Source organism: Ochotona princeps, chromosome 16, assembly GCF_030435755.1.
Source record: "Ochotona princeps isolate mOchPri1 chromosome 16, mOchPri1.hap1, whole genome shotgun sequence".
In the NCBI taxonomy this organism is placed as follows: Eukaryota; Metazoa; Chordata; class Mammalia; order Lagomorpha; family Ochotonidae; genus Ochotona; species Ochotona princeps.
In genome coordinates, this window is record NC_080847.1 from 50,188,905 (window position 1) to 50,324,618 (window position 135,714).

Here is a 135,714-nt window from a genome sequence, read left to right on the forward strand (position 1 = left end):
TGGCCTAGTGGCTAAAGTCCTCACCTTGAATGTGCCGGGATCCCACATGGGTGCCGGTTCTAATCCTGGCAGCTCCACTTCCCATCCAGCTCCCTGCTTGTGGCCTGGGAAAGCAGGATGGCCCAAAGCCTTGGGACCCTGCACCCGTGTGGGAGACCTGGAGGAAGTATCTGGCTCCTGGTTCCAGATCGGCACAGCACTGGCTGTTGCGTTCACTTGGGGAGTGAATCATTGGATGGAAGATCTTCCTCTCTGTCTCTCCTCTTCCTCTTTGTATATCCGACTTCGTAATAAAAAATAAATTAAAAAAAAAACTGCAGGCAGCAACTGAGCCCCTACCCTGTGAGGAGGCAGCCGGAAGCACAGCACTGTACACAGGGTGGCCAGCGCACGCCCCGGCATCTCAGGATTGCCACACATCCTGCTGTGATGCCAAAATAACAGCCATGTGTGGCGAGAGTGCCAGCAGTAGCACCCGGCCGCCTGACTGCTCTCATGGCAGCCGTCCTCACCCACTTAGAACCAGGGCCCACGTGTAGAAAGCCTTAGCATCTTCTGGCAAAATCCAGAATTATAGCCCTTTGCGGTGGGTATGATGGGGCATCAGGGCTCAGTCCACACATCCACTAGGCTGTCAACCACATGTTCAAGGGCTCCTGGCTGGCTGTGACCCCAAGCACCAGTAAGATACCAGCAATTCTGCATTGGGAAGTGGAGGGGCACCTGCTGGGACTCAATAGGCTGTCAAAGCAGCCAGCCCTTCCTCACGTGGCTCGAGGACCAGGACACCACATACGCATCCTCCTCCTTATGCCCCCCCGTCCCTGCCCCCACCCCTTTCAGCCTGAGCAGTCCCTGGAGACTTAGAATGGTCTCTGCCCACCCCAGGCCTGAAAGCCGAAATGGCTGAGGTCACTCTGTGGCTATGGGCCCCCATCTCCCTCCCCAGCCTGAGCTGTGGCAAATGCCCACCCAACTGGCAGAGCCCACTGTCACCTGCTTCCCCACCTCCCGCCAGCCCTGGGAGCAGGGGCGGCACTCGGTCCCCAGGGCAAGGCTGTGGTAGCCGGCGCAGTGCAGGCTGGGGCTGTCAGAAATGAATGTCTTTATTGCTTGTACCGTACAAATAAAAGGGTGGGGGAGGCCAGTGGGCCAGGGTGGAATTGTCCGATTAACACACAAACACGCAAGAGGGAAGACCCTCCCCGCGAGCTCCCCCCCACACCCTCACCCTTCTGTGAACTGCCTGGTATAGGAGCCAGGTGGGGGTCCACAGCTCAGTTCCAAACACCCAGAGATGCGGGAGGGTGGGGGGAATCCCCACTGGGTAGGCACCCCCACTCCTGAGGGATGAAGGCCTGAGCCCAGCTGTCCGCCCAGGCACACACACGCACACACACGCACACCCGCAGGTCCGGGATACGGCCATCACCCAGCCTGGGCACACACAGGGCACAGCACGCCTGGGATTCACACTCACCATGGCCTTAAGGCTCTGGGGGAGGGCGGGATGCAGGAGCCTCCCTCCTTGGGGGCCCCTACCCCAATCCGTACCAGACCCACCCACCTCCACCCCTCCCCGAGTGCCCAGGGCAATACTGTCTCGGTGTGAGATGTGTAACAGCGCGGACTGCCTGCCCCCGGGCAGAGGCAGAGATGCCCGCCCCACCCTCTGCTAGGGTCAGCCGGGGCCAGCGCGAGGTAAGGCCATGGGAAGCCCTGGTAAGGCACGCGGCGGTGGGGCGACAGGCAGACCAGCCCCCAGTGTTCCTGTTGCCTCAGCCACAGGCTCCGGGGAGCAGCTTGTGGGGAGCAGGGCGGGAAGGCTGGGACCTGGCTCCATGCCTAAGGGAGCCCTCGTCCCAACCCCACAGCCTCCAGGGGCCCTGCTTGTCCCTGGACATTATTGCTTTTCTGCCCCTGTGGGGGAGGGGGCGGAAGGCAGCACCAGGATGCTGAGAGGGGCGCAGCCCAAGGGCAGCCTCCGTGCCCAAGCAGCTGCCAGGCCGTGCGCACTGCAGCCTGACTGGACACCTGGACAGGCCCCCCCGTCACTCTGGTGGGGGCTTGCACTGATGAAACCCTGAAGCCCTCCCCGTGGCCCCAGCAGCCTCTCCCCAATGCCCACGCGAGCAGAGGTGAGGCCGAGGCTGCTGGCACCAGTCAAGAGGAAAAAGGAACTGGAAATGGGTGGGGAGACAAGGGCTGGGGGCACAAACCAAAAAGGCAAAATAAAAAGTTTCTTTAAAAAAAGCCACCCCGGGCAGGGTGGGGGACGCGGGGGGTAATATCGGGAAGAGGAGCGGGTGGCCACTGAGTGTATCCTACGTTGGTGGCGGCAGGCGGCTCACTCGCGGATGCTGGCCGAGTAGGAGAACTGGGGGAAGTGCGTCCGCTGGTCCAGCTCCAGCGAGCCCGGGCTGTCAGCTGCAGGGAGGGGAGGCCGGTTGCGGAGCCCACCAGGCGGCAGGCGCTCAGCAGCACCTTCTGCTGGTCCCCGGCAGGCTTGGCTCGGAGCGCCAGGGCAGCCTAGGTCCTGCTGGCTCCCGCAGGGTCCATACCTCGCCGCACTCAGGAGCTGCTAACGCCCTGAGCAGCCCAGTTCCTCCCTGTAAGACCAGTCCGTGGCTCCCTACGCTCCCGAGATCCCCCCTGCCTGCCTGCTGCCCACTCCTCGCTCACACGTGCCACCATCTCGAGCGGGACTCCCTGGGGAAAGGCCTGGTCTCTACTGAATGCCCGGCCGTGTCCTGGCCAGCACTGCGCTCAGCCAATGGCTTCTGGGCACCCTCACCAGGGCCCTGGGGACCAACAGCAGAGATCACCCAGATGCGGAGGGCAGCCTTCAAGGGGCCTCTCAGGCAGGTGCACAGATCATAAACCCCACCACCCAACCGCAGCCAGACCCAGGGGGCGGGAGGGTCCCCGGCAGCCACTCACAGCGATCCGGAGGTGTGAGTGTGATGGACTGGGCAGTGAACTCGTCGTCGAAGTACCTGGTGTCGACCTCGGATGTCACCTGAGGCTTGAAGGGCGGCGGGAGCTGCGGAGAGGGGCCGAGTCGGGGACCTGGGTGGGCGACCTGGGTGCCCCCGGGAGCAGGTGGCAGCTGACGCTCACCTTCTTGTGCACCACGTCCTGCCAGTTGATGCTGAGGAAGAACCTGTGCTCCATAACCTCCTTGGCATCGCTGGGTCCCCCACCGAGCCTGGGCAGAGACGAGACGGCCGTCAGCCCTCAGGCACAGGCACAGCTGCCTGCTCCAAACCTCTCCTTCTCAGAGGGAGGTGAGGAAGGCTTGCGGGGGGGCCCCCACCTCTGCTTGGGGTCCTTCTTGAGCAGCCCTGCGAGCAGGGACTTGGCCTCGGGGCTGAGTGTGCGTGGGAAGCGGATCTCCTCCAAGAGGATGAGTTCGAAGAGGCGCTCGTGGTCTTGGTTGTAGAAGGGCAGGCGGCCGCACATCATCTCATACATGACCACGCCCAGCCCCCACCAGTCCACCGCTCGGCCGTAGTCATTGTCTTCCAGCACCTGGGGTGGGGGAAAGGCAGTGAGGGGGTGCTGCTGGAGGCCCCACCAGGCAGCACACACAGCTCCCCGAGGCTGCTCGTGCCCCCACCCACCTCGGGCGCCAGGTACTCAGGCGTCCCGCAGAAGGTCTTCATGGTGGCCCCGTCACTGATGCCCTCCTTGCACAGGCCAAAGTCCGTGATCTTGATGTGGCCGTCCTTGTCCAGCATGAGGTTTTCCAGCTATGGGAGGTCGGGGTGTTGGGCGCGCCTGCCTCCTGGCCAGAGGGAGGCTCCCATGGGTGCACCCCACCCAGGGCTAAGCCTTCTGCCACCAAGGCCTGGGGAGGCCAGACCCTGCCATTCCCTGGCCCCAGTCCTGGCAGCTGCCCCCACTGTGGGGTACAATTCTTTCAAGTCACCATGGAAGACACTGTCTGTGCTCCACTGTCTTCCTACACTTCTTACGTTGTAACTCACACATCAGTGAAGAGTTTGGAGAAAACATAAAAGCAACACAGGATCTCTAGGCATCACTTCCGCCCGGGTCAGGACAGACAAGAGCAGCGTCTCAGAGCGCTGTTGTGCCTCGCCTGCCCTGTTGGGCAGCTGGGACAGCTTGATAGATAAGTGACGTCTCCCCTCACCAGTGGCCTGAGCCACATCCGCACTGCCATATAACTTGGAGCCCCACCACGGATGCCTGTCCGCCCCATTCAGGCCCCACCTAACATTGTGGCCGTGGGCTGCACAAACACCTGCCAGGTGGCCCACGCCTCTCTGCAGTGTACATGCTGAGTTGGATGGTTCGGGGTCAGTTTTGAGGGATGCTACCGAACAGTGCAGGGCATGGGCCAACAGACACTCCCACCAGCAGCTCAGGGGTGTGTGTAGCAGGCTGGGGGTCCCTGCCACCCCAGGCTCTGGCTCCTGTGCCCACCAGGGGCTCAGACCAGCAGCTCACCTTGATGTCACGGTACACCACATCCCGCGAATGCAAGTACTCGAGAGCCGAGACGATCTCTGCACCGTAAAACCGCGCCCGCTCTTCCGTGAACACGCGCTCCCGCGACAGGTGGAAGAACAGCTGTCAGCAGAAGCGGCAGGGAGAAGCGTCACCTTCAGCCCAGCCACAGGACACACTGCTGCGTGCTCCATGAGCTGGCATGTGGCAGTCAGGAGGGCTACCGGAGGGACGGCGCATGAGGACAAAGCACGAATGAAGGGCCAGAAGGTGGACAACAGCAGGGAGGCAGAGAGGAACACGGGTCAGGAGGCTGGCACCAGGTGAGATGACAGGAACCAGCAGCTCAGGAAAGGTGGCAGCCAGGTTCACGGGGGAGCGGCGGGTCTGTGGACTCTGACCCCTGTGTGTTCCCCACACTCCCCCAAGACCCCAACCTGGAGCAGTCAGCAGCCACCACCACACCATAGTCCTCTCCCATGCCTCCCGCCTGTGTCCAGAAGCGAGGACACTGCCCCGTCACGCACACCTGGTCTGGAAGGAGCCCCAGGACCCGGGCTCACCTCACCACCGTTGGCGTACTCCATCACGAAGCAGAGGCGGTCATGCGTTTGGAAGGCGTATTTCAGTGCCTATGGGAGACCAGGGCGGCTGGGGTGGGGGTGGGGTGCGGCCAATCCACATATCCTCCCCTCCTGCCCTGGGGCTGAGATCCCACCTCACATCGGGGGGTATGGGGGTGCACTCATGCTGTGCTAGCACAGCCGGGGGGATGCAGGTTCTGAGCGCCCCAGGGTGTGAGGCTTCCCCCACAGTCCTAACAGAGCTGGATAGCCGCATGGAGCTGCATGCAGGGCCAAGATGGACGCGCTGCCAGGCGCCAGCCACCAGCTCTCGGAAGCTCACCAGTGCCCGTAGGTCCCAGCGTGGCCTGCTCACCACCACCAGTCTGTTCCCTGAACCAAGCTGCCTGAACACCCCCTCTTCCCCCACACCGTGACCCAACAAGACCCCCAGAGTACAGCTGCGCCTTGTGGCGATGCGGCCTCAGGCACTCACTGTGAGGAACGGGTGCCTGGTGTTCTGCAGAACCCGGCTCTCGGTGACTGTGTGGGCGACTTCATCCTGCACACAAAGGGTGAGTGAGGGGCTGCCCGGCCCAGCTGGGGAGGGCAGGGCATCCATCCTTAGCCACGACTGCCATCTGTGAGCCCTGATGCAGTAACTGAGCCGGATAAGGATAAGCAGGGACCACATGGTGGGAAAGTCCACAGGAGCTTTAGACAGAGGGTTCGGGTGCCGCCACTGGAGGTGGGCCCAGCAAGGGGTGCACCTGACCTACAGCGGGGGGCAGGGCCACAGTGGAGTTCCCAAACCTCTGAGCCATCAGTGGCCCCAGAGACACTGGCTCCATTGAGGGGAGGGGTGACTTGCTCTAAGGCCACATGGGCCACATGTCCCCTGCATGCCAGGACAGCGCCAGCAGTGTTCTGCCGGAGCTGACACCCATCACACCAGGAGTGACTGCTAACTGGGGTGCTTAGTGTCTGCCACTCCTCGGCCACACTCCTTTACGACTTTGCCTGCTAAGTTGGCCAGGCTAGTGAACGACAGGATGCATTTACCTGCCTTTGCAAGGTTTCATGTGCTGGGAGACGAGGAAGGGGTGTTCTCCATGGCAGATAAGAGCTGCTCGGCACACCAGTTCCCACCCCTGCCATGGCAAACCCTGGCAGATGGCCGAGTCCCCGCAGCACATGTGGGAAAGCAGCAGGGAGCTCCAGGCTCCTGGCTTTAGCCTGGCCCAGCACTGACTGCTGCAGGCTGTGATCTAGGAGTGACCTAGTGATGGGAGAGCTCTGGCAGTCTTTTAGATAGAATAAAAAATAAATAGTAAAAAAAAAAAAATCACGTATGTCTGGAATCTTCCAATAGGAGAACTTGAAATAAAGGGAAAAAAATAGAATTCCATTCCTGGCTCAGCCTCCCGCAGGGCATAACTTAGGGCTCAGACAGGGTTGGTCAGACATGACCAAGTCCCTCTCTCCATGGCCACCCTCTCACTTGCAGGCAGGCCCCCTCTCCCACCTGGACTTCCAGGACTGAGTCCAAAGGGAATGTGACTTGCAGGGGGAAATGACAACAGCTGCAGAAGGCGTGGATGACGGTCCCACCCCTCAGAGCCTCAGTTGCAGCCCACCAAGCTGAGCTGCTGCATGAGGCCAAATGTCACGGTTTCCAGCATCATGGGACCACATGGGCACATCAGTGAAGCAGGCCAGTCCCCAGAGAGCCCAGTCCACCTGAGCTGCCAAACAAAGTCCCTTCTGCTTTTGCCCTCACAAAAAAGGGGCAGCCAAATATGCCTGGGAAGGCAGTGGAAGATGGCCCACGAGCTGGGGGCCCCTGCAGCCACATGACTCTAGCCATTATGGCCCACCTTGGCAATGATGACCTCCTTCCGCAGGATCTTCATGGCATAGTAGCGGCCCGTGGCTTTCTCCCGCACCAGGATGACTTTGCCGAACGTGCCCTTGCCCAGGAGTTTGAGATAGTCAAAGTCATTCATGGTCTGTGGGGATGGAGAGCGATGGTCGGGGCCTGGCACCCAGCTGGGAGGCAGCCCAAGGAGGAAGAAGGAGGGGAACTCCAGACATGGCAGCCACAGGGCCAGCCTGGGGCTGCAGCTGGAGCCAGGGGGAGGCTCTGGGCAGCAGCCCTTGTGTCCCCAAGACTGTCCTGCCTTGGGGCCTGACCTGGCACAAGCCCCTGGACCTGAGCTCTGCAGGGAGCAGCACTGGCACCTGGGGCTGCCCCGGCCCCACGGCTGGATCCCTGCCCGCACGGGGGGGAAGCCCCTGGCCACAGCACTTACCACCTTGGCGCGAGCCTTGCTGACTGCCACTTCCATCTCCTCGGCGGCAGAGGAGTCACTGGGGGACCCACACTTGTAGTCCATGGGGTCCTCCCCGGGGCCACGCTGCTTCAGGCTGTTGGCGACCATCTGGATGGCCCGCATCCACTCCTCCCTGCGTGGGGACCACACGAGAGGCTCGAGTCAGGCAGCACAGGGGCCAGCATATGAGGCAGCGCCTTTGGACACTTCAGGATGACCTGGGGCTGTGCCGACAGGAGCAGAGGGCTACTTCATACTTCTCAGGTCTCAAGGCGCAATGGGTGGGAGAGGCCCGAGTGGACCAAGCAGAGCACCCCTGACCTCCTGGGGTGGGGTGGGGGAGGGGACTCCTGAAGCCAGATGGGGACCCAAGATGCAAACGGGTGCACTTCCCAGCCAGCCCCTCAGCACAGATGGCTCCAGTTTACACGTTACCAACGTGCTGCTGGGAAAACCAGGAGCAAAAGAAAAAATTCAGGCTGATGCAGGCAACAGCTGGCCGGCCTGCTGGGAGCAGGGGCGGTGTGGCGTGCTAGGGTGGGAAAGCAGAAGGGTAAAAAAGAAGCAGGCTCCAGCCAAACGGAGCCTGGTTTAAGATCAACAGACACTGTTAGCATCCCAAAGGGGCACCAGTGTGAGTCCTGACGGCTCCGCTTCCAATCCAGCTCCCTGCTAATTCACTGCAGAAGGCCCAGTGCGTGAGCCAGACCCAGACGGGGCTCCTGGTTCCCAGCTTTGTGGGCCATCTGGGGAGTGAACCAACACATGGAAGACACTGTTATTTCCTTCTCTGTCTTTCTGCCCCTTGATGAGTTAAGTCAATCATTCTAAAAACTTAGGCTGAACAATACTAAATTGTTTATATATATTACCATTTTGGACAAACACACAGAGCAACTTTAAACACTTCAATCTACACATTTTGTAGTTTGTCCATTTTCTGTGTATCTAGAGAACAATTATAGGACCAGTCAGGAAAGTAAAGCAACCAGGATGAGAAAATTCGGAGAGTGAGCGAGCAGCCTCCCAGAAGCCAGAGATTTACTTAGCCACATCAAGCGCAGCAGCTCCAATGGAGCCAAGAACCAAGAAGGCCGGCCCTGCCCTGCCCACCTTCCAGTGGCTCCCCAGCTCCCCGCAGAAAGTGCCACGCCCGCCCATGGCTGAGATAGGGTCGATCCTCCACCACCCAGGCAGCCAGGGGGCAACAGAACCCGAGCTCGATCCACCGGTGGGCCAGCCTCCTCCTAAACCTCCAATCCTCACATAACTGGGCTCCGCTTTCTCCTCTTGTTACACAAAACACGGGTGCAGCAGGGAGGGTGCAGCTTGGGGAACCGCGTCCCATTTCAGAACACCTGGCCGGCAGCAATGGAAGGAAATCTCCTTCGTCAGGAAAAAATAATATTATTTATTTGAAAGGCAAAATAACAATCCCCAGTGGCCACAACAGGCAGGACAGGGCCAGAAGCCTTGAACTCCATCCTGGTCTCCCACATGGATGACAAGGGCCCAAGACTTTAGACCATTCTCTACTACTTTCCCAGGCTGCAAGCAGGGAGCTGGGTGGGAAGTGGAGCAACCAGGACATGAACCAGTACCCACATGGCATGCCGGCACTTGCAGGCAGGAGATTAGCAAATTGAGCCATCGTGCTGGTCCCATAAATATTTTTACAAAGTAAAAATTGGGGCCAGTCAGAGTCCCGGCTACTCCAATTCGGATCCAACTCCCTGCTAAGGGCCTGGGAAAGCAGTGAAGATGGTCAAAGGCCTTGGGACCCTACACCCATGTGGGAGACCCAGAAGAGGCTGCTGGCTCTTAGCTGCAGACTGGCCCAGCTTGATCTACAATCAGTTGGGGAATGAACCAGTGACTAGATCTCTCGTGCACCTTTTTTTCTGGGTAACTCTGCCATTCAAATAAATAAATATCTTTAAACATAAATAAAATAAAAATTCCATTGTGTTTCCAGCTGACACCTGGCAGGCAGGCCTCACCCATAGGGCTGCTGGGCAGCACAGACAGTGTGGGACTCATTGATGCAATCAGACAGAGCAGCCAGGACAGGGCAGGGCAGGGGCAGCAGTAGGCCAAAGTGAGGCAGGGACAGAAAAGTGCAGGAACAGGGCAGGGCGGGGCAGGGGGCTGGAGTAGGGCAGGGGCAGAACCAGGGCAGAAGCAGGACAGGGCAGGGCAGGGGCATGGACAGAGCTCCGCAGAAGCAGAGCAGGACATGGGCGGGGCAGGACAGGGGCGGGGCAGGACAGGGTGGAGGCAGGACAGAGCAGGACAGGGAAAGACAGGGTGGGGCAGGGCAGGAGCAGGGCAGAGGCAGGGCAAGACAGGGTGGCGGCAGGGCAGGGTGGGGGCAGGGCAGGGCAGAGCAGGAGCAGGGAGGGGTGGAGCAGGGCAGGGCAGGGGCAGGTTGGATGCTGGCTGCAAGGATCCCCGACACCACTGGTGTGAAAGCGAGGATACACACACAGGTACAGTTCTGTGTGGCTGCAGCTAGCCGGTCAAGACTCCATACTCAGGGTCAGGCAAGCATGGCCATCCCCAAGCACACACCCACATCTACTCCCATTCCCATTCACACATGGATTCAAGTAAGTGTGGCCGTCCCTGGTCACACACTCACACCCACACAGGTTCAAGCATACATGGCCATTCCAGATCACACATTCAAGTGAGAGCAAGCATCCTGTCCCATGCACAAGTGCAAGCATGACCATCTAGCTGCACTAGCAGTCCTGGTTGGAGGAGGGCAGCCCCCCACCAAGGGACCCAGCATCAGGGGAGACAAGAAGCCCTCTAGTCACCAGTCCTCAGGGGCACCCCAGGCCCAGCACACCTCCTCCCACACAGCAGAGCAGGAAACTGAGGTGCCAGCTCAAGATCCAATTTCAGAAGAGCAGGTGCACCAAGCTTGCTGAGTAACAGGGATGCTCCGAGGCCCCAGCTGACACACAGGAGGCTCCATCCTCCCTAACCAGCTTCAGCCCCATGACATCTCGCCCTGAGATGGCTAAGTATCACACCTGCTCTGTAAGGCAGATGCGCTGCAGCAGGGGTCCACACTGAGTGTGTCCGCAAGGCCAGGGGCTTCTACCCATAGGCACCGGGTAATGAAAGGGGCACCTATTCTCAGCAGGGCAGCATCTCTCTCCCCAGCCCCATGCCTCCAGCCAGCATTTCTCAACTCGTTTTACCCTATGCCCCCTTTGGAATGAATTACAGCCTAAGTCCCAATCTCAGCATTAATTTTTTTTTTTTTTTTCAAAAAACACAGGGGCAGGGACCTGTCTCATGATGCCTGATCAGACCAGAGCAGTCCTCTTGGAAATTTCAAAATGTTGACCCTGAGGCTAAGACTGTGGGTTAAAAAAAGACACAACAGCCACCCACAGATCTCCTAAGTGACAACACGGTGTCTATGTTAAAAATACATGTGGCAGTAGGGACATGGCGAGAGCGACACGTGCGGAGCAGACTGTAGACACACGTGCAGGTGGCAGCAGCTGGCTTACAGAGCGGGGGTTGGGGGAGAGGCACAGGGCTGGCTGAGTCAGGAGCTGAAGTGACCTCATCCCAAGAGACCCTGTGAGAATAGAGGCATGAGCCCACAAGGCAGGGGTGCCTCCTGAGCCAGCACAACCCTTGCAGGCCTAGCCCGCCTCCAGGCCCCGTGGAGCAGGGCACAGAAGCAGGAGGCTGGCCAGGGGTCACTGGGTCCTTCTGCCCCGACCCTGCTCCAACTGGACCAAGGCTGTGAGGTTGCAGCCCTCAGGATTCCAGAGGAAAAGCGAGGGCCTCCATCCAGGCCATTCCTCAAGGGTTTGCGACACGGTGTCCGGGACAGAGGGAAGCTCCTGCTCAAAGCTGCAACCCACATTGTCTCCACCCCCAAAAGGAGAGCCCTGCACAACCAACACCCCCTCTACTAGGAGACAAAACCAGAGGGGTAGCAATAGCACCCACCCCACCAACCCCTGATGTTCCAAGGCATGGGGTAGGGAACTGTGGCTGATGGGGAAACTGAGGCACATAGGGGCGTGGTTCAGGAGGTCACACAGCTGGGGCAGACAGGGCCAGTGCCCAGGTGCAGGCAGAGTCGACTCCTGCTTGGGACCAGGAGGCCTCTTCTGGTACTGTAGGACCCAGCTGTGTGCCTCAGAAGTGACCAGGCAGCCAGGAACCACGGACAAAGTGAAGGAATGGCCGCAGTCCGAGCCTCTCTGTGGAGCGCTGAGGAGGCTCCCCTGACTGAGCAGCACTGACAAGAATGTCGTCACCCTTGTCATCTGACAACCCTTGTGACGGTCCCACCCAACAGGTGCAACCACCTGCTTTGCGCTCTGCACCAACAGGCTCACTCTGGTCTACCCTGTGGCTAGCAGAGGCCTGGGAGCCTAACAAACCAGGTGCTCCAACCATGGCTCCTTTCCAGAACGTTCTCAGCCCTCATTTGTGGTCACAGTGAGGACAGGCAGGCACAGAGAGATGAGGCAGGACCCAGAGCATGAGCAACAGCCGGGGCTGGGCCTCAGCTCTGCAGTGGACTGGTCACACGGCCTTCCCGCAAACAACAATGGGCACAGAGATGCCCTGGGCATGCAGGCTGGAGCTGACGTGTGTGGGGTGGGCTGGCAGTGCCTGAGGGGCAATCAGGAGAACCCAGCCAGCAGTGAATCCTGTGCATCATCCATGTGCCAGCCCACCCCGGGCACCAAGGACAGAGCTGGGAACAAGACACCTTGCAGCTACTAGCCCTACAGGGAAGACACACGAGACGGACCTGCAGGGAAACCCCCCATCAGGATGGGGTCCAAGCCAGGACCGAGGACATCGCCAGCACTTGGGACCACCCCAGCCCCTGGAGTGGGCGCCTGGCCTGCGGCTGTGAGAGCCAGAAGACACATGCTTTTGCAGGGTGGAGCAAGCAGCTGGGAACAGACCCTGGGGCGGGAGGATGCTGGGGGCCTGCTGAGGACGAGCAGGTGAGCATGGCAGAGTCAAGGGAGATGAGTAGGGGAGAAGAGCGCAGGACAGAGGACAGGCTGGACTGCCCCAGTTCCCTGGGCCACCATGAGAGGGACCTGGAATAGCAGCTGGGTTTTACACAGGGGCATTGGGCACCCATCCGTTTACTTCAGTGGCCAGTGAGAGGCCAGAGGCACTGGTGGCAGGGACCGCAGCAGCCCCAAGTGCACAAGGATTCCAGGGCAGGCTGTGCCCCGGCTGCTTCTACATCCACTTCCTCCTGTGCTCCTCCCCACAGCCAGGGAACCGAGCCCCAACCAGAAAGGCACACAGCAGCCACCCTGGCAGGACACAGCGCTCCCTGAGGGCAGCTCGGGGAGGTGATGTGATGGGGTTGTCCTGCGACTACAGGCGCACGGCTCCCAGGACTCCCGACTGACAGGTGAGCCCTCTCTGCCAGAGTTCCATCCTCCTGAAAGGGAGGGGCCAGTCTAAAGGGGGAGCGCTGGTTCGAGTCCTGGTTATTCTGACTCCCTGCAAATGATGATAGCTCATGTAATTGAGCTCCTACCACCCACGCGCAGAAGGCCCTGAGGGAGCTCTGGGCTCTTGGCTTCAGCCTGGCCTGGTCCAACTGTTGCAAGCATTTGGGGAGTGAACCAGCAGATGGAAGATTTTTCTGTCATTGCCATTCTTCCAAGCAGGTGAAAATAAACACACATTTTTTTCCCTTAAGTTAAAATTCCTAGAATCATGCCTTGCTCAACAACAAAAATCCATTTTAATTATTCTTTTACTAACTAAACATTTACTGAATATGCATCTGTGTGATAAATGCATAAATAAATAAACAGATCAAGTCTCTTTACTATAGTGTCTGTCAGGTAAAGGAAACAGCCCCGAGCATGGGGCAGGAGGCTCTGGGGGGGGGGGGGTGAGCTGAGAACCACGGTGACATCCAGTGGGCAGAGGGTCTCCAGCAAAGGGGACAGCAAGCACAAAGGTCCTGAGGCAGGAAGTCAGCCAGCGTGGGGATCAGCAGCGGATCAGTGTGGCTGAGGGAGGGTGCCAGCTGCACTACAAGGTGGCTCGGTTCTGGTGTTCCAAAATGGGATGTGGGTGTTCTGATCCAATCCTGTGTGTCCGTGGACATCCCTAAGTCAAAAATCTGAAATCTAACATGCTTGGGCAGTGGGCTCGTGGTTGAAGACACCTACACCCCACAAGTGAGCAGGTTCCACCCGCAGCTCTGGTTCCCCACTCTAGCGTCCCGCGGATGCGGACTGGGAAAACAGTGGGGCTAGCTCAGGACACAGGACCCTGCCTCGGGGGCACCTGGGCTGATCCCCTGGGCATCTGGGCAGGGAACCAGGAGCTGCAAGCTCTGTCAAATGAAAGGAAAGAAAAATGCCAAAATGCTCAGAAATACAATGCTTTCACTGGAGTGTGGACTTGACTTTCAGAAAGTTTCAAAATTCGGAGCACCCTGAGATGCTTCTTCCAGATTGGGGTACTCAGCCTTATATAATCACCTCAGCCACCACAAGCCACCACGATTCTACAAAGTTCTTCTTCTTTTTTTTTTTTAAATGTATTTTATGTGTGTGTGTATATATGTGCAAGAAACTTTGTCATTTCAAAGACAGAGGGAGAGGCAGAGAGCCATGGATCATCGCTGGTTCATTCCCCTACTGGCCCCAACAGCCAGGGCTGAGCCAGGCAGAAGCTGGGAGCCAGCAGATTCATCTGGGCCTCCTCCGTGGCTACAGGGGCCCCAGCACTTGGCTTGTCTTCTGCTGCTTTTCCAGGTGCGTGAGCGGGCAGCTAAATTGGAAGTGGAGCAGCCAGGACACAAACTGGCATCCATTTGGGATGCAGGCAGTAGCTTAACCAGCTTCCTTGTAGCATAGCCCCAAAAGTCCCCACTTTTAGGAGATGTCTACTAAAACATTAAGGAGTAAAGACTCTACAGGGACAAACACAAGTTCAAGAACCAGTGTAAGACAGGGTCAGGTGACGCTGAAGTGGCGTTTGCTGAGCTGCTGTGTCTGCGTGTAGACCACCTACACGCTCTGTGCCACCCCAACTCACATGAGCCCATGGCGCAGCCTTGTCTCCAGAGGGAGCAGCAGCAGAGGAATGGGGCGGCACTTGCCCTGTGACATGGGCACTAGATCACCTCTCACCCCGGAAGACCCTCGGCCATTCCTCAGCTTCCTCCCTGGCCTTACACCAGCACCAGCTGGGGCTCTAACAGGTGCTGGCCCAGGAGCCAAAGCCATGGCCAAGCTCTCCTGCTTCTGCTTCTCTTCCCTTCGTGCCTCCTGGCACGGCAGCCACACTGAAGCCTCGGTGGCCCTGGTCACAGAGCCAACCCACCCCACCAGGCCCGACGCCCAGCACCCACACTCCTGCTGCCCTGCATCTGCTTGCACCACCATGCCACACTCTGGCCCCTCGTTGTCAGTTGAGTAACCCCTCAGCTGGCCGGGGCAGCAGTGTCGTTCCCTGTGGTGGGGTGGGTACATTTTTAACCCTCGGGAGATATGCTATGGTAAGTCCTGCGCCAACCGTGGTGATACCCTGTGAAAACAGTACAGCCGCTGGAACTGCCGTGTCCATGAGGCAGCTGCTGGCCACTGTGGCCAGTTACCATGGAAACAAGTGAACCATCACAGTCTTCGCTGCTGCCTTTCCAACCACACACAGAGACAAGGACCCCGCACACTCAAGAGGCTGGCCTCGCCACACAGTGTATTCCTGCTGGGTGGTGCTGGTCCCAGGCTCACATTGCTGCAAAGTGCATGCCTGTTAGATAGTACTGGTCCCAGGTTCTGCAGGGCCAGCTCAAGTCTGGAGGAAGTTCTTGAAGCGACAGCCCAAAAGATGAAGTAAGGAAAGGGACACTTGCCAGCCAGTATAAAGAGCTAATATAGGGCCCGGCGGCGTAGCCTAGTGGCTAAAGTCCTCACCTTGAAAGCCCCGGGATCCCATATGGGTGCTGGTTCTAATCCTGGCAGCTCCACTTCCCAACCAGCTCCCTGCTTGTGGCATGGGAAAGCAGTCAAGGACGGTCCAAAGCTTTGGGACACTGCACCCGCGTGGGAGACCCGGAAGAGGTTCCTGGTCCCGGCATCGGATTGGCGCGTACCGGCCCATTGCGGCTCACTTGGGGAGTGAAACATTGGATGGAAGATCTTCCTCTCTGTCTCTCCTCCTCTCTGTATATCCGGCTTTCCAATAATAATAAAATCTTAAAAAAAAAAAAAAAAGCTAATATATAAAGAGCTTTCAGATGTAAACAAGAATTGTGCAACAGGCAACTGTCTCAACTGGCCCTAGAGGGGCCACAGGCCATACGGAACCCCTAGATTCATCCTGGCAGGAGCCCCTCACACTGACATGTGCCTGTTCCCATAGTAGAGGAGACTGCCATAGCCAAGAGGCCCCTCGGAGAGTTGCCCTGACATACATCCCAGAGGCAGGCCCTGACGACTTGGCTGCATCGAGGAGCTGAAACACCGGACATGACCCGCTACCCTCAGCAATGCTAGGGAAGCATGGGGACCCGGGCATCCAGCTGCTGAAGGAAGCCAAGCAGACAGAAGTTCTGTGGTTCACCAAGGCTGGTCACACCAAGAGATGGAGCTGTGCTGAGCCAAGACGGTAAGTTCAGAACAGCGCATGGATGAGGCCTCTGTGGCCTCCAGCAGGCAGGACAGTAGCTGGGACAAAAGGGAGGGCCCGGCCAGCTGAAGTGCAGGTGGAGTGAGCCATCTCCAGCCCCAGCTCCACCCCGCTGAACCTGAATCCCTGCTTCTGGTTCTGAGCTGGACCCCTACCCCTCTGAGAGCTGCAGGTCCTCGGAGGCCCTGACCCAGGCCACTGGGCTGTGGCTCTTCCAGGCCCAAACACCCGTAGACTAGAACGCATTGTAGGGTCCCGGGGGTGAGAGGGGGGTGTCTATCCTCCTGCAGCTCCCTCCTCACACCCACCTGGACCACTGTGGGCAGCAGCCCCCTGTGAGGGCCCAGGCTCACCTCTCATCCGGAGAGTCCACGTGGAAGGTCCTCTCAATGACCGTGGTCCACTGTAGGCAGCGGATGACGAAGGTGTTTGGCCGCGGCCGCTCAGTCTTCATCAGCTGGCATTCTGCAGGCAGGCAGGGGAGGGGAGGGGAGGACCATGAGCCGGCTGTGTGCCCTGCCCCGTACCCTGCCCTCAGAGTGCTCGGTCCAGCACGTGTATGGATGGGAATGGGAGCAGACGAAAGACAACGGTAAGTCAGGCTGGGACAATGCGTGCACAAGGCTCTAATCCAGGAAGCTGCTGGGGAGAGGCTGGGCATTCTGGTGAGACAGGGGCGGGCAGTGGAACTGGAGTCACCAGAGATGGCAGGGTAGCCAGGAAAAGCTTTCTGGGAGCAGAGTGGGGGTTGGGGCTGGAATATGAGTGGAAGTGGCCTGGTGGAAGAAGCTATGGAAGCAGGTGGAGCAGAATGCTGGAGAGGAGGAGCTGCTCAGAGTGAGGCGGCACTGCCTGTTTGAAAGGTTCTCCGCAGGCCAACAAGGACGAGGTGCCCGACAGGTCAGCAGCCGAGGAAGGAGCAGAGGGTCCAGGGCAGGACTGGGTGTTGCAAGGCCGAGGACCGGGCCCTGGGCATGGTAGCTGCTGCTGGTTAGGGCTCAGCAGATGTGCCCTCCAGGTGCAGACAAGAGGCCAGCCCTGCAAGGCCTAGGTGGATACTCCACCCCTCCAGGCCATCGGAGAGGAGAGGCCTTGCTACCAGAATGCAGGGCGGAAGGTCCCTGACCCCAGTCAAGAAGCCCAGAGCCTGGCCACTCCAGCTAGGGCACAGAGGTGTTGCAGGGGCAGGGGTGTAGGGCTCCACCTACACAGAAGGGCAAGAAATGGTTCTGAAAAGATCGAATCCATGTGCCCCCAAGACCTCACAGTCGTTCTCTTAGCTTGCGAACTCTGGTTCTGAGACGCACCTGCCACAGAGAAGTTATTCAAGGGGGGCAGGGTCTGGTCGGGGGCCTCAGGCCGCTCCTTATAGCCAATGAAGGAGCCATCACTCTTCAGCAGGAAGTAGCGGGGCCGCCAAGTCTTGATGTATTCACCTGAAACAAGGCATGAGGGGAGAGGGTGGGGCAAGGTTGAAGAGAGGTCCAGGTGGGCAGCTGGCATGACCATGACTCACCAGGGGTGGCCAGAGAGCCCCTCTTCCCAGGAGAGCCCTGGAGGCTGCCCCTGCTGATGCAGGCAGAGGCGCTGGGCCCAGTGACCCAGAGGTCATGCCTGGCAGGAAGGCGCCTGCAGCAGTGCCCTGGGGCACCAGCTGCCCCGGCCTGTGGCCAGCAGTGAGGCGTCCTTGCCAGCGCGTGGCTCTGTCCTGGGGGAGACCCAGGCTTCTGAAAGCACACGCCCTGTAGCCCTGTAAGGCCAAGCCCTGGGGCTGGGCAGCAGATGGGATGCCAGAGCCCTCGGTGCCAGGCGGGGGAGTGGCTGCCTCGCCCTCTCACAGCCCTGGCCCCGCACACGTGTCCTGACGGGGGGACTCCAGCACTTTGCTCACACTGTACACACACATACACACCACACACAAAGAGACAGAAAAACACGCACGTCCACAGAGCCTGTGCACAGCAGCCACAGCCCACTGACCCCTGGATTCCATGGAGGGACTATAGGGCCACAGACCCTGTGACTCTGTTTCTAGGACTTGTCCAGAATAGGCAAGTCCACAGACAGATGGGGGGTGGGAACCATCCAGGGTGTGAGGGAGAAGACCCACGGGTGAAGAAGTGCGGGTGTCCTCTAGCCACTGTGGTGACAGCGGCACAGGCTCGCCACACCAGCAGTCACCGTACTGCACACTTCTCATGGCCAAGTTGCGTGCTGTGTGGACTGTGTCTCAGCAATGCTTTGAAAACCGAAGGCCGTGCCCACATGGCGGAATAGCATGCTAAGCCCCTGCCTGTGACACTGGCAGTCCATAGGGTACCCATTGCATCCTGCCTACCCCACTTTCTGTCCAGCTCCCTGCGACTGCACCTGGACCACAGCAGAGGATGCCCCGATGCCACAGCCCTGCCACCCTCATGGGAGGCCTGGACAGAGTGCTAGGCTCCTGGTTTCAGCCAATGGAAGATCTGAGTGTGTGTGAGAGACAGAGAGAAGCTCTGCTTTTCAAATAAATCTTTTAAAAAAAAAATTTTTTTTTTTGGGGGCTCGGCAGCGTGGCCTAGTGGCTAAGGTCCTTGCCTTGATCCCATATGGCCGCTGGTTTTAATCCCGGCAGGTCCACTTCCTCTCTATCTCTCCTCCTCTAAGTATATCTGACTTTGGAATAAAAATAAAATAAATCTTTAAAAAAAATTTTTTTTTAATCAAGATGGATATGGCAAGAATGAAATACTAGCCTACAGTGGAGCACAGCATAGATGCTCAATAAAAACCCCTGGTCGCCAGCAGGCTCTGGGCACACAGGGAATCCAGAAGGTGGGAGGGCAAGGCGGGCTCAGGGCCGCATTCGCTGCACCGCCCGGGAAGTCACTTTGCTCATCAGGGTCCCTGTGTCTTCCAGAGGTGCCAGTGAACATTGCTGAGGATGGGGCCCCTGAGGGAATCACCTGGGCCTGTGCTCAGATCTGCCCTTGGGTCGTACAGCATTGAACTTGCTAAGCTCTTTCTAGCGGAGGCACTGAATAATGCCACTCAGGTATAGGTCAGATTCCACAGCACAGGAAAGGGTTACACGTCATGACCGAGTGAAGCTTCTTCCAGGAATGCAAGGATGGCTCAGGACACACGTCAGTCAGTGTAAACCCACACACTGTGCTCACAGGAGGCTTTGCAGAAGTGAAAAGCCATTCCTCTGAATCATTCAGAATTACAAGGCACCCCTCAAGAGTGCAAACAGGATGAAAAAAGAGCAAAGTTTAAATATTTGCACTTGGCAATTCCAAAACTTACTTCAAAGTGATAGTAATAAAAAGGGTGTGATTATCACAATAAATGTGCAGACCAATGAAAGAGAGCTCAGAATCAAAACCTAAACCCAAACATCCACGGTCAGTGGGTGCTCCAGGGGGCCGGCACTGTAAGACGGCAGGTTAAGCTGCCAATTGCCACGTCAGGAGGATGTGAGGTTGAGTCCCCACTGTTCCACTTACAATCCAGTTCCCTGAAAATGTACCCAGGAAGTCAGTGGAGAATGGCAGGGTCTGCACCCTTGGACCTCTGCAGGAGGCCCAGACGGAGTTCCAGGCTCCTGGCCCAGGCCTGCCTGTTGCAGCCATTTGGGGAGCAAATCAACAAAGGGCAGATGTGTGTGTATAAAATTCCCCTTCGCATAATATGTCTTTCAAAATTTTTTTAACTGTTTAGAACAACTCAACAACAAAGGACAAATAGCCTAATTAAAAATGGACCAGGGAGGCCAACACACATTTCTCCAACAGCAATAAGCATGTGATGAGACTGCTATGTTACAAGTCATCACACCAGTGTCAACACATCAACACCAAGAGGAGGCGCCCTTCCTCTGCCCTGGGGCTGCCAGGAGAGCAACAAAAAACAAAAGTTGACCACAAGTGCTCCCAAGGGGGCGAAGGGACCCTGCAGCAGTTCTGGAAAGAGCCCAATGTGGTGCCGCCACGATGCCAAGCTTGGCCCGGCCACAGTTAACGCAACATACATACAGAGGGCAAATACAGGAGTGGGGAATACAGGTGATGATCACACACAGTGTCAAATCGTAAACAGAGATAACAGCAGTTCCACTCCTCAACACAGCAGGAAGAGCAGCCAGCCCGCAGCAGCACGGCCCAAACTAGCCAAAGGGCCTGGGACTCCCAGGTGAGCGATGATCACCATGTGACAGATAGCCAGGGGACCAGCTGGCTGTAACAGGAAATGAGGTGTAGACACCTGCTACCTCCCGGAAGCGCTGGAGCACATCTGTGCAAGGAGCCCGCACATGAGGGCACCTTGCACAGGGCCAGTGACAGGGACTTGAAGCAGGAAGCAGACGGGCAGCTGCCAGAGGCTGGGAGGCCCCACAGTTTGGACTGCTGAACGGGTACAAAGTTTTCTCTGGGGTGATGGAAAGGTCTTGGAACCGGACAGTGGGGGCGGTTGCATAACTCAGCAAACATATGAAAGGCCACTGAATTGTACAATTTAAAATGGCCAGCTTCAGGCTCAGCAAGGTCGGTTCCAGTTTTCTTAAAAAGAGAACAACTAGGACATCTCATCTTTGCTACTGGAAGCCTGGGGGTGGGCAGTCTGCTGGAGTGGGAGAGCATAGCTAGGCAAGGAGGGGTTCATCTGTTACTTTGTAACAGGAAAGAAGGTGAACAAAGGAAGAAAAAACATCCTCACAGCTTCCTCCCGCTTACAGACAAAACTGAGGCACAGGCAGGTAGGTGCCAAGGCTTGGCAAGGCTCCCAGCTGTCACCGGAGAGGCACAGCCCGGAGCCCGTGCTTGGCCACTACTTTGCCCATCTCCACGCTGGCCACAAAGGCCTTGACGGGGCTGGTGGGTGTGGGAGTGGTGAATGGGGTGAGCCAACGCTCAGTCACCCATGTGTGGCAGGAAGGAGGATGATGGTCACCCTGGCCAGGCCTTGAGAGCACTGGTTCAGGAGTCTGTTCTGCCACTTCCTGCAACCGCCTCTGCTTTCCAGTCCACACGATGGTATCTGCCCCACAGGGCAGGACTGGAGCCTTGGGCCTGCCCACAGCAAAGCCCAGGGCTGTTTCGGAAACTGGGATTGCTGTTCTTTTAACCAGCAGAGGGGGAAGAGAGGGTGCAGGTGGCAAAGGCAGGGGCAGTTGGTAGGGCCTACAGCCGCTAGCTACGACTCAAACAACAAGCACATGGGGGTGTCACTGGTGGACCTCCAGAGGCAGCTGTGTCCACACTGGGCCATCCCAGCAGCCAGGGAGAACCTGTGTGGAACACACATGGAGACAGCAAGGCCCCAAGGGAGAACAAGACCCATGCAAAGCCATCAGCCGAATCCAGAAACAAATCCCCCACCCCCACTGTTCTCCAGCCACTTTTGCCGCTCCTCCCACCCAGACCCAGATCCCAGCACATGCCATGCGTGCAGCCACACTCCCAATCTCTCAGGCAACAGGTGCTCCTGAACCCCAAGGGCGGAGCCATGCACTTGCAGAGGCAAGGGGTCGACGCAGGGACTGAGCACCCTGTCCCTAGGCTGCTGACCAGCGTGACCACTGTGAAACCAAGGCCTTAAGAGAGCAGACAGCCCTAGCTCACACACACCAAGACGGAGTGGCAGAGCAGGGGCTAAACCCTGCCAGGGCTTGGCAAACTCTAACTGTAGCCTCCAGCTCAGGGTTCAAGCTCAGGCTGGGGCCAGGGCACAGTGGGGAAGGAGTGCCCCTGCTTAGCCTAGTAGCCCAGGCAGCGGCCTCTGTCCCCTGGGGCTGCTCAGGAGGGATGGTGGGCTTATCTCCCCGCCCCCAGAGCCCCATGAGCACCTCCGCCTCCTGCAAGGCCTGCTCACTGGCTCAGGGCTCCCTGCTGCCCCTGCTGTGAACCAAGGTGCTCACTCCCAATGCCCTCGTGCTATTTGGGAGCTTCCTGCTCACGGATGCACTCCCATTACTCTCCCATTCCTCTGCCACCACCACGGGACTGTCTGCCCAGGAGCTGTCTGCACCTTGAGACCAGAGTGGGGAGACAGGGTGCTGGCCCGCTGGGCTCTCTGCTGCCTTCCCCTACCCCCTCATGCTCACCTCGACCAGGCCCGCAGATGCTAGAGAGACTGCAACACGCACAGCAGCTGCCGGCCGACCCTGGCCCTCCCTGGCGTGCCTCACCTCCTCCAGGGCTGTCGCCAAGACATTCTCAGAGTGGCCGCCCAGCCCAGCCCCTGGACTCCCACAGCTCCTCCTTGTCACAGCAGTAGCAGCACCACAGGGGTCACCTGCCTGCTTCTTGGCCATCAGTCCCTGATGCCCAGGGCAATGTGGGCCCCATGGAGGACTATGCCCTGTGGGTGGAAGTGGGTCCTTACCGCGCTTGTGCAGCCAACCCTCCTTGATGACAGACACCTCGTTCATGGCGGCAGCGTGGCCCGCTGTCACCTCGCTTGGCGCAGCTCAGGGCAGCAGGACATACAGGAGGCACTGTGAACAGAGCCCAATCTGCAAGATAAGAGAGGGGCCAGTCACGAGGGAGAACCTGAGGTCAGGCCTGGATCCTGGCTTTGAGGCCTTGCCTTGCCTGTGAGGCCCCAGGTGGGCCAAGGAAGATGCTGGAGACCAGGCCTCAGGGCCCTGTCGGACGGGGAATGTCACCCCTGTGCCCAGGGACTCCAGTGTGGGGCAGCAGAGCTTCCTGGCCTCTGGACGGTGAAGTGGGCCCCTCCACCACATCCTCATCCCACTGCCTGAGTGCCACAAGGTGGCTGTGGTGCCACCCTTGCGTCATGTCATGCCCCACAGCTGAGGTGACCCAGGATGAATTGGACAGGTCCAGGCACCTTAGCAGCAGGCAAGATCACCAGCATGTGATGACCCATACCCCATACATGCCCCTCACACTCCACACATAACCTCATACCCCCTCACACACAGCCCTCATTGAGCACACACAGCCCCCTCCCGTGCTCCACACCTCATATCCCACACACAACCTTTCTCACATCCTATACACTTCCACACCTCACAGGTGCTCTCACTCTCTTTTCCAAACCACATAGCCACCCATCTGTCACCCTCAGCAAGCCAAGTACCCCTTTACTTCCCCTCCCCTGGTCAGCCCCCAAGACCCTTTCAGGCTTCCCCCACCCCCTGCCCCCAGATGATGGAAGAAAAACAGGTCTGGGACACTCCAGGACCCTGAATGCGCAAGTAACCTACTGCGTATGTCCAGGGGACTCGGCCAGGCCCTGGTCCCTTCCCTGGGACCTCCGCTCTGTCCTCAGGGATGAGCAGCCGACAGACTGACAGACGCCAAGGCCGCTACTTGATCTCAAGTTCCCAGAACAGAAGAGAGAAGGGCGCGAGGCGGCTGCCAGCTGGGCCCCTACCTGGAGCAGGGGCCCTGGAAGGGGGCCCTGGCACCCTGCTCCACTGCCCGCCCTGCTAGGCGCCTCGTGCCTTCCCGGGCCCTGGGGTTATTTACGGACAGCAGGTCAGGAGCTCGGGCGGTCCCCCGGAGAAGCGGCAACTGGTTCTAGCGACACCGTGGGCACTGGCTTTCACTGGTGCCCCAGGAGAGCTGGTGGGCCGGACACACTACTGCCTGGCATGTGACTGGTGGCAGGCTGCCCAGACAGGCAGAAGGAAGGGAGGTGAAGTGGGAAGATGGGGGAGGCAGGATGGACAGGACAGGGAGGGCCGCGTGGGTGGAATGGGGGCAGGGTCACGTGTGGACTCTGAAGTCCCCAGGCAATATGCGGAGCCAGGTGTGGCAGCTGACCCAACACCCACACCCCCAGATAGCTGACCCCCTGGTGCCTGCCCACCTCTCCTGACCCGGGGCCAGTGGGCTCCCGTCCCCTCCCCCACCCATGTTCTCTATTCAGCAGGTGCAACCCTCTTCCGTCCCTGTGCAAAGCCCCTCGGGGTTCAAGGCCCTGCAGGAGCTGCCTGGCAGCCCTTCCCCACTACAGCAGCCCGGGCCTCCCACAGTCCCGCCCCCACAGTCAGCACCCACCTCCATCAGAAGGGGACCCTCTCCCTCTCTGCTCAGACCCACAGCGCACAGCAGGCATCATTCCTCTTCCATCTGCCCTCCCCGCTCCCACCTTCCTCTCCAACCCCTGGGCCCTCCATGGTCCCCCTTCCCGCTCAAGATCTCAGCTATGCCTCCTCCCAGAAGCTTTTCTGGTTGCAAGCTACACACCTGCAGCACCGGTGACGGGAGGAGCTGCCGAACACGCTGCAAACGAATGTGGGAAGACACTTGCCAATTCTGCTCCTGAGCGTATCCTCAGCCAGACACTGTCTTGAGGGCAGAAGACATGGCACGCCCAGGGCCCCAACTTCCTGGGGCTCACATTCCAGCAGCGAAGCAAAACACCATGCAGAATACACACAGGACGACAATGCGTGGTGAGAAGAGCAACAAGCAGAGTACACTGGGAGTGACCTGCTACAGGCTGTGAGGGCAGACACGTGGCACGACCCAGGGCACACTCGCAGGGAAAAGCATTTCGAGCAGGGAACAGCAATGGCAAAGACTCTGAGTCCAGAAGGGGCTGGGCAAGTGTGGGTGCCACTTGGAGCTGAGGCTGGGAGACTGGGGAGCCCTGGCCCAATCCTGAACTAAGAGTTGAGCTCAGGGCAGGCTAGCCTTGCCAAAGGTGGAGGGGGAAACCTAGGGCTCCAAAGGAAGGGCAGACAGCTGTGGAGGCAACCGTGCCCAGCTTAGCTCCCCTCCCTCACTGGCCCCGCGACATCACCTCTCGAGGCCCTGGGGACTCAGTGGTACCAGGCTACGGGCCACTGTGAGCACAGGGCTTGTCTTACACTCTGGGGCCTAGGAAACACCCTGCAGCAGCTGCCAAGCAGGAGAGTGGTGAGAGCAGCCAGGTATGGCCGAAGGGGGTGTTCAGAACGCTGGAACCCTAGGGCCATGGCCAGCTGGGTGGCCTTTTCATAGTGCTCCCAACCACCCTGGCAAAGGAAAGGCCACAGGCTGGGGGCAGGAGGGGCAGCGGGGCATTTACCTTGGGTCCCCGGGCATGAAGCGGCGGTGGCCCTGGCCACTGCTCCACACCCAGAGCCCCTCTGCACAGTCTCCTTTCAGAGACTAGGAAGCGAGAGTGGGGGAGAAACTGGAAGATCCCCACACCCCGCCCCCACCCCGTCCCCACCCCATCCTCCCACTGAGGGCGGTGCCTCGGCCGAGGTGTCCATGACGCAGGCCAGCAGTGATGAAACAGGCACCATAGCCAAAGGCCGGCCAGCTCACTAGGGAGCAGCACGCAGGGCCTGCCAGCCCCCTCCCCGCTCTCCACTCCCCAGGGAAGCCAGGCTGGGGCTCTGCTGAGAGCCCGGGCAAGAGCTGCAGCTGTTGGCTAGATTCAAGCCAGCAGCGTGGCAAAGTGCACACAGCCAGAGTGTCTCTCACACACAATCCCATTAGCTGTGAGCAAGTGTAAATTAAAACCAACCGTCTCCCAGGAAGGCCTGCGACCAAGAAAGCTATCGCCAAGCATCTGCAAGGGGGTCGCCAACTCTCATTCACGGTGGAAAATGACTTGGCAGGAGACATGAAAGCTCCGCCTGTGCCTGCCCTACCTCCCAGCAGTTCCCTGGCTCCCGGATGGCCAGCAGCCCCATGCTCACCACAGACACACACCCGTGGGGACACAGCAGCCGCGGCCACTGCAAGCCCCCAGGGCAGAAGGACCAGAAGGACCAGTCAACAAACTGCAGAAGCTGCACAGTGGAGCTACTCCAGGCAAAGCAAGCGCTCACTTGCCAGCCCCAAGCACAGCCCAGGCTACAGCAGCCTGGGGGGGGTGGGTAGGCCCAGCAGGCTTCAGATGGCCCCCATCAGGGGGTTGCCTTTCTCACCCCACAGAGTTGGGAGCCAGGCATGAGGAGGGCAGCAGAGGAGGGGAAGGGCTTCCAGGCGCTGCCCCTACCTGGTAGGAATTCCTCAGCTACTTGCTGCTATACTCTGCAAGGGAATGTGTATTAAACGCTACTTTCCCGTATATTGTAGTGCCCAAAAGTTATTTGGGGACCCAGATGACTCCGGGCTGCTCCCTCCCTAGGATTCCTCTCAAGAAGGCAGGGTCAGTCCCCCTTGAAGATGCAACCTGCACCCCAGGAAGGGATGGGGCCCGCAGCTGCCAGCCCTGTAGGCACAGAAGGTCAGCAGGGAGTGTGGGGACACGTGTGAGGGAAGGGTTCTGGGGTGCTGACGGCACTGGGGAGGTTTTACTGCCTCTGCCCAGTGCTCACTTGACGTCTCTCTACTAGAACAGGTGTTCCATCTGCCCGGGAGCAGCGCCGAGAGTGAGGCGCCCAAAGAGACCACCCCCACTCCCGACTCCAGTTGCTCTGGCGCTGAGCCAGGTGCTGGAGAAGCCATTTGTGTAAAGGCCAAGGTGAGGTGTGGCCTGAACTGGTGGCACAGGGGCATGGGGGTGGGGGTGATTCAGGGACCCAGGCCTTTCAGGCTTTGGTCTGCTCACCTATAGCAGGAAAGTGGGGAAGCTAAGCTCTGGCCTGGCCTGGCCCAGTGGCCACTTTGAGTGACAGCATACCCTTGTCCACCTTGAGAAGTAGCCCCTATGGGAGCACCCGGCTGGAGGCCTGTGCCCCCCACCTCCTCCTCTAGGTGTGCTTGGCTCAGGCAGAGCCCTAGGAGTCCCCATGTGGAAACCTGGGGTCCCAGCCCTGTTCTTCTCAAATCCCGTTCACGTGTCACTTTCCTAGCCTTCCTCTGTAGGCCCTCCCCCACCACTGCTGCCTGTGTGTGCCTACTCACCAGCTTGCTGCCCACGAATCCCGCCAGTGATGCCAGGAGTCAGGGCAGGGACCCTGTACAGAGCTCCACAGCCCAGCTCAATGGCTCAATGGCTAAATTATCACTTGCTAGCACCAGGATCCCATATGGGTGCTGGTTTGTGTCCTGGTGGCCCCACTTCCCATCTAGCTCCCTGCTTGTGGTCTGGGGAAGCAGTGGAGGACGGCCCAAAGCCTTTGGACCCTGCACCCACCTGGGAGATTCAAAACAAGCTCCTGGCTCCTAAATTCAGATCGCCTCAGCTTTGACCACTGTGGCCATTTGGGGTGTGTACCAGTGGTTGGAAGATCTTTCTGTCTTTCCTTCTCCTTGTGAATCTGCCTTTCCAATAAGAATAAATAAATTACAAAAAAACCTCTGCACATGTGTGAACACTGCGGGACGGTGGGTTAAACCTCCTAGCGGGCACTAGGACCCTGGCACCCAGGTGGGAGACCTAGATGCACTCCCGGCTTTGGCTTGGCCCGGCCCCAGCTGTTGTAGGCATTTGGGGAGTGAACAAGCAGACTGAAGATGATTCTCTCTTTCAACACTAAAAACATAAAAACTGCAGAACAAACAAGTGCAGAGAGAAGCCTCGTGCCCGGAACAAGCTCAACATGAGCTCAGAGCCTTTGCTTGCCGGGTGCTTTTTCACTCCCTCCCTGAGCTGGGTGTGAAAGCCAGACAGCACAGATGGGACACAGGAGGCAGGTGGTGAGGGAGGCAGAGCGCCATGCCTCCTTGGGCTGGGGGGCCCCAGGGAGCTCTGATCACACCTCACCAGACCTTACCACCCCAGGAGGACTTGCTCGGGAAAGCCATTCAAGGACGACTCCCCTGACAGGCAGCGTCAGTGCTCAGCACTGCGGGAATGGGATCCTGTGGGGAGATGGGGATGGGGTATTGGGCCTAATGGGTAGCATGCCTGAGCACTGCACTCGCCTGCCAGGGTTCAAGACCCCAGCTGCCTGGCTAACGGCGAACCTGGGCAGTGTGGACAGCTGAACTCCCTGGGTTCCTGCCACCCACAAGGGAGGCCTGGACTGGACTTCTAGCTTCAGCCCCAGTCTGGGGTTGCTGGCAGCAAGTGGGAGGCCAGCCAGCCAGCCAAGGAAACTTTTTCTGTGTGTATCTATTAAGAAACAAAGAGTGGGCAACAACTCCCTTCTGGCCGCCCTTTCATCAACGTGTTGCCCTGTCCACAGCATCTCTCCCAGCCTCCGGCCTTCCTCCCCGGGCTGTGACGATCACAACATGCCAGCGGCACAACCTCCCCTGCAGGAGCCTTGCCTGACTATGCACACCTGGCCCTGCCTCTGCACTGCCTGCAGCCTGCCACTAAGAGGGAAAATCCCATGACTAGTACAAAGCCATGTGCCTGGCACCCATGACGGGCCTATGAACCCCCGCCAGCTCCACCTGACTATGGAGACCGAAGCGCAGCATGAGCCACCTGGCCAGCCGGAAGTGCAGACGGGGACATGGCCTAAGCAGCCTGGCCTCACCACCCCGCAGGCCTCAGTTCCCTTCCCATGTGTAGGCAAGGGTTCAGCACACCCCACCCCACAGACGGGATCCAACCACTTAAGAAAACACCACGCAACCTCCAAAGCATGGAATACCACCTTCATCACGCGGCAGCTTCTGTGACACAAACCTGCACACAGCGCCACCTATGTCCACAGCCTAAGACAGAAAGCACCTGCCAATTCATCAAGAGCCACAGCAGCATGGAATCCAGGGTGTCCCTCCAGGGCAAGCGGGGCAGGTGCGCAGCTGTCACAGGCATAGGAAAACAGGGGACGGGGGGTGGGGGCGTGGGGGGTGCCGAGCACTAACAGGGGACTGGGGGGTGGGGATGCCCAGCACTAACAGGGGACTGGGGGTGGGGGTGCCGAACACTAACAGGGGACTGGGGGTGAGGGCGTGGGGGGTGCAGAGTACTAACAGGGGACTGGGGTGGGGGTGCGCAGCACTAACAGAGGACTGGGGGTGAGGGCGTGGGGGGTGCCCAGCACTAACAGGGGACTGGGGGTGGGGGCGTGGGAGGCACAGAGCACTAACAGGCATGGGAAGCTAGGCAGCCTCAGCACCTGGACACCCGAGTTTCCTTGTCACCTGTGTCCCAGGCAAGTCGCTGTCCTGTTTCCTGCTCCACAGGTTAGGGACAGTGAGAGGATGCCCCCCACCCCACCAAGGCTTCAGAGGCCCAAATGAGGGGGCACATCCACAAAGGCCCCCAGAAAGAGCCTGCCCGGGCCAGCTGTGCAGTGCTGCAGGTGCACCATGTCCCACACAGGGTATTTCTGAACGCATCCAATTGTACCGACTCCGCCCTGGCGGGAAGGGAAGACAGAGGCACTCACTCTCACTCGCCACACGCCCCCCCCTCATCTGTCTCCTAGCAGTGGGAGGGACTGGTGGCAGCGTGGAGATGAGGGTGGTTGCCCAAGAAACAGGGACAAGAATGAGGGATTCCTTCTCCTCACTGTCACCCTGCACAGGCTGAGCCCCTTGGGTAGCACCCACAGAAAGCACACCAGCCATCCCAGGTGGCTGGCCAGGGGCTGCACACACAGCTCTCTCCCCTGCATGCCCAGGGATTGGGCCCCACCTACCTCAGCCCTGTCCACCTCACACCCTCTGCAGTCAGCTCACCTTCTCCCAGGCCCCCAGCATGCCTGCTCTCTCACCCCAGGGCTGCTACAGGGGCTGGTCCCACTGGCCAGCTCATTGCTGGCTGTCTTCACTTGCAAATCCTCACCTCCACTGCCCAACTCCCTGGGCACTGCAGCCTCCACGCCAGCCTGGCAGCTCTACTCAGCAGGGACCAAGCCCGCATCCACAGTTCCCTGCCTGCCCCCCGCAGCCCAGGGCTGCACGCTGAGTATGAACCAGCCCCAGCCTTGGTGCTCAGAGTTCTGCTGGGCAAGGGGGAACCAAGCAGCCCACGCCTACTATACTACAAAGACAGCAATGACTTGTCCACAGGGCTCAGGCGCAAAGGGTGGGCAGCAGTGACCAGAAGTAAACGCTGTGCTGCTGGGTGGCAGGAGCACAAGTAGTAAAATAAACAAATAAGCCAAGGACAGAGCCACAGATGAGGGGAGGATTGTCAGAGAGAAGGAAACTCAAGCCAACACCTGAAAAAGAGCCCTGTGGGAGCTCTCCCAGGGGCTGTGGGGACCCAGGGAGACAGAAGGTCTCCAACTTGGGTAGCCACCATCAGGGCAGTTACTCTTAGCTGGGGTGAAGCAGGGAGGCCGGCGGCAGGGCGGTGTGGGGCTGGGGTCCTTTGGGAGGCAGTGTCAGCAACAGCTCTCAGCTCCTAGTCCAACACTGACACAAGCTGACCCGGTGCGGTTTACGCATCCCCAAAGAGAATTTCTTGCACATACCAGGGTTGTCATGGGGACTCAGGGAGATGCGCCCACACTTGCCAGGGCAGCAATCACAGAAACATTAACTCCTAAATCGAAGCCACCCTGGGGTAGCATGAGCCACCAGGCCTGGGGAAAAATCAGCTGGAAGGCTGGCGCAGTATGACCTCTCTGAACACATCCACTGTTGGACAATCACCAACAAGTGGCCGCCTCAGTGCTCCCCACAGCTGAGAGGCTAGGCCCAGGGGCCATCTCAGAGCGCAGCAAGATCCACTCCCACCCCTCGCTCTCCTGGGCCAGCTGTCGCACACAGGGCCTTCCTTGGGGGCACCAAGCCTGGACTCCTTGCCGTAGCCACCCTCCTTTGCCCTCCACCCCCCAGCCTTAGCCAGGGCCAGCTCTGGGGCACCTACCCCCAGGGCTTTCTGACTCAGGGCTGTACCCTGCACTGCACCCTCTCCCCTCTGCCCGGCACTGCCCTCCATGAGCCTCCAGCCAAGGCCAGTTCCATGGCTGTGCCCAGCACCAAGCAGGCAGATGCCTGGTGCCCAGGGACTACCCATGGAACATGGCAAAGACTCACTGGCACTATCTGGGGGTGGAACGGAACACAGGAACAGCCCAAGACAGCCAAGGGCTGGCTCCAGGAATCTGACTAAGGCAGGGCAGTGGAGGGCGGGGAAAGAGTGCCTCCCCCCTCACTGCTCCCCACCTCTGGGAAAAGGAAGACCCAAGGCCAGAGTTCCAGGGACACTAGGGGTGGACAGACACAGCCAACCCCAGCCCTGAACAGGCATGGGAAGGGGTCCCCTCTGTTTGGGAGCAGAGAACACACCACGGTAATACAGCCCCCATCACACCCCACCCTGTCTGAAAGAGGCAGACTCAAGCCCAAACAGAGCTGAGGTTGTTTCTGATGGGTCACTCCCAAACCCCTCGACTCCAGGCAAAGGCAGTAACATCTTGTGCCTCAATTTCCTCACCTGTGAAACGGGACGCTCCAGGACGCCAGGAAAGGGGCCGTCAGACTCCGAGCCGGCTCGGCCACAGCACCATGTCCAGGAAGTGCGTGGTGCCCCAGCCTTGCAGGCTGGGGCGTGTGGGGGGCACGGCCCGACCCCTCCTCCCATCCTGCCCCTCCTGGCACAGCCCTTAGCCTCCCCTTCCCTGAGCCCCAGCCTCACACTCCCTCCCTCTTCTCACAGGCCCATCTCCCTGAGCACAGGCACACCAGAGAGAGAGGCAGTGAGGCCCTCCCCCTCACGGCTGTCCCCCACCCAGGTCACGGAGCAATCTAGGTGGGGTGAGGCCGAAGGCAGCGGCCATGCCAGTATGGCCAGGAGCAGGCAGACGAGGTAGAAAGCTGAGCAAGGCTTGGGTTTGCGGCCTCACCCTTAGAAGCAACATCTGCAGACGGGTTCCCGGGCGGCGGGGCTCCAGGGGCTGCCTGTGGGGGCTCAGCTGCACAGCCTCCCTTGGCTGTCCCACACACTGGGCTCTGCTGAGGGTGCCGAGCTGGCAGTGGGTCCTGCCCCACGGGGCCAGGCCAGATGCTGGCCCATGCCCCTCCCTCCTGGGTCTGCTCCCGGCCAGCTCTCCCCCCCATCAGCTGGGCCTCTCTTGGCTTGGCTGCCTGTCCAGAAGAGCCTGCCACGGAACCACCCCGGCCGCCCAGAGGCCTGTCAGCACAAAGAGCTCCAGGGCTGAAGAGAGGCCCAGCCAGGGCAATTTGGGGTGTTTGTGGAGACCCCAGAGGGCCACTCAATGACCACAGGCACCTGGAAGCATGAATACCAGGCCCCTGTGTGAGATCAGGGTCACCCTCCCTCAAGGCTGCCAAGCAGCTCTGAGCATGCGGGGAGCCTGGAGCTGCACAGCCTGAATTCAGGACTGTCCCCACAGCTCCTTCACCACACTCCAGGCCCTGCCCATGTGCCACCTCCAAAGGGAGGCCCTCCTGGATCACCCAGCTTCCCCACAACTCCTTCCCTGCCCCCATCCCCTGCCATCTGCCAGCACCTGTCTTTACTAGAAAGCCAGCCCAGGAGACCTAGTCTTCCCAGCCCCAGCACAGCGCCGGCCATATCACAGCAGGCCACACACCGGGCGGAAGCAGCCCAGGCACTGGATGGGCTGCGTTCCCAGGCGTGCTTCCTACTGTCACCTGACGTCACCCAGCGAGCCTGCCTGGGGAGTCTCTCACCTGCCCCCTGTGGAGGAAACAGCCTTCGGTCCTAGGGAACCTGGAGTGGGCGGGCACTGCCCTCCAGCTCGGGGAAGCAGGAGATGAGGGAACAGCCTGCCAGGCCTGCTGGCAACCAGCACCCCCCCACACACACACACCCAAACACACACACCAGGCCTGCTTGCAGCCAGCACCCCCCCACACACACACCCCACCAGGATCCGCTGGTAGCCAGCACCCACCCCCAAACACACACACACCATACACACCCCCCTAGGCCTGCTGGCAGCTAGCACTCCCCCCCCAATACACACACACCCTACCACCACCACCACAAACTCAGCACCAACCCTGCCCAGCTGCACTCCCGACCCCTCAATTCCCCTGCCCTGCTGGCCCCTCACTCCCACCACGCAGGCCTCCACTGAGCCTGGCCCTCTCTTGGCATGGCACCTGGGCACCCTGGGCCCTGCCTCTCCGGCTGGGACGGACTTGCTGGGCCCCTCAGGGACCAGCTCCACTCCAGATGTGGAAGCCCTTGGTGAGGTCTCCCAAGTGACCTGAACCCATGGCCCAGCGGCTTGTCCCCAATGCCCTGACCAGCCCCTCCACCCCAACACCCAGCAGGCCACAGCGGTGGCTGAAGGGACCCAGACCCTCCCTTGGCTCCAGGCCTCCCACCTGCACCTCCCAGGGGCCCAAGTGCCAACGAGTGGGGAGACAGGAAGCCTCAATTCAGGATGGGGCTAGGATTTCTTTTTCTTTTTTAAAAAACTTTTTTTTATTAGAAAGGTAGGTCAGATTTAGAGAAGGAAGAGACAGAAAAATCTTTCATCCACTGGTTCACTCCCCAAACAACCGCAATGGCCAGAGCTGAGCTGATCTGAAGCCAGGAGCCAGGAGCTTCTTCCAGGTCTCCCATGTGGGTGCAGGGTCCCAAAGACTTGAGCCATTCTCTACTGCTTTCCCAGGTCAGAAAACAGAGAGATGGATGGGAAGTGAAGCAGCCAGGACCTGAACCAGTGCCAATATGGGATCCTGGTGTTCCCAAGATAGGATTTAGCCACTGAGCCATCATGTCGGGCTTGGGTCTAGGATTTCTTTCTTTTTTTTTTTTTAAAGATTTATTTATTATTATTGGAAAGCCGGATATACCAACAGGAGGAGAGACAGAGAGAAAGATCTTCCATCTGATGATTCACTCCCCAAGTGACCGCAACAGCCGGTGCTGTGCTGATCCGATGCCGGGAACCAGGAACCTCTTCCAGGTCTCCCACGCAGGTGCAGGGTCCCAAGGCTTTGGGCCGTCCTTGACTGCTTTCCCAGGCCACAAGCAGGGAGCTGGCTGGGAAGTGGAGCTGCCGGGATTAGAACCGGCACCCATATGGGATCCCAGCGCGTTCAAGGCAAGGACTTCAGCCGCTAGGCCATGTCACTGGGCCCAAGGGGTCTAGGATTTCTAAATCTCAAGGGGTCAGGGGAAGGAGTGCTGGGTGGTACCCGGTAGGGTGCCCCCACCTCTTTCTGCACATGCTAATGCCACCCTGGCCTCCTGCGTAAGGCAGACAGAACCTTCGGGCTCCTCTTGGAAACAGCTGCAGAGGTGCCCCAGGGGCTCCCCGCTTACCACGGGTGGAGGACTCAGGTTTGGCCAGCAGGCACGCCCGCACAGGGGGGGTTATCATCACTCCCAGACTCCAACCAGGAGCCTGCACAGGGTGGCCATCAGCTCAGAGTCGCTTTCCTGAAACAGCAAACTCCTGCGGGTCGGTCGGGCTGGGCTGGGACACCCCGAGGCGACGGAGGGAAGGGCTTGGAGGAGCTGGGTGCCTGGATCCCGGCACAGGGACATCCCCACTGCAGAGGCCACACCTGTGTGCGTGGGCTACCTCACTGAGCCCACCATCAGCATCACTGGTGAGGGGGCACACAGCTGGGACGTCTCCATGGCTGGACATGCCCACCTCCCAGCAGCTGTGAGGCCCCCACAGCGCAGGCACCCTGGCTCCACCCCAAGGAAACCCTGGGAAGGCCTCCCCATGCCCCACGCTTAGGTGCTCAAAAGTTGGGCCTCAGAGAGCGGCATCAGGGGCTTGCTGACCTGGGTTCAAGCCCCTGAAGCTCCATTCAGATTCTGTACCATACGAGGCCCCCAGGGTCCCAGCGCTGGGTGCTCAGTGAACCCTCGGGACAAGCCCTGCTCCCATCCCCTGTGGCTGAGGCCACGGGTACAGTTCAAGACTCAGCTAGGGTCCAATGTGCCAAAGGCCCCACATGGAACCAAAGCCCAACCACCCTTGGCGATCCACTAGCTCTGGTGACCAGCCACCTGCCAGGACGTGTCTGGAAGGGAGTGGACACACACAGCACCCACCATCTGTGAAGGATGCTGCATGGCACACAGGACGCATGCACATAGCCAGCTGCCACAGCCAGCGCTCCACAAGCTGGCGGGGGACCGTGAGAGGAACAGCCATCATGGAGAGAAGCTCAAGCACCCCCGCGTCCTCACACAGGCTCAGGGGGCTCCCTCTCTCCAGGGGCCATGGCCGCCTGGATGCCCCTCTGACCACCTCGCCAACTCGATTTGGCTTGATCACTCAGGGAAGCCAGCCAGCCCCTCATCCCCAGGGACCTCCAGACCTAGGACAAAGGTTACAGGGCAGGCTGATATCCCGCACTGGCACAGGCAGCCTGGTGACTTGCTTCCAGGGCTGGCTGCTCCCAGCATGTCTCCAGGGGCATACCAAACTGAATCTCCAACGCAGCCTTCATCCCTGGGGCCGGTGGCACCAGAGGCCCCGTGTTTGCACTCCAACACAAATACACACACATACACACACACACCAAGTGCCCTTGAACCCCACAGGACCCCGCTGTGAGGCCCACTGTGAGCGCCGCTCAAGTGGCAAGACAGCAAACACTAGGGATGGCTGGGATGTTGGGACAGGGAGATATGCAGCGCCTCTCCTTCAGGGGATCACAGACGCAGGTCGGCCCCAGACCTGGCCCCTTCACACCCTTGCCAATCAGAGAAAAGTCAGGCCAAGACCAGGTTCTGCCTGCTTCCCAGAGGTGGGGAGCAGGGGTGCAAGGATGCACAGCAGCCCCTCCCCCGTGGGGGGCACGTGCCAATGATTCCCCAGCACAGGCTCGGGCTGAGCCCCCTCCGTGAGGCGTCTCCAAAGCTAGGAACAAGCTGAGAATCTCAGAGCCCCCGGCCATCTGTCCCCTGGGGCATAGCTCCTCAGAAACCAAGCCCAATACCCTCTCCCACAGCACATCCCCACTGCGCACCCCTAACACTACCCCCCTCAACCGCATCACCCACTTCTCCCCACAACCAATCAAAAGCGTCAAACCCCACACCTCAGGTACAGGAGTCCCTCCTCTCCACCGTCCTCCCCGTCCCGGCCCTGGAAGCGTAAACATTACAGCCCTCCGCCTCCTGGACTCCGGGGACCCCGGCGCGCCCACACTCGGGCCAGCCCCCGTTCCCCACGCCTCGGGACGCGTGAAGCAGCAGCCCGTCCCTCTGCCCTCGGGACTTTTACACATCTCCCCGTCAGCCTCCCCTCACGCCAGGCCGTCCCCAAGCTTGGGCCTCGCACGCTCAGGCCGGCTACCCCCGCCCCGAGGTGGTACGGGCCGCCGCCGCCGCCCCCGCCCGTCCCCTCGGGGCTCGCGCCCGCCGCCCGCGCCAGCCGCCCCGCTCGGGGCCGGGAGAGGGGGCTCCGGCACCGTGGCCCCCCTCCCGCCGGGCGTGGGTGGTACGGCCCAGCGCGGCCCCGCGGGGGGCCCGGACGCGACCATCGCCGCGGGAGGGGGGGGACGCTCGGCACACGCGCCGGCGCGCCGCTCACCTGTCACCGGCGGCCGCCCAGCCTCTCCGGCGGGGCGCTGCTCCCGCCCATCGCCACGCTGCGCCGGCTTCTCCGCTCCCTAGTTCGCGAGCCGCGGCGGTGGCAGGAGCGGCGGGTGGCGGCGACGCCTTCTCCCAGCCAGGCCCAACGGCTCGGGCGGCGCAGCCCCCCCGCCCCCTCCCCCCGGCCCCCGCTCCCCGCCCCCTGCCACCCTCCGGCCGGAAATGCCGCCACCAACAGGAACTGACGTACGAAGAGCGGAACAAGATGGGGCTCGGAGATCTCGAACGCGCAAGCGCCGAGGCCGGGAAGGAGGCGGGGTCACGGCTTGGCGCCTGCGTACAAGGAGCGGTTGAGGTCCATGTGGCTCCACAAAGGAGTCGGGATCTGGCAACCGGGCGGAAGAAGGGACGGAGGGACTGGAGTGCGCAGACGCCCCCGCCAGCTCCCCACCCCCCGCCCCGAGGCCGTCCACAGGGAGGGCTTCCCGGCAGCCCCTGCTCCTGATTTACATACACTTTGATCTGCTTTTCCTCCGCTTCGTCGCTCCTCCCGGGGACCCGCGCTCTTAAAGGGCCAGGCCGCGGGAACGACCCCCCGTCCCGGTGCTGGACGCCGCGCGTGGGCACGGGGGGCGCGGCCAGGCTGTTGGGGTGTGGACCCTGAACGGGTTTTTTTTTTTAGCAGTAAATGGATGCTGCTGGACGGAATTTAGCAGTAATTGGATGCTGCTGGGTGTGGAACTCGTGAAATTCCTCTCGTGGCTTGAGCGGGGCCGTTATCCCTGGCCCCCAGGGTCGCCCTGGTGCAGGCCTCGGGCAGGCTGCGTGGGGACGAGGTGGCCCCTTTTGGACTGGGTTCCCTGGCAAGCAGTTGGAGACCGATGCTGTGGCACAGTTGGTTAACTCACTGCCTGGGATACCCAGACCTCAAGGGGGACACAGGTTCTAGTCCCAGGTGGTCCACTTCTGCTCCAACTCCCTGCCTGCAGCTAGGAAAGCAGGGTTGTGATGGGCCAAGTAGACCTGGACGAAGTTCTTGGCTTCACAGCTGACCCAGGCTTGTCTGTTGGGGCCATTTAGGGGAGTGAAACAGGGGATGGAAGCTCTCCTTCTCCCTCACTCTTTCAAGCAAATCAGTATTAAAAACAACATGGGCCCAGCACGGTGGCCTAGCGGCTAAAGTCTTCGCCTTGAACGGAAGATCTTCCTCTGTCTCTCCTCCTTTCTGTATATCTGACTTTGCAATAAAAGTAAATAAATATTTTAAAAACAACAACAATAAAAACAGGCAGCCTGTGTCCTTAACCCCATCTGTGCTGGAAAACGGAAATCAGGATGCTACTCATGTGTCTGGGCAAGCCCCTTCACTATCCCCCAGTCCCAGGTCTCTTGTGGGGGAGAACACCCCATGATGCCCCCCCTTCCCCTGAGCTGCAGTGGCCACGCACACCCACATAACTTCCTGGGGAGGGGGCCAGGAGCAACCCCTCAGATTCCACGATTCCAGGCCCCTCTGCTGAGCGCCGGGAGGCTTGGACCCCCACAGAGACCCCCTATGCAGCCCAGCGTGGGGCTGCATGGCTGGAAGGCTGCTGGCTGCCTCCAGTAGGGGGGTGGTGGGGACAGTACCCTACTCCTCAGCCTAGTGCCTCATCTTCAGGGAAGGGGAGGGGAGGGGAAGGGGAAAGGCCATGCTGGCTGTGGGTCCTGGAACCCCTGAACCTTGGGACGCCCACTTGCCCTAGCAGAGGGCTGGCTCTGAGTCTGGGCCCCTTGGCTTCCCATGCTGCTACCTGCTGATGCGTGCCCAGGGAAGGCACTTGCATCCCTGCCACCCACATGGGATATACATGGGTTTAGGCTCCTGGCTTTGGCCTGGCCCAGCCCAAGGGGATGTTAGAGATATGTGGGAAGCAAGTCAAGGAATTGAAGACTTTGTCTCTCTTGCTCTGCCTTTCAAATTAAGTGAAACTAAAGAAATACAGCTTTTAGAATTTTATTTATAATGTCTAAAAGCATTGGCCATGTCCTAGATGGACGTTGCAATCATGCATGACCTTTCATTTTTCGGCCTCAAGTCCCGGAGCTGCCCCCAGCTGCTGCTGTGGCGTGCGGAGGCTTCAGGGGCCCCATGGTGCCTTTGGCTGAGCACAGAGAGGTCCCAGGGTCTCTAACAAATGCAGCCATCTTTGCAATGCACCTGGGTCCTGCAGTGGTGGCTCCTCTGGCAGCCACTGGCCCTGAGAAGGCTTCCCGACCTCCACAAGAGCCAAGGCCACCTTACATGTTCCACCTCCCCAAGGGCACAAGTTTGTGGTCACCCCAGGGTTTTTGCACTGGGGCTGTCTTTGAGGACCCCTCACCTGCCTGGTCCCCTCTTGTCAGTTCTGATCTCTTCTCCTTGGGAAATCCTTCCCTGGCCACTCCCAGTTCCTGAGATCTGTGTGCCCCCTCCCAGCAATGGTCCCTAGCACTTGGGTTGGGTGGATTATGCCCGGCTCGATCCCCGCCCGCCTCCGGGCAGCTGGCCCTGGGAGGCAGGGGGGGATGGCTCCAGGGATGGAGTCCCTGTGGCACCCACACAGCACAGAGGATGGAGTTCCCAGCTCTGGCCCTGGCCCCGTCTCAGCCTTTCCAGGGAGTGAACCAGCAGCTCTCTCACGTCCTCTCTGCTTCTCCAATCCTTTTCCGAACACGCGCGTGTGTGCGCACACACACACACACACACTTTAAAATATTTCAATGTGCTTTTTGTTAGGAAGTTTAAAATTCTTCTTAAGGGGCCCGGCACGGTGGCCCAGCAGCTAAGGTCCTCGTCTTACACATGCCAGGATCCCATATGGGCACTGGTTCCAATCCTAGCAGTCCTGCTTCCCATCCAGCGTCCTGCTTGTGGCCTGGGAAAGCAGTCAAGGACGGCCCAAAGCCTTGGGACCTGCACCCGTGTGGGAGACCTGGAAGAAGTTCCTGGCTCCTGGCTTCGGATCAGCACAGCACCAGCTGTTGCGGTCACTTGGGGAGTGAATCATCAGATGGAAGATCTTTCTCTCTGTCTCTCCTCCTGGTTGGTATATCTGACTTTGCAATAAAGATAAGTCTTAAAAATTTTCTTTTTAAGTTGTTATTTGAAAGGCAGACTGACAAGGAGAGAGAGCTAGAGAATGATCTTGTATTTACTGTTTCTCTCCACAGACGACTACAATGGCCTGAGCTGAATCAGGAGCCAGGAGCTTCCCAAGGCTTTGTGCCATCCTCGACTGTTTTTCCAGGCCACAAGCAGTGAGCTAGACTGGAAGTGGAGCAGCCAGGACTTGAACTAGTGCCCAAATGAGATGCTGGCATTGCAGACAAAAGCTTAGCATGTTATGCCACGGCACGGGCCCTTATAGTTCTTTTGATTTCGGGTCTGAACTTGTCTGAGCATATGAAAGGATCTCTTAAGCTTCAACCAAAAACTCCCACGCATCAAGGGGCAGTGTGAGAAACTACCTCGGAGTCCTTGTTGGACAGTTGTCCGTGTAACACAAGTCAGCCAGAATGAGCAGAGGCTCTGAAAGAGGAGGACCCTTGCCAAAGATCCCACGGCCAGGCGTCTGGCTCCTGGATTCATTGCCAAGGCTAGCCTGGCCACCCTCATGTGTTTGCCCGCGGCTCAGCTGTGGGGCCAGATTGGAGACACAGCAAGGTCCCGGTTTATTCGGGGCTTGAAAGCCCGAAAAACTTAATACTCAGTCTCCCGTGTTACTACAAATAAATAAGTTAAATAAATAAATAAATAATTATAGCACACAATGTTGAGGTCAGGAGGAAAATCATTTCACAGTCAACACTTCCCCCAAACTGCCACCAGATGGCGCCACAGGAGATGACCATCTACAAGCTGGGGTTTCATGAGCACTCTGGGACACTTGTGTGGTTCATTAATGTTTGCTGTTAAAAGGGAGCAATTATGAAAACATGCCACCTGCATTCGGCTACCCACGTGCAGCATGTGATTCTGGGAAGGGCGGGGAAGATGAACTGTGCAGCACTGGATCAAAGGATTGCAGACCTGCCACATTCCTTGATTTTCATGGTTACCCTGTGCTTAGGAAAGGAGAATGTTGCTAGCATTCCCAGGTAGAAGGGCATAGCCCTCCCACCCCAGAGACCAGGAGGGAACAGACAACGCAGGAAATGGTTAAATAATTGCCGAGACCAAGAGCTGTGGCAGTGTAGGGAGAATGATACTGTTCTTGCTACTTTATTATTGTTTCTTGAGTTACCAGCAGCCCTACGGCTGTCGCCAAAGGGCCCTGATGCTGCTGCTGCCAACCATCAGTTTTAGAGACAAGATGAAAGATTTTCTCCTTGATTTGAAAGGCAGTTGGGAAAGAAGGAGGCACTGGGCACAGCAGTTAGGTTACTGCTTGGGGTGCCCGCATCCCACGTCACAGTGCCTACTTCCCATCCAGCTTCCCATGAAGGCTCACCCTGGGAGGCAGCAGGTGGTAGTTCAATGGCTGGGGTCCCAGCCACACCCAGGACTCCTGGCTGCCGCTAGCAGCCCTGGCTGTGGTGGGCTTTCCATCAGCTCAGCACCCCTCTCCCCTCACCACAACAGCCAGTGCCTGGCTGGCCGCTCTGGTCCCTGCACTTCAGGCCCTTGTCTTCGATTCCCATGGTCAGGACACAGCTCTCGCCTCCCCACCCTGCCCCCTTCCCCAACAGCTCCCCCTCCCACCATGCTCAAGTCAGAATCCAAGCAAGAAGTGACTCTAACTTACAAGCCCCTCAGCTGTTCTCCCCATCAAGCCCCCTGTCACCACCTTCCCTATTCCTGGCTCCTGGCTCAGGAACATCATCTGGCCGCTGTCTCCCTTCTGGGGTTCAGCCACACATTGGGCCTCAGATCCCCCCACATGGATTGAGGCTCGAACCTACAGGAAACCCATTGCTTCCCAAATGGAGCCCACGGGCGCAGAGGCAGAGTGGAGCCCATGGCAGAAGGAACAAAGCCTGGGCTGGTTGGGGGAGGAGGGAAGGAGGTGGCATCTGTGACCATAACTTTGACAGTGACTGTAATGTCCATGGATGGCAGTGGCAAAGGGGCTTGGCCTTTGGAGATGGAGTCAGAGGTCTGGGGCCCCCAGCACACCTTCTGCCCACCCTCCCACCTAATTCGTCCCAAAGGAGGGGCAGGACACAGTTTGGAACTCACAAAAATATATTAAACCAACCACCATCTGCGCTCAGTGCAGACTTCCCTTCCAGGTGCCCCCTGCCCGCCCCACCCTGGCACGGACCTTCAGAGCACAAGACGCCCAAGGTGGGAAAGCAGAGGCGCCCGGCCCAGGCTCTCAGGAGGCGCCCGTGGCCGGCAGCGGAGGGCAGCCAGGCTCTCTCCAGGCTCAGCGCCACCGTCGCCGGGGCCTCTGGGAGGACACAGGTGCAGGAGGGTCAGGCAGGACGCAGCGCACGGTCGGGCCTTGCCACAGGGACAGAAAACAGAAGAGAAATGAACAAGGGTAGACAGGAGAGGGGGGAGCTACAGCAGTGGGGGCACAGAACAGGGGAGCCCCTCTTGGGGGCCAGGGCAGCTGGGATTCAAGGAGCTGAGATGGGGTGCTGTGGCGGGGGTGGGCAGGGTGCTTGGTGCTGGGGAAGAGGTAGAAAGAGGGTCCCGCCAAGGCTGTGGCCAATGGGGAGGGTGGAGGGCACATGGGGGGCACTCCCAGTGCTGTCCAGGAGCTGCAGAGAGCATGAGCGACCCTCCTGCAAGGGGAGGCCCTGATGGAGCCCCGAGCGGGGCCAGGGTGGAGCCCTGCGGTCCTGCCGCCTGCACCCCGCCCACGTGGGCTAGAAGGTCCTGCGGCCCAGTCTTTTGAACACGCTCACGCTGCCGGCGTGGTCCATCTGGGCCCCGAGGCCCTCGCCAGAGCCACTGCCCCAGGGCCCCACCAGAGTCCTCTTCATGCTGACCGTGGCCTCGGCTGAGGACTTACTCTTGGTGCTCGTGACCTGGCTGTCCTGGGCCTCGGGCGCGAGGGTGGTCTTGCCCAGTCTCTGGATGATGCTCCCTTTGGACAGGAACTCGGGCTTCCTCTCAGGCCTGGGGCAGGAGGAGAACGCCAGGCGCCGCAGCGTTGTCGGGGCACTGCGGGTGGCTGCCGAGCTTGTGGCCTTCGCTTTGACGGTCAGTGCTGGCTGCGGGGCAGCCCTGGCTGGGCCCTGGTCTAGCTTCTTCAGGACTCCAGCGTACTGCAAGACAGAGCTGCTGCTGCTGTCATTGTCACTGTCCCAAACCACTTCCTCGTCCATCTCGGAGGTGGCCCCCAGGCGGCTGAAGACTCCTGTGGGCTGCAGGAGGTCAAAGACAGGATGAGTAAGCCACTTGTCACGCCCCTCTCCGGGCCTGGCTCCAGGCACACAGACACACCAGGACACCCTTCAGGGGAGGGGAGGGGGTCACAGGCGTGTCATGAGCAGGGGCGGAGGAGCAGCGGTGTTGTCACTTGCTCCACAAACACTTCCCCAGGCTGTGTGGGGCTGGGGACACAGGTGTGACAGGGATGGAGTCTGCCCTGGCCCTGCACAGAGCAGCTCGCAGTCCGATATATGTTGGGGAGAGGAGAGAAAAAGGGGGAGGGATCAGATGGCTCCCTGCATAGGACACTTGCTACCCAGAGCAGAGTGCTAGGGGACAGGAAGCTGGGCACCTGTAGTCCTCAGGGGACTCCCGGCCCCCTTAGACGGCTAGCAGGGGGAGCCCACCAGGTAGGCAGACATGGGAATCACAGCTAGGGAGCCCAGCGCTTGGGAGGACGGCATCTGCAAGCGAATGCAAGTTGAGCATGGCTCTCGTCCCCAAGCATAGAGAGAGCCAGAGGGGCAGTGTCCTGGAGAACAGGAGAGGGTGAGGGAGGGGGTGCAGTGGGGGGGTCTCCAGCCCTCTCCTCCTCCCCACCCCCCTGTAGGCTGGGCACTGGATGGAAGAAGGGTCAAGGGCTTCGGTGATACGGCCAAGGTTACTCCTTTGGGCAGCAGTGGGCTCTAGGATGTGCCCTAACTTGGTGCTGTGCCGGGACCCTCAGTAGGCCACAGCGACAAAGGTGTATGGGGGGTTTCATGGTGACCACAGAAAAAGCCTCAAAAGGCTTCTATGTGGAGAAGATGTGCCTGTCCAAGGAGCTGAATCCCAGCTTGCTGTGGGGAGCAGGGCTGGGGTCAGAGAGTAAAGGCTGTGCTACCAAAGAAAGGGGGCAGGCAGGGAGGGAAGCTGCCTCAGGTTGGGCGGGGGAGAGGCTGGGGCCACATGGGGACACGTGTGACAGGTGCCCAGGAGTCTGCAGAACCTTGGTGCTGGACATCAGGGGACAGGATAGAGCTGAAGACAGACTGGAAAGCCGCCCGTGCACAGGGGGAAGCTGAGGCTGGGAGGCGGGCAAGATGGTCATGGGCCGTGAGATGCAGAGGAGCCCCGAGGGTCTCCCAGGGGAGTTAGGGATTTGGCCGCGTCTGTATTTCCAACTCACCTTACTCCCTGTCGTCGTGTCTGCCTTGGTCTCAGCGCCCAGGCGGTCAAACACAGACATCCTGTGGGGCCCTGGGAGGAGACAAGACGGCGGCCCCCACACCATCAGCTCTGCTCCATGTGGGCGCCCTGGTGGCAGGCGTGTCGCCTGCACTGCTGGCTACCACTGACCGTGAGCTCCACGCGCCGTCATGGGAATTCACATTACGAGAGGGGAAGAGCACTTCCTTGAAAGATGTTTTGATAAAGTCATCTTTCACTTTCATTATTAGAGAGAGAGAGCACGGAGAGAGGCCTCCCATTTGCTGGTTCTGCCCAAACGCCCCTGACAGCCAGGACCCAGGAGCTGGAAGCCAAGGGAAAGACAACCCGGGGACTCGAGTTGGATGCCCAGGTTGATGGCAGCGAGCATCCCCTGCTGCTACTCAGTACACACACCTTCAGGAAGCTGGGTCGGAAGTGGAGCTGGGGTGAACCAAGCCCCCCCAACACCGGATGGGGTGTCCCCAGCGGCACTTTAATCACTGCACCAAATGCCAGCCGTGCGCAAGGACTTAACCCCTGCTTGCTGTCTTCTGTCGTCCGGGCTCATGGGCCCTAGAGGATCTGCTAAGTGCTGATGGAGCCCCCAACACACACAGACCCCAGAGCCAGGGGCTGGCACTGAGGCACTGAGGGGAAAGCTGACGACTGCAACACCAGCATCCCATATGGGCAATAGTTCAAGTATCGGCTGCCCCACTTCCCCATCCAGCTCCCGGCTTGTGGAAAAGTAGTAGAGAACAGCCCAAAGCCTTGGGACTGTGCACCCATGTGGGAGACCCGGAAGTAGCTCCTGGCTCCTTGCTTTGGATTGCCTCAGCCCGGCCACTGCAGTCACTTGGGGAGTAAACCCGCTGATGGAGGATCTCTCTCTCTCTCCTTCTCCCTGTAACTATGACTTTCAAACAAAAATAATTAAAAAACAGTGAAAAGGAAGAAGCAGCTGTTCATGCACGAGCAAGAAGCCTCTCTATAAACTGGCGGCCCAGCAATCCCCACAGGATGACACTGTCACGTGCGCCCACGTCCACAGATGCTGCCATGGAAAGGGCAGCAGCAGCCGTGGGAGGAGGCGGTGAGGGGGACACTGGTGGGGCTTCTACACCGCCTCATGGCTTTTCCGTGAGGACACGCACCGCGTTCTAAAACAATCCCACCTAAGGAAGACCACCTCTACTAGTGGTCACAAACCAGGCAAGGACCAGGTCTCGGCCAGAAACCTGTGGCTCATTACGATGGTGCCCACAGTGTGAGGGCAGCTGCCCAAAGCTGGGCAGGGTCATCGCTTCCACGCTGGCTGCCACTGACTCTGCCCAAGCCCTCCCCAACTACAGGGAGGGCAGAGGGGCTGCGCTCCCCTCCCCAACCAGCCACCACTGTGCCCTGCGGGCTGCATACTAGTCCTGGTGCAGCCCGCAGGGCACGTCCGAGGCTGCGGGACAACGCAGAGGGAGTCCCCACCCTCCCACAGGCCATACCTTTGGCTGCCTGCTGCCGCGCCAGGATCCTGCGGGTGCGTGGCGTAGTGCCCTTGGGCATGTTGATGACGTACTTCCCCTCCATCTCGGCCGTGACCCGCCGCCGCTTGGGGGGCGCCACCAGGCTCTCCTCCTCCCTGCGGGCCAGGGCTGCTGGAGATGAGGGGAGAGGGTCAGCCGACTGGGAGGGGCCATTCTCCAGGACCCCTGACCTCCATGCCTTCGTGGGGCCGCCCATCCCTTTTCTTCTCACTGCTCCAACCAAGGAGAAATTCCAAGCTCTGGGCACCAAGGGGGTCACAGAAAATCAACCGCTCCCTCACCCGGCCCCCCTGCAAAGCTCTCAGTGGCTCCATCCTGGCTCCAAGCAGGTTCACCCCTTAGTTAGCTCTGGGCCCCCTGTGAGGGCCCAGAGGCTGCAAGAGTCTGAGCTTTCAAGCTGAGACTGGCCAGAGAACAGGACCACGGGAAGGCTCAAGGAGGGAGAGGCAAAGGCGGTGTGAGGGCTGAAGGCCCAGGATGGAAAGGAGGTGCCATGCGGACAGGAGGCCTGCAAGCGGAGGCCCCGTAAGCAGGGTCCTTCAGGAACCTGGAAGCCAAAGTGAATGGTCGGGGATCCCAGGCAGCCCTGGTGGTCACAGACAGCTGTCGGGGGCACAGACAGCCTCGAACGAGCCACAGGTTCTTCACTTTGGAGCTAGGCCTCAGGCATAGGGCCAGGTGCCAGGGTGAGGCTCAGTGCATAGGTGTCAAAAAAACAGAGGGCCATATGGTGGCACACCAAGCTAAGCTGCCCCGTGCAACGCCAGCATCCCATTGCGGAGTGTCAGCTCCAGGCCCGGCTGCTCTGCTTCGGATCTAGCTCCGCGGTAATGTGCCTGGAAAGCAGCGAGAGAGGGCCCCACGCCCATGCAGGAGAGAAATAGCAGGTAGAGATCTCCCTCCTCTATTTCTCTTCTCAGGAACAAGCAAATCTTCAGTTTTAAAGAAGACTGTAACTCTGAGTGAGTCTACAGCGACCCAGTGCCAAGGTCACCGAGCACTCCAGTGCCCTGTGCTCTGTGCACCCACTTGGCAACACGGGGCACAGGCTGCCCAGCCCCTGTCCATGCCCCCTCACCAGCAGCCTTGCTGCTCTTGGCTGCCATCTTGTTGGACACGGTCACAGAGATCTTAGAGGTACTGGTGTCCGGCCGCCGGGAGGGCGTGCCAGGCGGGGAGTCACGGGTCAGGCTGTTGGCAATCATCCGGGAAGCAGCTGCGGAGGGCGAGAGGGGAGAGGCCGGTCAGGGAGAGGCCGGTCGGGCAGGGCCTGGGAAAGGAAGGCTGGCAGTTGACGGGCCTCAGGACCCCAGGGGATGGGAGGAGGAAGGGCAGCCAGCATCTTCCCTGTGGTCACAGCGACTATTGCCCCATCCACCTGACCTCCTGCCCTCAGGAGGTCCTCCCTGAGGTCCCAAGCAGCATGCCTGTCTCCCAGCATGCTGCCCAGTCTGTGCCCAGCACACCACCCTACCCCACCCTGCCCGGCCAGTATCACAGCCTCACGTGGCTTAGGATCCTCTTGGAACCTCTCAGCAAAGCTTCAGCCCCTCAGGTGGGAAGCCACAGCCTTACTCGGGCTCCCCACTGCTGCTGCCAGCGCTGCACAGGTGCTGCCCTACTGCCAGCAGACCCCGTCCACCTGGTCACCCTTCCGGCCACACCTTGCTCTCCCCTCTGCCTTCACCACACCGGGCACTAGGCTAGGCTTGTTCACTACGGCCTCCCCCAGCCACCAAGAGTGCCTGCACCCACAGGAGCCAGGGTCAGCCCCAACTTCCAGTCCTTTCTAGGTCCTCAGGAAACGTGCAAGGAAAAGAACGCTGCCAGGCAACAGTTAGGCTGCCAGCTGGGCACTGCACCCGTGTCTGGGTTTGATTCCCAGTTCCATTCCCAATTCCAGCTTCCTGCCAGCACCCGAACCCGGAGGCTGCAGCGCTTGGGCCAAGGCCACTCACCTGGGAGGCCCAATTGCGTTTCATTTCCTAGCTCTGGCTGTTTCAGGCATTTGGAGAGTGAATCCGAAGATGGAAACTTGCACCCTCTCTACTTCTCAAATAAATGTTTAGGGTACTGGCTGCAGTGCCGGCATCCCAAATGGGTGCAGGTTTAAGTCCTGACTGCTCCACTTCCCATCCAGCTCCCTGCTGATGTGCCTATGAAGGCAGTGGAGGATGATCCAAGTACTTGATCCCCCACACTTACATGGAAAACTCAGAAAAAGCTCCTGGCTGCTAGCTTTCCACCAGCCTTAGCACCCGCCATTGTGGCCATTTGAGGAGTGAACCAGCAGATGGAAGGCAAAACATCCTCCCCCACTCCAACCCCAATCTCTAATTTTGCCTTTAAAATAAAAACATTAATCTTTTTTAAAAATAAAATATTTAGCCCGGCACAGTAGCCTAGTGGCTGGGGTCCTTGCCTTGCATAGGCCGGGATCCCACATGGGCACCAGTTCAGGTCCCGTCTACTCCACTTCCCTTCCAGTCCCTGCTTGTGGCCTGGGGGGAGGGGGTACAGTGGAGGACGGCCCAGGGCCTTGGGACCTTGCACCCGTGTGGGAGGCCCAGAGCAGGCTCCTGCCTTCAGATCAGCTCAGTACTGGCTGTTGTGGCTACTTGGAGAATGGGTCAGCAGATGGAGGATCTTTCTGTCTCTCCTCTCTGTGACTTTGGCTTTCCAATAAAAATAAATGTATCTTGGAAAAAAATAAAATATTTATCTTTAAAAATCCGGTTTATGGGGGCACGGAGAGGGCAGGCATTCAGGGGGAATTCTAGGAGGCTGGTTGCTGTGTCCAACCAGCCCGACCTGCACCCTAGTGGCGTTGGAGCCACTGTGTACAGCACACTGCATGGCTGTGCTGGCGCCCTCTCCTGTACACTGCAGGGAACTGCTGTCGCAGTCCACCCTGACTAGGTCCGGGGCCTGTCTGTCCCTGAAGTTGGCCTCAGGCACGTGACCTGCCTTGCCCAATGGGATAGCAGCAGGCATTACATAAACAGAGACTTAAGAGGCGCTTTGTCTTCAGGCTGGCTTTCAGATCCCTGCAACCTCCACTGTTGGGAAGGAGCCTGGACCGACCTGCAGGACCTTCCTGCTGGCCCACGTGACATGAAACAGGTGAGCAGACCCACAGCATAAGTGACCAGCCAGCTCACACAATCATGCAATAAATGTCTGGGTTTTAAACCCCAGGTTGAGGGGCCGGAGCGATGGCTCACTTGGCTATTTCTCTGCTTCATGTACTGGCATCCCATATGGGTGCTAATTCATGTCCTGGCTGCTTTACTTCCCTTCCAGCTCCCTGTTTGTGGCCTGGGAAAGTAGTAGAGGACGGCCCAAAGCCTTGGGACCCTGCACCAGCCTGGGAGACCCAGAAGAAGCTCCTGACTCCTGGCCTTGGATCAGCTCAGCTCCGGTCATTGTGCCTATTTGGGGAATGAACCAGCAGATGGAAGATCTTTCTGTCTCTCCTCTCTATAAATCTGCCTTTCCAATAAAAATAAAAATAATAAATCTTTAAACAAACAAACAAAAGGAACCACAGAAGTCAGCCTGTGTTTGAGAAGAACCTATGAAAAGCCAAGCCTCTTGAAGTGCGGAAGCACACCGCGGCGACAGCCCAGGGCTGACACCAGAGTCCTGCCGGCACCCCAGGAATCCCCGGGTGGTCTCCACCTTCCCCCCAGGGGAGTCTCCCCCTCCACATGGAACACCCGGTCTGATGACACTGGACAACCAAACCTCGGGAGGAATGTATCTTCCTTCTCATCTGGTACTGACCAGGGGATGACCACGCTGTGCCCAGGCTGGTGACATTACAGGGCACCACCACCCCAGGGGGCCTCACGCCTTCATTCCCCTACCCACAGGAGGGCCCAGCCCAGGGAGCCAACAGGACTCACCGCTGGAGGCGCCCCTGCGGACGTCGCCCGGGAGGGGGCTGGGGCTGCAGGGCACAGACTCAGTGGCAGCTTTGCACATATCCTGGGAAGGAGAGGGACCGGGTTACCACGGCGGTCATGGAGCCGGAGACCCCAGGATGCTGAGAGGAGGAGAACCTAAAGCATTGGAACCCCTCGGACAGAAGGACAATTTGGAAAAGAAGTGAGCAGGACTCCCTGACATGGTGCAGGTCTCCAAGAGGCAGGGGCCAGTCATGACTGTCTCCCAGGAGAGACCAGGGAGTCCGGGGTGAGCAGCTCTTGGCACCTGCAGAGGGAAGAGCAGGTGGAAGCCCAGGTCCATGGACCTAAAAGTACACTGACATTTGTGGTAGGTCACAGGAAAACCCGCTGTGCTCAGTGGCCCGCTCTGGGACAAGTGGCTCCAGAGGGTGCTACCCACCCCACCCCAAGCAGGGTCCTGGGCTGGAGGACAGATGAAGACTGTGGGTGATGAGGTGCTGGTCTCATCCTGGGGACAAGGGAAGGGCCTCTGGAGCTGGCCAACAAGACCTCGCAATGACAACCACACATAGCCTGTCCTGAGGCCTGGAGGGCTGGGACTAGATACACATGGAAGCTCCACGGTGGGCTTTCCACTGCAGTTTCCATAGGTGGAGAACATCAGGTTCAGAGAGGCCCAACAACACGCCCAAGGTCACACAGCGGAGGAGAGAACCAGGTCCTGGCCCCCACCCCACCCCCCGGTGTGCCCCATCAGGGTGCCTACCTGGCGATGCACCACCTTGGCGTGCTTGAGGATGGCAATGATGTCGCCTACCACGGTCACGCCCAGCTCGTTCATGATCTCCTTGTTGAGGTCCAGCAGCATGCTCTTCTGGATCCTGCAAGGGTGGGGACCGCCGGCCGGTGAGGACCCAGGGGGCCGGCAGGGTGGGCCCTGCCAGTGCCCTGTGGGTCCCCTCGCCTCACCTGTTATCCACAAACATGACGGCGTAATTGACGGCCGGGCCCGCGGGGATACCGGCTTCCTTGAAGAACTGGATCCACTCGGAAGTGGCTGCGCGGTTGGACAGGGCTCGTTAGTCCGCTGACAGACCATGGCGGCAGCACCTTAACTGCCCCCCAGAGAAGGAAGCTCTCCCCACCCGCACCAAGCCAAGTGCTATCAGGACTCCCTTCGGGAGGCAGCGCTGTGGTGCAGTGGGTGAGGTGACAGCCAGCCACACCAGCCTCTCACAGGAACACCGGTCGGAGTCTCAACTGCTCCGCTCTCAATCTGGCTCGCTGCTAATGCGCTTGGAAAGGCAGTGGAAGGTGGTCTGAGTGCTTGGGCCCCTTGCTAATCATGGGGAAGACCCGGATGGAGTTCCAGGTCCCTAACCTTGGCTTGGCCCCAGCCACTGCCTCCATTTGGGAAGTGAACCAGCATGGAAGGGAAGGGACGGGAGGGGCGGGGAGGACCAGGGGAGATCTCTTTCTAACTGCCTTTCAAAGAAATCCATTCTTAAGATCCCCTGATTTTTCAGGAGAGAAATGGAGGCAGGGAGAAGTTGGGGGGCCAACCCCAGGTCATACTGCTGACCCAGGCCCCTCTCCTTACTGTCCTGTGTGGGGTGAGAGGAGGGGGGGAATCATGGTTCTCCACCCCAGTCCTCAACAGCCACAGACGGCGGGATCGCAGGGCCAGCCATTTGCATCAGATGCCCCCTGCCTGCTTCAGGGACGGCCCTGTCACACAGAGAGACGTGGAGTTGGCTGGCCCTGGTCCTGGGGCTTGGGTTCAATCAAGTGCCAGCTGTATCACTTCTGGTCTGAGCAGCTCTGGGCGAGTTAACACCCGAGACCCTGCTTTCCTCATCTGTGGGTCGGGGACAACAGGTTTTCACACACACCAGGCACAGAGGAGGTCCTATCCCAAGCCCTGGGGACAGCACAGGGCAGTGCCCTCACAGAGCTGGCATTGTGGTGCCCATGTCCTGGTGCAGCCTAATGAAGGGCATGGCCCAGGGTCCCCATGCCTGGTCAGCGCTCAACCTCCTCATGACCTCTACCATGGCCACAAAGCACTGGTCAAGGCCAAGACCGTGCAGACCCCACCCAGCAAGCTTGATGGTGTCTAAGCGTCTGCCCTGGCCTCGCAGAGGAGACCCCTGCAGTGCTGCTGAAGAGCCTGGATTCGAAGAAACTTCTTCCTTGCACTTTGCTTTTATTTTAATTTGAAAGGCAGAGAGAGAGAAAGAGAGATCTTATATCGGCTGGTTCACTTCCAAAATGGCGGCAACAGTCAGGGCTGGACAAGCCTGAAGCCGGGAGCCAAGAACTTCTTCCGGGTCTCCCACATGGATGCAGGAACCCAAGCATTTAGGCCACCTTTTGCTGCTTTCCCAGGTGCAATAGCAGGAAGTGCAGCAATGGGGACTCAAACCAGCGTCCATTTGGGGGGACAGGACAGCAGGTGGCAGCTTTGCCTACTAAGTCATAAGCCACTGGCCCCCTTCTTACATTCCAACACTTGTGAAACTGGGCTCTGCCCCAGAGTGGCCAGTGTGACTTTCTAACTTCCTCTTGGCATGCGGCAGTGCACGGGGCATGCAGGGCTGCTTCAGGTAGGAGGCTTCAATCAGGGGAAAGCCGGCTGGCAGCTAAGAAGCTGCAAAGGGGGGAATACCTGGGACAGAGCACGAGGCACCTCGTTGGCCCCAAGCCTCAGGGCTGGTTCCTGTCTGCCTGCCTGGCCACAGGTCAGCTTTGTCAAAGTGGCAAAAACTACCATGTCATGATGCCATGCATCCCCAGGGTCCAGGGTAGTCAGCTCTCACAGCAGACGCTGTGGCTGCTGGCACAGGGATGAGGGAAAGGGGTAGGCCGCCAGGGGCGTGGGGCTAAGGGGGAAGGGATGAAAAGGTTCTGAAACTGATGGTGGTGAGGCAGTCCAGCTCTGTAGGGGAAAGAACACCAAGGCCACGGGAACCACAGCTTTTGCTGGGAAAGGGTGAGGTCTCGGGCAGCTATCAAGCGAGTCAAAAGTAGGGTATAGGTTTGGGAGGGGTTTCTGCCTGAGTCTCGGGCTGTAGTTCCTCCTGAAGCCCAGAGTCCCCAGGGGTGCAGGAGCCCCCACATTGGACACAAGCCATCACCACCAATAGGCCACCACACCAGCATGTGCCGAGGTGTCAGGGGCTGTGACCTGCACCGGAAGGCATACGCCAGACTGGATGGTTAGAAGTAGGTTTCGGGGCCCGGTGGCGTGGCCTAACAGCTAAAGTCCTCGCCTTGAAAGCCCCGGGATCCCATATGCGCGCCAGTTCTAATCCCGGCAGCTCCACTTCCCATCCAGCTCCCTGCTTGTAGCCTGGGAAGGCAGTTGAGGACGGCCCAATCCACTGGGACACTGCACCCGCGTGGGAGACCCGGAAGAGGTTCCAGGTTCCCGGCTTCGGATCGACGCGCATCGGCCCGTTGCGGCTCACTTGGGGAATGGATCATCGGACGGAAGATCTTCCTCTCTGTCTCTCCTCCTCTGTGTATATCTGGCTGTAATAAAATGAATAAATCTTTAAAAAAAAAATAAACCAAGTTTCTTAAAAACAAAACAAAACAATAAAAAAAGAAGTAGGTTTCGTTTTTTCAGCCCTTTTATTGAACTCTAATAGTCTCCTAGCCAAACAAGCTGCTGTAACTAAAACTCAGATCAAGAAAGAAAACTTCTTGGGGCCAGTGATTGCACTAAACCATCATCTACAATGCCAGCATCCTATGTGGGCACCAGTTTGCATTCTGGCTGCTCCACTTCTGATCCAGCTCCCTGCTAACGCGCCTGGGAAAGCAGCAGCAGATGGTCCAAGCACTGGGCTCCAGCACTCACAGGAGAGGCCCAGATGAAGCTCCAGGTTCCTGGTTTTAGACTGGACCCATTTGGGGAGTGACCAATGGGTAATCTCCCTGTCTCTGCCTCCCTCTGTGGCTTTGCCTTTCAAATACATAAATAACTCTTTTAAAACGGAAGGAAGGAAGGAAGGAGGCAGGTTAAAAGAAAGAAACAAAGAAAAATTTCCAGGGTAAAGTCAGCATTGTGGCATGGTGGGTTAAGCCATCACCTGTGATGCCAGCATCCCCTATGGGCACCAGTTCAAGTCCCAGCCGCTCCATTTCCAATCCAGCTCCCTGCTAATGTACCTGGGGAAGCAGTGGCAGATGGCCCAGGCCCTTGGACGTCTGTAACATGTGGGAGACCCAGAGGAAGTTTTTGTCTCCTGCATTTAGCCTGGCCCAGTCCTGGCTGAGCCCTGGCCATTGTGGCCATTTGCGAAGTGAACTAACGAATGGAGATCTCTGCCTCCCTCCTTCTCTCTCTCTGTAACTCTAATGTTCAAATAAATAAATACAAGTCTTTGAGGGCAGGCATTGGGTCCGCACTGGAGTGTGTGGGCTTAACACCCAGCTCCCGACTCCAGGTGCTGCTAACGCGGACCAGGAGAGGCAGTAGTGAGGACGCAGCTGGCCGGCTTCCTGTCGCCCACTCGGGAGGCCAGGATGAAGTTCCTGGACCGCGGCAGGCATTGCGGGAGTGACCCAGCCTCCTGGGACACCATCTCCCTCTGTCTCTCCACTTCATTCAGGAATTCAGTCATTTCAAAAACATTCTGGGGCCGGTGCAGTGGCTCAACGGCTTAAGCGGCCACTTGAACAGCTGACCTTTGGATCAGTGTGTCTGGGAGTCGGTCCCACCACTGCTTCCACTACGTCTGTGGGGCAGCAGATGATACGGCCCAAGCACCTGAGCTTCTAGTCACCCACGGAGCTGGGGAGGAAAAGGGGACTTGGATAGAATTCCTGATTCTTGGTTTTGGGCTGGCCATCACAGGCATTTGGCAAAATAAACCAGTGGATGAAAGATTCTTGGTGTCCCTCTCTCTCTCTAACACTCTGCATCTCAGACAAACAAAACAGAACTTAGAAGCCACTCCGCCAGTCCCTCCTGTTGCCTTGCTGTCGGCGCTCACTCTTCCTTCCCAGCGGGGCTGCCGCGGTGGGGCCTGCCTTGGAGACGCCAGAAATTCAACCACACAGGCGCCTTCATACGTCTGCCATCCACTTGCTCTTAGGACAGCGAGAGAACATTTTAGGCACTTTTCCGTCTGTGCCATCAACCTCACAGACTGTCCCAAAACCACCCAGCTGTCCCTGCGCCCTGCCCAATCACAGGCCTTAAGAAGGCCTGTGCACAGGGCACGTGACAACAGCGACGGCCACCACTTGTGAATTGTGCCTAAGATCTCTCATGGGATAACCTTCTGGACTCTGGGACGTGGGGTCCGCTGAGAAAACTGAGCTCCCATCCCAAGTTCTATACTGGCCAAACACCCGAGGTTGGGGGCACCCCTGTCAGGGGCGACAGGGAAACCTAGCCTGGCCAGGCCTGGCCCCGCCCCCCCACATTCCTCCCAGCGCAGTTGTCACTGCCAGTGATCTGCCCTCCCCCACCTACCTCCCCCAGCCAAGGCCACACCTCAGAGAAGGCCCTGGGGAGAGGCTCCTCCACAAGAGAAAGAAGAAGGGAGAGGGGCCAGACTCACCCATAGTCACTGAGACCATCGTGTCCCCCACCCTACGGCTGTTCCCTGGAGCCTGGAAGACACAAGCAGGGAGAGGGCCGTGAGCTGCGCCGGCCGCCTCCACTGGCACGTCCCTGCCGGCTGTGTGCCGACCAGAGGAGCAGCCCTGGGCTGGGGGCCTCACCACCTAAGAATAGCCAGAGCAGCTGGCAGGAAGTCAGCCTGCCACAACTGTCGCTTATGCCAGGGACAGCAAGTGTCCATGGCTCTGCAGCCACACACCCCACAAAGGCTGGCTGGAACTGCAGTGGGCGCAGAGGCAGCCCTGTCCAGGACTCCCGGCGTGAACACAGTCATTCACTCACTCACTCATCCACTCAAAAACGAGAGGGGGTGTGGGGGGAGCTTCGGTGTCCCACGGCCTAGCAGTGCCCGAATCCCATAACTGGACAGGTGCCTGGGTTCCAGTCCAGGCTCCACCTCCTGACCCCCTGCTAGGGCACCGCGGAAGGCAGCAGTGAAGGCTGCAGGGCCTGGGTTCCTGCAACCTGCTCAGAGGACCCTGACCGAGTTCCAGTTCCCAGCCACTGCCGGATCTCTGGGAGCAAAGCAGCAGACTGGGCTCTGTCTTTCCACCTCTCAAATCAACAGGATGGGGACATACACACACACACACAAGGCACTTACAGGTCTGAACAAAAAGACACAGAACATAGCATCATTTGGGCACAGAGAAGAGGGGTTGGGAGAGCAAACAAGCGGATAGCTAATGACATAGCCTGGGAAGGGACCTACTGCTGTCACACAGTCACATACAGCAAACGTGCAGGGCCTGAGTGGGAACACTGCTGTTCTCAGCAGAGTGATCAGGGAAGACCCTAAAGGTGTGTCCAGGGCCCGGCAGGGCAGAGGGAGCCCTGTGGTATTCTGGAAGGAGAGCTTTGTGCCCCAGGAGAACAAGCCTGGCATCCCATCCCACAGGCCTCCGGGTCAGCGAGGAGCCAGGGTGGCCGCAATGGAGCGAGCGGGGAGCAGACAGGTTGGGGCTGGGGGAGGCAGCTGTGGCAGAAATGGAAAAGTAGCTTTTGCCTGAAGTTAGCAGGTGCTAGAAAGGTATTAGAGCCTTCCGCTGGCCTGGAGCAGCCCGTGGTGATGTAGTGCCACAGCCAGGACACTTGGGCCCCACAGCTCCAGCTTCATCGCCTCTCCCTGACCCAGCATCTCTTCTCTTCCCCCTGCTCCTCCCCGCTTCCCTCTACCAGGGCCAGCCTTGGTCGTGAGCCTCCCCCAACACAGACCACCAGGGCCCCGCTGCTGCAGGGGGCCACATGGTTTCCATGCAGAAAGGCACCTGAAATGGCACTTGCTTGTGTAGGCGCGGCTCTGGAAGGGCTGTGCCTGGCCTCACTACACCCTCCCCACCCTCTGCCACCACACTCCGGCCCCAGCTCCTGGTCCTCCCTCTTAGCCAGGTCTCTGCCTGTTCCCAGCTTTGCCACTGGACATCACCCGTGCCTCCAGCTCTCCGATCAACATCTCTTCCCCTCTGCTTGGCTGCCACCTACTTTGTCACACCCTCCTGAGTCCCCACATGGGAGACCGTCCCCTGGCCCGGCTAGCATTCCCCTTGCTTGCTCTGGCTTCAACTAAGGGTCTGACAAAACAAGCACAGCCTTGACTCGGCCCTGCCCTCTGACCTACTCAGACCCACCTATCATTCTGGGTTTTACCATGGGACAACAGCAACACAACAAGCGGGACAGGGACATGGGCAGGGTGAAGAGGGTGGCACTGCAGCACAGCCTGCTGAGCCACGGCTGGCGACTCTGCTTCTGACCCAGCCCCCTGCTCATGCACTTGGGAACGCAGCAGAAGATGGCCATGTGCCTGGGCCTCTATCACCCACGTGGGACACCTGGATGAAGCTTCTGACTCCTGACTTGGGTCTGGTGCAGACCTGGCTGTGACAGCCCACAGGAGAGCACCACAACAGGTGGAAGAAATCTGCATCACTCTGCCTTTAAAATACATACAACACTATAATCACGCTCAGACAACACCCCTTACCCCACACAGGGGCTGTGGTAGGCTGAAGGAGGACTATCCTCAGCTCGTTTGCATTAATAAAGAGAACCGGTTCACTGAGGGGCACACTGTCCTCTGACACCCCATCAAAGCCACTCACCTGAAATGGGCTTCGTTCTCTGGGGTGGTGGCGTCGGGCGGGAGGTTCTGTCTAGTATCTCCTCTCTGCCAGGAGCCAAGTCTATCTGCATGGCAGGACTCCGCACCATCTACCTAGGGGCAGGGAAGGAAAACTCCTGGTCATGTTTCAGACCCCAGGGGTCAAACCAAAGTCAAAAGGCAACAGCAGGCTAAGGGCTCCTCCAGGTGTTACAGAGGCGCTGTGCGATAGCGATACAAAGTTTCCTCCCTGCCCCACCTCCCCTAATGTTTACAGATGCCTGGAGGTGTGGCATTCACCCACTACTCCCTGCTGGACTGTTTCCTCTCTCTGCCATCCAGTCTACCTCCAGCCCTGATCCTCTCACAGGATGGAAATGATAGTTTAAGAGCAGGTTTTTCAGCATGGCTCCCAGAACACCAGCCTTCCTGGTGCTAGGCTCTTGGAAGTCTTGCATTCAGACTCCATTCTTCCCACTTCCTAACCCTGACTGTGGACAGCTGGCTCACTCTTGGTGCACTTCACTGCCCCAGAGTGAAGTGAACACATGAACACACAGCAGCAGGTGTAGGCTCGGAGCTGTTGGAGGGATCACACCACACAAACTGTTAAACGCACTGCCCGTGGAAGAGGCTCTGGGTATGAAGTAAGCCCAGGGCAAACGTGGGGACATGACAGACCCGATGCCAGCCCTCAGCTAGGTAAGAGCAACATGTCCTCATAGCACAAGTCCTTTCCAGGTATCTGCCAGGTCCCACCCACGACTTAATGGATCGTTCAGCTTTGGCTATATCTCAGGTTAAGCTAGTTCCTTCTGCTCATAGCTGGCAAAACCAGATTCCCACCAGGAATGCAAAACGCAAATTTCCCTTCTCAAACCAACTGAGGAAAACGCAGCAGTTGCTTTCCATGGAATAGAGGCCAGCTGTGGGATGGTCCCACCTCCCAACACTGTACAAGGGCTGTCTCCGAGCCTCCTCCTCCTCCCCACACCGCCTCAGAAAGGGCAGACACCCACCACCCCTAGAGTCTCTTCCCGAGCTGACCCTGACCGGTAGACACCTGCAAACACCCGAGGTCCGCACGGCAGAGCCGAGGACAAGCAGCCTCGGCGAAGGGGGTGAGGACACAGGCCCTGCCGGCCTCGGAGCCCCAGCCAGCCTTGCCTTACTTCACGCCCCGAGCGCCAACACGCCCAGGACCCAGTGCAGGGAGTGGATTGCTGCAGGTGCACGTGCTCACTCCTCACGATGCCGGGGAAAGAGGGACTACAGCCTCTCCCCTGCCCCCATTCTACAGAGCAAGAAACTGAGACCTCCCCAAAAGAAAAGAAATCACTTGCACCATGAGCTTTAAGGCGGAACCCGCACTGGGATGCCCACCGCACCCAGCCCCCCGAGCCCCCGAGCCCCCAGCCCCGGCCCGCGCCTCACCTGGGCCACTGGCCCGCGCCCACTCGCGTCCACTCGCGCCGTCCACCCGCGCCGTCCACCCGCTCGCCCTCCTTCCCAGCCGCGCCAACTGTCAGACACTCCTCCCTGGGACTCCGGCAGCCCGCCCCGGAAGCGCTGCTCTCGCCGTCGGGAAACCGGATGGACTCGTTCCCCTACCCACCTCCCACCGACCCGCCGCGGCCGCTCTAGCCCACTCAGCCGCCACCAGCGAGACGACAGAAGCGACCGTCACGTGACGGTGCCACACGCGTTGCCCTCCGCCCCGCCCCTCGCGGAGGAGCGCGGCCAATGAGAGAGGTGCATGCCTGGCCCCGCCCCCCGGCGCGTCCCGCAGTGCCTCCCGAGTGCGCCTGCGCGCAGGTGGGGTTGGCCTGGAGGCGCTGCAGCCTGGGCAGGTGACTGCGGGGCTCCGGTCCCGAGCGGGAGACGCGGATTGCAGGTACGGTGCGGGCTCGGCTGTCCGTGCTTGGGTTTGCATCCCTCCCCTCCTGTCGTCCTGGCCACAGCGTGCCGTCATCTCCTTGTGTCGCCTTGTGTCTTTGTGTCATCTTTCCTTTGAAAAACCCCGGCTTTTTGGCAGCGTCGTCACGGACCCCCAGCGTTCGCGGCACCTACATTGCCCTGGGGTCCCCTCTGACAGCCAGCATCCACGCCTGCTGAGTCCCGTTTGCGCCTCTCATCTTCCTTCCGTCCTTGCACCCAGTGGGGTCCCCGAGCCCCCTTCAGTGCTATGGGCAGCCCCTCTGGGTAGCCCTAGGCCGCCTCCCCACAGCCCTTTCTCATCCGGGAGGAGCGTGTCTGGTGACAGGCGCAGTGGCATGGGAGGGCTCCTGTGCTGGGTAACCGTGTCACTCGCTTGCATCCAGTCACCTTCATCCCCTCCTCACGGTCACCCTCCTCCTAACCCAGCTGGCTGCCTTGGCCATTCCCGGCCATATTCCTGGCTTCTGTCTACACAGGAGCTGGGCCACCCCCGTGAGCTACTGTGTCACCGTACCTTAGGGGGTGACGATCTGTCAGCCATCAAGGGCCTTACTCTCAGTCTTTCTCCCCTTACCTGGCTGGGTGGAGGGATCTCCACCCTCAAAAATGAAGATGGGGGGGTGTTGGGCGACATTCTAGGGTTAGCAGAGACCCTCCCTGGCCTTCTAGCATTGGGGGTACAGAGGGATGAGACACTCCTGTCCCCCCCCCATACACACACACACATTGGCTGAGACTTTGTTTCTGGCACCCTAGGGAGAAGTGAGGCTCTCACTCAGCTTGCTCTGGGAAGGCAGGGAGCCCAGAGGTAAGCAGCTAGAATACCCTGACCCACCTTGGTCCTGGCCCCTGGCTTAAAACCTGCATGAGCTGGGGCTGGTGTCTTCCTTAGGCTTCCCTCACTGCATCTCAACGTGAGAATGGAAACAAGCCATTCGCAAAACGAATATTTCTCTTTTTATTCTTTTTTTTTTTTTTTTAATTGGAAAGGCAGATTTACAGAGAGAAGGAGAGACAGAAAGATCTTCCATCCACTGGTTCACTCTCCAAATGTCCGTGATGGCTGGAGTTGAGCCAATCCAAAGCCAGAAGCCTCGTCTAGGTCTCTCACACTAATGCATGGTCCCAAGGTTTTGGGCCGTCCTCCACCTCTTTCCCAGGCCACAGGCAGGGAGCTGGAAGGGAAGTGGAGCAGCTGAGACACGAACCAGCACACAGATGGAATCCTGACACTTCAAGGAGAGAATTAATTAATTGAACCATCATGCTGGACCCTCAACAAATACTTCTTAAGCATGAGCCTCTGACCCGACACTGCTGGGCGCTAGGGATGTGTCAGTGAACTCCAAGCCCTGCAGGGTTTTCCATTGTCACGGGGCTGAGAGGCAGTGGGCGAACAGGTAAGTACAGGATCTGATGCAGTCGGAGGGGGAGGGGACGTACCCGGACAGGGATGTATGATATTTTTCTCACCTACTGGGTCATTCCCAGGTGCCCACAAGAGCCAGGATGAGTCAGGAGCCCAGAAGTCAACTCCGATCTCCCTTGGCGGGGGTTCGGAGGGGAGCAAGGGCACCTAGAATTTGAGCCACCCTCTGCAAAGGTATGCAATAGCCAGAAAATTCCATTGGAAAGGGCCGTTTGTTTTATTTTTTCTTGGAAAGGCAGATTTACAGAGAGAAAGGGAGACAGAAAGATCTTCCATCCACTATTTTACTCCCTAAATGGCCGCAATGGCTAGAGCTGTGCTGATCCAAAGCCAGGAGCCAGGCGCTTCTTCTGGGTCTCCTGTGTGGGTGTATGAAGAGTGGTGAGGCAGCGTGCAAAGGGACTTGGTCACAGACTGGGGTCAGAGCATACCTGGAACAGTTAAACCGCAGCCCAGAGGTCAGTTCCTGATGGCGGACAAGAACTGAGTACCGAAGGCTGAGGATGTGAGAGGCCTGGCGAGCTGCGGGACAGACGGGGCCTAAGCAGAGTGGAGCCATTGCAGGATTTGGAGCGCACAGAGATGTTAGAGCCTCCCTCGGAACTTCTGCTCATTATGGGCTGGCAGCTGTGGGGGAAGGCGAGCCAGCATCACCTGCCTCCAGCCACATTCACACATCCTTTCTGTTTGAAGCAAGCTGCGGACCCCGTCAGAGATGTGGGGTAGTGACCATACTGGAGGGTCCTTACGTCCAATCGTCACAGGGTTCAGGTGCAGTCAGACCGGAAGGGTGGGCAGCCGCAGCTGCATCATTCGCCAGGTGTGAGTTCCCTTCGCGGGGGCAGCAGGGCCTTCCAAGGGGCTGCTGTGGGAATGATCTGCACAACAGGGAGCCTGGCCTTGGTCTCCCCACCCCCACTATCAATGCTTGCCCAGGCCCCGCCCCCTGCACTGTGGCTGGCTGGCTTCTCTCTTATTTTTTTTTCCCTTATTGGAAAGGTAAATCTACAGAAAAGAAGAGATAAAGATTGTCCATCCACTGTTTTCCTCCCCAGGTGGCCTCAATGGTCGGAGCTGAGCCAAAGCCAGGAGCCAGGAGCTTCTTCCAGGTCTCCCACACGGGTGCAGGGTCCCAAGGCTTTGGGCCATCCTCTACTGCTTTCCCAGGCCACAGGCAGAGAGCTGGATGGGAAGTGGAGCAACCAGGACACAATCCCGGTGCCCATGTGGGATCCTGACATTTGAAGGGAGAGGATTAGCTAATTGAGCCATTGCACCGGGCCCAGCTAGGTCTTTCCCCAGACACATTGATTTAGTGTGCCGCTTTGTTGACCCCTGAACTGACGCAAGCGTGCACTGTCCTGGCACAGAAGCAAGTTCTGGGTTCACACTCCCACCGCCTGGCCAAGACCATGGCACCTGCACAGGGTGATCCCCCCGAGGCTGTCCCCTTGCCTGGGAAATGGGGCTCTTAGCGTTCAGGCTTGGCTTGTGATTTCCTTTGAGGTTTTTTTTTTTTTTTTTTTTTTTAAGAATTAATGGGTTACTTGATTTGAAAGGCAAAGTGACAGATTTTGCATCTGCTGGTTCACACCCCAGGTGGCCCAAGAGCCAGCCAGAGCTGGACCAGGCTGAAGGCAGGAGCTTGCTGGACATCTCCAGCCTGCATGGTGGGACCGTCCTCTGTGGCCTTCCCGGAAGACTCAGCGGGAGCTGACTGGAAGCAGCATCATAACTGGTGCCAGTGCCACTCTCATTTTTATTTTTTATTTACTTAAAAGAGACCCAAATCTTCCATCCCCTGGTCCATTCCCCAAAAGCATGCAATAGCTAAGCCAGGCCTGCAGCCTGTGGGGCAGAGACGCCTGACACCTCCGTTGCTAGGACAGGGCTTGTCATTGAACAGGTGCTGGCTCGACATTAGTCACTGACCCCCGAGCACCTCACCTGTGCTGCCCCTACACTCGGCCAGCACAGTGGTGACTGAGGTGGGCCAGCCTTGCCCTCAGAGGGCTGCCCGTCCAGTGGCGCAGATGGGCAGGCCTGCAATGGTGGATGCATGTACAGTGCGGGCACAGAGAGGCCCAGCAGATGGTGGGCACCCAGAGGGGTGAGATGCCTGGCCAGTCTGGAGGATCAGGAGAGCTTCCTGGAGGAGATGGCACATGATCGGGCAAGGTGCCAAGGAGGATGGCCAGAGTGGGAGATTAGGGCATTGAGGCCGGGGGGAATCAGGGAAGTCTTCCTGGAGGAGGTGGCATCTAGGCTGAGACCTGGCAGTGGGAACCTGGAGTAGGAGGAGGAGGAGTGGGGACCACCACGGGATCCCCAGAGGTGGTGCTCAGGGTAGAGGGCTTTGAGTTCAGAGAGGGGATCTGAAGCCATGATGGTGAGGGCAGAATGTCTATGAGGTCTGTCCACAGAGGACGCAGCAGAGCAAGGTAAGAAGTTTGCTTTGGTGTGAGGTCAGTGCGGGAGGGCTGTGGAAGGGTTCTGAGTGGGCATGACACAGTTTAGGTTTTTTTTTTTTTTTTTTTTTGAGTGCCATGCAGAAGTATTCACCATTTGTGGTTAAGGGGGTTTTGTAACCTATTTCAGTTTTTGCCAATCTTTACTTGAAAGGCAAAGAGAGGGAGACAAGAGTCGGGGCTAGGCCAAAGCCAAGAGCCTGGAACTCCATCCGGGTCTCCCGCATGTGTGGCCGCACCCCAAGTACTGCAGCCATCCCCTGCTGCATCCTGGAGTGGACCTTAAGGGAAAGCTGGGTTTCCACTTCTTGCCGCCTCAGGGCCAACTCACACTTCACCAAGCCCCCACCCCTCCTTGCTTTTCTGCCTCAGGCATCTTCTCTTCCTGGGAAGTCACCTAGCCATTCAAATAAAGGATCTGCTGCTAAAAACAAAAAAGCAATTTGCAGCACCCATGTTCTGCTTCGTGTAGCCTTTGCTTCCACAACAACAGGGAAACCTCAGCTCCTTCCAGGGACCATTTCCACAAGCGGCCACTGGGGGGCGCACAGCATCACCGCCCGGTGCCGCCTGCAGCCGCCTCCTAGACTCCAGCCAACCTTGGCTCTGACAAAGATGCCACCAGCCGGGGACACCAGCTGCTTGTCATCTAAAGTCCTCAAAGAAGGCCGAGCCTGGGGGCTGGAGGAGGGAGTCAGATACAGACTTAGCTCCCTGAGGGAGTTTATTCGCTGCTGTGAAAGTGTCTTGGGGGACCTGGCACCTTGGTAGCCTAAAGTCCTCACCTTGAACACGCCAGGATCCCTTATGGGCGCCAGTTCTAATCCCAGCAGCCCTGCTTCCCATCCAGCTCCCTGCTTGTGGCCTGGGAGAGCAGTCGAGGACGGTCCAAAGCCTTGGGACCCTGCACCAGCGTGGGAGACCTGGAAGAGGCTCCAGGCTCCTGACTTTGGATCGGCTCGGCTCTGGCCATTGAGGCCGCTTGGGGAGTGAATCAATGGACAGAAGATCTTCCTATCTGTCTCTCCTGCTTTCTGTATAACTGACTTTCCAATAAAATAAGTAAATAAATCTTCAGAAAAAAAAAAAAAAGAAGGAAAAGGAAGTGTCCTGGGGCCATACGGCTCTCACGCATAACCTGTGTACCTAACATCTGCCTCCCACGAGCCATCTTGTTGACCACTCTGCAATATTTTGATGGCGATGACTTTGGAGTGTAAAGATTTATTTATTTTGGAACTGGTACAATGGCTCAACTAGCTAATCCTCTACTCTGGGACACCAGCACCCTGTATGGACACCAGCTTATGTCCCAGCTGCCCCACTTTCCCTCCATCTCCCCACTTATGACCTGAGAAAGCAGTGAAGGATGGCCCGAGTCCTTGGGCTCCTGTACCCACATGGAAGACCCAGAGGAGGCTCTTGGCTGCTGGCCTCAGATTGGCTCAGCTCTGTGTGTTGCAGCTATTTGCGGAGTAAACCAGCAGATGAAAGATCTATTTCCTCTCTCTCTAAATTTGTCTTTCTTTTTTTTTTTTTTTTAAAGATTTATTCATTTTATTACAGCCAGATATACACAGAGGAGGAGACACAGAGAGGAAGATCTTCCATCCGATAATTCACTCCCCAAGTGAGCCGCAACGGGCCAGTGCGCGCCGATCCGAAGCCGGGAACCCGGAACCTCCTCCAGGTCTCCCACGCGGGTGCAGGGTCCCAATGCATTGGGCCGTCCTCAACTGCTTTCCCAGGCCACAAGCAGGGAGCTGGATGGGAAGTGGAGCTGCCGGGATTAGAACCGGTGCCCAAATGGGATCCTGGGGCTTTCAAGGCGAGGACTTTAGCCGCTAGGCCACGCAGCCGGGCCCTAAATTTGTCTTTCAAATATTTTTTTTTCTTTTCTCTCTCTCTCTCTCTTTTTTTTTTTTTTTTTTTTTTTTTGCTTTTTAGATGTATTTATTTATTTTATTTGGAAGTCAGATAAGAGAGAGGAGGAGCAACAGAGAGGAAGATCGGCCGTCCATTGATTTACTCCCCAAGTGGCTGAAACAGCCAGAGCTGAGCCGATCTGAAGCCAGGAACCTGGAGCCTCTTCTGGGTCTCCCACGTGGGTGCAGGGTCTCAAGGTTTTGGGCTGTCCTTGACTGCTCTCCCAGGCCACAAGCAGGGAGCTGGATGGGAAGCAGGGCTACTGGGATTAAAACCGGCACCCATCTGGGATCCCAGCATGTGCAAGGCGAGGACTTTCACTGCTAGGCTACTGTGCCAGAACTTTTTAAATTTTTTTTTATTTATTTCAAGGAGAGAATGGCAGAGAGAGAGAGAGATCTTCCATCTCTGGTTCCCTCCCCCAGGGTAGCCTGAAGCCAGGGCCTGGAACACCGTCCAGGTCTCCAGTGTAGATAGCAGTGGCCTAAGCACTAGGGCTGCTTTCTGCTGCCTTCCCAGGCGCATTAACAGGGAGCTGCATGACAGGTGGAGCAGCCGGCACTGCGATACGGGATGCCAGCGTCACAGGAGGCAGCTTAACACACTGCACCACAAGGCTGGCCCCACAGTCAGTATTCTGAATCATCTCACAGCACAGAGGATGGATGTGTGGCTCCAAGGAGGGATCTGAAGCTGGGGCCATGGGACTCTGAAACCTCACCCCACCTCCTGATGGGTCTAAGATGGGAGGAGGCCAGTGGGGCTCAGAGAAGACCACCCCCTCCATCCTGCATCGAAGGTCCCTGGGCAAGAATATAGCAGAGGTGGACCTTGACCCCTTCTGTCTCAGCCACTGCCAGTGGAGGAAAGGCCAGATCCTGCAGGGGTGAGCAGCCGGGAACTGTGACCAGCACATGTCTCCGCAGCCACAGCACCATCTTCCTCTTTGGTGGTGTGCAGGGCCGCATGCACTGGGAACTTGGGTTTCCTGTGGGCTAGGAGCGGATGGTGCTTTCTGGCCTGGATGCACCCCGTGTTGCTGAACAAGCAGAACACAGGGTCTGAGTGCTGGTACACTGGAGCTCTGGGGTTCTGGGGGCAGGGACACGGAGATGGGGTGCGGGCAGTAGCCGGGTCCCAGATGCCTGGGCCCAGCCTGCCCTGCTCCCCCTGCAGGAAGCTAGAACTGAGGGCAGAACCAGGCCCCAAACCCGCACACTCTGATACGCAATGCTATAAGGAAGCACCTGTTGTCTTTACGGCTATGACATACACCCACGGTTGTTAGGCCCTAGAAACAGTCTTGCTTATTTGAAAGGGAGAGGGACAGACAGAAAGATCTCCCATCTGCTACTTCACTTTCCAAATTGCCACCGCTTTGGGGCCGTGGTAGGCTGAATCCAGGAGTCTAAGGCCAGGAACTTCACCCCTGTCTCACACGTGGGTGGCAGGGGCCTACATTCTTGGCCCTTCTCAGGCAACTTCTCAGGTGTACTATCAGGGAGCTGGATGGGAAATGCAATAGCCACTGGCTCGGTAAGGGGCAGCTTAGGTGGCCATGTTGAGACCCCCCTAGACACCGAGGGCCACCCTACCACAGACTCGGGAGCTGAAAATCACAGAAACATGGTTGTCCAACTCTGGCATCTACAGTCAAGGCGTCAGCAGGGTGGTGCCAGGCTTTGTTCCCTCTTCCTGGGGACTCCGGGCGCCCCTGAGCTGCTCCAGCCACCTCCCCTGCTCTCTGCTCGCCTGAGCACATGGCCACAGGTGTGTTTCTTCAGAGTGTGGCCTGGTTCGGATCGCCAAGGAGGTTCTGACCTCAGGCTTTGAAATGCGACCATCCCTGCAGATCAGCTCACGTGTGCACACCAGCACCCCACATCAGACAATGCCTTTGTGGAGAGCAGTGCCTTTCAGTCCGCCATGGCACCTGAGGCTGGGACTGCACCCTGCACCCTGTACCAGTGACCCCTGCCTAATCACCCGACTCCAGGCTCTGCCCGTGACCCTCCAGCCCCCGCCCCAGTGGATACACACCTCATCCGGCCCAGACACATTCCTGCCTCAGCGTTGGCACCCCCTGTCCCCTCCACCCACCTGTCCTGTCCTCCCTGTCCCTCTTACCTAATGACCGTCCCACCCGCTGCCCCTTCTCTCAGAAGTACCTGCTACCTTCTGGCACATCCACGAATGGACTTGCTTACTCCCCATCTTCCTCACGCCTACCTTGGCTCGCGCATCCCTGGTCTCTGCCATCCTGGGTGACCCATCAGTATCTGGAGAGACATGCTCGATGACCATGGTTACCATGCCCATTTTACAGATGGGGAGGCTGAGAACGGAGGTCACTACGGCAAGGTCCAGCAACCACACAAGTGCCGAAGGTCAGGTTCATTCGCAGGTATCTAGCCCCAGTCGCCCCCGGCACTAACCACCTCCCCAAGTGCCACCCCCTTTCCCCCCCAAGCTTTATGTGTATTACTTTGATGATAATAAAAGCCCACAATCACAGGCTCAGAACTGCTGGGCATTTGAAAGCTGAAAGGCCACTTGGGCTCGGACAGCCTGTCCACTCCCCAGCTGTTGGGGGCTTCTTCAGGGGGGGACATCACAGTTCTCTGGGTCCTGTCCACTCAGATATCGGGATTCATCCTGGTATCATGCCACCCACTGTGGCAACCCCAGATTCCTAAATAAACACTTCTTGCCAATGCCTTCAGAATGAAACTAACTTCAACTTGGCCTGCCGCCCCGGCCTCATGGTCAGCATCCTGCAAGACTGGCGCCTGTTCCTCCTGCTGACCCCGAAGGCCACTTTTGCTGAAGGTGTTTCCTCATCCTTCATAAGATCGTAGGGGGATCTCGCAGGCTCTGCACTGGACAGTCTGGGCTCCAACACTCAGTGGTAATGACAGTGGTAGTGGTTCTAAGTTAGCCTTTACAAACAGGGCTGGATCTTGGGATGAGGAGGGAACCTAGCCCTCTTTTGTTTTAGTCTTTTTTTTTTTCAAAGATTTATTTATTTTTATTGGAAAGTCAGATACACAGAGAGGAGGAGAGACAAAGAAGAAGGTCTTCCATTTGATGATTCACTCCCAAAGTGGTCACAACAGTTGAAGCTGAGCCAATCCAAAGCCAGGAGCTGCTTCCGGGTCTCCCACGTGGGTACAGGGTCCCAAGGCTTTGGGCCATCCTTGACTGCCTTCCCAGGACACAAGCAGGGAGCTGGATGGGAAGTGGGGCTGCCAGGACACAAACCAGTGCCCTCATGGGATCCCAGCACATGCAAGGCGAGGACTTTAGCCACTAGGCTACTGTGCCAGTCCTTGCAATTTTCTTTTAAATTAAAAAATAAACACTTCTTGCCAATGCCTTCAGAATGAAACTAAATTCAACTTAGTTTAAACAAGATTAAATATGATTTTTATTGGAAAGGCAGATTTACAGAGAGGAGGAGATAAAGATCTTCCAGCTGCTGGTTCACTCCCAAATGGCTACAACAGCTGGAGCTGAGCTAATCAGATTGCAGAAGCCAAGAGTTTTCTCCAGATTTCCCACATGGGTGCAAGAGCCCAAGGACTTGGTCCCTCCTTCATTGCTTTCCCCAGCCACAAGCAGGGAGCTGGATGGGAGGTGGAGCAGCCAAGGCAGGAACTGGCACCCATATGGGATTTGGCACTTGCAGGCAGAAAACCTGTTGAGCCATCGCACCAGCCCCTGAAATTTTCTTTTTGAAAATCCCAGTTAGACAACAAAGTCCTGATTCATTTGGGAAAAAAACTCTTCGTTTGTTTATCGATGATGTATTTGAAAGGCTCAGAGAGATCCCCCCTTGCGCCAGCAGCAGAGCAGGGCTTAGCCAGACTGGAGCCGAGAGCTTGGAACTCAGGGCTGGTCTCTCTCGATGCTTGGACCTGGTGCCTCCTAGGGTGCACATGAGCAGGAAGCTGGGAGCCAGGACTTGCACCCAGCCACTGGGATACTGGACTGTGGGCCTCCCAAGCCCTTCTTAATCACTGTGTCAAATGACCCGATTTTTCACAATTAAAAAAAAAAAAGCTTTTAACAAAGGCAGTTCTGACACCCCCCACCTCCCTACAGGCTGTTGCATTTCCTGCGGAGGCTTCCCAGGGTGAGGTGGGGCTGGTGGGGGGTTGGGGGAACACACACACTTGAGGCCGCATGGGATCAGCAGGTGCTGACTCAAGGTCTCCCCCAAGCCCCGCCCCAGCTTTGCTCTTTCTTGGTGGCATGGGAGGGTCTCCCACTTCTCTCAGCTGTGGCCATAAAGCCTGATGGGGGGATGGAAGTTAGGACCCAGAAGCATGGATCTAAAAAAAAAAAAAAAAAAAGATTAAATATGGTTTCATCCCTGTTCAAATATGAGTTGGCTTAAAAAAAACCATCCAGCCAGACGATCAGAGAAAATCCTCCATGGCTCCCCTCACCCTTCTCTCCTACCCCACAGCGTGGGCTCTGCCTTCTGTCCGCCCTATCGCTGTGTTTCTCCATCCCATTATTCAGCCTTGTATAAGCGACCTCATTATCATGTGTACGTTGATGTTTTTGACTAGGGAATATATGCCCATGGTGCAAAACCCACGAGGTTGGTGGACAAGGGAAAGGCGTGGGGCTCCTTTCTCTCGTCATCTGGGGCCTCCCTGCCTTACAGGGGTGTTGCGAGGGGGCTGGACGGCAAGCCCATCCCCAACCCACTCTTAGCCGTACATCGCTCCCCCTACCCCTGCCACCTCACTGCAGCGAGCTGGGGCCCAGGCGTGCACTGCGCAGGCTCCGCTGCAGTGGGCAGGGCTTTGGCCGGACCCGCCCCCTCCCACCCCTGTTGAGCCTGTTGGGGCAGAAGCTGGGGCCCCACCGAGGTAGCAGCAGCTGCACACCAGGAGTAAGACCCCCCGGGCGGAGGTGGGGGGGGTGCTGGGAGGTGACCATGGAAGCGGGGTGGAGAGAATGGGTCGAGGGGGTGGCTGGGAGACTCCGATGGTTCCGGGCTGGCTGGTCAGACGGCTACCTGGGTGCCAGGCACCTGGTAGAGGTACCCACGCCGCGGAGTAGGAACAGGCACAATGAGGAGCCACAAGGACCTCAGCCGGGGCTTTCCAAAAGGGAGCTCGGAAGAATGGAAGGGGGTGTGGAGGGGAGCAGGGAGGATGCCGTAAAGGAATGGGAAGAAAGCGGAGGGGTTGGGGCGGGTGGCATTTCAAAATCTTCACTGACTAGCAGTTGTCAGGTTCCTCCTTTGAGGGTGTCAGGCCTGGGTGTCAGTGGCCCTCGTGCTCATGAGCTCCCGGGGTGCCATCTGTCCGCGGGCCCCCAAGCACCTCACACGGTGCCTGTTTTTGTTCCCTAGCTGGGAGACCCCAACACACCCACCTTGCTTGCCTGAACCCCAGGGATTCCCCCTTCCACCAGGCAACATGAAACCTAAACTGATGTACCAGGAGGTAAGTGGGTGGGGGGCTGGGGGGAGTGCTGGGTGCAGAGGACAGAGAAAGGGCACCCTTCAGCCAATCCCCTCCCCCATCACCACCCTCGCTCCTGGTCCTGCAGCTGAAAGTGCCTGCTGAGGACCCCGCCAGCGAGCTGGCCATCAGTGAGCTTGAGGCATGGAAGGCTGCGGAGAAGGTAAGAGCTGTCCACCGCCTCCAGTCTCTCTCGGGGACTGGCTGGGGCACCCGCTGCCAATTGACCCCCTTGTCCTCCCCGACAGAAAGCCCGCTGGGTCCTGCTGGTTCTCATCCTGGCTGTGGTGGGCTTCGGGGCCCTGATGACTCAGCTCTTTCTCTGGGAATACGGAGACTTACATCTGTTTGGGCCCAACCAGCGTCCTGCCCCCTGCTATGACCCCTGCGAGTAAGTGGGGAAGGGTGGGCAGGTGGGGAGCCAGGGAGCGGGCAGATATACACTGAGCACTCCACTCCACCACACCCAATGCAGTGACAGATCTAGAAGGTTGCCCACCCCCACCCACACCCCCAGGCCCTGTTTCCATGGCAGCCACAGCGTCATCATCCCTCCTGGTCTCTAAACGGACGGCATGCTCACAGGCTCTTCCACCCACCCGCATGCACAGACACATACAGGCACACAGACTCATGGGAACAGGTGCCCGGGGCAGGCACAGCCCCCACATCGTCCCTTGCAGATAGGTCAGAGGCCTCTGCCCCTGTGGCTGACCATCCCCCAAACCCCATCCATCCCCCAGGGCAGTGCTGGTGGAGAGCATTCCCCAGGGCCTCGACTTCCCCAATGCCTCCACAAGTAACCCGTCCACCAGCCAGGCCTGGCTAGGCCTGCTCGCCGGCGCCCACAGCAGCCTGGACATCGCCTCCTTCTACTGGACCCTCACTAACAATGACACCCACACGCAGGAACCTTCCGCCCAGCAGGTACCTGGAAATGGAGAAGGGGGTGGTGGAGGGATGAAGGGGTGGCAGGTGGGCGTGTCCTACAGGTGTTTGGAAGCAAGTTTTTTTTTTTTTCTTTTAAGATTTATTTGCTTTTATGGAAAGGCAGATTTATAGAGAGAAGAAGAGACAGAAAGATCTTCATCCACGAGTTCAAATGGCCACAATGGCTGGAGCTCTGAAGCCAAGAGCTGCTTTCGGGTCTCCCACGTGGGTGCAGGGTTCCAAGACTTTGGGCCGTCCGCTGCTTTCCCAGGTCACAATCAGAGAGCTGGTTTGGAAGTGATAAAACCAGGACACAGACTGGCACCCATTGGGATGCCACACCTGGAGGTAGAGGATTAGCTAGTTGAGCCATTGTGCCAGCCCCAGAAACAGCTATTTTCACAGGACCCTCTGGGCCGGGGATATTTGTCATGATCTTCTAGAAGCCCCAGACATTGGGGTTTGGTTATGAAGGATGAGACGAGAACAACAGGTGTTATGCGCCCACAAGCTGCCCTTGATAAAGAAATGCAAGAAACGGTGGGCTCACGTAGGACGCGTGACCTCACATGGGTCCCTGTTCCTTTCAGGCTTCGGTGGGATCCTCAGTAAAATGGGGCCAACAGATCCACACAGATCTTAGGCCGTAGAGCTGAGGTCTTAGCAGCTAGAGCCGGCCTTCTGTAGGCCTGGCCAGTTCCCCTGTCCTCTTCATACAAGCCTAAAAACACAGAAGAGTTTCAGGAAAGGCACAGGTTGCCAAGGAGGCCAGCTAGCCCTGGCCACTGGAAACTGCTGGAAACTGCAATGAAGTCTTTCTGCTTTCTTCTCCTGCTGGCCTCTGTTGAGGGCCAAGGGGACTTAAAATGTAGGACCCCAGCAGGGTTGCTAAAGCTCGGCCTATGAACAATAGTGGTGAAAGTTAAAGCACACGGGCGTGACCACTCCCTGCCAGACCCCTGGCTGGTGGCTGCAGGCTCGCAGGTGCACTGATGCACAATCCAGGTTCAAATCCTTACCTGTGCTGACTTCTCCTGCTGTGGCCTCGTCCACGGCCTGGGGACAGTGAGCAGAGACCAGCTCACAGCCTGCCTCATCACTGTGCGAATTTAGCAACCATGGGAGACCCGCAGGGGTACGTGGGCCACAGCAGCCTCTGGCTGTCACAGGCCTGACATCATGCAATGGAATCTTCCTGGAGCCCTCCCCTTCCCCCGGCCTGAGCCCCACCACCAACATCCGGGTGGTACTTAAAGGTGCCTGCCCCGACGCTCCTGATGCTGGATCTTGGGACAGTACCCAGAGGGAACTTGGGTCAGGGAAGGGCCGTGCATTCAGTCCATTGGTTTGGGACACTCCCATCATGTGTCAGAGCACCTGAGCTTGAGTTCCAGCAACTCTCCTGCTTGCTAATGGGGACCATGCAAGAAGCAGCTGTTGGCTTGGGGCATTGAGTCCTGGTTTCTGGCCTCCTGGGATTTGGCCTGGCCTGGCTCTAGAAGTTACAGGCCAGTTGGAAGATTGATATTTCCATCTCACTGGCTCCCTCTGCCTTCCAAATAAATAAATGTAAAATCTGGGAAAAAAAAATAAAAGGCCTGGGTAGGGGTCTCAGTGTGTGCGAGCATGACAAAGCAGCTGAAGCTGCAATATTATAATCTATAGAGATGGCAGCTCCCAGAGGCCACTGCAGCCCCATTGGTAGTCAGTGACACGTGGGGCTGGGGCATGGCCTGCCCAGCCCCTCAGAGCTTTCCCATCCCTGCAGGGTGAGGAGGTCCTACGGCAGCTGCAGAGTCTGGCACCGCGGGGTGTGAAGGTGCGCATTGCTGTGAGCAAGCCCAGTGGGCCGCAGCCACAAGCTGACCTGCAGGCCATGCTGCAGAGTGGTGAGCTGGGGACTGCGACGGCCTGCCTTGGTGATGGTGGTGGGTGGGACTCTTGGTCCTGGTGCTGCCCAAGCTGACTTCTGACCTCGGCTCCTGTCCATCGCAGGCGCCCAGGTGCGCATGGTGGACATGCAGAAGCTGACCCACGGCGTCCTGCACACCAAGTTCTGGGTGGTGGACCAGACCCACTTCTACCTGGGCAGTGCCAACATGGACTGGCGCTCACTGACCCAGGTCTGCCTGCACAGCCGACCCACCAGCCCTCCCAAGCCCCCGCCCCCGCCTCCACAGAACATCATTTTTCAATTCCAGCATCCTCTTTACCCAAGGCTGCCTCCCTACACACTCCCCATGGAGCCCAGCTGGCAGCTGCCGGCCCCTCAGCAGCCCTGTCCAGGGTAGTGCTGGGACCCTGAGGGTGATAGAAATGGACCTATCACCCAGAGGGGCCAGGGGGAAGAGGCGTAGGCAGAGAGGTCTGAGCTGTGAAGGGGGAAGCCTGGAGGACTGTAGAAGTTCAGGGGAGGTGGTGATGCCTCTGCTGTCTGGGAGTAGCCTGGGCTGGAATGTGAAAGTGCATTATTCGTTTTCTTAGACGTTTGCCCAGGCCCCTAATCCTACCCACTGTAACTGCGATTGACACATCCCTGATGTCTGCCCTCCCAGCCCCATGGGAAGGCAGGCAAGTGTGTCACTAGCAAGAACCATGAGAGAAGCCCAAGGGACAGTGAGAGCTCAGAGGAAGGCAAGGCAATCCAGGGAGGCTTCTTGTAGGAGGAAGCACATGTGACAAGAACCAAGAATGAGTCAGTTCTGACTCCATGGAGAAAAGAAACGAGATCCTGTGCAGGATCCAGGAGCTCTGGGGCTGTGGGAAGACTGCACAGCAGTCCCATATTCAGGGCTGTCCCAGGACTTTAGACTGACTCAGGGAGGTTAAGCAGGCAGCAGTGAGAGTTGGCAGGGGGCATCCCTGTCTGCCACCCACAGGAGCTCAACTCCACTCTCCCACAGGTGAAGGAGCTGGGCGTGGTCATGTACAATTGCAGCTGTCTGGCCCGCGACCTGACCAAAATCTTCGAGGCCTACTGGTTCCTGGGCCAGGCTGGCAGCTCCATCCCGTCCACCTGGCCCCGCTCCTATGACACCCGCTACAACCAGGAGACACCCATGGAGATCTGCCTCAACGGGACCCCTGCCCTGGCCTACCTGGCGGTGAGTCCCAGCTACGCGCATGCCCGGGACCACAGACCGTGATGTATGGCCTCCGTCGACCTCAGACAGGGGAGTGGATCCCTGACCATCCTCCCTGACCATCCATCCTTAGTCTCATCCATCTAAGAAATGGGTTGGTGGAGGTTTTCCACATCTTCCAGCTTTGGTACACCTTGGTTAGGGGCACTGAGCTCACTGTGTGCCAGTGTGACCACAGGCAGCTGCATCAACTTGAATGAAACTCCGAGAGTGGCAGCCACTGGCTTGCTGTGGCTGCCGGATGGGTCAGCACAGGCAACCACAGTGACTGTCCCTGGGGAGCGCCACGCTGGCTGACGCCCGTTGCTGGTGCTTGGTGCTCCAGACAGGCTGTACTGGTGTTAGTTACTGGGGGTTTCTCAAAGCAGGGATGCCCCAAGCCTCACAGAGGCGCCCCAGCAGGGGAGCACCCTTCACCAAGGTCTCTGGCTGCAAAGTTGTCCCCTGGGATCCCACCTGCTGAGCCTCTGTGTTTGTCCCTGAGAGGCCTGGGGAGCCGAGCAGGGAGCCTGCTGTGACAGCAGGTCCCCGAGGAGCCCAAGGGGGGAAGGCAGCAGATGCAGAGCCGAGGGGCTCAATGCATCTGGAAGCCTCGTCAGAACCCAGGTCCCAGGGTAAAGCAGTGCTGGCATTTCAAGATGAGTGCCAGTTCCAGTCCCCACTGCTCCACATCCTATCCAGCTTCCTGTTAAGGTACCTAAGAAAGCAGTGAAGGATGGCTGGAGTACTTTGGGCCCTGCCACTCATGTAGGTGACACAAGAGAAGCTCCTGGCTTCGACCTGGCCCCGGCCCAGCCCTGGCTGTTGTGGCCATGGGAGAGGTGAGCCAGTGAATGGAATCTCTGACTCTTCCCATCTCTCTAATTTGGCGTTTGAAAGAAAGACAAAAACCCTTGTTCCACGGCCTTTCGCAGTAGCATAGCGGCTAAAGTCCTCGCCTTACACACCTGAGATCCCATATCGGCACTGGTTCTAATCTTGGCAGCCCCACTTCCCATCCAACTCCCTGCTGGAAAAGCAGTTGAGGACGGCCCAAAGCCTTGGGACCCTGCACCCACATGGGAGACCCAAAAGATGCTCCAGGCTCCTGGCTTCAGATCGGCGCAGCACTGGCCATTGAGGCGAATCAGTAGACTGAAGATCTTCCACTTTGTCTCTTCTCCTCTCTGTGTAGAGTCAGGATGCCCTGTGCCATGAGGCCCGAGAGTTTGCCTAAGTTCCCCGGCAAGGCTGTAGGTGCTGGACAGACTGGCAGCTGGATACCACAGCAGAGAGCATAGATGTTGGAACTAAAACGTCTGAGGTCAGATCTTGGATCCAGTTAGAAGCTGTGTGACCTTAGGCGGGACAGTGACCCTCTCTGGGCTGTTATCTGTAGAACAGCCATAGTGTTTGTTCCTTCCCTTCACGGGCTCTTCTGTGACAATCCCCCTCATAGTACAGGCGTCTGTTTTGTCCATCTGTATTGGAAAGGCAGATGACACAGAGAATCTCCCCTGTGTTGGCTCATGCCCAAAATGACCAGGTCTGAACCAAACTGAAGCCAAAAGCCTGGAGCTCCATCCTGGTGTCCCATGTACTTGGTCTGTCTTGGTCCATGGTCTTCCCCAGAGGATTTTTTTTTAAAGATTGATTATTTTATTGGAAAGTCAGAAATACAAAGAGGAAGAGAGACAGGAAGATCTTCTGTCCACTGAGTCACTACTCAAGTGGCCACAATGGCCAGGAGCTTCCTCCAGAAATCCCACGTGGGTGCAGGCTGCCAAAGATTTGGGCTGTCCTCTAGGTGTGCTTTCCCAGGCCACAAGCAGGGAGCTGGATGGGAAGTGGAGTTGCCGGGACACGAACCAGCACCCATATGGGATCCTGGCACTTGCAAGGCGAGGACTTTGGCCACTAAGCTACCATGCTGAGCCCTTCCCCGGCGTTTTTAATGAGGCGTTGGATCCAAAGCAGAATCTAAGGGACTAGTGCCAGTGCCCAGCTGGTGGCTGCAGCTTGGTGCCATCCCCCTGTGGTATGTATCTTGACCAACCCCTTACCTTATCCCTGTCACCCCAGAGTGCTCCCCCACCACTGTGTCCGAGTGGCCGCACCCCAGACCTGAAGGCGCTGTTAAACGTCGTGGACAGTGCCCGGAGCTTCATCTACATTGCTGTCATGAACTACCTGCCCACCATGGAGTTCTCCCACCCGCGCAGGTACAGCTGGGCAGGTGGCAGAGTGGAGAAGCAGGCAGGCAGGGGGCTTGGAGGACTCAGAGAGGTCTTGCGAGGGAGGGGGAGGAATGGGACACTTCATGCAGGAGAGGGGAATGAGACTAAGAGGGGACAGACAAGGGTAAGAATAGCGGGGCTGGGGGATGGAGGCAGGACACGCAGGATAAGGAGTTTGGGGAGGTAGGGCTAGACATGAGATATGGGGTGCAAGAGGGATGGAGCTAAAGTTTTTGAATGTACTGTGGCAGGGCTGGGGGTTGTGATTGAGGCCGAGAAGGGGGTGATGGGGTGTGGGGCTTGTACAAGGTAGGGGGACCGGAAGTCAGCATCGGGAGGGGATGGGCCCAGGCATGGTTCCCAGAGCGGAGGCCCCAGCCATGCCCTGCACGCCGGCCCAGGTTCTGGCCGGCCATCGATGATGGGCTGCGGCGGGCTGCCTACGAGCGCAATGTCAAGGTGCGCCTGCTGGTCAGCTGCTGGGGCCACTCGGAGCCGTCCATGCGCGCTTTCCTGCTCTCCCTGGCGGCCCTGCGTGACAACCACACCCATTCTGACATCCAGGTGGTAAGCGCCGTCATCCCCCCACAACCTCCCCACACACCCCTTGCCAGGACTGTGATCTGAGAGGTAGGTCCCGAGTGGGCGGGGCCTTGGAAAGGAAGCCCCAAGCTGGGGGTGTGGAGTGGCACAGGCTGGGGAGACACCTGCCTCACGTGGCCTGAGGGGCAAAGGGAAGGCTTTGCTGGAAAAGGGCCTTCTTGTCTGTGGTGGTGCCAGGAACTCCATGCTGGCCTCGGAGCTTTCAGGCATCCCAGAGCCCTGGACCCTGAGCTTCCCCAGCTACCTCCCACCCCGCATCTCACACTCCTTCCGGTCCTCCCCTGCCCCCAGAAACTCTTCGTGGTCCCCGCGGATGAGGCCCAGGCCCGGATCCCGTACGCCCGCGTCAACCACAACAAGTACATGGTGACTGAGCGCGCCACCTACATCGGTGCGTGCTGGCCACTGCTGGGGTGGGCAGATGGGAGAAATAGTGGGGTGTCCAGGCCTCCAGGGAGGGGACCCCTTACCACGTGCACCACCCCGCTTCTCCACAGGAACCTCCAACTGGTCTGGCAGCTACTTCTCGGAGACCGCAGGTGCCTCACTGCTGGTGACGCAGAATGGCCATGGAGGCCTGCGAAGCCAGCTGGAGGCCGTGTTCCTGCGGGACTGGGACTCGCCTTACAGCCACGACCTCAGCACCTCGGCCGACAGTGTGGGCAACGCCTGCCGCCTGCTCTGAGGCTCCCTGGGGGCCCTGCGCCCGCACCCCTGTTTCTCTGTGCCCTGGAGTACCTCCACAGGCTCACCCCACCCTGCACTCCTGCCTCAACCTCTGTCCCCGCCGGCTTGATGCGGTGGCCCCAGGACCCAGCAGGGCTGGGGGAGGGATCAGCCCCCAAAGAAGTGGGGGTGCATGCTGGGCCCGGCTCCTGGACCCATCCCGCCTTTTCAGGGCCTGTGATTATATTAAGTAAATAACTTGTCTGTACAGCCTGTGGCCTGAGTGATGTGCAGTGAGTGTCACAGATAGCAGACAGCTGGCATGGGCCTCTGGTGGGAACACTGTAGTGCGTGTGACCACTGTGCCTTGGTATATACTGAACCTGTACCCTGTGGTCTTCATGTAGTGAGCCCTCAGCATGTGATCACTATGTCTTAGTATATACTAAGGCTGCATCCTGTGGTCATCCGGTGCTGAGCCCTCAGTATTTGATCCATACCTGTATTGAACCCTCATCTTCCAATGCCTGCGGGCTGGCATGGACTGAGCACTTGAGTCCCAGCATGGGGTAGGATGAGCTGCCCCTTAAGCATGTTCTCAACCAGATGAGCATGGACTGAGTTGTCACTGTATCCCCAAGAGGACCTGCCTGTCTGAACATAGGAGCATGTGCCCAGCATGACTTCATAGCCGCCGAGTGCACTGACAGCATGTCCTAAGCATGGATGGGTACATGTAGGAGGGACGAGGCAACAGCAAAACGCAACATTAGGTAAGCTCTGAGGAACACGTGTGTGCTGGGCACGTGGTACGTTCTAGATGCTCCAGACACTAAGCGTATTTTGATTTGTGTGGCCTTTACCTTCTCCTGCAGTCTCCAGCCTATGCCAGTGGCTTTCTGGGCACAGCATCATGGGGCCTGGCTCTGGGTACCAGCCCACCACTTTGGCATTGAACTGGCCCCGGGCCAGGGCCAGCAAGGACAGATCCGAAGCAAGGCCGCAGAACAGTTCTTTAATGAAACAAGCAGAGGCAGCTGAGGGCAAGCTCACGGCCACCTGGGTGTAGCCCCCTGGCTGCCAGCCCTCAGGCCGAAGGGGCTGTGGGCCAGACGCCAAGGCCCAGGCGAGTGCTTGGGAGAGGGGAGCGTTGTGTGCAGGTATGCATGGGGCTCGGAGTGAGGGGCAATTCTGGGAAACTATCTTTGTGTAAGAATAATTTGTACGATGAAGAAAAATGGACTCTGAGAGGCCAGCCCAGTTAACGCAGCCTGCGGCGAGGAGCAGGGGACAGAGCGGGAGGGGGCAGTCTCTATCAGTGATGCCCGCCAACATGCTGCAGAAAACTGGCGGCCCGAGGTGGGCCATGCTGGTGGGGGTGGCGTGGTGGGAGCCCCTGGGCCCGTGGCCCCCTGATGCCTTCCAGCGTCCAGTCAGTGTTGCTCAACCATTCTCCAGGACAGCTGCTGGGCTCAAAGAGCTCCAGGCCCGGCCTCTGTGGGGGGAGGATGAGAGAACATGAGGTGGGTGGGGGACAGTGCATCAGCCAAGAGGGGTCTGTCTGCTGGTCTTCAACACTATGAAAGAGGTAATTACTGCATGCCCAAATTTGCAGCAGCCTGCAGGTAAGTCAGTATGCTGGGCCCTAGTACACAGTTAAGGCTATAATAGTGGGTGGGGTGTTGTGGGCAGGAGAATAGGTAACCCCCTATCCTGAATATGGGTTCCCACAGGCTGAGCCACTAGGGCTGGCTACAGCTCTAGGGGAAGCCCTGGGCCCAGCAGCAGCCCTGGAAAGCTGGCTTCCTGCTGTGGCTTACCTCAGCGTCCATGGCCATGTCTTTGATGCTTGGCCCATCCCCATCCCGCTGCAGGATGGCCGGTGGCTCAACCGAGGCCCCGTGGTGTTCGCCCTCCTCCCAGCCACTGCCCCGGCAAGGCCCTTCGTCCTCTGGGGAGGTCTGGCTCAGGTGGATGAGGTTGCTGAAGTTGGAGTCGGACTTGGAGCCCACAGGCAGCTTGCGGGCCTTGTGGCGGCTGGCCAGGCGGCTGCCATAGAAGGCCAGGATGGGCTCAGGGCCCACATCGGGCACGTGGCAGCCGGTGGTGGCAGCCTTGAGCGGGGCCAGCATGTCGGGCACGACCACGTCAGTGTGGGTCTCACCCCATAGCCCGCGACCCGCCTCCTGCAGGCTCAGGTCATCCAGCTGGTCAATGGCCCGCTGGACTCCTGGTGCCTTCTCCTCTCGGAAGAAGGACCCACTGCTGGCCACACTGCCCAGGCCAATGGCCACCTCCTCCTCCTCTTCCTCCTCCTCCTCCTCGGCTAGGCGGTAGTAGGGAGGGCCTTCCTCGGCTGTGGCCGGGACCAGCAGGGGCGGCTTGCCTTCCACCTGCAGTGAGAGGCGGCGGCTGCGCAAGGACAACTGGTAATAGCGGGTGGACTCGTGGGCACTGCGCAGCTGCTGCATGGACACAAAGGGGTGACGCAGGGCTGAGCTGGGGCTGATGCGCTCATGTGACTCCCATGTCAGCATGCGCTTGATCAGCTCCACCATGCTCTTGAGGTCGGCCAGCTCGGCCAGCGCCTCGCGGTCTGGGAAGTTCAGACGGCCCATGGCCCCACCGCCGTTCACCGTCTCGATCTGGTCCAAGGATTTGAGCATGTACTTGCGGCGCTCCAGCGGGCGCACCTGGTGAGGCAGGGGAGGGGGTACACAGGGTTAGCGCATGGCCAGGTTGGTGCCACCCCTGCCAGCACCCAGCAGAGGGGCTACCCTGACTTGGCATGTCAATGGCAGATCCCTTTTGGTCATTGCAACCTCTGCATCCAAACCCGCCCCTGCATCACCCCCAGCCTTCTAGGGCCAAATAAGACCCTTCTTGCTGTCCTAGTCAGCAAGTCTTCCACCCACCTTTGGTCTCTGCCACCTCTTGCTGGGAGAGCTTCCCTAGCTGACCTCCAATTTCCAGTCCCCCCGCTGTCTAGCTTCATGCTGCACGTGCTACTGACTTCAGAGCTGAGGCTGACAGAGGAGCTGCCCATCATCTTCCCAATCCCTTCTCCTAGATCCCCTGTAGCCCTCCAAGCTATTATGGACTCCCCCACCTCCACACAGCCCGCCATCCTACCTTGGTCTCAGCCAGGTAGTCAGCGGAGGACTTGAGCTGCCAGGGATTGGTGGCATCAGGGTGGACACTGCGCTTGAAGAAGTGGTGGGCCTTGCGGGCAGCATGTAGCAGGTGTGGCTTGGGCAGGCCCTGGGTCTCACAGATGTAGCGCACCTGGTCGTACTCATTGTTGCCCGGGTACAGGGGCCAGCCCAGATGCAGCTCAGCCATAACACAGCCCAGGGACCACACATCCACCTTCTCGCAGAAGGGCAGCCCCAGCAGGATCTCTGGGGCCCGGTAGAATCGCGACTGGATGTACGGCTCCTTCACGTAACGCACCTCGCTGAAGATGCTGGCCGAGCCGAAGTCAATCACCTGCCGTGTGGGAAGGGACTTGAGTGACAGGGTTGGCCCAGCTCGTGGTTCTTCCCTGGCATCTGTCTGTGGGAATCTTCATCTCTCGCTAAGCCCCTAGCTCTGTCTGCTTGACCTTTCTGCAGGCCTGAACTGGGCCATAGGAGGGTTTGGCCTGCCCTTTCTTTCACCCTCCTTCCCCCTGCAGCTTCTCCATCTGCAACTCTGGCTGGCTCCACCTTCCAAACAGACCCGGAACTTCCCTGCTGCCTCTATCCGCTGCCCCCAGGCTGGTGCCAGCCCCCTACTTCTCCCCCATCCAGAAGAGCCCAGGGGCTTCCTCACTGCCTACCCACCTCCCTGCCCTCCAGGCTGCCCTCCTCGTAAGTCTGTGGCCACTTGGGCTGCAACTCCTCCCTCCCCTACTCACATCCACAGCCTGAGACAGAAGATGAAGTGGGGGGGGAGGGCGGCATCTGGCACAGTGGTGAAGACCCCACTTGTGACACCCACACCCGCTGTTGGAGGGCCCAGGCTTGAACCACCTGGCTCCATTCCTAATTCTGGCTTCCACAGCAGGTGACAGCTGAAGTGGGAGGGTCCCTGTCATCCTCAGGTAGGAGTTCCTGGGTCCTGACTTCAGCCTGACCTCACTCTGGCTATTGTGGGTATTTGAAGGGAAAACCAGTATCCTTCTGTCTCTCTGCCTTTTAAATAAAGAAATAGAATAAGTCACAAGCCATGGAGCGGCGGGAGTAATGGGATGCTAGGGTTAGCCACACTCTCCGCGTTAGAGTTCCTGCTTCCGATTCCAGCTGCTTTGCGATTCGGATCCAGTTCCCTGCCTGAGCTCCTGGGAGGCAGCAGAGGGTAGCCCAGGTGCTTGATCCCTACTACTAATGTGTCGGGGATCCAGGTGGGACTTCCTAATACCTGGCTACGGCCTGTCCCAGTCCTGGCTGTCACAGGTTAGGGTGAAGGTTGGAGGGTGGGAGTAAACTAAGGGATAAAAGATCTCTTCCTCTCTGTAACTAACTAAATAAATAAATAACACATCCATAACACATTCAAATAAATAACACATCCATAAATAATTTTTTTAGGGCCCGGCGGCACGGCCTAGCGGCTAAAGTCCTCGCCTTGAAAGCCCCGGAATCCCATATGGGCGCCGGTTCTAATCCCTGCAGCTCCACTTCCCATCCAGCTCCCTGCTTGTGGCCTGGGAAAGCAGTTGAGGACGGCCCAATGCATTGGGACACTGCACCCGCGTGGGAGACCCGAAGAGGTTCCAGGTTCCCGGCATCGGATCGGAGAGCACCGGCCCGTTGCGGTTCACTTGGGGAGTGAATCATCGGATGGAAGATCTTCCTCTCTGTCTCTCCTCCTCTGTGTATATCTGGCTGTAATAAAATGAATAAATCTTTAAAAAAAATAATTTTTTTAAAAAACTAACCATTTCAAACCAGCCCAGGTCCTCACAGTGCAATCTGCCTCTGCCCTCAGCTGCTGCCCCTCTGGCTCTTATGCCCTGTCCTCCAGCCACGCTGGCCTCCTCACCAGCCCCCACATGAGCCAGCCCAGGGCCTTGGCACTGGCTGTCCCCTCCACCCATGACCCCATGACCCCATGACCCTTTCCCCCTTTAGGTCCATACCCTCTCACATGCCACCTGCTTTACTGTATAACCAAGGTCTTCTCTCTCCCCAGTTAGAGCTCAGCCCCAGCAGGATGGGAACTCTGCCTGTCTCCTTCCCTCAGTGGGGGCACCTGCAGTGCCTGGCACACTGTCAGAGCTAGGAAAGAGTAGATGGGTACATGGGGCAGGCTTCCAGCCTAGAGGGTGAGGCACCAGCAGAGCGGCCTCATGCCCAGGCTGGCCTTGAGCACAACAGGTTGTGCCTCTGCCTGCGATGCAGCTGTCTCGTTCAGCAAAGTGAGATTTGAGACTCAGTTGCTCCACTTCCTATCCAGCTCCTTGCTAATGTGCCTGGGAAAGCAGCAGAGGATGGCCCAAGTTCCTGCAACCACAAGGGAGACTCGGGAGTTTGTAGCAGCAGGCTTCAACCTGACCCATTCCTAGCTATTGTGGTCATTTGGGTAATGAGCCAGCAGGTGGAGGTGCTCTCTCTCTCTCTCTCTCTCTCTCTCTCTCTCTGTCAGAGAAACCGCCATAGACAGCCACACTGACCTTGACCCTGAAGGGACAGCGCGTCTGGTCCACCAGCATGATGTTCTCAGGCTTGAGGTCGGCGTGGATGATGGCCAGCTCTTTGAGACGTGCCAGGGCCCTGAGCACTTGCAAGGTGACGGTGCGGATATGGCGGGCAGGGAGGGGTGCAAAGTTGTTCTCCTTCTGGAATTCAAAGAGGTTCTGCTCCAGCAGCTCAAAGACCAGGTAGAACTTGAGGGCGTCGTGGAAGAACTCAAGGAAGCGGATGACATGGGCCTCCTCGGGGTCCAGGCCCCTCATGCAGCGCAGCAGTTTCAGCTCGTTCTTGATGATACGGTTGCGGTAGGCGTCATTCTTGAGGATCTTGATGGCCACCATCTCACCTGTGCTGCGTCGCCAGCCCTTGGCCACCTCCCCGAAGGTGCCCTTGCCCAGCACCTCAATGATGTCATAACAGTCCGTCTCCGACTGGATGGTAGCCATGGTGCCCCTGTTACAGGACGCTCCCCTGCCTGGGGGACCCTCCCCACGGACTGTGCCACCAAGGCCTCCTGCCGCTGCTGCCGCTGAGCCACCAGCCTCCCAATGTGGCGGAGGAAGAGAACAGAACTCGTGCTTGCTCCTTCTCTGAGATTGGGTTCCACGTCCCCGGCACCCTCAGGCCTCCTGGGCCACACAGCAAGTCTGCCAGGGGCTGCAGCCCTCCCCCAAAGCCCTCCCGGCTTGGGATGAGGGGCCCCAGACCCCCCAGTGTTACTGAGTAGCTCTGGTTCTGTTGTTAGAGACCTGAGCTCCTGGCTAGAATGGGGGGTAGGGTGCCAGGCAGGGCCCCTCCCCCACCCAGCAGCGGAACCCTGGAGAGGTAAGAGGTCAGGAGGGAGGGGAGCCTGATTGTGGACATCGGCCTACAGGAGAACAGGCCCATGGGCAGGAGTGGGGCACAGTGTGTGTGGTGTGTGTATGAGTGTGTGCGTGCCCACACATGTACGCATGCCCCGGCCCCTCAGCTGCCCTGGGGGAGGGATGGCTGGGATAAGTGCCGGAAGTTTGGACTTCGCCCTGAGGATACCAGGGAGCCACGGAAGGGCTCTGGCAAGGGCAAAAGTGAAAAAAAGCAGGGCAGGATGTAGAGGGCAGGTGGAGGCAGTGGGTTAGTGAGACACCTGGCGGGTCAACTATACGTGATATGGCTTGGAGTCCCCAGGGACAGGGTACCTAAGGGGACCTGAAAGAAGAAAAAAAGTTGAGGTAGGATCTGTAACATTAAAATGTTTCAAGGTGTGTCCAGAAGATGCAATCAAGGCACAAAGAAGTGTAAAGATGGGGCCAACCCAGTGGCTCAACAGGCTAATCCAATACCTGTTAGCACCAGCATCCCATATGGGTATCAGTTTGTATCCCAGCTGCTCCACTTCCCATCCAGCTCCCTGCTTGTGGCCTGGGAAAGCAGTAGAGGATGGCCTAAGGACTTGGAATCCTACACCCATGTGGGAGACCTGGAGGAGGTTCCTGGCTCCTGGCTTTGAATCAGCTCAGCTCCAGCTGTTGCAGCCGTTTGGGCAGTGAACCAGCAGATGGAAGATTTTTCTCTTTCTCATTTTCAAAGAGAGAGAGAGATAAAATCTTTAAAAAAAAAGTCTAAAGGTGCCCAATGCAGGGGGAGGCATGTGTACAGGGGTGAAGATGCCCTCAGGATCCCTGTGCGATGTCACAGTGTTTGGCTTTGAATCCTGTCTCTGCTTCTGATCCAGCTCCCTGCTCATGTGTATCCTGGGAGGCAGCTTGTGACAGCTTCTAGACTTGGGTCCCTGCCACCCAGGCAGGCGATCCAGATTGAATTTTGGGCTTCTGATTTTTAATGGCTTAGCCCCAGATACTGCGGACCTGTGGGGAGTGAACCAGCAGCTGCAAGATCTCTCTCTTTCTCTCTGCCTTTCAAATCAATACAAAAATTTTGAAAGTGCTAGGCTCAGCACAATAATGTAACAGCTAAAGTCGTCGCCTTGCATGCACCAGGATCCCATAGGGGCGCCAGTTCTAATAACAGAGGCCTCACTTCCCATCCAACTCCCTGCTTGTGGCCTGGGAAAGCAGTGGAGTATGGCCCAAAGCCTTGGGACCCTGCACATGTGTGGGAGACCTGGAAGAAGCTCCTGGCTCCTGGTTTCGGATTGGCTCAGCTCCAGCAGTTGCGGCCACTTGGGGAGTGAACCATCAGATGGAATATCTTCCTCTGGCTCTCCTTCTCTCTATATCTGCCTTTCCAATAAAATAAATAAATCTTTAAAAAAATTTTTTTTGAAGTTCCTAAGTTACCAGTTGCCTGCCAAAGACATATTTTGACCTTGAAACACCTCTGACCCCAAAAACTTGTGCCCAGGAGACATCCGATGTGTGATGGAGGAGTCCCCCAAGAAGGCTGTTGCACACCCAGGCAGACACTGGAGGGAGTTGGGGAGTTGCCAGCGCACAGAGGAGGTGTGGGGGCCACGGGGGAGCGTGGCACAGCCCAGGGAGGGTGTAGGGGTGAAGGGGAGTCCTCGGAGAAGCCCTGAGGGCCCACAGTGCGGCAAGGGAGATGGAGGTGAGTGTCTGGGGGAAACAGGGACCCTGAGCTGTCAGGACCAGGGAGACAGAGGACATCCTCTGGCATGGCCACTGAGAGGCCACCACTGTCGCTGCTGGGACAGCCTGGGTGGCGCGGGGATGAATGGAGAGAGAGAGGAGCATCCCAGGAGTCAGGGACCCCAGGCACAAGGTGCTAAACGGAACGGGGGGAGGGTTTGCTGGGAGCCTTGGAATCACACAGTGCAGCACGTGTGTTGTGGGCCACAACGTTTGGACCCTGGGTCAGAAAAGGGCACAGCCTGGGGACCTTGGAGCCACAGCACCACACTGATGGGAGCTGGGGATGCTGAGACGCTGAACCATAGCCCCAAGACAGCAGGGGCGTGGGATTGGAGGCTCTGAACCCGTGATCCTGGGATAGGGACCGGGAGGGCTTTCCTGGGTGGGGCCCCAGTGACCAGGGCAGTCGGACCAGTCCAACAGGAAAGGGAAGGCCATAGGGGCCCCTCCCTGGCAGAGCACAAGTGCAGAGCAGTCATCAGGGACATGGGGGATCTCTCAGGACAGGCAGTCCCCCAAACCCATCCAAGCAGAGGGATCCGCTAGAGTCCTGCTCTCACCAAAGGTTGTCTGAGAACTGTGAAGGCCTGGGCCTGGGCCACCTCTCACAATAGGAACTGATTCCCACTACACCCTCTGGGGGGCGGCTAGGCTCAAGTGTACCCCTGCACCTCCTCTTTGAGGGCTCCATTCTTTGCACCTCCTGCCACTGCTCCCCCTTCCCCGCCCCACACTCCCAACACGGGAAACAGCATACACAGCCACATCTGATTATTTTATTCACATGCCCCAGCTCAACACACAGGCACCTGCCAGGCAGATGGGCACGGGCTTCCTGCCCAACCCTCTTGGAGTTAGTGCTAGTTAACCACACACAAATAGGGATGGGGATAGGAGGTGATAGCACAGGAGGCTGGGGTGCCAGGGTTTCAGACAGCGGCAGCCTGAGCCCCCTCCAGTCGGGTGGGGCCCGGAGCCCCCACCTCGGAAAACCCCACACTGGGCAGACGGACTCGGAATCCACCCTCTTCCTGCTCCCCACTCCCGCTCCGGGCCTTAGGGCTTAGGGACACCCTGGGGAATCGAAACTTGGGTGACTTCTCCCCTACAGGAGACTTGGCGGCCACTTCGCCTTCCTGCCCCCTAGAGGCCTTGGAAGGGGACACCAGGCCAACTCGGGGCAAGCGGACCCGCCCCCGGCCCTGGCGCCCCTCCTCCTCCTCTTCCTCCTCTTTCGGGCTGGGTGAGCCCTCCTTTCCAGCCGGCTCGCTTTGGCTGAACCCCACACGGGGCAGCCTGAGTTTGGGACTCTTGGTTTTTTCGCCCTCCTCCGCCCCCTCCCTGGCTCTGGTCAGGCCCAACTTGGGCAGCCGCACCTTGAGCTTGTGGCCTGTCTCCCCGTCGCCCTCTGTCACTTGATACTCGGCGTGGCTGCCCACAGCTGGCGGTGAGAGTTCCACATCAGGCAGTAAAAGGCGGAAGGTGCGCTCAGCCCCTGGGGCCTGGTCCTCAGAGCCCTGTCCCCCAGCCTCAATTCCGGTCCCTAGGGTGGGCGATTTTAGCCTCAGGCCACCCTCACCCGTGGCTACCTCCCCAGCCTGTGCCTCATGACCCATCCCCATGTCCAGCTCAAGCTGGGGCACGGACACAGCGGGCATCTTGAAGATGCCCTCGCCCACCAATAGCTCGCCTCCTGTTGCCTGGGCCCTAGGCAGCGCCAGGGGCCCCTGGATCTTGTAGCCTGCGGTGTCCTGGTCTACAGGGACTTTACCCTCAGCCTGTTGCCCCGGGGTACCCACCTCCCCAAAACCGGTCAGCTCAACCTGGGGCAGTGAGATGCTCAGTGGGGGCATTCTCATCTCGCCCTGGTGGCTTTCAGGGACTGCTTGTTTGATGGTAGGCACCTGTGTCCCACTGACAGCAGCTGCCCCTCCTGCCTCCTGGGCCCCCAGCGTAAGCAGCTCCACCTCTGGGATCTTCAGCTGTCCTGTGATGGTCTCCAGCTTCTCCCCGGGGCTGCCACGTGCAGCCTGAGCCTCAACCTCCCGACCTCGAGCCAGCCCAAAGGATGGCATCCTCAGCTTGGGCATCTTCACCTTCCCATCCCAGCCCCAGCCCTTGACCTCCAGCTCTGCCCCGCCTGGTGCCAGCTCCCCTGCCTCTGTGTCCCGGCCTCTGACCCCAAATTTGGGCAGAGCAAACCTAGGCCCTTTGAGCTTGCCGTCAGGCCCTGCCCCCTCCGCCTTGCCCGCTGGCAGACGGGCATCCAGCCCAAGCTGTGGGATGGACAGGTCGAGGGCGGGCAGCAGGCTTGCCTCCCCGTCTCCTTTGGTCTCCGACTCCGTCCCCGCCTTGGCCTTGGAGAGCGAGATGGCGAACTTGGACGCCTTCAGCTTGCTGGCTCGCCCGGCCCTCTCAACCTCTGCCTTGGCCACCTTGGTCCCCGAGAGTCCAAACTTAGGCAAGGAGAACCTGGAGGAGGACCTGCCTTTCATCTCTGGGGTCCCTGGCTGCCGCTCTTCCACCTGGGCTGCTGTGACAGGCAGCTGCGGAGCAACCAGCTCAACAGAGGGCACCCGGAAGCCCACCTCGCCGGCCCCGGCCGCTCCTGCGGCGCCCTCTGCCGGCTTGGCTCCGGCAGCTTGGATAGACGTCTCCAAACTGAGGGCCCCCGGCAGGCGCAGCTCCACCGAGGGCAGAGTGAGCGAGGGGGCCCCTGCACGGGCCTCGCCCCCCTCCTCTGGCTGCAGACAGGGCAGCGGCAGCAGTTTCCCTGGACCCTGGGCACCTGCCTCACCCAGCTTGCCTCGCAGAGTTGGAGACTCTGCCCTCCCTAGCTTAGGCATGGTCATCTTGGGCATCTTGAAGCCAAACTCTATCCCTTCAGCCTGCTCTGGCCTGGCAACTGTCAGCTGTACCTCTGGGGGCTGAGGCAGCTTCAGCTCTGGGACCTCAGGGAGACACACCTCAGGGACCTTGGGCACCTGGAGCTCTGGCAGTCGAATCTCTGACACCTTCGGCAGTTGCACCTCCGGGAGCCGCACATCGGGCACGGCTATCTCAGGCACCTTGGGGAGTTTCATTTCTGGAAGCTTCATCTCAGAGACTTTCGGTAGCTGTACCTCCGGGAGGTGCACGTCTGGCACAGCCATCTCGGGCACCTTGGGGAGCTTCATTTCCGGAAGCTTCATTTCTGGAAGTTTCATTTCTGAAACTTTGGGCAGCTGCACTTCTGGGAGTCGTACATCAGGTACAGCCATCTCGGAGACCTTGGGGAGCTTTATTTCTGGAAGCTTCATCTCAGAGACTTTCGGTAGCTGAACCTCCGGGAGGTGCACGTCTGGCACAGCCATCTCAGGCACCTTGGGGAGCTTCATTTCTGGAAGTTTCATTTCTGTAACCTTCGGCAGCTGTACCTGTGGCAGGTGCATGTCGGGCACGGCCATCTCGGGCACCTTGGGGAGCTTCATTTCTGGAACTTTTGGCAACTCTACCTGTGGCAGGTGCACGTCGGGCACGGCCATCTCGGGCACCTTGGGGAGCTTCATTTCTGGAACCTTTGGCAGCTGCACCTCTGGAAGGTGCACGTCGGGCACGGCCATCTCGGGCACCTTGGGCAATTTCACTTCTGGAAATTTCATCTCGCAAACTTTGGGCAGTTGCACCTCGGGGAGTTGCACATCAGGCACGGCCACCTCAGGCACCTTGGGTAGCTTCATCTCAGGGACTTTGGGCAGCTGTACTTCCGGAAGCCGCACCTCAGGCACAGTCACCTCAGGCATTTTGGGGAGCTTGACATCAGGAGCTTTGGGGAGTTTCACTTCTGCCCCCTTGGGCCCCTTGACCTCAGGCCCCAACACCCCGATGCCAAAGGCAGGCATCTTGATGGTTGGCGGCTTTAGCTTACTTTCTGTAGTGGTTTCTGGTGTGGCTATGGCAGCGGCCCGGGACTCCAGGAGGGAAAGCCCAAAAGTGGGCATTCGAAGTCTGGGCCCCTTGGCCTTGGCCTCTGGGCTGCCCTTGGCCGCCTTGGCCTCAACAGTGTCCTTTGCTCGAGCCCCGAAGCGGGGGAAGCTGAGGCGGGGCATCTTCAGAGCCACCTCAGGCACCTCTGCCCGTGCCTCCACCTCTGCACCCGGCAAGGCCAGGTCCACACCCACAGCAGGTGCTGCCACATCCAGGATGGGCACGGTCACTGCCGCGGCCCCTTCCCGGGCCTCTAGGCAAGGAAGTGTGGGCAGAGTGGGCAGGGAGGGCAAGGCAGGCAGCTCTACCTGGGGAAGCTGGATCCCTGCAGGAGGGGCCTCTACGGCAGGTGCAGCCAGGGCTCCCAAGCCGAAGGCTGGAAGGAGGGTAAAGCTGCTGGCCACTTCTGCTGAGGGGACCCCTTTGGGAGCTGGGGCTTGTGGCACACTCGCATCGGCACCTGGCAACTGGGGCACAACCAACTCCACCTGGGGGGCGGCAAAACGGGCTCCTGCTGCCCCCTCCTCAGCCTCCACCTTGACCTTTCTGGGGGGAGGGGCTGCGGCAGCCAGTCGAGCTGCCTGGGCTCCCTGGGCCACTTCCCGCACACGTAGCCGAGGCAGCTGGAGGCGTCGGCGGGTAGGGGCAGCAGGGACGGGCCCCTCGAGGGTCTCGGCTTTGAGACCCCGGCGCAGGCGGGAGAACTTGGGGAAGGAGAACTCGACGTCAACAGGGGCCAGATCTGTGGGGGACCCAAGGACCCCAGGCATCATCATCATCTTCTTCTTCTTCACAGGGGAGAGACTCTGGATGTTCTGGGGAGAGAGGAGAGAGGCGGGAGGCGGTGGGACAGAGGGAGGCCCAGAAGGGAACGGGATCTGCCCCATCTGGCATTTGCACCAAATTGGCGGCTTTGCCAAACAGCCTGCCCAGCTCTCTTTGGTAGTGGTGGGGACGATGTCCCTCTTAGATGGGTGGAGGCCCCTGATGGGGGGAGAGTGGGTCCCCCTCCCCAGGGAGGGCTGCCAGGGTGAGGGAGCTGGAATTAGCACCAGTTAGTGACAAGACAGAGGGCAAGACTGGCACCCGGTGGCAGGGAGTTGGGGCTCAGGGCATAGACGTAGCATCACCGGAGCAGTCCAGGGCCGGGACTGGGCTAAGCACGCGTACCAGCTTGGCCACCTTGGCCCGCGGGCCCTTGATCTCGTAACCGGCCACGGTGCCGGGCCGCAGCGCCAGGTCCCCGGTGGGCACAGTGCGCTTCAGGCAGAAGGAGACCTTGTAAGGCTCGGCGCATTGGAGCAGGCGCAGCGCATCCTCATACTTGACATTTTCAAAGAACACGCGGGCGCTCAGCAGCTGGTCCCCTGGAGGTGGGTGAGGGGAGGTGGGTGGGGCGTGAGCATCTCCCAGGGCCACTGAGCCTGGCCCAGCTAACCTGCCCCAGAGCCACACCCCTAGCTAGGCCTTGCCTCCATAAAGTCCAGGCCTAACCTTCAGGCCCCTGGCCATCTCTCTCCTGCAGGTAACTCTCTCAGGTGGCTCTTTCCCACATAGCACTCTGGTTCTGAGCCAGCAGCTCCACTCTCACTTCAACGTTCTCTGGATGTTAGTGATGTACTGCCTGCCACATCAGCATCCCATATGAGAGTATCTGTCTGAGCCCTGGCTGCCCTGCCATGGATCCAGCTCGCTTCAGCTAAGACACACTTGGGAAAGCCACAGAAGATAGCTCAAGTGCTTATGTCCCTGGAACCCACGTGGGAGACCCAGCTCCCTGCTTCCACCTGGTCCAACTCTGGCAGGTGCAACTCTTTGGGGAATGATGAAAGTAGATGGAAAATCTGTCACTTTGCCTCTCAAATAAAATCAAGTTATCTTTGAAAAGTTGCTCAGTTGCATCCTGACCAATCCTGAAGGTTCCCCTGCCAGTCCACGCAGAATCCAAGTCATCACCTCTGGTGCCCGTCCTAAGCATCCCTGTCAGTCAGACCATCAGAGCAGCTGCCTGCTGGGTCTCTGCTCACAGCCCTCACCCCTGTGGTCGCTAACCCAGCAGCTCACAAGCCCTCCAATAATCAAAGCCAAAGCCCTCATCCCTACCTGTAAAAGTCCCCCTTCCCCTGGCTTCTCTCGGCTCTTCCCCCACCCTCCTCTTCCTCTCCTTCCTCCTTGCTAACTATCGCAGCCACAGCAGCTCCTGGCTCCTCCCCTATGCACTGCCCATGGCATCTGCCCAGGCCCTTCCAATGACAATACAGCTTGTTTCACTCTCCTCTGCAGCCCCCCACGCACCTGGAGCAGCCACTCCTTTCTAACTCACTAGTTTTTTGGGTTTCAACCTCTTTCCCCCACCAGAATGCAAGACAAAAAGAATAGGGACTGGTGTTTGTGGCGTCTGCTGTGGCAACCCAAGCACCAAAAGCAATGGTAAAAATAGAAGGTGCTTCATAATACTTGTTTCAAGAATAAATCACACGCTTCCTAAAAAGTGCCTACTCCACCCTTTTACTCCAGCCCCAACAATAAAAGCAGTCACTTAGCCTCTCCATGGTTCTTGCTATGTGTCCTTGAGCAATATACTGTTTTCAAATACCGACTCGCTTCCTCCGCGTAGTAACCCCATAAAGTCAGTGCCAGATGACTTCCCAACTGAGGCACAGAGGTCGGAAACTAATGAGCGAGGCACCTGGGAGTCCAGCTAGGGGCATCAACCTCTGGGCTCCAGTTCCTAACAGCCACAGTGCCAACAAGGATCCTCTCCAAGGCCTTAACTCCGCCTCCAGGTCGCAGAGCACGCCCCCACGTCGTTCCCACCTATCACCGGGCTTCAGGCAGTTTCCTAGCCCCGCCCCTCAGCCAGGTCCCCCCCTCTAGGCCCCGCCCACCCATCTAGGCTCCGTCCCACCGCCCGGCTACGCCCCCAAGCCTTTCCCACCTCCCCCGGGGCCAAGGGCTGCTTCGTAGCCCCGCCCCCACAGCCCGGCCCCGCCCATCTAGCCCAGCCTCAGCTTCGCTCCGCCCACCTACTCCAGGCCCCGCCCCCAGGTCTCGCCCCGCCCACCTTCCTGCAGGCTGAGGCTCCGTGCGGCCGGCGAGTCCTCGCGCAGCTCTCGAACGAAGAGGCCTTCTTTGCCGCCTCCCGCCACGTTGATGCCGCTGACTCCGGTCTGCGCCTCCGTCTCCACAATGATCTCTACCAGCTCCGTCCGCCTCAGCTCCTGCGGAGGGCAACCACAAGTCGCCAGCGGCGCCGACGTCGGCCCTCGCCCGGGGTCCTCCCTGGGGGTCCGGGCCCACGCCTCCTGCAAGTGGGCCACTGGCGCTCGGCGGGGGTGCCTAGCGGGAACTGTTAAACGGGTAGATTGACAGCCAAGCCTCTTGGAGCCCCCCGGGGACTGCGCATGTAAGGGGTGGGGCTACGAAGGAACCTCAGTTTGAGTGACCCCCCTGGGGGCGGGGTCAGGTCATAGGCGTGGGCGGGGCCAAGTGGAGTATAGCTCTGTCAGTTCAGGCAGGAGTTTGTGAATAGTTAATTTGGAGCTGGGGCAAAGACCCATATTCCAAGGGTGCGATTATGCCGTGGCGGGTGGGGGATGTTGAGGCTGGCATTTGAGAGAAGGGCTGGTCCCTTAGGCGATGCGGGATGGGAGAATGGGGAGTGGGATTAGCCTGTCAGCAGGCTAGAATGTTTGTGAGAGTGTGGGTGCTCTGTTGCGGGCCCTGTGACCTCCCCCCAGACCAGCGTGCTGCCCACAGGCGAGGGAATCCAATGGGAGGGGGTGTTGCGTGGGTCATGAATGGTGGACTGGCAGACAGGCATTCCTGGCATTTACTGTACGCGGTGTAAGAGCGCCTGGGCCCAGGAGTACACTGTGGGATGTGCAGAAAGGGGGCGGAAGCCCAAGGGTTTGTTCTCTCTGGGACTCTAACTTGCTGTGTGCCTCCAGGGGAGAAGCTGGCCTTCTCTGGGTACAGTGAGCAACACGGGGGGTCCCCTGGAAGGAGTTTCTGGGATGTAACCAAGAGATACTGTCAGGGGCTTGGCATAGGGGCTGGCACAGATACAGTGAGCCCAGAGCTCAAATGGGGAGAGCCAGATGTCCCCCAGCAGTAGCCCCAAGGCCTGAGGGGGATGGGGGAGGAGGAAGAGCGTGGTACTGTGTTTGATGCAGTGGTTAAGACACTCAGGACCTGCATCGCTCATCTTAGTGCCCGGGTTCCAATCCCAGCTCCTGTTCCTGCACGGCTGGGAGGCAGCAGGTGAAGGCTCGAGTCCCAGGGTCCCTGCCACCCACGTGGGAGACCCAGATTGAGTGTTCAACTCCTGGCTCTGGCTACTGTGGGTATCGGCAGAGGGAATGAGGATGGAATATGTGTCTGTGTCCATCTGTCCCTCTGCCTTTAAACAAATGAAAATATATATATTTAAATAAAGAGTGGTCTTCAGGGCTGCAGGGACAGCATGGCCTTCTCTGTCCCCTTTGGCTAAGGCCCTGGGGTGAACCTCGTGGGGGCAGCATCTCATTTCATCCTCCCCTAAAGCATCCCCAGCAGACACTGTGGGAAGGTTCAGAGAGGCAAGGGAACTAGCCCAAGGTTGCACAGCAAGTTCTCAGTGGCCCCAGATCCCCCTGTGAGCTGTCGTTGAGGCTGCCTGCTACCAGCCATCCTCAGTCTGGCTCCTCTAGACCTGTGCACACTGTGCATGTGCCCAGCACACAACAGGACCCTGCCAAGGCCAAGGCTAGCCCCTTCACAGGGACAGCAGGCAACACTCAGGGAGACTTGTGCGGAGTCTTCAGAGGCAGGGACCATTGCTTCCTCTCACCCATGGGAGTCCCGGAGAGCAGAGGTCTCCTGCCCAGGGCTGCACAGTTGATGGCTGCTGGGGGCTGGAGCCCATGCAGCTCAGCCCACGTCTTCAACCACTATGCTGCACTGCCTGCCTGCTTTTTCCAGCAAGCACTGCCTTAGCTCGTTTTTTTGTTTTGTTTTTAAGATGTACTTTTATTCACTTTATTATCTGAAAGAGATTGAGACAGAGAGAGAGGGGAGATCTTCCCTCTGCTGGTTCACTCCTCCAATAGCCAGGTCTGGGCCAGGCTGAAGCCAGGAGTTTTATTGGGGGGGGTGGTTCTCCTATATGGGTGACAGGGACCCAAGCACTCAGGCCATGTTTCTCTGCCTTCCCGGACACATCAGCAGAGAGCTGGATCGGAAGCAGAGCAGCCAGGACTCCAACCAGCACTGTGATGTGGAATGCTGTTGTTGCAAGTTGGCAGCTGAACCCGCAGCCCCACACCACTGGCCCCTGTGCAGCCCAGAGGAGCTACAGTATGCCCCCTTGCTCACCTCGGCACTCCGGCTCCTGGCCTCCATGGCACCCCTGGAAGTTTCCTGTGCCTTCGGCTGCTGCTCGCGCTCCCGCTTCTGCTGCAGCATCAACTTCAATTCTGCATGGAGCAACTGCCTCTGGGCCTGTGTAGGATAGGCATGGAGGCTTGAGGCCAGGGCGGGGAGAGGGGCCAGCATCCCCCCACACACACTTCCCCACTCTGCTTTCCTCTCACCGCTGCCCTGGCACAGGCACTCCCTCCCAGCAGGAGCCCAGCCGGAGGGGCCACGCAGCTGTCTGCTGGTCTAGCGCCCTTCCTCTGGGGTCTTGCTGTCTGTCAGGGAGAGACAGGGTGGGGATCGTAAGGCTCTGGTCTCCAGGCTGCAAGCCAGGGAGGGCAGAGAGAGGCATGGGACATTGTGCTGGCCAAGGACACTCACCTGGGGCTCACTCCTTCTGGCTCCGTGTGCCTCCTGGGTCCGGGGCTCTAGGACAATGACATGAGGCAAGTTCACTATAAAATGATGCTAACTACTCACTCCCTCACAGCCAGGTGGGCATATCCCTTCTCCACCTTGGTCTCGAGGTGGAGAGATGAAGGGCGCCTGCCCGCCTCACAGGGCTGTGGTGAGGACTCGAGCATGAGGTGCCAGCTTCTGAGTACCTGCCTTTCCATTCTTTCTTCCCCGAGAGCTTCCTAGGAACTAGGAACCCAACCTTGTATCTAACGACCCCTCCTGTTCCCCCCACACCACCCCCACCATGGGTCATGGATGGCACGTGGACTTCAGAATGGCCTGTACAGTCAGGGCTGTCACTGAGCCACTGTGATAATAACACCCTGCACCTGCCCAGGTGACAAATGGCTGCATCAGAAGCTCCAACCCTTAACAGTGATGATGATGCATGGGTACAGAGATGGTACGATTTGCTCCAGCCACCACTGCCACAACTCCCCACCCCTTGGCCCCAGAGGCCCAAAGATTTTATATGGCTGTGGCAAGGAGCAAGCAGAGCCAGGGCTGTGCACACTGCCCCCCTGCCAGGCCCTTCTGGGGGGATGGATGTGGACATGGCCCCCTGCCCCGATTCTGGGCTGTCCCCGGCCCCCACCTGGCATGCCAAGCCGCCACCCCCCTCGTCACCGGCAAAGGTCAGGCCTCACGCGGCGCATTCCCTCACACAATGGCCTTCACATCCCACCCCCTGCCCACCCACCCGCAGCTCCACAATGGCCCTTCAGAGCCTGCTACAGGCCAGGACAGGGAACACACAGGCCCCCCTCTTTCCCCAGCATTGCTGGGCTCCTTTGGGCATCTCTAGGAGTCCTGGTCTCTGCCTCCTTCCTCCAAAACCCCTCGGTCCCTCCAAGGAGAGACTCCCGTGTCAGAGCCTGGCACGGGTACCCATCAACCTCACAATCACCCTGGCACATGGCACCATTTCAGAGCTGGAGATCAAGGCTCAGAGAGGGACAAGTGACTCATCCAGGGTTCTTCAGCCAGCAAAGGGCACCTTCACCTGCCCTTGGTAGCTCTGACACAAAGATGACCCCAAACCCTGACACAGCTGGGCTGGGAGGCCACCGGCAAAGGTGCTAAGAGGGCCCTTGTAGGTGGCTAGGCTTGGCAGACTGGCATTCTAGGGGCCTCCATTTGTTGGCAGAATAAATGAGAGTTCAGACATGGGGCTACCTACAGTGGGGGCACAGATGCTAACCCTGGGGTGACAAGCGAAGTCCCAGTGAACCATCATGTGATACAGCCTGGGGCCCTTGCTGGTCACACCCAGAGCCTGGCACAGGAAGTCCAGCAGGGCAGGGACGGGGTGGCAGGGCGGGGAGGGGGTTGACAAGCCAGCGCCCTCCTTCCTTGTCCCTGCCCAGGACAACAGCCCAGCCCAGGTTATATTTAGCCCAACTGTGCCCTTCCTGAGCCACGTTCCTGGCTCCTGGGGAGGAGGAGGGGCAGCTTCGGAAGGAAACCTCCCCCCAACAGCACTCCCTGTTCCCAGCGCTGCCCATCCCGCCAAGCAGCAGGAAGAGGTCAAAGGATGCTCCCAGGCACCCCCCACCCTACACCCCGTCCCTCACCCGTCTGCTCCAACCTGTGTGAAGGCACAGTCGACCCCTGTCCTGGAACCTGCTGGACGTTCCCAAGTCCCCTGTCTCTCGAACAGTTACTTGAGCTAAAATCCCTCCCTGCCTGGGATCAAGTGCTCCCTGGGGAGGGGAGAAGGGGAGGCGGGAAGGGTTGGAGCAACAGGTGCACCTGTGCCACCCATCCAAGAAGTGACTCAGACCCTTCCCGCAGTGGCTGCCGAACCTCAACTTCCCTAACCACCAGGGAGCCAGTGCCCGTGAGCTGTGACACCTAGACAGTGGGATGTTGATGGGGAGGTCTCAGAGGAGGAGATATAAGGCAATAGCCCTCAGCCGCCTCAGTTACTCCCTGTTCCAGCCAGGTGTGAGTTCTTGGCTAAGGTCTTTCACTCCTGGGGGCCTCACTCTGTAAAATCAAACCAACGAAGGCTAGGTGCGGCAACCTAGTGACTAAAGTCCTCGCCTTATACACGCCAGCATCCCATATGGGCACTAGTTCTAATCCTGGCAACCCCGCTTCCCATCCAGCTCTCTGCTTGTGGCCTGGGAAAGCAGTTGAGGATGGCCCAGAGCCTTGAGACCCTGTGCCCACATGGGAGACCCAGAAGAAGCTCCTGACTCCTGGCTTTGGATTGGCACAGCTCCAGTCATTGCGGACACTTGGGCAGTAAGCCAATGGAAGGAAGATCTTCCTCTCTGTATCTCCTCCTCTCTGTATATTTGACTTTCCAATAAAAACAAAATATATTTTTTTAAATGGAGCCAACAAGAGTGATGTGTGTGAGCTAAGAGCAGGCATCCAGAACGTCCCCAGCATAGGCAGTCCAGCATTGAATTTACACAAACTGGACCCTGGCAGCAAAAGAGAAGGTGCAACTCCCACATTCCCCTCAGCCAAAGGGACAAAACACGTGTCAGGCACCAGCCTGCTACCGGGAGGCTCAACACTCCCCCACCCCACAGTCCTCACTCCCCCTAACAGCAACCTAGTCCAGACACCACAGAGCTGGTTCTATGCAAGTCTCCTGCACTAGCAATGTTTAAGCAGTCACTCATTTACTCTCAAGCCAGCCCCACAGGGTGCCCGCTATCAGCCCATTTTAGAGACAGTCAAGTGGAGGCCCCAAAAATACCATACCATGCCCCAGGCAGCATGGCCAGAAAGAGGTGACTGGCTCCCCAAATCTGTACCTTCCACAACCCCCACCACCCCTGCCTCCTGAGCTCCAGGCACTCCTACCCTACCCTCTACCCCAGAACCTTTCAGGACCCTGGGTCTCAGTTGCAGGGCTCCCCAGCCTGACCTGAGAGAGCCAGGGGGCTGATCCCTTACCGCTGGGGCCTCCAGACACCTCCAAAGAGCTCCCTGGTCCGTCTGCTCAGCCTGGCCCCTAGACTGGGGGGGAAAAGGAATGGGGAGGGGGAGGAGGGGAGACCCCAGCCATTGGCTGCCGAGGCATGATGTCACCGGAGGGTGGGTGGTGGGGAAACAAACATCCCCTTCTCCCATCCGCAAGGGCGTGGGGACTGCAAGATGACCGCCTCTGTCCAGCCTGGGTTGAGACCTCCACCCCACGTCCTCCTCCAGGGGTCTCTCGTAGCCACTACCCCCTCCTTGCCCCCTGCCCTCCCTTGGAGACTCAGCCCCTCCGCCCACCCCACCCCTATCTTGTCTGAATCGCCAGATCCCAGCATAGCCCTGGCACTGTGGGGTTCCCCCAAGATAAATTCTTTCCTCTCCTTCTCCCTGCCAATGTGGGTTCCAAGGCCAGCCCAGCTAATCCTTCCTGTGTGACCTCAGGTGAAACACAAGTGCCTTCCGGGTCTCAGTTTATCCATCTCTAAAATGGGAGCAGTGGGATTGCCTGAGCCTCATGGGGCTGCGAAGACAATTCAATGAGTTACAAGAGGCCGAAAGTACACAGCGTTTCCCCTTGTTGGGTCACACACTGGGGCTGCATTACCATGCAAACCAGGCCACCGGCCATTCTGACTGGAGGGAGGGGGGATTTTGGATCCCTTGTTGGTGTGGCGGGGGGTAGGGGGATCCCATTCTCTGACATCTGCGTGTGGGAGCGGGGTGAATCTTCCTTATGCTCTGAGTCCAGCTGAGAGAGGCTTCTCGTGGCCACCTGCAGCTGGGGGTCTGCGGGGTGGTACAGCCAGTGGCCCACCCCAAAGATCCACCTGCCTCATCCTCCATCCCCTGCTACTCCAAAGCAGAGGGGATGTCACTCACCCCCACCCCACAAGCAAGTGATCAACAGGGGCCCAACTCAGTCTGCACCTGCCCGAGTCCCCAAGACCACCTGCCTTGACCCCAGCCCCCAGCCTGCCCTGACTCACCAGAGCCCGGGGGGCGGCACAGGGAGCACAGGTACCCCCACATGCCCTCGGAACCCACCCAGCTGCTGTCTTGAATGCTGGCGACTGTCTGAGCCAGGGCCTGGGGCTGGAGCTGGGGTGGGGCTGGGGGATTACCCCCAAAGCCTGTGTCAGCAGCTTCTGTCCCATTGTCCAGCTGTGGACATGGATGCCGGGTCCTCAGCCTGGCCAGAGCCCTCACACCAGCTTGGGGTGAATGGAGGGGTGGCTCTGGGGACTTACCCCCAACTCTCCTGTGGAGGGGCTGGGCCCTATTTCGGAGAGCATAGGTGACCAGGAGCAAGAGGGCAGGAGCCCGGAATGCCGGGGGGAGTCTTCCCCCTTGCTCTCCCAAATGTCCCCTGCCCACTCCCAGGCACCAGGCAAGGCAGGAATGTGCTGAACTCTGGGAAACGCCTTCCAGGCCTGGCAGCCACCAAGAGCAAGGGCGGGGCCGGAAGCCAGGCAGCGCCCTGCACCCGCGAGGGGTAAAAGGAACTGTAAAGTGGAGACCACCTCCCTGCACTCACTACAGCCTCCACCCTGGTCACGAGGCATTCCTGCAGTCAAGTCCACCAGCATGGAAGACTGAGCCCCGGCAAGCAGAAGGTTCCTTCCTGGAACCCCCCAGGAAGGGGGGTGTCTACCCTGGGGACCAGCTCCATGACACATCTCTGGAGGAAGTGATATCTGAAGTCCAACAGGAAGGTGGAGGGACAGGGAGCCAAAGGGAGGCTCCAGGCCGCCAGAGGGGAGCCGCAGGAACAGGCCTCAACTCCACTCCAGCACACTCAGCAGCACCTGGTGCAGCACCCAGCCTCACGCTGGATGGTGCAGGGACACCCAGGAAGAGCCACGCCAGCAGGGTGAGGGTTGTGATAGAGGTAGCCACAGTCTTGGAAGAAAGGTCAGGGAGGGCTTCCTGGAGGAGGCGATATTTGCGATCCAGGTCCCTGAAGGTGAATTAGAAGTCAGGGCAACGCCATGGGTAGGGAACGAACAGGAGCACCTTCCAGGTCGTGGGAGCAGCCACGAGAAGGAGATGCAGTCAGCTGGGTCATGAGGTGGGTAGGGATTTGGTACCGAGGGCCCCCATGGTGGCCAGGAGAGGGATGAAGTTAGGTTGCACCCGTGAGCAACTGAGAGGATTATAAAAACTATGAGGCAAAGGGTAGGCAAAGCGAAGCTCAGAGGCCTGGGTCTCGGGTGGGCCCGCAGTCGGGGTGATGGGGGCCATCCATTTTCCTGCACACATGGCTGCCATCACATCCTTTCTCTAGCTGGCTGGGAGACCCCTCTACCCCCGCGTGTCTCATCCTCTCTGCCTTTCCTCCACCCCCCATTCCCGAGGGAGGAGGGGGCGGGGCCACAGGAAGCTGAGTTTGTGGGGGTGGCACCGGTGTCCTGGTTCCGGCCAAGGCCACCTCCGTAAACACAGGACATCCTGTGGGGCTGGGGTGGTGGTAGGGGGAGGAGGTGACGGCTGCTCCTATGGGGACCACCCTCTTGGGGCCCCGCCGCAGCACGGGCGGGTGGGAGCCTGGGCCTGCCCAGTCCAGCAAAGTCAATATGACTCCCCTGCCTCAATTCCTGGGGCCCCATCCATGAAGCAGCAGTGCCAGTGTGGGAGGGGGACCCAATAGCTGTGGGGCTTTCCTCCAGCATGTCTCTCTCAGGCTTGAGTCCACCCCTGACCAAGGGTCTAGGCCATGGCCCTCAGTCCTCTGGGTAGAGCCCTGGACTTCATCCCGTGTCCCTCTGCATCAGGGCCTGGCCATTCTGCCCCCGAGTGGTTTGTCTCTCCATTTTTCCCCATCCCAGGGCCCCTAGCCTCCTGTCGCTTCTTCCTTGCCATGGCCACCTGAAAGTCAGAGGGGCCTTTTTTTTTTTTTTTTAAGATTTATTTTATTGGGCCCGGCAGCGTGGCCTAGCGGCTGAAGTCCTCGCCTTGAAAGCCCCGGGATCCCATATGGGCGCCAGTTCTAATCCCGGCAGCTCCACTTCCCATCCAGCTCCCTGCTAGTGGCCTGGGAAAGCAGTGGAATATGGCCCAAAGACTTGGGATCCAGCACCCGCGTGGGAGACCGGGCTCCTGGCTTTGGCTCGGCGCAGCACTGGCCGTTGTGCTCACTTGGGGAGTGAATCATCGGACGGAAGATCTTCCTATCTCTCCTCCTCTCTGTATATCTGACTTTATAATGAAAATAAAATAAATATTTTTTTTAAAGATTTATTCATTTTATTACAGCCAGATATACACAGAGGAGGAGAGACAGAGAGGAAGATCTTCCATCCGATGGTTCACTCCCCAAGTGAGCCGCAACGGGCCGATGCGCGCCAATCCGATGCCGGGAACCTGGAACCTCTTCCGGGTCTCCCAAGCGGGTGCAGTGTCCCAATGCATTGGGCCGTCCTCAACTGCTTTCCCAGGCCACAAGCAGGGAGCTGGATGGGAAGTGGAGCTGGCGGGATTAGAACCAGTGCCCATATGGGATCCCAGCACATTCAAGGCAAGGACTTTAGCCGCTAGGCCATAGCGCCGGACCCAGAAGGGGCCTTTTACTGGGTGGCTTCACAGCCTCTTCAGGCAAACCTAGAGTCTGGCCTGCCCGTGGTCCTTGAGCCCACCTCAAGACCCACCACCTCCACGCCATCTTACCCCTCCGAGACTTCTTGTAAATCTAGGGTCCCTCCCCATGTGGCTCTCCATGCCCATCCCTCCTCCAGCACTGTGACTCTTGCAGCTCACAGAGCAGACCTCGGAGGCCCCAAGAGGCTAAGTCCATGGCTGGGGGACACGGCCTCCTTCCAGCAGCTCACTGCTACCATAGCATGGCGGGAGCATCCACAGCCATCCACAACGGCATCCTGGGGCACAGACAGTAGGTACCAATGCTGGCTCAGTGTAACTCTGGGACAGGGCTGAGGGTGGGTCTCAGAGTGTGCAGGGTTCTGAGCCCAGGAGGCTCCCCAGGGTGCCGGGAGAGAGATGGGCAGAGGTTCTTCATATGCAGTCAGTGGGTACCCACAGATCTCTGCACGATGAGGGAAGAAAGCAAGGTAGTGGGGAGAGTTGAACAGTAGCGCCCGGTTCTGTCAGATGTGTATGTGTGTGCGTTTGGCCTGGACAATAGAGCCAGCTCTGTGACAAGCGGTGTGGCTCTGTCACAAGTAGCAGCGGTGCCAGGGCCAGCAGGTCAGCCTGTACTTGTGTGGGCCCTGGAATCTGCAGGCTGCCTGGCTGCTCTGGCTCCCGTGGCTTCAGGGCTGGGGCCTGCACACGCTCAGTCTCTAGGTGCCCCCGACAGGAGAGCCAGGCTGGAACCGGCAGTAAGCCCAAGGGCATTGGGAGTGGAGGGTGGGGGGTGGGGGGAACGAGACAGGGGCCCAACCTAGCCTGCACCGTACTGCACCAGAGACATGCCCCAATGCCCTGTTCTCACAGCTACTGCCTATGGTACCTGCGACTCGTATGAGCAGCTCTTCATGACAGAGCCTATGTGCACTGCACAATCTGTGCTACTGTACCCAGAGGTCCTGGGGAAGACGTGGGGGGACATTGAGGTCCAAACTGGCAGAGGAGGAAATGGAAAGATGACCGACACACGGGTAAGCAACCCATGTGTCGTGGAGCACTCTTCCCTGGCCAGCACCTGGAGACGTTGGTGTGTGCGTTGTAAGCAGAGGGCATGGCCCAGTCCCCGCTGGGGGCCTTTCCCGGAGAGAGCCCACACTGGACACAGCCGGCGGTGGGAGCCTACCCAAGGCTGGGAAGTTGCAGAGCCCCGGGCTGGGCACCAGGGGGAGCCGCCGAGCGCAGCCTGGGCTCTAGTGTGTCCGGGGGATCCGTGCGGGGCGAAGCCGAGTCTGAGCCCAATCGCCCCGCGGGGATGGAGTCGCCGGGGCGCGGGAGCCAGGCGCCTGGAAGTCCTTGGGCCCGGGCACCGGCTCCCGCAGGCCATTTCCATCCTCCCCTCCCTCCCGGGCCCGCCTCATCCACTTCCAGAAATGGGCACAACTTCCTCCGCTCCTCCAGGAAGCCTCGCTTCGCCCGCCCCTTCTCCGGCCCGAAGGGCCGGCGGCGCGAAGCTACCCGCCTCCTTCTCTCCACTGCGCTCTCCAGCCCCACCTTCTCCACGACTCCCGATGCGGGGGTCCCGACCCTCGATACGGGGTGCGTGTGTGTGTGTGTGTGTTAGAGGGGCTGGAGCGGGGTCCCTGCGCCGAGGGAATCCCCTGCTGGGCGGCTCCACGCGCCCCTCCGCTCGCCGCCCGCCCACGGTGGCCCGGCCGGGCAGCACCGCCCCTTCCCTCCCTGTCGCCACCCGGGCCGCCCTGCCCCCACTGCCGCCGGGAAGGACGCAGCCGGCGCCCGTGCCAGGCCTGTGAGTGTGCAGCCCCTCCCAGCGCGGCCAGGAATGCGGCTGGACGGCGGGGGCGGCCGCAGACACCCGGCGCTCCGGCCGGCCCCAGCGCCTGCGCCCCCGACGCCCCGGACAGGTGACCCCAGCTTGCAGGCTACTCTTCCCCTCCCCACGCCCCGGATTTCTGCCGGAAGCGCAGCCCCTCCCCGCGGCCTGGCCTGCCAGCCTGCTCACTGCCCCAGCCTTGGCCCAAGGAGTGGATTTTATGGCTGAAACCTCGCCCGTCCTGTCCCTTGTCCCTTCCGTTTTGTCCCCGTTGTCCCACAGGGCTGGCCCCTTAGGGTCCTTGGAGCTCAGGCCAACTTCCAGTTTTGTGTGTCTTTCTGATTGCCTGACCCACCATATATGGGGGACACAAGAGTTTGTTTCCAGAACTGGGGAGTCAGCTTTCTCAGGTGGATAAAGCAGTTACTTCATCTCTGAAGCCTACCTCCTCCTGCAGCCTCAATGTTCCGAACGGTAAAATGGGAATAAGAGATCAGAACACCTGGTTTGTGGAGTTGTTTTGGGACAAAGTTAGTACCTGCCAGGTGCTTAGAACCATTCTGGATATATAGCCACACTCCATCCACACCCACAGTTAGGACCTCAAATCCTTAGCCCAGAAGCAAGAAACTACACAGAGGAGAATTTCCTGGGATTGGATTTAATGTCAAAAACAAAAAACCAAAAAAAAAAAAAGAAGAAGAAGAACAAGAAGAATAGAACAGCCCGGGCTGCTACCCTCAAGGATTCAGTTCAGTGTAGGGTCTGGCCGGGTCGCGTTCCGGCCACTAGACCCTGCCACTCCATGGCCAGGGGGCCTCTCTCAGGCAGGCTGCCCCCCACCAGTCCTGAGCCAAGAGGACAGGTGCCCAGTGCCCTTTCCCAAGCAGCCCAGGGAAGCCAGCTGCGTTTTGCCAAAGAAAGCCAGTCCAGACACCAGGCGCAGTTCAAACTCCAGCCAAGCAGTCCAGGCTTTGGGGTCAGCGGCCAGGCCCTGGCGACCGCTCCAGAGCCTGTGTGCCAACCAGCACGTCCATGAGGTAGTCCAGCTCGGCCTCATCCAGTTCCGGAGTGGCCTCCTTGCCCAGGCCACCTTCGGGTCCTGGTTTGAGGTCCTCTGAGGCTGGTGCCCAGAGTTCACTGTCATACATGGAAGTGTCGATGTCCTCAAACAAACCCTCAAATTCATCGTCCAGCAGACAGCCGCTGGCGGGGCCCAGCAGGTCCAAGGCGCCCAGGCTGGGCGGGGCTCCCGCCAGGGGGCGGCCTGGTGGCCCTTCATCCGCCAGGGGTGGTGGGGCTTGACTCAGCCCCTCAATGTGGCTGAGGTCTTCCAGCAGACTAGCCATGGAGGCGGAGAGGGCGGCGTCTGAGCTGGCCAGCAGGCTGTCCGGCACACTGGGGGCCACTGGCGGGCTGGGCACAGGCGGGAGGGCGGTGGCGGCAGGTGCCATGGATGCCTGGATCCGCCGTAGCGTGTTCACCACCAGCACCAGGTGCCGCAGGTCCGGCTCACTCTGCCGCAGGCTGTGGTGCAGTTTGAGCACAGAGAGGTCAAACAGGGAACTGGAGGCCGTGGCAGCCGGGGGCGTCTGGGCCACGGCAGGGTGGCCGGGATCCAGCCACCAGGCGTCCACTTCCAGGGCTTCTTTCTCCTCCTCCTCCTCCCACTTGCGTTTGAGTCCCTTGCTCAGCATCGTCTGTGGGGAGGGGCAAGGCACTCAGTTAGGGAGGGCAAAGGTGACCTGCACTCCCTGCCTGGGACCCACTCGCAGGTGCAGCTTTCTTAGGGGACGTTTTAAGATGCGGACGTCAACAGCGTGGCCCTCGGAACTTGTCGTGAAAGCTGAAAAGAGATATGAGGGGGTTAAAAAAAACTTGGAATAGCGTCTAGCACTTGGAAATCCTCCTTAATGAATTAATATCATTATTATTTACTTCTTCCACAAATCAGGGCCAACATGATACATATATTATATATATTATACATATATAATATATATATTAACCTACAGAAGTGACTGTGGAACTTAGTCTAGTACTTGAGTGTCCCTAAGCAAACAACAACAAATACAGGAACCTGGTTAGCCAGGGGACGGAAGATGCTAAAGATCCCCGCAGAGGGGAGGAAAAGGGTAGCTCCCTTCCCACCCCCAGCTTGCTGAGGGTCACCCAAGGCAGGGAAGACCGAGGGAAGGGGGGAGACAGACCCAGAGGCGGAGTGAGCCCGGAGGACTGGAAAAAGACCGTGTTGACAAGGTTGGAGATCAGGTGGGGGGTGGGGCACGGGCAGAAGTCAGTGGACACGGCCAGCCTGGACTGGTGTGCAGTGGTGAGATCTGAAGGGATGTGAGTGAGGAGGAGAGGGGCCGCTGGAGGGAACCCCCAGATGGCTGCTGGGTGGGTGAGAGGGGCGGGCACCGGTTCCCAGGCCTGGTGAGTGACGGTGGTCAGGGAAGCGGGGCCACTGGACGCGGAAGGAAGCCGGCCCCTCAGCAGCAGTTTGCTGAAGAGATGGGACAGGCTCCTAGGGGTCGGTGTTCGGGGTAACCAAGGCCTGAGGCGCTGGACTTCGAGGGCTCCCGGTCCAGCCTACTTTTGTGGGATAAGGACGAGTACGGAGGTCGGGTGGCCGGGCTCGAGGCTGGCAAGGCCTTAAGGGAGACCCCCATCACCGCACTACCCCCCACACTGGGTCTTCCCCCCTTTTCTCCGACGAGCCCGGGAGTCCGGAACCACAGGAATTCAGCCCCCACCCCCGACTCCGCCCCCAGGGCTCCGGCGCCCCCTAGCGGAGCCCCGACTGGCTCTTCCTCCTCCCCCTCCACCTCTACTCTGGCCTCCCTGACCCCGGCCCGCGTCCCCGCTCCGATCCCTGCCCGTCGCCCGGGGCTGGGCACGCCGGGACCCCCGGCCAGCCGCTCTACCCTCCCGGGCCTCCGCTCTGCTTCCGGAAGGCAGAGGAGGCGGCTCCTCCCGGAGCGGCGGGGGCGGGTGAGTCACGCAGCCGGAGCCAGGGAGCCGGCGCCTCCGCCCCCTTCGCGGGCTGCGCGGCGTGATTCACCCGGCCCGGCCGGGGAAGGGCGTCACGTCAAGGCCCCGGGGTGCCTTGAACCGCGGACGACTACTCTGGTCACGCATCTGCCGGACCCGGGACTCGAACTCCGCTACCGAGTCCGACCACCGGGGGGGGCCCCAGGCCGCTTCATTTACATACCCAGCTTAGTCGCCGCCAATCAGGAGGAAGGGGTAACCCGCCTCAGCCAATCAGGAAGCGGCGGCGGCAGCATCGCGGACTCGCCGGCCTCCGGCAGCCGGCACCCGGGGCCGAGGGACGCAGTTCTGACTCGGGCTCACGACTCCGAGCTGCTGACTACCCCTAGGGACCGCCCACTCGCGTGGCCGCCCCGCCTCCGCCTCGAGGATTGGTCTGTGGCGGCGGTGGGCGGAGCCGGGAAGGGGGCGGGCCCCGCGGGAGGACGCATGCCCCGCGGGCTGCGGGAGGGAAGGGGGTTTAGGGGTGCGGGGCTTGGCCGACAGCTAAGTAGATTCTCCCCCTACCTAAGCTACTCCGCGCACCTGCCAAATGGAGCGGTCGAGGCAGCCAGCCCTAACAAAGGTCCCTATACTGGAAGCCAGGTGGACCTGGGTTCAAATCTTCACTCTCCACCGACTCCTCTGTGTGTGAGAGAACTTGAAGATCTGCTGAACGGCGATGTTGAAAAAAACACAAAAAACAAACATGAGGGGCTGGTGTTGTGGTGTAAAGAGGTAAGCGTCCACAGGCAATGCCTTCATCCTATAGGTGAGCTGGTTTGAATCCCAGCTGCTCCACTTCGGATCTAGCGTTCCCTGTTAATATACCTGGGAAAGCAGCAGGCTTCAAGCTTTTGGCTTTTTGCAACCATGAACGACAGGATGGGAGATTGCTTTGTCTTTTTCTGTTTCTGTTGACTCTGCCTTTCAAATAAACGCATCTTTAAAAAAGATATTCTTGGGCCATTGGAGAAACTTGAAATATGGACTGATGTTGGATGATAATACGAAGTTTTAAAAATATTTATTTGGGGCTGATGTTGTGGCACGACAGGTTAGAAGCCACCACCTGAAATGCCAGCTTCCCACAGGAGGCCACTTTGAATCTTGGCTGTTCTGTTTCTGATCCGGCTTCCTGCTAATAAGCCAGGAAGGGAAGTAGAAGATGGCCCAAATGCTTGGGCCCCTGCACTCACATGGGAGACCCAGAGAAAGTTCCAGACTCCTGGCTTTGGTCTGGCTCAGTCTCAGCTGTTGTGATAATTCTTGGAGAGAATCAGCAGATGGAAGGATTTTCAAACAAATACATAAATATGCAAATTTAGAAGATGCTGGTTGAGAGGCCTGCTGGGAATATGTGGGTTCGATTCCGGCTTTCTCCAGAAGGCGCCCCCCCACCCCATACCTGGATTGGGTTCTCCACAGCCAGCCTGTCTCCGTCATCTGCCTCTTGTATTCAGTTTAATTTTAGTTGGAAAGCTAGGTGTCCAGAGAACATTTGTCCCCATCTTTTCCACGGACGGGTGTGGGGGGACTCCCATTTTGCATTCACTCTGCCTGTGCCCAGAATGGGGCTGGACGCAGGACAGAAGTAACCAAGGCACTTGAGCCATCCGGGGCCACCTTCCACAGCCTATGTTAGCAGAAACTGGAATCGGGAGATTCACAGGGGCTCAGAACGCGGGCCGCCCTTGCTTGATTTTTAAAAATAATACAAATTAGGTAAGATGTTCGTTAGAATAAGACTCTTGCTAGGCCCAGCCTGCAAGCCTCCCCTCCCCCCTGTTTATGGCCTGAGGAGTCTGAGTTTTCGCCAAACGGCCTCCCCCAGCTTCCACCTGGAAGGCTGATTGACAAACGTGTACTGAGCACCTGCTGTGGGGTGGCCACTACGGTGGACAATGACCGGGGAGGAAGCGGAGGATGAAAAGATATGCCAAGACAGATGCCGGCACGGAGCAGGGACCCCGCACGTCCGTGACTGCCTTCGTGGGCGCGCACACGCACGGACCCGGGGGGCGCCCAAGGAAGCGCTGTAAAAATTACATTACAGACCCCTGCTGGGAGGAGGCCGGTCCGGCCTAGCGCCTGAGAAACGCGGGGTGACAAGTGCGGGAGGAAAGGAAGAGCGCCTAGAGGCAAGGGAAGGGAGGCTCCGGCGCGGCCCGGGCAGCTGAGGTGACTTCTGCGTGGAGTCCTGAGGAAAAGGGACGAAGCGCAGGGGCCCTGAGGTGCCAGCCGGAGAGGAGGCGAGCAAAGCACTGGGCCGCGTCTTCGCCAAGCCCTAGAACCTGAATGCTGCAGTTTCCTGCTGGGCTTGGAGTGCCTGGAAGAAAACCCTGCCGAGTGGGCAAACCGAGACAGCCTTCCCCGATGGAAGAAACGCCAGGGGCCCAGCACCAGGACGCGCCGGAGCAGCCAGCCAGACGAAGGCTGGGCGTGGGGGGAAGGGAGGAGGCCGGAGGCCAGGCCTTGGAAACGAAACCAGAATCGAAGGCAGCCAGCCCCGCAGGCCCGGGAGGAGGAGGAGGAAGGGGGCGGGGAGCGGCCGCCCCGCCCGGCCCCTGGGGACACAGCAGGCGCCCGGCCGGCTCCGGGCCTTGGGCATCCCGTGGGCAGGCGGGGCCCGGCGCGCCGGACACGCCCACCCGCGGCCGAGGCCCCTCCCCCGCGCGGACTGCGAACGTGGACTTTGTGCCCTGGGACTCTGGCCCGCGGTAGGGCCCGCCTTTTTCCCCTTCTGTGGCCAGCGCTTCTCGCAGGTGCGAGGAAAAGGGGAAGGAGTTGGACTCTGCGAACTTTGGTGGGTTCATCCAAAAAGCGGGGCTGCTCCCACCCTGGTCCCTGGTCCTGGCCTCCCAGTGGTCCTAGCGCGCCCAGAGTCTCCTTTGCTGGATCCCTTGAGGGCAGAGAGCTGGAGAGAGAGACCAAGAGGCCCTGCTCCTGAGCACCCTCACAGTCCCTGCAGGTGAAGCCACAGGCGCTGCTGAAGAACTCCCCCTTGCCTCTGTGACCTCCCGGCCTTGTTCTCCTGGCTGCACACATCGAGCCCTTGCACTGGCTGCTGGTGCTGCTTGGACTGTACCCTGCGGGAGGCGGTGTCCTCACCTCCTCCACCTTGGCATCTGGACCTCCCCCTGGCCTGTGAGATCTCCCCTGGCCTCCCCATCCAGACCAGCGACTCCATTTAACTTCCTGGAGTTCTTTGTAGCACCTGTCACTGTGTGCACCTGGCAGATGCTACATTTTTCCCCATTTGTTTCACTTTGTTTCCATCTTCCTCAGCAACTGTTGATGTTATGTGGAGACCTAACTAGGAGAGTGTCAGACCCACAGCACACAGGAAATTGAACTCATTGTTGCACATCTTTTATAAAAATCTTTTATAAAAAGATTTTACATGGGCCCTGTGCAGTAGCCTAGTAGACTTGAATGGGGGGGGATCCCATATGGTCACTGGTTCATGTCCTGGCTGCTCCCTGCTTGTGGCCTGGGAAAGCAGTCGAGGATGGCCCAAAGCCTTGGGACCCTGCACACATGTGGGAGACCCAGAAGAAGCTCCTGGCTCCTGGCTTTGGGTCAGCTCAGATCTGGCCATTGCGGCCACTTGGGGAGTGAGCCAATGGAATGGAAGATCTTTCTCTCTGCCTCTGCTTCTCTCTGCAAGTCTGACTTTCCAATAAAAATAAACAAAATCTTAAAAAAAAATTTACTTCTTTAATTGAAAGGCAGAATTACGGAGAGAGGTGAGATAAAAATCGAGAGAGAGCGAGCGAGCGAGCACTTGGAACTCTTGGTTCACTTCCCCAAATGAATGCAGTGACCAGGACTGGACCAAGCCAAAGTCAGAAGCCTAAAACTGCATCTGGGTCTCCCACGTGGGTGGCAGGAACCCAAGGGATCAGAGGAGCACCTGGCCAGGAGGAGCTGAGAGGACAGGCAAGACCCTCCGAGACGGGGGTGTCTGGGCAGGTTCAGCAGCAAGTTTGAAGGCCCTGAAGTGGAAGTGAGTGTGGTGTCAGAGGCTGTCATGGCTGGAGTGGAATGGGAGATGGACCCAGGAAGTGGTCAGGAGTTCCTCAGGCCATAGTGGGGTTAGGGCTTTATTCTGAGTGTGATGAGAAGTCACCAGAGTTTTTTGTTTTTCAGATTGATATATTTCTTTTCTTTTTTTTTTTTTAAAGATTTATTTTTATTACAAAGTCAGATATACAGAGAGGAGGAGAGACAGAGAGGAAGATCTTCCGTCCGATGATTCACTCCCCAAGTGAGCCGCAACGGGCCGATGCGTGCCAATCCGATGCCGGAAACCAGGAACCTCTTCCGGGTCTCCCACACGGGTGCAGTGTCCCATTGCATTGGGCCGTCCTCAACTGCTTTCCCAGGCCACTAGCAGGGAGCTGGATGGGAAGTGGAGCTGCCGGGATTAGAACCGGCGCCCATATGGGATCCCGGGGCGTTCAAGGCGAGGACTTTAGCCGCTAGGCCACGCCGCCGGGCCCCGATATATTTCTTTTTTAAAAAGATTTATTTTATTTTTATTGGAAACTCACATACACAGAGAAGAGGAGGAGAGACAGAGAAGAAGATCGTCTGTCCGATGATTCACTCCCCAAGTGAGCCGCAACGGCCAGTGCTATGCCAGTCCAAAGCTAGGAGCCTGGAACCTCCTCCAGGTCTCCCACACGGGTGCAGGGTCCCACGGCTTTGGGCCATCCTCGACTGCTTTCCCAGGCCACAAGCAGGGAGCTGGATGGGAAGTGGAGCTGCCGGGATTAGAACCGGCGCCCATATGGGATCCCGGGGCGTTCAAGGTGAGAACTTTAGCCGCTAGGCCACGCCGCCGGGCCCCGATATATTTCTTTTTTAAAAAGATTTATTTTATTTTTATTGGAAACTCACATACACAGAAGAGGAGGAGAGACAGACAGGAAGATCTTCCGTCCGATGATTCACTCCCCAAGTGACCGCAACTGATTCACTCCCTAAGTGACCGCAACGGCCGGTGCTATGCCAATCCAAAGCTAGGAGCCAGGATCCTCCTCCAGGTCTCCCACATGGGTGCAGGGTCCCACGGCTTTGGCAATCCTTGACTGCTTTCCCAGCCCACAAGCAGGGAGCTGGCTGGGAAGTGGAGCTGCTGGGATTAGAACCGGCGTCCTTATGGGATCCTGGCTTATTCAAGGCGAGGACTTTAGCCACTAGGTCATCGCGCTGGGCCCAGATTGATAGATTTCAAAGGCAGAATGGTGCTAACAGAGATCTTCCACCTGCTGGTTCATTCTCCCGAATGACTGCAACAGCCAGGGCTGGGACCAGGTCCAAGCCAGGAGCTGGGAACTCCATCTGGGTCTCCACGTGGAGGATAAGGCCTAAGCACTTGGGCCTTCATTCTTTACCTTCCCAGGAACATTAGGAGGGAGCTGTTTCCAAAGTGGGGTAGCTGGGACTTGAACCCATGACCCATGTCTCCATGGCCAATAGTGACTCAGCCCATGGCACCAGAAGGATGTGATGCATTCCCAGCATAGTATGCACCTGGTGAGCTGGTGCGAACCCCTGTGGCCTACACCTTCTTCTGTCTCTTTGGATTTGCACCTGCCTGGGCAGGTGACCTATCCACTTTCTTTTTCTTTTCTTCTTAAGAATTATTTATTTTTATTGGAAAGGCAGATCAGATACAGAGAGAAGGAAAGAGAAAAAGATCTTCCATTCCCTGATTCACTCCCCAAATGGCTACAATGGCTGGAACTCCGCTTAAAGAAGCCTGGAGCCTCTTCTGTGTCTCCCACATGGTGCTAGGTCCCAAGGCTTTGGACCGTCCTTGACTGCTTTCCCAGGTCACAAGCAGGGAGCTGGATGGGAAGTGGAACAACTGGGACAATAACCAACACCCATGTGAGATCCCGGCTCTTGCAAGCGGAGCATTTAGCCACTGAGTCTTTGAGCTGGGCTAAACCGTGCATTTTGTGACTTCAGATATGGTGTCTGCCTTAGGGTAAGAGATCCAGCTTGAAACAAACACATAAATAACCTGTCCTTTTTCTGCCTGTGGACTCTACCCACCTGTCATTCCTTCTTACAACCCTTCCAGAAAGGTCACCAAGGCTGTGGAGGCTCACTGTCTTCATTTCCTCCCAGGTCTGTGCAGACACAGTGGTGGGGCCCACTTTCCCTTGCCCTTGCTCCCGCAGCCTGTGCCAGCACTGCCCAAACCAAATATTGGTGCTGAAACTCTAGCCCACTTTCCTGAAAAGATCAGCTTAAAAGCAAATGTATTCAGTTACTTGAGAGACAGTGACAGAAAGAGACTATCCGTTTTTTGGTTAATTCTCCCTCTCCCCTTCCCCGGCCAATGGCTGCAGAACTCAATAACCAGAAGCAGGCTAGGCTGAAGCCAGGAGCTAGGACCTCCATCTGGGTCACCTGTATTACCCAAATATCCTCTGCTTTCCTTAGCAGGAGTCTGGATCAGAAACCAGGATTCTTTACTATTTTTTTTAAGATTTCTTTTATTTTTATTGGAAAGTCAGATATTCAGAGAGGAGGAGTGACAGGAAAATCTTCCGTCCATTGATTCATTCCCCAAGCAGACACAACGGACAGAGCTTCACCGATCCAAAGCTAGGAGCCAGCAGACTCTTCTGGGTCTCCGACAAGGGTGCAGGGTCCCAAAGCTTTGGGCCATTCTCGACTGCTTTCCCAGGTCCTAGGCAAGGAGCTGGATGGGAAGCAGAGCTGTCGGGGCTTAGAAATGGTGTCCACTGGTCTCGGCGTGGTGGCCTAGTGGCTGTAGTCCTCACCTTGAAAATGCCGGGATCCCATAGTGGTGCTGGTTCTAATCCCAGCAGTCCTGCCTCCCATCCAGCTCCCTGCTTGTGGCCTGGGAAAGCAGTCGAGGATTGCCTAAAGCCTTGGGACCCTGTACCTGTGTGGGAGACCCGGAAGCGGCTCCAGGCTTCATATTAGCTCAGCTCTGACTGTTGTGGCTACTTGGAGAGTGAATCATTGGACAGAAGATCTTCCTGTCTGTCTCTCCTCCTTTATGTATATCTGACTTTGCATAAAAAAAAAAAAAAAAAAGAGAAAAAAAAATAAACCTAAAAAAAAAAAAAAAAAAAAAAAAAAAGAACCGGTGCCCATATGGGAACGTGGAGTCCCAAGCAGTAGCATAATATCCAATGCCACCTGCCCTGAGTCTGCCGTTAATACTGGGCTCTCTGGGCATTTTCTTTCTTAGACAAAAAAAAAAAAAAAAAAAAAAAAAGTGCTGACTGCTAAGTACTAGGGTATGACATTCTGGGACACAGACTCTGTGCAGCTCGGTTTCCCGTCCTCTGTGGGTTGCACATCTATACCAAGTGCCATAGGAAGTCCCAGGCCGTGCAGTCCAGTGGACTTGCAGCTTGGCGTCCTGTCGTTGCTTTTCCTCACCTTGTGATTCTGGGTCAGGAACATGATCTCTCTGAATGTCAAGGCCTCTGTCTACAATGTGTGACAGCTGTACTTCCTTCTGTATTAATTGTGGTGAATAAAGGACTTAATTCAAATAAAGTGGTTAGAATAGTGCTGCAGGGGCCAGCACAGTGGCTTAACAGGCTGGTTCTCCACCTGCAAGCACCAGGATCCTATATGGGTGCCAGTTCATGTGCAGGCTGCTCCACTTCCTGCCCGTGGTCTAGGAAAGCAGTCGAGGATGGCCCAAAGCCCTGGGACCCTGCACCTCCATGGGAGACCTGGAAGAGGCTCCTGGGTCCTGATCCTTGCAGCTCTAGCTGTTGCGATTTGGGAAGTAAACCAGTGGATGTAAAATCTGTCTGTAAATCTGCCTTTCCAATAAAGATTAATCTTTACAACAAAATCAAAACCTGTCCAGCATTGTGTTGTCATAGACCTAAAGCCATTGCCTACCTGGGTGGGGCTTTTCCCTGTTTCTCCCCTCACCCCAGATACAGGGAAAAATGATATTAGTGTGGAAACAATGGTATTACCCACTTTCCTGTAGCCCTTGACTCTTTGTACTCTAATCAACTAAGATTATTAAAATAAATAAAAAAATAAAGCCATTGCCTGCATGACCAGCATCTTATATGGATGTTGATTTGGTTCCCATCTTGGCTCACTTCTCTAACAAATATTTATTTTTATTGCAAATTCTGTTATACAGAGAGGAGGAGAGACAGAGAGGAAGATCTTCCCTCCTGATTCACTCCCCAAGTGACTACAATGGCCAGAGCCGCGCCGATGCAAAGCCAGGAACCAGGAGCTTCTTCCAGGTCTCCCACGAGGGCGCTTTGAACTTTTCTTGACTGCTGTCCCAGAACAGAAGCAGAGAGCTGGATGCGAAGCGCGGCCTTCAGGATTAGAACTGGTGCCCACATGCAATCCCGGCCTGTACAACTTGAGAACTTTAGCCCTTAGGTCACTGCGCAGGGCCCCTGGCTTCTCACTTTTGATCCAGCTCCCTGCTCATAGCCTGGGAAAGGCAGTGGAAAATGGGTTGTTTGGGCCCCTGCCACTCACGTGGGAGACCCAAAAGCAGCTTATAGCTCCTGGCTTTGGCCTGGCTCAATGCTGGCCATTAACAGCCATCTAGAGTTAACCAGCAGTTGTATGAGCTACCTCTCTTTGCTAATTTTTGGCTTTTCAAGTTCTATATGTGTGCGTATATATTCACGCTATTGCTGGAGAATCCCATGCCTCCACATGAGTTTGTGGGGTCAACTCTCAGCTTCCAGGAACTGTAGACACCTGCGAGGCAGCAGGTGCTACTCAGGTGGCTGACTCTTACCATCTCCCTCCACAGGAGACACCTGCTGGCTCCTTCCTTTAACCCATGTCAGTACACAGCTAATTACTGTGGACACGTGGGCAGTTAGCCACAGAGCCCCAGAGTACTCTTTCTTCAACAGAAAAGTCCCCTTGTTAAAAGCGTGCAGTTTCCACAAACTTTAGGAAGACCCCCCTCATGCAGTGGCATCACCACCCCAGCGTTGGCAGGTGTCTGGGGAATAGCACCAGCCCCTATGGCTGCCCCAGCAACATTCACAAAACACAACCCGTTTTTTCCAAAATACATTTAGTTTATTTTTTTAAAAATTACAATCCAAAAAAAAACCCAAAAAAATGAAAACAACCCACCACAAACCCTGCTTCTTTTTAAATAGCGCGGCATGGAGCAGTTTCCCTTCTACCCTATTGCACGTGGTCCGGCCTGGTTATGAATGGATGAGAAGCTGCTGGGACTGGGGTGCTGCCAGGGAAGTGGGGTTCTGCCTGGGCTTGAGGAGGAGGCCAGCTCCTCCCACTCTCTGGAGGGGCCAGAGGCACAGCCTTGGGTTTCCATGGCAACCTGGCAGCAGGTCCCCTCTGTCCTTCCCTTCACTGGTCCAGCTTTATTTGCCCTGAGGCCCCAGTGGTCATAAGGGAAGCCAGGAGTGGAGGGAAAGGCCGAAGGAATATGTTTGGTGGGAAATCTGACTCCCAGAAAAGTCTCGTTAAGGCATTTGAAAGAGATAAATTAACGCAGGAAGATGCACCTTCATAGAAGGCCGTGGCAACCAGACACACACACACATGCAGAACTGTTTGTGGAACCCTGATACGGGAGGCAGGGGGCCCCCAGTCCCTGCTGGAAGCCCCTCTGAGAACACACAAGCACGGGAGCTGAGCAGCACCCCGACTGATGGCGGCTGGAGCCCCAGGCCAAATCTTACGATCCTAGGATGATCTCCATGATGTGGTCCAGTTCATTCCACTCCCAGGAGCCTGGCGTGCAGAAGAGGTTGTGAGTGGGCTCCGTAGGGGCGGGCGTGGGCTCCTTCTCCACTGCTGACGTGTCAATGTCCAGAAACAGGTCGTCCAGGTTGGTGGTGTCACCCAGGTACCTGGAGCTCAGCGCTTCCAGGAAGACGGGGTCGGGTGGAGGCAGCACTGGACCTTGCAGGCCCCCGGGGGGTGCCCCTGCGTCCTGCGCAGGCTCTGACTCATCCATGGAGGTCTCTAGCTCCCTGAGGATGGAGCCGATGGTGGCTGACAGAGAGAAATCGTCCTCGCCCAGGAAGAGCGGCTCTGGGGGCATGGCGGGCGCCGGGGCCAGGTGCAGGGAGGCTTGCAGCTGCTGCAGCGTGTTGTGGATGAGGACGTGTCTGCGGAGGCTGGGCGCGCGGGGGCCCAGGCCGCGCTGTACCTTGTCCAGGGAGATGCGCAGCAGGGCTTGCTGGTAGCTCCGCAGGCCCGCTGGACCCCAAGCCCACGTCTCCTCCTCCTCTTCCAGATCCGAGCGTTTCCTCTTCAAGCCGCCCACCATGATGGTTCTCTGGGGAGAGAGGGAAGGGCAGGTTAACCGCGCCAGGACTAGCTCAGATGCAGTCGTTGGTGATCTTGAACCATCAGAATCTCACAGACCATCTCAATATCCCAGGCTAAGCAGGTGAGGGACTAGGGACTTGGGCACGGCTGGGGTTGCATCCCATGTACTTGCCAGTGAAAGCACTAGAGTTCCTGGAATTCCCCATCTGGAGCTTAAGGGTCCTAACAAATCCCTCTGAATCTTAGGGACCATTCTTGCACAACTCTGGTTCCTTCCAACATGCCCCTCCCAGGACAGGTGTGGTTTCCGTGCCACCTCTCCTCTCTGGGCTTCAGTTTCCTTATCTGTGAAATGGGGATTCTGGAAACACGCTTTACTGCACCGTTGAGGAGATGCCCTGGGCACAGGGCACTGCTGCTCGTTCAGACTGGATGGGGGGCTCCGTGCGTGCACCTGTGTGTCCTGACGTTTCCTCTAAAGACAGGCTCCGTCGGCCCATGCCCTCTTCCTTAGCCGATCCGGTACGCTCACCAGAGAGAGGGAACGAGCCTTTCTCATTTCCCCTTCCCCAGACTCAACTCCGGCTGGAGACTTGCGCTTCCCCAACTGCTCGCCAACGAGGAAAACTCGGCTGCCCCGAAACTCAGCCAAGCCCCGCCCCCAGGGAGGATCCCAGCCAACCAGGCCTCAGCGCTCCAGAGGCCCCGCCCCTTCCCGCGGGGAGCTGATCGCCAGGCAGGAACGCCTCCATGTGGCCCAGGGGCTTCTGGGAAACACGGACCCACGGACGCCCAGGTAGCCGCTCCCATGTCGGGCGGGACTACAATTCCCAGAGGGCTGTGCTCCCGGGCATGCGCAGAGGCGCCGGGCGGGGTGGGGGCAGGGAACCCGGACGTCCAGCTGCCCGGCGCCGGCCGGGCCCCCTCCCCCACCCCAGGCTCGGCTTTCTCCGGGCTCTTCGCACCCCAGGAGACCCCCGGATTCTTCCAGGGACGCCCCCAAAGACCGCGCCCCGACGCAGCCCGTGCCGGGCCGGGGTGTATGTGTGTGGGGGGGTACGACGGGGCACCCTCCTGGTGGGGCACACCCCCAACTTTTCTCCTCTCACTTTCCGAACTTCTAGTCCAGAGAACCGAACACCTGACCCTCCTCCACAGCACCCTCTCTCCCCGCCGCCGCGTCTCGGGAGTCCAAGACGGCAGAAAAGCCACTGAGTCCCCAATTAGGCGCGTCCGCGAACGAGATTTCGTCCTCATCCTCAGATTCCCAACCTCCCCTCTCCTCAAAGTTTCTGGCCCTGGTCCTCTCGCTTCTCCCGACACCCTCCATCAGGTTCAAACTCCCTCCCCTTCAGTCTCGCCTCCCGCCTTGGCTCTCCCAACTCAGGGCGCTAGACCCTCCGAACCCTTCTTCTGCGCTCCTCCCCCGAGGAAGGCGGGCCACGGCTCACCTCGGCTGCCAGCTCGCCACGACCGCGTCCAGGGACGCCTGCAGCGCTGCGACCCCCCAGCGCTGGTGGAGGGGCCTGGCTCGTCTGCCGCCCCCCACCCCCGCCCTGGGCCTCTCCGGCCGGCTTCGGGCCGGAGCGAAGCTGCAAGCGCCGATTGGCTGGAGTCCTGCCCGCCCGCCGCGGAGCGCCGATTGGCTGCACACAGCGGATCTCCGAACTCCCGGAGCTCGTTCAGCCGCCTGCCCCTCGGGCGCGTCCCGCGACCATTTAAAGGAGTCCGACTCCCGACGGGGCGGGGCCACGCGTGGAGACCTGAGAGGGCGGGGCCACCGGCACATAGGCCCCGCCTCCGAGGAACTGCGAGATTCCGCCCCGAGGCAACGCCCCTTTCCGAGTCCCACCCTTTCCCGGCGGTCTTTCCTTCTCCTAGGCCCCGCCCCCTTCCGAGGCCCAGCCTTCTGGACACTCTGACATGCCTCCTCCGAGGCCCCGCCCCTCGCGGTTCAGGGGCTGCTCCTCCCTCCGAGGCCCCGCCCCTCGCGTTTAGAATTCCCCGCCCTCTTCCGAGACCCCGCCTCCGAAGCTGTGAGAGCGTTGCTGTTCGCCGGAGGATTACAGCAGCCAATCATTTGAAGCGGCCTGTGTTGCCTAGGCGACCGCAGGCCCGCCCCTCCCATTCACCCTGGGGCCTCAGTCCTGTGCAGGGCTTTCCAGCACGTCCTCTGGCGGCCTTGCCGGGTTCCGTCCTCTCTCCCGAGGGCCTGTCTGCTGCTGCAAGCTACCTGGCTCGCTGCAGTCCCAGGGAAGCACTCTGCCGCTGTACTCTTCAGCTCCCCCACTCTGGTTCACTTCCAGTTTGAAATCGCTTCACCCGGCATGCTCACCTATGTACGGGGAGTTAGTTTTTCTTCCTTGCCTTCCCCTCCCCCCCATTAGGTGGCTGCAGCAGTATCAGGTACACAGCACGCAAGCACTCAACGTTGAAAAGTTTTTGGCTTCAAAAAATTTTATTGATTGATGTGAAAGGCAGTATTATAGAGAGAGGGAGAATGGGAGGCAGAGATCTTCTATCCGATGGTTCGCTCTCCGGATGGCCACACGGTGGAGGACTGGAGCTCAGCTAAAGCCGTCTGGGTCTCCCCCTTCCCCCCCCCCCGTGGGTGTGGGAGCGCTTGGGCCCCCTTCTGCCACTTGGTATGCGCATGAGCAGGGAGCTGAGTCAGAGGAACAGCAGCTGGGGCTTGCACCCCTGCTCATGCGGGCTTGGGTCTTCATGCTGAATGTGTGCTCTAGGTTTCCAGGCTGTCTCATCAGAGCTCATCTGGAAAGTTCTCTCCTCTCAGGAGCCCTCCTTGACAGCTCCCGTGACCACTTGTGACCCACAGTTCCCTTCCCCCTTCTACCCCCAGTCTGCATCTCCCCCACAGTGGGTCCCCTGAGAGCAGGTGCCGGGGTGATCTTGGCCACGTACTGCTTGCTGTGGTAGAAGCCTCTATCCTTAGCAGGTCCCTGGTGACAGATGGCAGATAAGGACCCAGGGCTGCCCCACCCCCACAAGTTCTCACTCATTATGGAGGGAGAGTGGAGGAGAGGAGGCTGAAGCCCCCTCAGACCGGTTCTGGCCAGTTGGAACGTGTCAGCCAAACCATCCTGCTGTTTGCAGTGGTAAACACTTCACAGAGGGTACAGGGTGGTGGTGGCAGAGGTACTGTAATAGTTCACAGAGAAAGGAACCAGGAGTTGACTCACCAGAACTGTTCTATGTCCCCAAAGAACAAAGGAAAAGAACTGTGGATGCCAGAGAAGGTACCTGCCCCTCCTCCAGGGCCCCATCTCTGCACTGCCCACAACCTCAGCAGCCTGCTGGATGCCTCTCCCTCACCAGGGACAGCCCCCTCAGGCTCCGCAGCCATTCTCCCAAGGCCTCTCTCTCCTGCCCCAAGACATTCCACTCCACACATACACCTTGGTTCCAGGCCCGTTCCCTCTCCAACCCACTTCACATACATACGACTTTAGAAAACACGAATCTCTGCTCACACTAACACGCAGAGGCTGGAGGGGCAGGAGTTAGTTCCTCTAAGCACCAGTGCTTTCTGGTCTCCCGGACTTGGCTCCAGTTATTAGTTCTGCCAGGACAGGCCAACAGGTTCTAGAACCTTCTCTCCAGGAATTACTAACTCTGCATTTCCGCTTGGACGTCCCTTCTCCTACCAAAGGCCTTTCTGCTGCTCAAGCTGGACAATAAGGTCCATGAATGCAGGCCACCCTCCGGGACCCCCTCAACCCAATGGTGGACCCCTACTGAGCAGATGAATCAATACCCAGGACACTGCACACACAGGCAGACACCGACACGGAAGCCCTTGGGGGGCGGGTAGAATCAGATCCAATTCCTCGACAAGCGTCTCATGCTGTTGGCTCAAGGTTTATTGCTCCGGTCCTGGGTGCCTCATTTCCCTGCATGCAACCCTCCTGGAGTCCTAGTCGTACTGGTGGGAGGGGTAGGCAGTGTGCCCGTCGTACTCATCCGTGGTGAGGCAGCGCAGCAGGAAGTGGCCCAGGTCATGTTTGGAGATGACCCTTGAGGGCCCTCGTCCGTCCACGGTCACCGAGTAGGCCCCTGTGAGAGGCTGATCGCCTGGGAGGGAAAGGCAAAGGGACCGGGTGAAGCACAGGCCTGCTGCTGTTGGCCAGGCACTGCGCGTGCCTATCTGTACATGGCTTCCTTCATCCAGCAGGTGCCAAGCCCATCGCAAGGGCCATAGTGGGAGAAGAGGCCCCCACTCTCAGGACACTGACATTGATCAGCAAAAGGCAACAGATAGTGACAAAGAGACTAAAGCAAGAAGGCATGTAGGATGGAGAGAAAAACAGCAGAGGCCAGGCTAGGACCCAAGATGGACCCTGCTTAACCAATGGGCAAACCAAGTCATGGAGCTAGAAAGTCACATCTTGGTTACCTCCCAGAGGGGCTGAGGCTGGATTTGCTTTGGGTTCACCCTCTGCACTCCCTCTGCCCTCTACTATTCTCTCTCTGCCCTCCACATCTCCAGGAGACTGAGTGACAGTCCTCCAGCTTGGGCCTGGGGTGCCCAGGCCAACCCATGCATGAATTGCTGTTTGTACAAAGTAGACAGACAGCACATGGTTGCCAAGGAGACCCCTGGGCAACTGAGCTGTGGTGGTTAAATAAAGGACATTCACTAGTGACCCCTGACACCCAGGGCTCCCACCCCCAGCCACCCCTGCAGGGATAGCCTGTGCAGGAAAGATGCACAGGCTGCAGCTGTGAGAACACAGGAGGTGGGGCACGTGGGATAGACCCCGTTAAGAGGTGACCTTCCAGCTGAGTGAGATCCGCCATCACAGAGCGAACTTCACCTGTGGGCAGAGGCAGGCGGGGCTGTACCTGTAGGAGGATTTTGCAAGTATCTCTTCATGGGAGATGCCTGCTGCAGCACTTGGGAATAAAGTGTGGCAATGTTGACAACTCACTCTCAGATGATTCAGCAAAGAAAAAACAAAAAAACAAATCCCAAACAAAAACAACTCAGCCATCCAATGAACAAATACATTCTGCTGGGGAAGGCGTTTGGCTTCACGGTTCAGATGCTGGTAAGGAAGTTTGCAATCCAACATCTGAGGGCCTGGTTTCAAGTCCTGGCACCACCAGAGTGCATATAGCCACTGACTACCACACCAGCCCCATGGCAGCATCCCAGTCAAAGATGGCTGCTAGTTCTCAAGACGATCAAAGTGTGAGGAGGAGAACCCCATAAAGCAAGGACAGAAGGGTTGGGGGAAGGCCCCATAGGCCCAGCAGAGGGCAGGGGAATAGTAAGCTGCTGACAACAGAGCCTCATGGCCCCGCTCCCAACTCACCTATGTGTGGTGGCATCACAGCCACGTACTTGAGGCCAGACTCCTGCAGCACCTTGTGCATCCGGCTGTGGTCATCCGTCACGTCCTGCAGTCTGGCAGGCACCTTGGCTGGATCCCACAGCAGGAAGGCTGTGGGGGCACACAGGGCAGTGTCAGCCTGGGCTCCTTTGGGCCTTCCCACTGCAAAATCCACCACAGCTACCCTAGCTTGCTCCTGGAGGGATTGGCAGCAGAACACAGAAACACCCCATCTCTGGTCCTGTCCACTGCACCCTCCTGCTTGGTCCCCATGGCCCCACTCCCTGCGCAGTCACTGGGAGCCTGCGTAGCCCTAAATCTGCTCACATTGAGATTTCTTTACACTCAGGGTGCCCCACCTACTCCCCAGCATCACTTGTCCCCACCCATCCCCTGCCACCTGCTCCCAGCCACACAGCCTTAGCAGTGGCTGACCCCTACGCCTGTGATACAGTTCCCTCCCACCCCCAGGGCTCCCTTCTTTTCCTGCAGACTTTGCTGGACAGTCATCTTTCAGTGAGGCCTCCATGACTCCCATGTCCTGCCAGCCCAGCACAGTCCCCTTCTCCAGCCTCTCACCATCAGGTCACCTGTGGGTTTTTGTTTCCTAGCCCTTTCCTTTAACCCCAATAGGGCAGGGACCTTGTCTAAAATGCTCCAGAAAGGCCTAGAACACTGCAGGTGCACGCTTAACATCTTTTGAAGGAGTCGTTTAGCCTTAGCAAGGCTAGAATACAAGAACACTCACCTGCCCCCAGAGCCAGGCTAATCTACCATGGGACAGGTGCCCTCCTTTGGGTATCCCGGGGTGACGGAAATTGTTGGAATCCCTACCAGTGGCATAGAATAAAATCCAATCCATTGTTGGGTCCTAGGGATCAGCATCCCTCTTTCCAGAGGAGAGAAGTGTGGCCAAAGCCCTGGCCCAAAAGCTACATGGCCACGGCCCTGTCCTACACTCACATAGCCTCCCTTTTGGAACCTTAAATCCAGTCCGGGTCTTACCCTGAGCTTCCTTTTTAAAATTGTTTTTAAAGATCAATTTATTGGAAAGGCAGAGGCACAGAGAGATCTTTCCTCCTCCAGTTCATTACTCAAATGCCTGCCATAACTAGGACTGGAGCAGGTGGAAGCCAGGAACCCTGAACTCTGGCCAGGTTGCTCAGGAGCACACGTCACCTCCTCAGGCACATTACTGGGGAGCTTGATCTGAAGTGAAGGTTCCCATACTTGACCTTCAGCGGGTGTCTTAAGTGGTGGCTGATGACATCGTATCATAATACTCCCCCACCTATGTGTGTGTGTGTGTCTGTGTTTTAAGAGTTATCTATTTGAAAGGCAGCATGACAGAAAAAGAATCTTCGATTCTCTACTTCCCAAATGTCTGGGCCTTCCTAGAACTCCCAGCCAAGTCTCCCACATGGGTGGGCACTTGGGCCAGTTTCCAGCACCTTTCCGGGAATTAGCAGGGAGGGAGTTGGATGGGCAACAGAACAGCTGGGGCTTAAACAGGAGCTCCTATAGCGTCCTCATGCCGCTAACAGCAGCTTAACCTGCTGTTCAAAACACGATCCCCTGGCATTCCTTTTAATCCTCTTGGGCACCTCTATAACCAATTCTCCCCAAGTCCTAATGATGCCAAGCTGCTTAGAGAACAATAACCTTTAATCCTTTCCCTTGAAACTTGAACACAGAGGGAGCATTAGACTCTTCTGGGTGAATGTTCACTTTCTCAGGTGTGACACCAGCATGAAGTTTCCAGAAACAAAAGCTCTTTTATCAGGAGCTGGTCAAGGTGTGCTTGGGTCTTCCCCTCATGTTAAATGGTTTAGGAAAGCACCCTAAAATGTAGACTTGCAAACAGGATCTGGTAACACTAACAAAGTTTACATAGCGAATGTCCCACGTGGCAGGAACACAGGTGCTCACCTTGCTAGCCTGGGGAATCTGCTTGAAACACCTCATAATTAAAAGTAGGAAAACTATCTTAAAAAAATAGATGCTGAAGCCATAATGGATCTAAGTCACCTACAGAGGAAGTAGAGGGGAAAGTGTGTGCAGAGAGAGAGAGAGAGACAGAGAGAGAGAGAGAGAGAGCGGGAGAAATGGTGTCCTTTAACTCAAGTTCATAACCGTGTCTAAATAAAAGTTAAATATTGAAAGGAGGGCCTGGTGCCATAGCCTAGTGGCTAAATCCTTGCCTTGCATCCGCCAGAATCTTATGTCGGTGCGGGTTTGTATCCCGGCTGCTCCACTTCCCATCCAGCTCCCTGCTTGTGGCCTGGGGAGGCATTTGAGGACAGCCCAAAGCCTTGGGACCCTGCACCGGCATGGGAGACCTGGAAGAAGTTCTTGGCTCTTGGCTTCACATCAGCTCAGCTCTGGCTGTTGCAGCCATTTGGGGAGTGAATCAGCAGATGTTTATCTCTGTATCTCCTTCTCTCTGTATATCTGCTTTTCCAATTACAAAATAAAATAAATCTTTGAAGAAAATGGAAAGGAGGTGCAGGTGTTCGGTGCAGTGGCTAAGTCACCTACATCGATGCCAGTTTTTCAGTCCTGACTTGGTTTCTGACTCTAGTCTCCTGTTAATGTGCGCGCTGACAGGCAGCAGGCGTCCCCTGCATGGCGTCCCAGGCTCCCGGCTGTTGAATACATGTGGGGAGTGAACCAGCAGCTGGTACTTTGTCCCTGCCTGTCTCCTTTAACTAAATGGAAGTTATTTTAAAAATGCTAACAATAAAGCAACAAATCCTGGAATACAAGAGATTCAGACTTCATCAGGGCCTGTACAAGGTGGAGACTGGCACCCAGGGGGCATCGCCCAGCCCTGGCCCACAGCAAGCAGACAAAACCAGCCAGTGTTTCCTGCGCAGCTAATGTGTGGGAGTACGAGCCCCTCCTCTCCCTTGCCAGGAGTTTTGTGAGGCTAAAAAGTGGTCTTTATTTTCAGGGTGTTCAGAATCCACCCAGCATACAGTAGGTGCTCACTACAGGCTCTTAGCATGAGCTGCACCAGCTGGCCACTCTGGAGCCTTCCCTTGGGGTTGCTCAGGACAGCTCTGGCCTCTGCCCTGCCACGGTCTTCCTTCACTTCCCTCAGACTGGCGACAGGGGGCTCCTGTAGACCTCCTAGGCTTCTTGCACCCCAACCCCAGTCCTAATTATAGGGGAGATCAATTTGACTGCGGCCCTGCTACCACCTCTCTCACAGGGTTGTACTGGTCACCATCGCATCCGCAGCATCCAGCAAGTTTGGACAAGTGCCCGGTGACTTTGGATGGCTTCAGTGCCACCATGTCACAGGGCCCTGGGATGCCTGTCTTATTTCCACCCAGTCATTCAGTCCCACCTCCATGACCCCACCACCCACCCGATGTGCAGGCCACGACCTTGTCCACGCCGTGGGCCTTCATGGCTGCCACAATGTTCCGGGTGCCCTCGGACATCATGGTAGTGGGACCTTAGAGGGGACAGAGAGTGGCTGTCACTGGTGGGCGGTGGTGGAGGTGGTGGAGGTGGCGGAGGTGGCGGCAGGGGTGGCAGAGGTGGGGCTGGGGGTGGGGGCGGCACCGCAGGCCGAGGCGGAGGGTGGGGGGGCCGTGGGCAGAGGGGGGGCTCAGTACTGAGGTCGTTGCGGGTGCCCAGCAGCACGATGACGGCATCCTGCCCGGCCACGGTCTTGTCCACGTCGGCAGCCTGCAGGACGTCACCCACCACCACGTGGGCCGGCTTGGGCCCATCCTTGGGAAGTCTGGAGGAGTCACGCACCAGCACTGTGACTTCATAACCTGCAGGTAAAGAAGAGTAGGGAGGAGGGGGTCAACGGGCTCGCAGAGGAGCTCCAGGTCCCTTAGGTGCTCTGTGCCAGCTCGGTGATCTTTGAGCATGTCTGTTGAGTGAACAGGACAAGGCACAAAGAGACACCAACAACCAGCACTTGCAGGGTTAATACCTGCCATGCCTCCCTATTCCCCCTCAACCCCATCGGTGCTCTTTGAGGAAACTGAGGCACAGAGGAGGATATGAGTTGCCTGAAGATTGTCTAGCACTGGGTTTGGTCCCACACGCTGCCCCCTGGCCTGCCTTCTGCATCAGTACAGATTTTTAATGTCACCTCCATGTGTTGCCTCTGTAGGCAACTCACAAAGAAAACATTTTCTCCCATTGTTTTAAACAGCGGCAATGGGTGTTTACCGGTTGTTGTTTCATTGTTTCATTTTTCCCTCCCCTATTGCCCCTCACCCCAGGGAAGGCACATTGAAAAGGCAGCTGGAAGTCATGGGGAAGGGACTGCACCTGCCAGCACCCTGACCTTGCACTCTGGTAGCCGCTGCTGTTCCCATCACTCAGCCTGGGCTACTTGGTCCTTGCAGCCAGCCTGAGTGCCAGGTTGTCAAAATCCTTGCTTTAGGGTGGTGGGCAGGGTCAGAGGACCAGCTGAGGCTGCGGGGTCTTGTGCAGCTACCAGGGGGCAGTGCCTGCAGCATGGTGGGTCACATGGACAGCAAAGGGCCCCCACTGGGCTAATCATGAACTATCAGAACATTCATGGCAAAAAGAAGGGAACCATCCCGTGTGGCAAAAGGTGCTGAATGATGCTAAGTCGGTGCTCGGGAAACGATCAAGGGAAAGGAAAAGAATCTTCCACCTTCCAGTTTTCTTGATATTTGTTACCAACTATTTCAAAGAAAAAAAGACACACCAAGGAAAGGAGATTTTCCAACGTGAGGCAATGGAGCTGACTACAATGAAACATGACAACATCTAATCTCAACATAGCAGGTTAAGACACAGAGCTGCAGATGCCGGTTCCTGTCCTAGCTGCTCCAATTCTTTTCCAGCTCCCTGCTAACTGGTGTGGGAAGAGCCTCTGCCACCCACATGGGAGGCCCAGAAGAAGCTCCTGGCTTCAGCCTGGCCCAACGCTGGCAGTTGCAGCCATCCAGGGTGTGAACTAGCCCATGGGAAATCTCTCTAATATGATTCATTTTTTAAAAGATTTATCTATATTTTTATTGGAAAGTCAAATATACAGAGAGGAGGAGAGACAGAGAGAAAGATCTCCCATCCATTGGTTCACTCTCCAAGTGGTCATGACAACTGGAGTTGAGCCAATCTGAAGTCAGGAGCCCCGAGTCTGTTCTGGGTGTCTCATGTGGGTGCAGGGTCCCAAGGCTTTGGGCCCTCCTCGATTGCTTTCCCAGGCTACAAGCAGGGAGTTGGATGGGAAGTGGAGCTGCTGGGATTAGAACTGGTGCCCATATGGGATCCTGGCATGTGTGCAAGGCAAGGACTTTAGCCACTAGGCTACCATGCTGGGCCTCTCTCTATAATTCTTTCATATAAAGAAATAAATAACATCTTTTTGAAGATAATAAAATTTTAAAACCTCACTAATTTCTACAAAACATTCATTACAAGCCAGCAGCCAAGTGCCTTACCCACCTCAAGTCACTTAATGCAGCCTGGGTTTGAACCCCAGGCCTACCACTAACTGGCTATGAGAACCTGGCAGCTCACTCAGCCTCTCTGGGTTTTTGGGTCTTTATTTGCAAACTGACACTAAGGCCTGGAGTTTGGTGGATTAAGCCTCTGCCTGCGACACAAGCATCCCATATCCTCTGTCCGAGCATCAGTTCGAGTTCTGACTTCTTTGCTTCCAGTCCAGCTCCCTGGGGAAGCAGTGGAGGATGAACCAAGGGCTTCGTCCCCTGCTATCCCCAGGGGAGACCTGGATGAAGTTCCTGCCTCCTGCCTTTGGCCTAGCCCAACTCCGGCTGTTAAGGTGTTTGGGGAGTGAACCAATGGATGAAGATCTCTATTTCTCTGTATTTCCCTGTCACTTTGCCTTTCAAATAAATAAGACAAATTAAAAAAAAATGTGAGATTTAATTTTTAAGAAGAAAATACAAGCTTACATCATAGTGACTTCATCCTGACACCGGAAGCACAAGCAATGATAAAGAACAGACAAATCGAATGTCACCAAAATGTAAAACCTCTGTGGGTCAGAGGACCCAACTAGGAGAGTGAAAACACAAGCCACAGAGAGGGAGGAAATTTCGGTAAGCCATACCTCTGACAAAGAACCTGTATCAGGGCTACAAAAAGACCTTCTGGGACATGCTACCAAGAAGACAAGTCGTTGGGTGGGAAGCTACAAATCAGCCGGTGTGTGTGAGAGATGGGCACAAAGAAAACAAAGGAAACAGCTTGCCATCCTCCATGATGAAGTCCTACCCAAGCCCCAACAACTTTATAGGTGGCCCCTGGCATTCCCCCAAGCAAGGAACCCCAGTGCCAGGAGCCCGACTCTGTGCAGGAATCCTACTGTGTTCGCTAACATTGAGCTATAAACCTTTCCTAGGTTTTCCCTTACGAAGGTGCTGAGTGGCCCACCAAGCCTGCTAATGCTAGGAGGCATTTCACCCAATGTGAACACTCAGAAAATCCGGTGCCCAGAAGAGAAAGAAACAGGAGGGAAATGGAAGAACTGGACCCTATTCCCTCATACACCCCATCTGAGCACACACTGTGCTCCTGGTTGCCTACCCAGATGCCCACTTCATCTGTCAGGTGTATTCTTACCATTGAATTTGGCTTGCATGCTTGCCACTACTCCCTGTTGCCCATATGCCTTCTGCTGTGCTCAAAGATAAGAATCCCTGTTCTACCTGCAGGTGTGTATGCACATCCCTTTCGAGCTGTCCACACCACACCGATCTGGAGCCTGAGCGCTCGGGCCACGGGCCTGGAACCCTCACAGCAATGCCAACAACAGCCTTGCTCCTCCACAGCTGACCTGTGACCCAGCTGCTAGTCCTTACCTTCACACCCTGTTCCCCAGGAATGAAAACATACCCTCACACAGCATGCAATGGAGACATACAATGTGGCAGACTTGGGAAGAAGAAATATCATAATAAGAAATGCCATTCAGATACATGTTACAACATGCTGGAATTTTTAGCACACTTGTATTTTGCTAACTCATAGCAGTCAGTCACATGGTTACTTCCATAGTCCCATCCAAAACAAACAGAAACCACACAAACAGGAAGTTGATGGGTGGCCGCCAGGACTAGGGGAAGGGTTGGCCAAAAAAATAGAAGGGCATGTGACTTCTAGGTTCACTTTTTTTTCCTGCAATACACTTTAAAAAAAGATTTATTTTTAAAGATTTATTGTTTTCTTATTTGAATAGCAGAGTTAGAGAGAGAGAGAGAGAGAGAGAAGAAGAAGAAGGAGGAGGAGGAGGAGGAGATCTTCCATGGTCACTCCCCAGATGGTCACAATGGCCAAAGCTGGGCCTATCGGAAGCCAGGAACTTCTTCCAGGTCTCCCACATGATTGCAGGGGCCCAAGCATTTGAGCCACCCTCTGCTGTTTTTGCAGATGTATTAGCATGGAGACAGATCAGAATTGGAGTGGCCAGGAGTTGAATTGGCACCCTTATGGGATACTGGTGCTGCAGGTGGAGGCTTAGCTTATTACACCACTTACTTATTTATTTGGTTGAAAAGCAGAATGGGCGAGAGATCTTCCATTTACCAGCTCACCCCCAAACAGCCAGAACTGGACTGAGCCCAAGCCAGGATCCAGCAGCAGCATTCTGACGTTCTGCACAGGTGGCAGGGGTTCAAGCCCTCAGGCCTTATCCATTGCTGCCTTCCCAGGGCATTAGCAGGGAGCTAGACTGGAAGCAGAGCAGTAAGGACTTGAACCAGCACTCTGATACGGGATGCCAGCGTCACACACAAAGGCTTAACTCACTGTGCCACAACAGGGACCCCTCTCGAAGTTTTACATCCTCAAAGGGCAAGAGTGTGTGTGAGGTGTTTCCAGTCTTTATATAAATGCCTGGCTTACTTACATTTTTGTTGTTTTAATTTTGCTAACTATCCACATATATTCAGATTCTTCATATTTCTGTGCATGTGAATATAACATACAATACACATAACTGTATATAACTATATTTATACACAGAAATATATAAATATATACACATGCATATTATATATAGTTTCCCCCCCAGGAGGTCCTTGTCTCTTTTAAGGTTCTTGCATCTTAATCCTCAATACAAAACAGGTTTTACAGCTTAACCCAGCACACACAAAATCATACACACATTATTGCAACGAAAGTTTCACAAAACCAGCTGCTCATGTGACCCAGTTTGAGAAGCACCAGACTGGAATACCACTACTGTGATTATCATACCCATTTTGAGAATGGGAAAAATTGAGGCAGTTTTTAGGTAGCTGAGTCCAGATCACACAGCTCCTTAAGTAGAAGAGAAGGTTGATTTTTTTTTTTTTTACCTGACTCTGACCCAGAAGCCAGCAGGAGGGGCACCAACTCTGCACTTCCTGTTTATGATCTGATTGACACATCACAGGAGCCCCGGGGCAAGCAGTATTAACATCCCCACACCTCAGATACATGGGTATGGAACAACGAGGCCCCTGTCCACACGGGCGGACACCTTCCTGAAGGCAGGCAGCTGGCTGCCGTAGGTCCCTGCCCGTCGGGATTCTTGGCTCTTGTCAGTTCACCAAGGGACATAAACCTTGGGTTTGGCCCAGCTCTTCCATGGAAGGATAATGCCCCTCTCTTGGACTCATCCCACTGGGGGACACTAGGTGCAGTTCCGGCCCCCACCAGCAGAGGGGGTGTAAGGGAGCAGGGACAATCTGAGGAATGTGGGAAAGGGGCAAAAGGCACCATGACTCAGCACTTCTCAACTTCTCCCTACTCCATCCTTCCTCCTTAGCCTCCAAAAGTGCTGAGCAGCAAATCTGTACGGAAGGTGGGTTCCAAACACAGCTCTCCCCCTCCACCAGGAGGGAGATAGGGGGCCTCACAGGCCAAGTCCCTGCAGGGAGAGCTTGTGTTGGGTTTGTGTGTGTGTGTGTGTGTGTGTGTGTGTGTGTGTGTGTAGAGGAGCAGGACCCTGGCGGCCTCCACCCTGTTAGTGCACTCAGATAGTCAGTATCACTCAGACTCAGCCAGAGAAGCAGGGTGGGGCCCTCTATCGGAAAGGTCCAGAGCCCACTGGTAACTTCTGAACAGAAGGGGGAGGGAGTGATGAAGTGGGCAGAGGGCACTGGGGATTGGCATTCCTTTTTCCTGCACCCCTCCCCCAAGTTGTGATCTGGGAAGAAATTGAGTTTTCAGCCCTTGCTGGCTTTCCCACAACTGGAGTGTGGGATTCTACTTCTGCCATGTTACCCTCCCAAACTTTTTCAGTTTCCAACTCTTGGCAGTGCTCAAGCCAAGAACTGCTGGTTCTGTGCACCAGCTGGGCTGCCATACCAGCGCTGCCACTTACCAGAACTGGGCAATTGGGGAAGGCACTTTCCTGGGCCTCAGCTTTCTCATCTGCCGAGTGGGGGTGATACCTACTGGGTTCTACCCCTACACCCATAGGAGGCGGCCTTCCAGGATTTGGAGGTGGAGACATAGTAGTGCTGGGCTGCAGGTGGATACCCAGCTCAGGAAAGTCTCCACCGAGGTACCAAGAACCACTGCCTCCACATCCCACCCCTGCACACCAGCAGCACCCCAGGCAGCACCCCCACAGTTGGTAGCAGCCTGATCTGACCCACAGGGCTCCTGGAGTCTCCCAGGCTCCCACCGTCCCTTCTTTTGCCTTGTCCACACAAGGAATTGGAGTTCCTAGCCTCCCCCCGCCCCAATTCTGTCCCCTCGGCCCCCTGCACTGCCTGCACTACCCCTCCCTCGCATCGAGTCCTCGCACGCCTGGTTGGGGGCAAGGATGGCCACCCCAGCCGTCCTCCTTCGGCTGGGCTCCACCCAGCCCTCCTTTGGCTAATGTCCCCCGCCCGCCCGCCCCGGCTCATGCCTGCTTGCACCGCCTGCGCCAGGGTGGTGAGCCCGGTGTTGCCGGTGGCGCCGAAGATCGCGATCTTCTTGACGGCCATGCTGCAAGGTGGCGGGCGTGCGAGGCCTCCTCTAGTTCTTTTGGGACGCGCGGGAACCCACAGGCTCGGAGACGGCGGGCTCCGTCCTGCTTTAAGCAGGAAACACGGGGCGGAGCCAACCCCGAGAGCCCCGCCTTCCCCGTGACCACGCCCATCACCTCTCAGTCTAGGGGAGGCGGGGCCTGTGGCATTCCGCCCCAGGCTGGGAAGAACGTGAGTGGACAGAGCAGCAAGGAGCGCCAATGAGACGCAGAGGCGGGACCGCGGAGGCCCCGCCCCTCGGCGGGGCCACGAGCGCGCGCCCCAGGCCAGGGGGCGGGCCGAGCGCGGCGGGCCACGCCCACAGCCTCCCCGCCCTGACGCCCCTCGGCCCGCGCTGGCGGATGGCCGCCTGGCGCAGCTCCCACCTCAGGGCCTCCCCGTGCCTGCGTGTGACAAAGTGTGACACCGCGCGTGTCTGCGTACCTGTGTGACCCGAAGTGACCCTCAGTCCCAGCAGAGGGGGACGCCTGACCGGGAGCCACCTTATGGCCGTGTGTGTGTGTGTGTGTGTGTGTGTGGAGGGCCTCACGTGCCGCACTCCTCCCTGACCTGAGGTGGCATCATGGATGTCCACCTGCGTGAGGTGGGGTCGGCGCGGGTCGGGGAGAGAGGTGCGTTATCCGAGGCTGTGACACCCCCTCCCCGTCTGGCTGGCGCAGCCACCGCGTTTGCCTGCGTGGTGGTTGTGCGCGTGGCCGTGGCCACCTGGCTCTCCTCCTCCTCCACGTCCTCCCCGGGCTCCCCAAGACTACGAGAGTGGAAAAAGGGGGCGACGCCGCGGGGGCGGGGACCCCGCACCGCCGTGTGACACGGTGCGTGACACGGCCGCCCGTCCGCCGAGGGCGTGCGGGGCGCGGCGGTGGCGGGGAGCGTGTGGCCGTGACGCCGGCGCTGCTGTTGCTGCTGCCGCTGCGCACCACGCGCCACGGCCCGTGGGGGTACAGCTCGGGGCCCGGGGACGCCAGGGAGGCCCGGGGACGCGCGGGCGCGAGCGGGGCGGTGCGGGGAGGCGCGGCGGCGGCGGCGGCGGCGCATGCGGATCCGGCCGTGCGGCGGGGCCGAGCGAGCCGGGCCGGGCGGGCCTCGGATGCCCACAAGCGGGGTTGTCGGGCGCGGCGAGCAGCGGCGGGGCCCAGGTGAGCGGCGTCCCCCCACCTACCTGAGCATCCTTTCCCTTCCCGCAACCCGCGCACCCCGGAGTCCCTCCGGCCAGAGCGGAGGTGGGGGTTGGGGGTCGAGGGCTGAACCATCGCTGCGCTAGGGTCCTGCCCCAGGCCTTGGTCCTTCCCGTCTTGCTCCCTGGGTTCACCGGCTGGGGAGCAGCTGCGGAAGGGTTAAAGCCTCACCCTCAGCCCGCTCTGGGCACCATAGGCCAGTGTTGCCCCCGACACCCCTTCCCACCTGCCCTTCACTTTTTTCCTTCTCCGTTCATGTGTTAATGGCTCGGCTGCTAAGCGTCCACCCATGCCCAGGTATCCTGCATGGAGCAAACAGTTGGCACCACCTTTAGCGGGGAAGACAGCTGAGGCCCCGGGACCCCAGTTGAGTGCTACTCGATTCTGAAAGGGAACAGGGGATAAGGCAGGACTTGAACTCGTTTTTACTGGAGTCCAGAACAGGCTCGCTGATTTATTATAATATGGGTGACGCCAGGGATGACTATTGAGAGCTTTGCTGTGGGCCAAATACCACGTTCCTGGGTTCCCTGGGTTCTTAACTTGTGTGATTTTCAAACACTCCTAGCAAGGGGGGTGCTAGGATCATTACCCAGAGAAGGGAAGTGACCTGGCCAAGGTCACACAGCTGGTAGGCAGCCATATGCCCACTTACACACCTTTCCAGAGAAGAAAGGAAAAAACAGTGGGTTTAGCCAGGCCAGCTTCCAAGGGATGGTCTCCAGGACACCGACCCAGGTTCCTAAATGCTTTCTCTGTATCTTGTAGATGGACAATTGTGTGAGTGCTTGGAGAATCGGGCACCTGACCCCCCGGCACCCCCCTTTCTTAGTCTTAGATTCAGCTCTGGGGTCCAGGCGGAGAGGAAGGGCTGGCACTGTTGTGCCTGTGTTATTTGCAGTTTAGCAGTGTTCCAGGGCCTAGCTGTGGGGGTCAGATGGAATCTGCCAGTTAGCGATTGCCACAATTGTGCCGTGTAACAAAGCACGCGGAAAGCGTGGGCCTGAACCCATTACTAAGCATTTGAGGCTGAGCTCTCTACTCGGGCTTGGACTTTGCTGGAAGTTCTGCTGGTTTCTGTGAGCTTGCTCACAATAGCGGCTACAATAGGGGCATCACTGGCTGACCCTGGCTGGAATGACCGGGGCTTTGGATCTAATCTCGCCCTGACATATTTTTTCTCAGGCAAGCGGAAACATGCAGGAGCCCTTGAATGCTAGGCTTAGAACAAGCAAACCAGCATTTCGGCTTAATTCTGTTGACTAAAGCAAGTCACATGCCAAACCCAGGGTCAAGGAGTGTAACACATCTGTACTTCCCAAGTACACACCTTTTTCACCTGAACGGTTCAGGGATGGGGGTGTGGGCAGGACATGCAAGGAGTGCCTCAGTTTCCTGGTCTGTCAAGTGGGCGTCATGAAATAGCCCATCGTTCAGGAATGAAAGCTGTGGGGATTAAGTCAGAGGATGCGTATGTGACAGTAAGCATAGTGCAAGTGGCCAACAAGCGCTTGTAATAGCTGTGGCTGCAGGGTAGAACTCTGCGGGTGGCAATGTGATTGTTGTCCTAATAATTG

At 58.0% G+C, this 135,714-nt stretch overlaps 8 protein-coding genes across 18 annotated transcripts; 1 reads left to right on the top strand and 7 right to left on the bottom strand.

The window, feature by feature from the left end:
* Positions 1-1,497: 1,497 nt before the first annotated feature.
* Positions 1,498-36,483, bottom strand: AKT2 (AKT serine/threonine kinase 2). Of its 3 annotated transcripts, none has more exons than XM_058674138.1 (14): positions 36,297-36,483; positions 22,409-22,538; positions 17,347-17,475; positions 16,393-16,504; positions 7,349-7,502; positions 6,914-7,045; positions 5,533-5,598; positions 5,037-5,105; positions 4,474-4,596; positions 3,624-3,752; positions 3,317-3,531; positions 3,121-3,208; positions 2,941-3,043; positions 1,498-2,427 (listed from the first exon to the last, which is right to left on the bottom strand). In XM_058674138.1, exons 2-14 carry the CDS (start codon positions 22,452-22,454, stop codon positions 2,348-2,350), a joined length of 1,446 nt encoding a protein of 481 aa, XP_058530121.1. In that variant the 5' UTR covers positions 22,455-22,538; positions 36,297-36,483; the 3' UTR covers positions 1,498-2,347. The 3 variants fall into 3 exon arrangements, with proteins under 3 accessions (XP_058530121.1, XP_058530123.1, XP_058530122.1); XM_058674140.1 differs by lacking the exon at positions 36,297-36,483 and adding an exon at positions 23,426-23,550; XM_058674139.1 differs by lacking the exon at positions 36,297-36,483 and adding an exon at positions 23,256-23,396.
* A 4,989-nt stretch (positions 36,484-41,472) lies between these two features.
* C16H19orf47 (chromosome 16 C19orf47 homolog) lies at positions 41,473-58,508 on the bottom strand. 5 transcript variants are annotated; one of them, XM_004598016.2, is made up of 11 exons: positions 58,458-58,508; positions 57,025-57,137; positions 54,861-54,912; positions 50,254-50,341; positions 50,051-50,165; positions 49,282-49,363; positions 46,452-46,589; positions 45,332-45,481; positions 43,813-43,883; positions 42,283-42,637; positions 41,476-41,765 (listed from the first exon to the last, which is right to left on the bottom strand). In XM_004598016.2, exons 3-11 carry the CDS (start codon positions 54,877-54,879, stop codon positions 41,689-41,691), a joined length of 1,095 nt encoding a protein of 364 aa, XP_004598073.2. In that variant the 5' UTR covers positions 54,880-54,912; positions 57,025-57,137; positions 58,458-58,508; the 3' UTR covers positions 41,476-41,688. The 5 variants fall into 5 exon arrangements, with proteins under 5 accessions (XP_058530733.1, XP_058530734.1, XP_058530735.1 ...); XM_058674753.1 differs by having other exon boundaries at positions 45,332-45,484; XM_058674750.1 differs by having other exon boundaries at positions 41,473-42,637; positions 45,332-45,484.
* Positions 58,509-58,798: 290 nt separating this feature from the next.
* On the top strand, positions 58,799-78,093 carry PLD3 (phospholipase D family member 3). 4 transcript variants are annotated; one of them, XM_058674239.1, is made up of 13 exons: positions 58,818-58,917; positions 67,111-67,188; positions 70,156-70,249; positions 70,356-70,430; positions 70,516-70,658; positions 71,011-71,194; positions 72,966-73,086; positions 73,193-73,320; positions 74,101-74,301; positions 76,402-76,541; positions 76,958-77,123; positions 77,451-77,550; positions 77,657-78,093. In XM_058674239.1, the coding sequence occupies exons 3-13, from the start codon at positions 70,223-70,225 to the stop codon at positions 77,842-77,844; spliced, it is 1,473 nt and encodes a 490-aa protein (XP_058530222.1). In that variant the 5' UTR covers positions 58,818-58,917; positions 67,111-67,188; positions 70,156-70,222; the 3' UTR covers positions 77,845-78,093. The 4 variants fall into 4 exon arrangements, with proteins under 4 accessions (XP_004598072.2, XP_058530222.1, XP_058530223.1 ...); XM_058674240.1 differs by having other exon boundaries at positions 58,825-58,917; positions 67,111-67,171; XM_004598015.2 differs by lacking the exon at positions 67,111-67,188 and having other exon boundaries at positions 58,799-58,917.
* A 1,032-nt stretch (positions 78,094-79,125) lies between these two features.
* Positions 79,126-84,062, bottom strand: HIPK4 (homeodomain interacting protein kinase 4). The gene is made up of 4 exons (XM_004598014.2): positions 83,482-84,062; positions 80,958-81,314; positions 79,646-80,518; positions 79,126-79,320 (listed from the first exon to the last, which is right to left on the bottom strand). Exons 1-4 carry the CDS (start codon positions 83,944-83,946, stop codon positions 79,141-79,143), a joined length of 1,875 nt encoding a protein of 624 aa, XP_004598071.2. The 5' UTR covers positions 83,947-84,062; the 3' UTR covers positions 79,126-79,140.
* Positions 84,063-86,859: 2,797 nt separating this feature from the next.
* Positions 86,860-95,875, bottom strand: PRX (periaxin). Its single transcript, XM_036492694.2, has 6 exons — positions 95,836-95,875; positions 95,631-95,729; positions 95,413-95,538; positions 93,122-93,278; positions 91,228-91,424; positions 86,860-90,872 (listed from the first exon to the last, which is right to left on the bottom strand). The coding sequence occupies exons 3-6, from the start codon at positions 95,500-95,502 to the stop codon at positions 87,021-87,023; spliced, it is 4,296 nt and encodes a 1,431-aa protein (XP_036348587.2). The 5' UTR covers positions 95,503-95,538; positions 95,631-95,729; positions 95,836-95,875; the 3' UTR covers positions 86,860-87,020.
* Positions 95,876-104,965: 9,090 nt separating this feature from the next.
* Positions 104,966-107,640, bottom strand: SERTAD1 (SERTA domain containing 1). Of its 2 annotated transcripts, none has more exons than XM_058674718.1 (2): positions 107,487-107,640; positions 104,966-106,115 (listed from the first exon to the last, which is right to left on the bottom strand). In XM_058674718.1, the coding sequence occupies exon 2, from the start codon at positions 105,964-105,966 to the stop codon at positions 105,250-105,252; it is 717 nt and encodes a 238-aa protein (XP_058530701.1). In that variant the 5' UTR covers positions 105,967-106,115; positions 107,487-107,640; the 3' UTR covers positions 104,966-105,249. The 2 variants fall into 2 exon arrangements, with proteins under 2 accessions (XP_058530701.1, XP_004598069.2); XM_004598012.2 differs by having other exon boundaries at positions 104,966-105,969; positions 107,487-107,634.
* Positions 107,641-116,432: 8,792 nt separating this feature from the next.
* Positions 116,433-119,337, bottom strand: SERTAD3 (SERTA domain containing 3). The gene is made up of 2 exons (XM_058674097.1): positions 119,068-119,337; positions 116,433-117,623 (listed from the first exon to the last, which is right to left on the bottom strand). Exon 2 carries the CDS (start codon positions 117,612-117,614, stop codon positions 117,018-117,020), a length of 597 nt encoding a protein of 198 aa, XP_058530080.1. The 5' UTR covers positions 117,615-117,623; positions 119,068-119,337; the 3' UTR covers positions 116,433-117,017.
* A 2,139-nt stretch (positions 119,338-121,476) lies between these two features.
* Positions 121,477-133,006, bottom strand: BLVRB (biliverdin reductase B). Its single transcript, XM_004598010.2, has 5 exons — positions 132,842-133,006; positions 126,597-126,761; positions 126,344-126,433; positions 122,953-123,081; positions 121,477-121,708 (listed from the first exon to the last, which is right to left on the bottom strand). The coding sequence occupies exons 1-5, from the start codon at positions 132,918-132,920 to the stop codon at positions 121,551-121,553; spliced, it is 621 nt and encodes a 206-aa protein (XP_004598067.1). The 5' UTR covers positions 132,921-133,006; the 3' UTR covers positions 121,477-121,550.
* Positions 133,007-135,714: the final 2,708 nt, after the last annotated feature.

Coding starts and splice junctions, on each gene's coding strand:
- AKT2 (XM_058674138.1), bottom strand. CDS start 22,454: ATGAACGAGGTGTCTGTCATCAAGGAGGGTTGGCTGCACAAGCGCG. Junction 5,599..6,913: donor AGGAGGTCATCATTGCCAAG/GTGGGCCATAAT, acceptor CTTTGTGTGCAG/GATGAAGTCGCCCACACAGT. Junction 3,044..3,120: donor AGGACGTGGTGCACAAGAAG/GTGAGCGTCAGC, acceptor CCCTCTCCGCAG/CTCCCGCCGCCCTTCAAGCC.
- C16H19orf47 (XM_058674750.1), bottom strand. Junction 49,364..50,050: donor CCAAGGTGGTGCATCGCCAG/GTAGGCACCCTG, acceptor TCTCCTTCCCAG/GATATGTGCAAAGCTGCCAC. Junction 42,638..43,812: donor ACACGACGACAGGGAGTAAG/GTGAGTTGGAAA, acceptor GACCTCCTGCAG/CCCACAGGAGTCTTCAGCCG.
- PLD3 (XM_004598015.2), top strand. CDS start 70,223: ATGAAACCTAAACTGATGTACCAGGAG. Junction 73,087..73,192: donor GCAGGCCATGCTGCAGAGTG/GTGAGCTGGGGA, acceptor TGTCCATCGCAG/GCGCCCAGGTGCGCATGGTG. Junction 73,321..74,100: donor ACTGGCGCTCACTGACCCAG/GTCTGCCTGCAC, acceptor ACTCTCCCACAG/GTGAAGGAGCTGGGCGTGGT.
- HIPK4 (XM_004598014.2), bottom strand. CDS start 83,946: ATGGCTACCATCCAGTCGGAGACGGACTGTTATGACATCATTGAGGTG. Junction 80,519..80,957: donor ACTACCTGGCTGAGACCAAG/GTAGGATGGCGG, acceptor CTGCCTCACCAG/GTGCGCCCGCTGGAGCGCCG. Junction 79,321..79,645: donor ACATGGCCATGGACGCTGAG/GTAAGCCACAGC, acceptor CTCCCCCCACAG/AGGCCGGGCCTGGAGCTCTT.
- PRX (XM_036492694.2), bottom strand. CDS start 95,502: ATGCTGCAGCAGAAGCGGGAGCGCGAGCAGCAGCCGAAGGCACAGGAA. Junction 93,279..95,412: donor CCAGGAGCCGGAGTGCCGAG/GTGAGCAAGGGG, acceptor TGCCCTCCGCAG/GAGCTGAGGCGGACGGAGCT. Junction 90,873..91,227: donor GGGCCAAGGTGGCCAAGCTG/GTACGCGTGCTT, acceptor CTCTCTCCCCAG/AACATCCAGAGTCTCTCCCC.
- SERTAD1 (XM_058674718.1), bottom strand. CDS start 105,966: ATGCTGAGCAAGGGACTCAAACGCAAGTGGGAGGAGGAGGAGGAGAAA.
- SERTAD3 (XM_058674097.1), bottom strand. CDS start 117,614: ATGGTGGGCGGCTTGAAGAGGAAACGCTCGGATCTGGAAGAGGAGGAG.
- BLVRB (XM_004598010.2), bottom strand. CDS start 132,920: ATGGCCGTCAAGAAGATCGCGATCTTCGGCGCCACCGGCAACACCGGG. Junction 126,762..132,841: donor GGCGCAGGCGGTGCAAGCAG/GCATGAGCCGGG, acceptor CTTTACCTGCAG/GTTATGAAGTCACAGTGCTG. Junction 126,434..126,596: donor GGGCACCCGCAACGACCTCA/GTACTGAGCCCC, acceptor GTCCCCTCTAAG/GTCCCACTACCATGATGTCC.